Source organism: Lepidochelys olivacea (assembly GCF_965140295.1).
Source record: "Lepidochelys olivacea isolate rLepOli2 genome assembly, chromosome: 2".
Classification (NCBI taxonomy): domain Eukaryota; kingdom Metazoa; phylum Chordata; order Testudines; family Cheloniidae; genus Lepidochelys; species Lepidochelys olivacea.
The window spans coordinates 241,865,106-242,009,284 of NC_140412.1; the positions used below are offsets into that span (position 1 = coordinate 241,865,106).

The 144,179-nt window shown below is 42.4% G+C and overlaps 1 protein-coding gene and 1 long non-coding RNA gene across 2 annotated transcripts; one reads left to right on the top strand and one right to left on the bottom strand.

Annotated features, from left to right (window-relative positions):
• Positions 1-5,217: 5,217 nt before the first annotated feature.
• Positions 5,218-80,150, bottom strand: ITGB1 (integrin subunit beta 1). The gene is made up of 16 exons (XM_084620898.1): positions 79,916-80,150; positions 50,521-50,590; positions 50,120-50,205; positions 47,982-48,204; positions 44,550-44,720; positions 44,002-44,240; positions 41,731-41,886; positions 38,022-38,117; positions 36,629-36,718; positions 35,735-35,875; positions 35,365-35,567; positions 31,578-31,816; positions 29,629-29,851; positions 23,335-23,567; positions 20,449-20,615; positions 5,218-6,458 (listed from the first exon to the last, which is right to left on the bottom strand). Exons 1-16 carry the CDS (start codon positions 79,922-79,924, stop codon positions 6,393-6,395), a joined length of 2,412 nt encoding a protein of 803 aa, XP_084477024.1. The 5' UTR covers positions 79,925-80,150; the 3' UTR covers positions 5,218-6,392.
• Positions 80,151-80,468: 318 nt separating this feature from the next.
• Positions 80,469-90,154, top strand: LOC311515806. Its single transcript, XR_014710236.1, has 3 exons — positions 80,469-80,530; positions 86,190-86,305; positions 88,740-90,154. It is a non-coding gene; the product is annotated as an uncharacterized lncRNA (long non-coding RNA).
• The last annotated feature ends 54,025 nt before the right edge of the window (positions 90,155-144,179 follow it).

Consider the following 144,179-nt stretch of genomic DNA (forward strand, 5'->3'; position numbering starts at 1 on the left):
ACTAGGAGGATCTGGCGGTTGGTGCAGAGGGCCCCACAGAGAGGGGTACCAATGACTCCCGAGATGAGACAAGGGAGGGTATTGTCACTGAGCCGGTGGGACCTTTGGATAGTCATGCTGATGGTACAGAAGAGGCGAACCTTTCCTTCTATCAGAGTCCTCCGATGCCGAGAAATCAGAGCCTTGTTCGAATGGTGGTGCTACTGGGACCCTGGGAGTCATAAGAGAGGGTCAGGAATATGACCTGAAGGAGGTAAGTGCAAAGCAGGGGAGTGTATTCTCTTAGGTGGCTGATACACCTGAAGATGTGGAGACCTCACCTCTTCCAATACAAAGAGTTCATTAAGGCTGGGTGCTGACTTGAGCCTTCCCAGTGCCAGCAGCATGCACTCTGCAGTCAGAAACAAAACTGGAAGCTGGAACAGAGGACTGTCTCAGAACTGAGAGTTCGCTTGATTTCAACGGTGCTGATCTGGAAGGGGTACATCACTTCATGACCGGGACCAGTGGGTCCAGTGTTCTGTGTGACTTCTTGTCATATTTGTGAGCCTTGGAACATGCCATGTCTCCGTGGCTGGAATTTGTGGAAGATCACAGTGTCCTTCTTGGGCCTTGAGGAAGACTTACTGCCATGTTTACGCATATGCTTCCTTGCCTCATGATCTAGGCCCTGACATGGGATCCATAACTCCAGTGGAACCAGACTTGAACGCCTCAATAGGAGGCTCACGCTTCGATTCCTCAGGCTGATGTATGGGATAGGTGGGTGTTCCCTGGCCTGGATCCAACTGCAGCCTCATTGCGACTTCCATGAGGTGCTCCTTGAGGCGGAGGGCCTGGCCTTCCTGGGTATGGCTTGGGAGGTAGATACTGCACCTGGATGCAATGTGGACTTCCCCCAAGCAGAAAAGGCAGTGTTGGTGCTCGTCACTGACAGAGAATAAGCAAGAGCAGGAGGTGCAGATCTTGAACCCTGCTGTCTTCGGTATAAGCCAGTACTCAGGTGTGGGCACTGATGGGGGAATGGGAGGCTGGAAAAACAGTGTCCAAAGTCCTCAAATCCTAAAAGCTACTGCTATACTAAAAAACTATTACCTAAACAACAAAAATATTACCTATATACAAGAGTAAAACAGTCATTTTTTCTGTGTTCTAGAAAGTGCGTCACAAGAGACGAGAGAACAGCAGAGGCTCCGACTTGGACCATGCAGCAGTAAGAAGGAACTGAGAGTGTGGTTGGTCCACCCTGCCCTTTATTGCCTCGGCAAAACTATGAGGTAGAGCAAGGGCACGTGCGGACCAACAGACACTACGGCTTTCAAAACCTCTGGCTCCGGATGCATGCAGTGCGTTGAACTCTCAGTGGAATACAATAGGGACCATTACGCAAAAAAGAACTATTATGTCCCATTGCTTTTACAATTCTCTCCTTTCAGATTTGGGTCTGCTTCTGAACGCAAAAAAAAAAAAAAAAAAAAAGATCTATACCCAACCTAGAGAATTCTTCTTATAGTTTTACATTGGACTTAATAACCATGAACGCTTTTTCTCAGAGGACAGGTTTATGAAAATAGAGCAATCTGTTTTCCAAAGGCGAACCTGCCAAACCCAGAAAGAGGGCCTCTTCCAGGATCTCATGAGTTTGATGGCAGCTACAACTTATGTAACTCCATTTACTCATCTCAGAATGAGGCTGATGCAGATGTCTCAAGTCACAGTCTTCAAATGTTTGTTGCTGTGACAAGGCGTGCTTGCCCACACTGGTACGGCAAGGGTCAACTCTGCTCTCTTGGCTGAGGAGGCTATGCCCCCTTGGGCCTGCTGGACATGCTCTGTCTGGAGACCAGTATAAAAGGGAGCAGCCCAACTCATTTGGGGCTGACTGCTGATGAAGGAGGATGCCTGCTGCAGGCTCCAGTCCGGGAACTGTTGAGGCACCAGACAGCAGAGGCCAGAGACACTGAGATGCAGGTGAATGCCCAAGCTCCTGTGGACACCCAAGGGCCAATGGAGATGTTGACAGCTACACAGGCTGAGGAGCCTATGGACCTTGGAGACACCAGGACTACCACACCAGGGATAGGGTAGGAAGTAGTTCAGGGGGGACTTAGTCAGTGTGCTGGGTGGCATCATCGTGTTTCAGATGGATGCCCCACCGACCCAGTGGTGAGTGCTCCTGCCACTGCTAGGGCCCTGAGCTGGGACCCAGTGGAGCAGGGTGGGCCTGGGTCCTCCTACTCAGCTGCCACCCACCCCTAGCTGGCAGCCTACTACCCCGATTCTCTGCGAGGCCACACAGCCCTGTTGAACAAGGCAGCCATACTGATTCTGACCAACGGGACATGCAGCCCTGAGGGGGAGGGCAGTTGTACTGACTCTGACCATGGGGCCACAAAGCCCTGAGAAAGGGCAGCCATATTGACTTTTACCCCTAGGCCACGCTATCCTGAGGCAAGGGGGGGATCGTATAGACTCAGCCACGGGGAAATAACTACCATGACCCCAACCCAAAAGGGATGGGGCGCGCTTGCCCTGTGACAGTTGCCATGCCTCAGAATGTCCTCAATTTGTTGAGATGATAGATGGACAGACCAAATGTTCTCAGAGGCATCCTGTTCAATTCCCCTTTCACCATCGGTCACAATAACTTCAGATTCATCCAACAAGGATGGGGTGTGCATTTAGGCCATATCATAATCAGAAGCCAAAAGGCTTTTCAGGAAATGAGCTTGCATATACATATGTTGGTGTCAAGAGCCACTCTTTTGATGCTCAGATCTTTCCTTCCTTATGTAGAGGGAAAGATTTATTCAGGTAGCAGCAGACAACACAATCACTACATATTATGTGAACAAAGACTGGGGGGTGTTCATTCTTTCCATTTATATGCTGAAGTGGTCAGATTATGGAATTATGGTGCATTCTTCACAAGGTCTAGCTGGTGAGCTTGCATTTGACAGGGGAGAGCAATGTGCTAGCAGATCATTTCAGCAGGGACAATTTTCAGAGGCATGAGTGGTCCTTCAAAGGTCAAGTTTAACTGGGAATTGGTCCTGCTTCGAGCAGGGGGTTGGACTAGATGACCTTCTGGGGTCCCTTCCAACCCTGATATTCTATGATTCTATGTAGCAAAAGGCATCTTCAGTTGTGGTTGGCCTGCTGTAAACCTATTTGCAACAAGAGTCAATAAAAAGCGTAGTCTCTTCTGTTCATGAGCAGGAAGGGCAGTCAGTCCATCTCAGACACCATCCTTGTGCAGTGGAAAAGGGGCTTTCCCTCCATTTCAATTAATTCAGAAAATGGTGAAGAAGATTAATCAGGACAGGGCAAGAATGATACTGACTGTCCCAGCTTGGCCAAGACAGCAGTAGTATCTGGACCTGCTTCAGCTGTCACACAGAGTTTGCATGCATTTCTGTCTCCAGATCTCTTGCCACAATAGCAAGGCAGGTCCCTCAGTCTCTTCATTTGACTGCCTAAGCTATTGGACTTGGACTAATCTTGAACAGTCCAGTTCCTTCTTAGTGCAGAATAGACTGCTCCATTTTAGAAAGCTGTCTACTAGAAAGTGTTGCTTCGATTTTCCAGTTTCAGCTTCTACATTTTGGAGTATTTAACTTACTTAAAATTTCAAGAGTTATCTAGTTCCTCTTAAAGTTCACTTGGCAGCTATCTCAGCTTACCATTTTTTTTTTTGGCAGTGATTGATTGTTGTTTGTGGATGATGCAGTTAAAAGATTATGAAGGGGGTACCTAACGTATCCTTTGAGGGATCCAGTTCCCTCTTGGGATCTTTCTCAGGTCTTATCTATGTTTATGAAACCACTGTTTGAAACCTTGGTGGAATGTTCCTTATTTTATTTATCTATTAAAACTGTATTCATTATTGCTATACTATCATCCAGAAGGGTGAACTGCATGCTGTAATGAGTGTGTTCTTAGACTTGATCCCCCAGGTTTTTACCAAATAAAGTATCTGAGTTTCTTACAATCAGACAATTAGTTTACCAATATTTTTTCCTAAGCCACATAGAGGGGAATATGTTACACGCTTTAGATACTGGAAGGGAGCTTACTTATTATTTACATAGAACTAAGAGTTTTACAAAATCATGTAGGTTGTTTTTTATGCTAAGAATAATGTGGGGTCATAGTTAGAGCCCTGCAAATATGCAGATATCCGCAGACCATGATTGTGGATTGCAGAGATACATGTTTTGTATCCGCACAGGGCTCTAGTCATAGTGTGTCTGCTCAGACTATTCTAGATGGGTTAAACAATATATCACTGAACGTTACAAGTTAGCAGATATTTCTGTGCCTACTATTGTATGTCCTCATACTAGAGCTGTAGCAGCACTTAATATGTTCCTATTTTACAAATTTACAAGACTGCTACTCCCAAGTCAGTAAATCCATTCACTAAACATTATGGTCTAGATTTGGCTTCAAGAGCAGATGCCAAATGAGGCAGAGCAATGCTTGAATTATTATTAAATTAAAGCACTGTTTCCACCTCCTGAGTTTTCTGCACTGCTTGTCAAAATACTGATAAGTGGAACTATGCAGACCCTCTCAAAGAAGTAGTGAAGGTTACTTGCTTCATCTGTAACTGGAGTTCTTCAAAATGACTCTACATAGTCGTGCTTCCCATCCACATTTTGCTCTTCTTCACAGTCCCATTATGGCTTCTCTGGGACAGCAGAGGCAAGAGGGAAGAATTGAGGCAGTAGAGGGCACAGTACACCCTTACATAGCCTCTCCCTCAAAAAGTTCAGAAACAGTGAGGAGAGGGGGCACATGGGCACAACCTGGAAAAGGTTACAGGGTTAGGTAGCACCAGGCGGTGCAATACCCATAAGTGGGAGTATGCAGAGTCACCTCAAAGAACTCTGGTTACACAAAACCAACTTTCATTTTGTGCACAGTGTAAGAATTCTATTCTTTTTACGTTTGAACAAATAATTTTGAGTTTACTTTTGTATAATTAACTCACTTTCCTGATACTTGGTCCAAAGAGCATATTTGGTATAAATATAACCTCTCTTCCTCCTCCCTAAACTCTAAAATTGACTATTGTAGGCAGCTAGATTTAAGAATTTTTTAAAAAAATAATCTTTGAGGAACCCTAACTTTGATACAATTTTGTACATTATAAAGATTGTACAGGTTGCTTGAACAGTATTAACATCCCCATTGTAGAAAGGCAAGATGAGGTTTAGGTGTTTTTAGGTACTTTTAATTAATAAATAACTTCAGTAATAGCACTGTAAAAAGTGAACATCTGTTAAAATAAAAAGGCACTTAAAACAACATAACCAATTTGGAACAGATGCAATCTTAATGTTCACAGGCAAATATACATGGCACATGTCAAAAATGAAACCTGACAGTGACAGTCATGTCACAGTACAAACTATGCAATCTCAGCTACAGGGTAAAGGCAAATGTACAGCCAAGACTGCAAAAGAAAATAAAGTTGTGCTAATAGAAAAATATTACAAAAATTGCAACCAAATACATTAAAAGATTAGAAAGGTGACAAGGCATCACGCTTTAAAGCAAGGAAACATTACCATAAAGGACACTATATGAATTAAGGCCCTCATGTATTTAGAGGATGTCCTGGTGAGTGCTTCATGGTACTGCAGGCCGGCCAGGGCTTGAATTTACAAAGAAAAAATATGCAAGATACTAAGCAGCAACTTCTTGAAAAATGGCACAAATTTTAAAGCTTTTCCTTCCTAAAATTTTCTTCCTAACCCCTTCAATTTGTCCATAACCTGGCACTTGACAATTTAATATTAGCTATGCAGACACTTTTCACAGCCTTTTACACCGTTTGTTTCCATCCTATTCATCTTACTGTTTCTAATCAGATATATCTAACAGCTACCCAGTCATTGATTAACTTTAAAAAAAAATGTGCGAGTTTGCAAGGAAATATTTAGTTAACATTTTAACTATGTCTGCAAACTCAAGCCCTGATAACCCTGTAAAGCTAAAACTTAATTTTTAATACTCAGTGGCTAGGCAGAGCCCTCATACTGATTGATTTCACCGTTTCCCTCCCAGTCACATCACAGCAGTATCGTACACTTCCCACAGAAGACCTACATTTGAACAGCACAGTAAGGAAAAGGTCAAAAAGGCACCATGTGACCTTAGCTGATTAGGCTATGCAGTCTCAAGTTTTCTGTCAGTCCCCTGGCACTGATTATTTTATTTGGAAAAAAAAAATTACATATTGTACATTTTTAAAACCTGCATAGGAAACAAACCTACATGTAATGAGTTAGTAAAATCACTGCAGAATTGCCCTAAATCTATCTTACTGTGACTACAAAAATTGCTACGTTGCATACAGTGTTGTGAAGTAATACAAGTAGTGTTCATTTTCCCTCATATTTAGGATTGACCACAGTTGTCACTGCACTCTTGTAAATAGGATTTTCACCCTAAAAAAAAAAAAGAGAAATGTTTACATTAGTATTAAAAGTACACACAACAAGCATTGCATTTATGCCAACTTTGCAAACAAAAGACATATTTTAACATATTACCCATTGATCTGTAGTGTTTCCAGATGCTGTAAGTAAATACTAGCTTAAATTGTCTGAACAGCAAGATTTTCTCTATCAACTTTAGTAAAAGGCATGCTTAGCTAATAAACGCTAAAGTGTTAGGACAGATCTCTACTTTAGGGTCACTCAATGATTACCTATTCTGTTCTTTCCCTCTGAAGCACCTGGCATTGGCTACTGTCGGAAGACAGGATACTGGGCTAGATGGGCCATTGGTCTGACCCAATATGGCTGTTCTCATGTTAGGATATGCCACTTGGTTCCCTTATAATTTATGAACCACACATGCTCATCTGCAGGCTGAATGATCAGGCGAAGGCTCTACATCTTCGATCTCATGACATACTGGTGAAGGAGTTGGGGGGAGCATTTCACTCAACATTTTTTGAACTGGAATGCTTGAATTTAGGCTCAAATAAAAGTTGTCTGAATTTCAGTTACTGAGCATTTGTAGCTCTGACTGACTTTGTTCCCAGGTGACAAAGTTTGGAGAACAGAAGGGTGTGCTGTCTTCCGGGAGCTAAGCTATGAGATGTGGACAGGAGGCTGAAGAGCATACTAATGGGAGCAGGAAAGAATCCACTGATTATCCTTGATGTTGGAACAAATGACAAAGCTAGATTCTCGTTGGAACATATCTGAACCAGTTCCAGTGCAGTGAAGAGGTAAAAGATGAGCTAGCTCATGTAGAGAGCCCACCTGACTCAGCGCCTTCATTGATCTTGTCTTTTGTATTGACACCTCGCTGTGTGAGTGGAAGGAAGAGAGAAAGGGGGTCCAATGCCACCCCCCTCCCCCACTGCATCCAGATCTTTAGAATCAAGCCAGGAACTGATGCAAGTGGATCTGGGTTCCAAATGTTTGACCCTGGAGGAAAAGGAATACCACTGGCAACTTAACCCCTGTTTCTACTGCAGAATATCGGAACATTCCCTCAATTCCTGTCCATCCAGACTGAAATCAGGAAATGGACCGGCCCAGGCCCAGTAAGGGGGTACAGCCTGGGTGTCACCAAGCACCAAGACCTAAGCTAGTTCCCCCACCTTTAAAGAGAACCAAACCTAAACTGCATGGAGCCTCACCACACCTACAGGTACCACTGCACTTATGCCTGCACTGCATGAAAGCTTATGCGCAAATAAATTTGTTAGTCTCTAAGGTGCCACAAGTACTCCTTTTCTTTTTGTAGATACAGACTAACATGGCTGCTACTCTGAAACACTGCACTTATGTGTCCTAGGAGGATTGAAGTTGATTCCCCTGCAGTTAGCCCTGGTCAACTCTCATGCCATTGATAGTTTTATAGATGCAATGGCTGCCCAGAACCTACAAATTCCTCTTTGGCCCAAATCTTAATCAGACCCGGTAGAAACAGTTGATGGGTCACCCCTGTCATCTGATCCAGTAACCCAGGAAATTGTTCTCTTATGATAGGTCTACACTGCGATTAAAAACCTGCAGCTAGCGTGTGCCAGCTAACTTAGGTTCACAGGACTCGGGCTAAAGGGGCTGTTTAATTTCAGTGTAGACATTTTAGCTCAGGCTGAAGCCTGGGCTCTGGGATCCTCCCCACTTGCAGGGTTTTTAGCCTGAGTCAGCTAGCCTGGGCCAGCCACAGGGTTTTAACTGCAGTGTAGACATTCCCTTAGAGGCCAGAGTGGGAGAGCATCGCATGTTACTATACTTCAATGTGATCAGCTCTCAGTACTTCCCAATAATACTTGGAATACTGTGTTTTGTTTGGAGTAGCGTTACCCGCATATCTCCTGACGAGAGAAGAGCATTGACTTTTCTTCCGATTATTGCCAAAAAGCAGGCCTGCAACCTCCATGTTAGCCAATGCCTGTTCCCCTGGAACAGATATTACTACCCAAGGAAAAACAGCGGGGGCTAATGAGAAAGAAATTGCCTTGAGCCCAAAATCCCACCTCCCCAAGAAATACCAGGAACACACTAACATTTTTGAGAAAAAAACCCCACGTCCCTCCTGTCCCCTACAGGAGGCCTAGAACTGTCCCACAGACTTGCAGCTTTGGGTGAAGGCCCTGTATGGACAAATATACACTATATCCAAACCACAGTCTGGAAGCACTATGCATCTATATCCAAGAAAATCTCAAGAAGGGCTTCATCTGTTATTCTTCCTCCCCAGCAGGGGCTCTAGTCCTTTTTGTATGAAAGATGAGGCACTGTGCATTTGCAGGGACTACTGAGCCCTAAATCTGCAACCGGTATTCTCTGCCTCTTTGTCCTGGAATTTCTAGATTGTGTGTGAACAACCACAATCCTCATGAAGCTAGACCATCAGGGAGCTTACAAAGTAGTGCATAAAAGTCAGGGATGAGTGGAAAACAATCTTTCATACTTGATACAGATAATTTGAATATTTAGTTATGCCACTTGGCCTAACCAATGCCCCTGGAACTTTCCAACACTTTATGAATTGTGTGTTCAGGGACACAGGGGAACAGTATGTCGTCATTTATATCAGTGATATCCTACTGTTCTCAGAGAACCAAGAACAATACTGTTGCCACATCTGATCTGCTGTGGAAGCATGGTTTGCATGCCAATCTGGAAAAATGCCTCTTTGACCAGTCCTCCATCAAATTTTTGGGCTATGTCATCTTCCCAGGGTGTGTTCAGATTCAAAAAAGCAGCAACCTGTGACTGGTCAGCTACCCAGAATCCCTGTGAATTACAACACTTACTGGGCTGTGTCAATTTTTATCAGCAATTTATTTCTGACTTCTCAGGAAAAATAGCTCCCCTAACTCCTACATAAGATTGTCTGGTTCACTTTGTCACCAGAAGCCTACCATACCTTCATCAAGCTCAAGTCCACCTTCACAATGGCCCCATCCTGGTGCACTCCAACCCAACCTGCCTGTAGCCATCAGGGCAGTACTCTCGCAGAAGCCCAGACCCCAGCAAGGCTTGCACCCTTGTGCTTTTTACTTCCCCAAGCTCACCCCAGCAGAAAGAAATGACAACATTAGATAAGTATCTGCCTGCAATTAAAACCATGTCCAAGGAGAGATGCCACCACCTTGAGAGGGCTTGGCCACCTGGACAGGTATTCAAAGATGATAAGAACCTCAAGCATCTCTGCAAGGCCCAAGCTTCAAACCAAAAGCAGCTAAGGTGGGTCCTGTTTTTCTCTCAGTTCGAGTTAACCATCACCTACCTGCCTGGGTCTCAAAATGGGAAGGCCGACACCTTATTGCAAAAAGGAGAGTAATACCAGGAGGGCAAAGAGCCAACTGCTGAGAGAGCACACCTCCTCAAAGCTAGTAATTTTCTCAGCATGGCAGTTCACAGAGATCTGATCTCCCTTGTTTGATCCACCTCTAAGGAGGACCCCTTGCTGGGGACCACATCTCAAGTGTTTGCACCACTCTTAACATAATGGAGTAACATGTTTCAACAGGTGCATGTATGTATCTCTGAGGGCCTCACCCCGCTTTGAGATGCTACATCTTTATCATGATATCCCACTGGTAGCACACTTTGGTCATTGTAAGCCCTCCTTTGCAGCCTCCCACTTTTTCTACTGACCCTGTATGAAGGCCAAAATTCAGGCCTGTATGGATTCATGTGAACTCTATGTCCACACCAAGACACTTTGAACCAAGCTCATTGGTACTTTGGTCCCCACAGAAATACCTGCAAAGCCTTAGATATCCATTTCACTAAACTTCATTGTGGAATTCCCTAAATGGTCCACTTCATCCCCTGCAGCCACTTACTCTCCACTGAGGTTACTGGCCAACTCACGATAAGACACATTATTTGTCTTCAAGGGCTTCCAGACCACAATGTCTCATGGAGAGAGGAAGCGCCTTGCCTGGGAGCTAAATTTTCTAATCGTGCCTGCCTCCTTTGCTGGCCATGCAACTTGAATTGGGCTGCTGAGATGCTCTCTGCATCCTTCCCAGTAGAGTTAGTGTCTCCAATCCTATCTGGCTCCTTTCCTGCCTCTGGAAGGGGGGCCCTTGGTGACCCCACCTGGTCTGGGCTGAGGGAGGAACTGCTTACTGCCAACAGAGTTGACTGAGCTCCTCAACGAGACACCTAATAGGCAGTAAAAGCAGGAAATATAGACCCTTTCTTTTGCTTCTGGCCTTTTCTGTCCTAGCTCTCTCCCAAAACCCACAGAAATACCAGCTGCTGCAAACACTTCAGAAGCTGAAGTGGAGCTGAGGGGTAATTTCTGCAAAAGGCAAATGCAGCCCTGTGACATTAGCCAGCCAAACTGTTAGATGGAAATTTGAAATAAAAAGCTCTACAGCAGAGAGGTCTGGCTAAGATACTGTGGAAGTGATAAAATTGGAAGAAAATTCAGGGGTTGGGGCATTCCATTGCTGCCAGTGACTAAAAGAGCTGAAGAACCCATTGTAATGGATCTGTGGACCTTAGTACAATAAAGACCAAGTCATTTTATTGATTTCTAGAAGTCTGGGTTCATATTTATTTAACTAAACAAAGGAAGGCTATAGTACAGTGTGTGTATACTACATGGAGTAGGGGGATAACACATACACACTTCAATAACAGTGATGCACTTGCACACAACAAAGCAAGTCTTGCAGCTGTCTCCATTCATATCAGACTCTGGCAAACAATTTTGATATGCAAATAATCCTTAGTAAGGAGAGAAAACCTCAAGCTGTTTAGGCAATATAAATATTTTAACTTTGCCCTTATGTAGCTTTTTAAATCTTCTAAACACTTTACAGATAAGTCACCCTCAACACTCCACAGGGAGGTAAGCAAGCATTATCTCCTCTTTACAAATACGAAAACGGAGGCAAACAGGTTAAATGACTTGCAGCAGGCCACAGTAGGAATCAGTGTAAGAGCTGGGATTAGAACTCTAGAGTTCCCAGGGTCTAATTCATATTCAGTCCACATTTATCTTCTGGAAATAGATGATCAGCTGATATATATTAAATACAATGCTGTGAAAATACAGATCAGAAGCTCTGAAGTTTATAAACGCCTTAATTTAGCACATGACCAATCATAGGGGAAAAAAGTCAGAGAATATCTGTGCTTTTCTTACATTTGTATGAATTTAGTGTTTACGTGCAGTGCCAGTGAGAGACTGATGTCCTCTATTAAGTACATAATAGGCAACAATAACACAAACTTCCTCATGCTACCCAACCTGGATGTCTCAAATCTGAGCTGGAGTAACCACTCCTAGGAATGTGCGAATAATTCAGTCTCTTGTGACCCATTTGATCTGTAGCCTCTCTACTAAGACTAACAATGTAGTAGTGGACAGTTGTTCACTAGACCAAACTCATTTCACATTGGTTATTACCAATCTGTGCTGAATTTTGACTGATAACTAAGATATGAAAGATTATTTTCCATTATTAACCTCTTAGCAATGGCGTTTCACAGAATATCTTACCTTCTGAGATAAGTGTATTGTAGTTTTTATTTAAGGAAGATATATATTTCATTTATAAGATAGTGTAAATCAAAATGAGCACACATTTAACATGCAAATTTAGCAGATAAACCATTTCTATCACATGCCCACTAAATGTCATGCGCAGTTTAACTGAAATGATTCTGGAAACATTAGCTGTTCACACCGTATTCATACAGTAGAACTAATTACACTTCATTTGAGACCAAGAACTCTTAGGGCTTATCTACATGGTGCATTAGTGTGCACCAGGTGGGGTGTAAATTCTAGAGTGCACCAGAGTGCCATGCACTAACTTGCTCATGCTAAAAGTGCAATATAAGTTCCGTACTGATCATGTAGTCCCATTTCAAACGGGACTGGACTGGCAGACCCCTGTGATGTCGCAGAGCCCCCAATGGCTTCAAAAAGGGCTGCATGCAGATGTAGGGAACTGGCCATATTTTTTAGTGCAAGATTGAGGCTTTGGTCTAGTTTCCTTGTTAATAGCCACTACACCTGTTGAAACACTATCTAGGCCAGGGGTTCTCAAACTGGGGGTCATGACCCCTCAGGGGGTCGCAAGGTTATTGCATGGAGATCAGACTCCACCCCCAACCCCTGCTTCGCCTCCAGCATTTATTGTAATGTTAAATATAAAAAGTGTTTTTAATTTATAAACGGGGTCACACTCAGAGGCTTGCTGTGTACAAGGGGTCACCAATACAAAAGTTTGAGAAAAAATGATCTAGGTATATCTAACACACTAATCGTGCTCCTTTTATACAAGGATTAGCAGGATTATATAAGGATAGCTTTTGCTTTCTATTTATAAATACTCTATTATTAAAAAAATGCATATAATTCAGATTCATATCTGCCTCATTAATTTAAGTTTGTTAAATTATAGAATCTTTAATACATTAAGACTAAAACATTAAGAAACTTTACAAATTTAACACTGTATTAGTCTAGCTCCCACATGTATTCTGGCTGGCTGGCTAAAATAGAACTTTTTAGCATTAACTTGTCCCCATATATTTAAGTCAAATTATGTCAAAAATATTCTCATTAAAACTCTAACACATTGGGAGGGATCCATGGAAAGATTTGGGCACCTACATTCCAGACTTAGGTGCCCAAATCCTAGTTTTAGCTCCACTGCAATCCACAAAACTCCTGTCAAATCTATCGGTGCCTAAACTCACTCAGCACCTAAATTTTTCAGGTTAAAGTTTCCCTGGGTGCTTACGTTTCTGCATCTGATTATGTGCACTGCTGCCTCCCTGTAAGCATCTGGACACTTATCTCCCACCTAAGCCCCAGAGTGATTCACGAACCAGTGGAAGACAGGCATTTGGCGGCTTAAGTTGCACGTGAAGCCCAAACTGGTAGCCGTGCTAAGAAGGCATTTAAAATCCTCCCTGCAGCCTAGACTTAAGCACCTATCTCTAAGAGGGGGTGGGACTTAGTGCCCCTTCCCCAGTTGGCACCTGCCATTTGTTAGCTTAATACGCTTAATATCCCTGCCTAATATGTTTGCTTTTGTGGATCGCATTCTTAGATGTCTCTCTCCCCGCATTCACATTGTATAGGGAGCCTGCTGTGTGAATCTCAGTGTTGTTCCTGAGATTTTCTATAGAATCATAGAATATCAGGGTTGGAAGGGACCCCAGAAGGTCATCTAGTCCAACCCCCTGCTCGAAGCAGGACCAATTCCCAGTTAAATCATCCCAGCCAGGGCTTTGTCAAGCCTGACCTTAAAAACCTCTAAGGAAGGAGATTCTACCACCTCCCTAGGTAACGCATTCCAGTGTTAGATCTAGGTGCTATGATGCCCAGCATTGCAATCCTTAAGTATCTTTGTGGATTCACAACCATTTTGCTTAAAAATCTTAAAAGGAAATTGCAAATGCCATAGCTGTATAAGTGAAACAAGGTGAGTGAGGTAATATCGTTCACTGCATCTTTCACTGTTGGTGAAAGAGATAAGCTTTTGGGCTTTCACATGGTGACCTGAAGAGGAGCTTTGTGAAGCTTGAAAGCTTGCCTCTCTCGCCAACAGAAGTTGGTCCAATGAAAGGTATTACCTCATCCACTTTGTCTCTCAAATGTCCTAGGACAAACACTGCAGATAACTATAAGTAATTTTTCCATTCATACCCTCTGAACAGTATTGTTTTAAGCATTTTACTGGTTTGTAGTTCATGCAAGAAACTATTAACTACCTCTTAGATATCAAGACGATATAGAAAACCTAGGATAGATCATTTAAAGCTCACAAGATATATAAAAAGAAAAGGAGTAATTGTGGCACCTTAGAGACTAACCAATTTATTTATCATCAAGTTGGGCCATGATCACTTTAGATAAGCTATTACCAGCAGGACAGTGGGGTGGGAGGGGGTATTGTTTCATGGTCTCTGTGTGTATATAATGTCTACTGCAGTTTCCACGGTATGCATCCGATGAAGTGAGCTGTAGCTCACGAAAGCTCATGCTCAAATAAATTGGTTAGTCTCTAAGGTGCCACAATTACTCCTTTTCTTTTTGCAAAGACAGACTAACACGGCTGTTACTCTGAAACAAGATATATAATTACAGTTCCTGCAACAATATTCTCTCTGCTACATTACACAGTGTGTAGCATTCTAGATTACTGTTTAAGTATCTTGCTGTATACAGTATGTTTCATTGGCCTTCTTACTACTTTTTTCTCCATTGATGTATTGTTTCAATTTAAACAAATCACAAAACATCTAATCACAAAAACTATATGCAAGATATGTGCAGTTAGTTTGAGTTACGACCCAAGTTACAGTGGAAAACTTATCTCTAGAATCTTTTGACATTTGCTCAAGAACTGGTTCTCACTATCTACTCCATTTCACAAATATCATCAGGTCTTTTTGAACAACACCATTATGTGGATCCCCTGCCCAGTTTCAATGTTGGAAACTGCAGCCCTCCCAAAAAAGACATATCCCTTTTTCAGAGGATACAGAAAGGAGGAGACACACCAAGCATGGCTGGAAGGCTAGACAGGAGTTAACCCCTTGGATAATGTAGGATGCTATTCACTGGCACAGATCTAAATTGAGCATCACAGTGAAGAAGGTGTCGCAGGGCCCTGCTAGAAGGAAACCCTAGGAGTAGAGTGAAGTGGCTTCTTCCTGTGGTGACACAGCAGCCAGCTTCCCTTCCATGGCAACAGTATATGGCTCTTCTCCAAAGTGTTTGAGAGGAACCACTACGATGTGCATGAATTAAAAGTTATTGATTGAAGCCTGCTGCTACTGTGACCTCGAGTGAAGCATCCATTACTGGGGAGGTTCTCTACATTCCATTTCCTTCCCGAAAACCCACTCAGTCTATCCATGGCACCCTCGACTCCCGCTCTGAACAGATTCACAGCAATAGGGCTGAGGCCATCCAGCAAAGCCAGAGAAGACCTTGACATTCCTGATATTTCTAAAGTTAAGAAAAAGACAAAAAGTTAACTTTAAAAAACCAAGCCTCCTCATGCCAAATAAAGCAGCAAAAAGGCAGAAGCCAATCTAGAAAAACCCCATAGGTCTCTTAGGTAACAACAGGAAGGCTATGTCAAAGTTTTCTGAATTGCTTGGGAGATGAACATTTTCAGTGCATTTTTTATACCCTAGATGTCTGTCTAACTAATCAAGTTGCTCACAATAGACATGATTGCAGATAAGCTAAATGTAATAAAAGAAGTTAACAGAACTTTCAGCAGCTTACTCGAGATTTAAGACACACTTATGGTTTAAAATTTGCAATAAAGTCTCTGTTCTTTAGAAGTTAAAAAAACTTTTTTTTAGAATATCATCATTTGTTTAGCCCCAGCAAGCCAAAATAAGCTGGTAGAAATACAAGGCCTCTGCCTCAAAGAATGTAAAATATACACAGACGACTCATCAACAAAGAGGGGGGAGGGGGAAGGAGGAGGGAGAAATGACCCAAGCCATAAAACTGAATGATGACATTTAGTACCATCTGAGATCTGCCAACCAAGACTTTTATTTTACTTCTTTTAAAAAAAAGAGTGAAGATACTTTCATCTTGGTTCTTACCACCTGCTTGAGGAGAAAACTAAAGAGTAGTAGTCTTTTGAAAGAAATCAGAAAAAGGCATGGCAGGGCCAAGAGGGATCCAGCCATACAGAGATGCATGGAATGAGGCATGGAACAAGGGGGTAGTTAGATGTTTGGCTTGTGCACAACAAAAGGGGAAAGGAATGACAAAGAAGTAGGCAAGAGCTGGATTGTGTAGAGTCTTAGAAGGGAGGACAAGGAACTTAAAACATCATTCAGGAAATGTCAGGAAACCTGTGAAGGGACTGGAAACGGAGCTGGATATGGTTCAGAATGAGGGACAAGGTAAATGATTTTTACAGCTAGGATAGATTGAAAAAAGTGTGTGTTTCATGAGGCGAGAGTTTAGGAAAACAGGATTACAATAGTTGAGAAGAAATAATCAGGGCTTGGGAAAGGTTTTTTATGGTTAGAATGGAAGAATTTTGGAGATATAAAGGAAAAACTGGGAGAGAATGAGTAGTTAATGATAATATCAGGGTATAACCACATAAAAATGAGAAGGGACCAGCTAAGAGAAAATCAAGTTATGGGTCCAGGGCCTTGCCTGACAAAAAAACCCCACCACTTTGAAATAATAGGTGCAGCACTTAGATTCTATTGTGATGGACAAATTCTTCCTTTTCCATTTTCTTTATTAGCCCCCTCTTCTGTTTCCCCCCTGCAAGATTTTCCATCTTTCTCACCCCCACCCCCAACCTTCTCCTGTCATCTGTTTCCCTACCTGTCCTCTCTATTCTCATCCCCCTCTTTGGAGACCCTGGGGAAGGAGGAGAGCAATCTCACTTAAGAAGCCTTCCTTCTAATCTCCCTTAGACAGCCCATCCTCTCTGGCTTCCTGACCTCTACATCAGCATTTGGCTGTCACTGTCCCTGCTTCTTGTGCTTTAGGGTTGAAGAAATAAGATCTTTGGGCTGATGCCATTCACTGCCTTCTGCCTTTCTCCTCAGTATTTGACATGGGAGGAGAGAAGATCGAAGCTACTACCAGCTAAGAATCTCAGAATACAATTTCCTTGTGATGGGCTTAATGCTGAGCCAAACTGACGGATGCAGCTCCTGCTTCACTGCCTCATGGCTGGTGGCTGTTATAACAGCGGAGCAGGGGCAGTCAGCAGCACAGAGCTGAAGCCAACAATTTAAGATAGAAGGTTGGAGTGTTCAGCCATAGTTTCAGGAGAGAAAGGGAGGCAGAAGGAGACTAACAGTTGGCTATGGAAGAAAATGACCTTCCCTCATTCCCATAGATCAGGGGTCTGCAACCTTCGGCATGCGGCCCATCAGGGTAATCCGCTGGCGGGCCGTGAGACATTTTGTTTACATTGACTGTCCGCAGGCACAGCCCCCCGCAGCTCCCAGTGGCCCCGGTTCACTGTTCCCAGCCAATGGGAGCTGCGGGAAGCGGCGGTCAGCACGTCCCTGTGGCCCGCTGCTTCCCACGGCTCCCATTGGCCAGGAACGGCAAATTGCAGCCACTGGGAGCTGCGGGAGGCTGTACCTGTGGACGGTCAACGTAAACAAAATGTCTTGCGACCCACCAGTGGATTACCCTGATGGGCCATGTGCTGAAGGTTGCCGACCCCTGCCAAAGACGACACCCGAGAGACAAAGGATTATGACATTGCCAGTTGTGATGGGAAAATTAGGAATGGGTTGCATATCTAATCATGAAATTATTAATGAACATATTTCACATTTCAAGGGTATGTTTAGACAGGGTTTTTTTGTTTTTTACCTTGAGCTAACTGACTGCCCATTAACTGAGGTAATTAATACATTTGTAAAAGCTAGTCTGGATGCTCCCCAAAAGTTTGTTCCAGTAAAGCCACAAACAATTGTATCCCAGATAAACCGTAAAGGCTAGTCTGGACAGTCCCTAAAAAACTACCTTGAGTTAACTAACAGTCAAAAAACCCCTACTGTAGAAAAGCCCAAAGAGATTCTCCTTCCTCCACCACCAATCTAAATTGTTGTTCTATTTTCCTTTATATAAAATACTGTTCTTCAACTTCACATATAAATTCAGTTCTCAAGCAAGTACTACTGATATTAATAAATAAGCAATGTTGCTGTTAATACAGATTAAAGATTTTCAAGCTCCACTCTGTACAATTTCAGAACTGAAGCAGCAGCAGTTCAACAGAATAAGGCTCAAACTGTGATTAATTGGCAATGACACTGAGTCTCAAAAGAGTTAAAAGTGACATGCAAAGAAAAAGAAGAAATTGAAAAGAAAATACAAACTGAGACTTAGAGACCAGCTTTACGTCCATAGTTTGGATTCTTGAAATTATTAATAGGACTCTTGTATATTGGATTTTCTTGCTGAAGTAAAAGAAATGGTCAATGTCGAATAATTCAACAGAACAAAAGAAAATAACATTCTCAACTACCATAAAAAAAAGGAAAGGTCATGCTGTATGTAAAGGAAAATTATGTTAGTAATTTTCTTTTAAAATTATTTAGTAGTAGAACTCTAATACAAATCTGAAAAACCCTCGGCAGATCAATAAACAAGGATAAAGCCCTTCTAAGGGAATAACCAAAGCATAACTCTGCTTATAAGGATGCGTGGGTGTTGAGTCCCACAAGATTTCTGTACATCAGTACGGAGGTTCGATGTTCAACCATTACTGACCTCCCCACAGACCTTAATGAGTATATATATTTAAGGTCTCCTTGCAAAAACAAAAAACAAGGACCTGGTTACTTATCTTTCCATATCTTGTTCTTTGAGATGTGTTGCACATGTCATTCGACTGTAGGTGTGTGCATGCCCTGAGCATAGTCAGTGGAAATGTTCCCTTCAGTTGTTCCTGTCGGGGTGGCTTGGGCACCCTCTGATGCCATACACTCATAGTGCTGGTATAAAGGGTCCAGCCTACTCCACGCCCCCTCAGTTCCTTCTTGCCGGCCAACTCTGATGTAGAGGGGTAGGAAGGCGAGTCTGAATGAACACGTGCAACATATCTTGAAGAACAACAGTCCAGGAAAGGTAAGAAATCACTTTTTTCTGCTTCACATGCTTGCACATGTCCATTCCACTGTAGGTGACTCTCAAGCAGTTGCATAGGAGGTGGGATTAAAGTTTATGGACATGCTGACTGCAAAACAGCTTAACTTAATCTGGAATCATACCTAGACTGTTGAGTGATGGCATAATGAGCAGAGAACGTATGTACTGATGACCAAGTCACTGCTCTACAAATGTCCTGAACAGGAATCTGTGCTGGTAATGCCGCTGAAGATGTGTATGCTCTCATGGAGTGGACAGTCAGGATAACTGATGGCGGAACACCCACCTGCTCATAATGCACCTGAGAATGCATGATGTGATCCAAGAAGAAATTCTCTGCATAGAGATGGGGAGATCTTTTATCCTGTCAGCTATTGCTATGAACAGTTGGGTGGATTTACGAAATGGTTTGGTCCTTTCTACATAGAATGCTAGGACACATCTTATGTCCAATGAATGAAGCCGCTGTTATTCGCTGTTTGCATGTGGTTTTGGGTAAAAAACTGGTAAAAAGATTGCCTGATTGCTATGAAATTGGGAAACCACCTTTGGGAGGAAGCTAAAGTGAGGACATAACTGCACTTTATCCCCAAACAAGACTGTACAGACGTTCTACTGAGAAAGTCTGCCGTAGCAAGGAGAAGAGTTCCAGCGATCGTCAGAGTTGGCAAGAAGAAACTGAGGGTGTGCAGGGTCAACTCGGCCCTTTATACGGTGCTATGAGCACACAGCGCCAGAGGATGCTCAGCTGCCCCAATGAGTACCACTGAAGGAAAAATTTCTGGTGAGTGTGCTCAGGGTGCGCATACACCTACAGTGGAATGAACATGTGTAAGCACTCAAACAAGGAGGATGCTTTTTGCTCTTCTACACTTTGTAAATGCAACTGCCATCAACTTTTAATGGAAGCTGTCTGATTATCTGAGGTAACAATTTGTTGCACAGACAGGGTGTGATACTCGGATGTCACAGTAACAAAGTTGGGCTAGTCTAGCGCTATCACTTCAGTCTGTTTCCTTTTCTACAAGCTTGGCCAAAATTATTTAAGTAGTTAGAACTCAAAACCTAAACCTTTGAGTACATGGTGGCTTATCTAGTCAGGTTATACATCCTAGGCAAAAGATGTTCTTTTACAATTCATCGCTCTTTACAGTATGGTACAAGATATGTTCAAGACCAACTCTGAACAAAGGTTTTTTGTATTCCAGTTTTTAATCCTATAGAGGAGCACCTTGAAATATTTGGGGCATACAAGCAACACCTTTTGTACTTTCCGTAACAACAGTAGCTTTACTGAATTTAAGGTTCATGACTCACTGTGTCCCACTTCGCATTCATCTTCTCCTTTTCAAATTTAGCAAATTCTCTTCTGTCATGAATGATCATAAGTAGTTTCCAAATCAGTAATAAAGCAAGACCAATCAGAACAATTCCAGCAACCACACCAGCTACAATGGGAATGATATCCGGGCCAGTGGGGCATTCTGGGGAATAGAATAATAACAGTACAGTTTTAGCACAATGTAAAAGAAGCACAATTGCTGAAGAATTTAAATTATACTGTGCAATATTCAGAGCATCCAACTTGTCAAGAGCAATGATTTCTCACATTTAAAATGCATCTGTGAATAATAATCTAAATTAGAGCTACTGAGATCTACAAAGATTCTTATTCTAGTTTTGAGACACACACATAGTGAGAAAGCAAGTTTTGATGCCATGGAGAAATGACTTTTACTGACCAAATCAGCTTTTAAGACCACACAGAGCTAAGAATTTCATAGCACTTGAAGCCTTAAGATTAGACTTCTAGACTACTTTTGAACAAGCTGATTATGAATTGTGAACATAACAAGACAGGGGGAAAACTGACTTTATGAGTGTAATATGGATTAACCAGATAGTCCCAAAATACCCCTCGCTTTATAGAAAAAGTGTGGCCTTGTTACAATATTTATACAAAGCCAAATTGTAATAGCATGATCCCCTGAGGCAGAGGGATCAGATTTAACAGATTTTTACAAGACTTTTTCCAACATGGAAATCCAGTGCTTTGTTGAACTAGGAGATGCAAAAATGATTGACATTTTCATTCATTAGGATGAATAATTGCAGAACAAAAATGATACTTGTAAAATTAACTAAAACCAAACAAAGGAAGTTATTATATGGAGAAGGCAAGGCAAGGGTAACCAGCACTCTTGTAAAAAAGTTACCTATTTTGCAAAATACAGAATTCTGAATAGTCACCTAAACTAAAGGATTGATCCTGCTCCCCTTCTAGTCAATGGAAAAACTCCCATTAACTTTACTTGTGCAAGATCAAGCCCCAAGTAAACTGCTGGAATCTGTCAAGGTGAATAGTTACTGTATCGAATCACCCCAAGGGACACTGATTTTGAGTCCTGCTCCTATTGATTGGGCTGAGATTCCTACAGAATGCTAACATTATTAACCAATATTACTTTTTTTTAAAGGAAATAAAATGAGAAAATCTATTAATGAACTTCACAAAATTTTGAAAGTCAGCTGAGACAAATGAACATTCTACTGAGATTGTAAACCCTTTGGGAGGAGGATTCCCTTCATTATACATGGGCACAGCACCTAGCACAGAGTGATAGACTGCCTCTCCTCCTCTTCCTTTCCCTATTCTCTCCTGATCCCCTATGATCCCTTTTGCTCCCCATCTAGGTGAGGGGAACTCATGTGAGCCTTCAATGGCCAGGTCAGATATTTTGTAGTAACAGCTATAGGCTGTGCATGGCCCTTCCTCCATTTCATGTCAAATGACATGTTCAACAGAGAAATGTCACTCACTAATTCAATTTTTAAAATCAAACATGCTAAGTGACTGTTGGCTTTTAAATTCAGTCAGCTGAGTTTGCAAACAGCTCTCTTTAACGTATAAAAATTATGCTCCTCACCATGGAAAATTTCAACCGTAAAAGATGAAATTTTGGGAACATTACCAAAAAATAGTGAGTTAATGCAAGTTTCCATACAACATTCATGACGTAGAGAAGCTATTCCATGAATCTTTAAAATGCTGTACTAAGCAAAACATATACAGCTCTCTGGGTCGACATCATACTAAACTAGTACAACTAGGGCAAAATCTGGCCTTCACTGATCAGATAGATTATTGCAAATATCTGCATCAATTTCCCATAAAACAGAAATAACATTTAAAATTAAATAAAAAAACCCAGATAAACAAATCTCGTACTTCAGGGCATAAATTTCACCAGCTGGAATGAGGAAGGTATGTCATTCAAAGCTGCATCATTGTACAAATATGTGCATTATGGGCATTAACACATTTATGCCTGAAACAGCGGGTGTTGGCCACTGAACTAAGCAGACGATCGATCTTGTCCACTTATCAATTCGTATAATCCTGCAGAATGAGACATAACTTTCTACCTATCGTGTACAATTAATAAAAGGTATATTTTATATTAAGTCACTAACTCAGTCAGGAAACCACTACTATGGTTGGAAGCAAAAGTCCTTTTCAGAAGAGATGTTAGCTTGATTAGAGAGTAAGCCATCTGCACACTGATCTAAACTAGCCAATTTCCCAGAAAATAACAAACCATTGATCAAACCACAGTTGAATCAATTTTTCCTCTGCCAGTAGATATTTGATAGAACCACCTCCAGGAAGTCTGAGTATTATGGATTAATTCCTTGAAGGTAAGTCGTCTGAGTAAAGCAAGGACTGAGAAGAGAAATAATCAAGCATAAACAAAGGAGGTTTTTGCTATTCTGTACAAAGCTGGACATATAATGTGACATTTTACTTAATTGTGTGTTTTTTGTTTTAACCTGTAACATGTTTCAAACCTGAGCTAAATCAGAAAGATTTGTATCAATGTATTTAGGACTTGATTAAAAGACATTATAGAAACACGATTAAAGTATGTCAACAGGAAGAAAAAAAACTTTAAATACAACATACACCAAGTCATGTGAGCAAATCTGTTTCAGTCAGTGTAGGAGTCTGTAAACAGTGTCAATATTTGAGACAGAAAAACCAGTCTCAAGCAGCCCTAGTTTCAGAGGAGGGAGCGGGGATACTACTTCTGGATACAGTCTGAAGGTTCAGAAAGGTCAGTCAATGTAACTGTGTTGGGTACAGAAGGAACAACAGAGAGTTGGTCACAAAGGTGAAGGAAACATGCAATAAGGGGTTTGTACCTGGTGTCTCCACTACATGGACAATGGCGTCATTGTTTGCATTGACTGAGTATGTGAAGTAGAACCAGCAGTCATCAACATCCTTCTCTTTACAGTGAGTCAGTGGATCAGCCTGGCCAGGCTGTGGTAACTTTTCTCGACTTTCCACTAGTGTCATGCTGAAATTCTTACAACCCTGAGAACATGTGTCCTTCTTTTCTCCCTTTTTGAAAGCTCTGCATTGAACACAGTCCCTGTGGAAATACAAATTAGTAACACCACTTTTAAACATGTTCATGAAAGGGAGATTTCTAGTATATTATTTCCATCTAATTGAAAAATCAATTGGCAAAGAAGGCAGAAATACCACCTGGAATGTGAGACTGCCATCTATCATCTCCCCCTACCTCTACACCCCCCCCACCCCCCGTGTCCTTTTTCTTACTCATCTCATTTCTTCTCTTTCCTGTTGCTCTCCTTTTTACTTCTGTCCAATAAGAGTCTGGCTTAGCTGACCAAGATTGTATATTTTGCAACACTGCTGTAAACTTGTGACCATAAAGAGGAAATTAAAAGTGATGCCCTAAACAGCCTGATGCTGGTACAAATTTGACAGGTCTTAGAATCCTGGTAAAACTGTGTGCTCTGCCAGTGTTTCTCCAGCAGTGAGATTATAAGTGAGACAAAAGCTGCATTTTCTATCTTTGCTATTCTTTTCTCTTTTATTTTATGTGTGTCTTATTTTTGTCTTCTAGGAAAAAGAATCCGATTTTAAGAAAACAGGAACGACAGCTCCAGCCCATCTTAACTATTACTTTTTTCTTCAAAAAAGGACAGTATTACTCTTTAATACCGTCTAAAAGACTGTCAAACAAGGGTTTTTTATTCTAAAACCTGTCTCCATCTAAAGGGAAAGGGATCAAAGGATGTTGTTAAAATGAAATCCTTATTTAATAGTTTACAATGCTTCAACTGTTTTTCTTTATCGTCTGTATCTTTAAAAAATGTTTTTAAAGGGTTTGCCATGGTACTAAGCAGGCTGAGGTCTCCCTATACCAAACTCCGAACCTTGCTTAAAACTGTTGAAATGTTGGACAGTAGGTGGGTTATGGCCCATATATTCTATCTAAATGAATATAAGAGGTGTAAGAAAGTGTAATGCCCTTTTATCTTGGCTTTGTCTTGCTTGATCTTCTTTATCACCTTCAATACCAAAGGCATTGGAGAGAATGCATAAAGAAGGTCCCTCGTCCACAGAACAAGGAAAGCATCTCCCAGAGTGAGAGACCCCAACCCTTCTTTCAGGCAAAATTGTTTGCACTTTCTGTTAGTGGTGGCGGCGACAAAGAGGTCCACTTCTGGAAATCACCAGGTCAGAAAAATGTGATTGAGAGTTCATGAGTCCAACTCCCCATTCATAATCTTGGAAGAAGTGATTACTGAGATCATCCATGTTCTATAGGCCTGGAAGGTAATTGGATGTGATTGGCTATATATTAGTTCCATAGCTTTACTGTGCTTCAGCACAAAGGAAAGGGGATCTTACCTACGCACCCTGATGATTGACGTAGAACATGCAGATTATTTTGTCTATCATGAATTCTATTGATTTACCCCTGATTAATGGAAGGAAGTGAACAGAAGCATTTCTGACTGCCCTCAACTCTAGGAGCTTAATGTGAGGACATGCTTCTTGGGCAGACTTACCAGAAACCAAAGGAATCTCTCGTGAGAAGGATGTTGTGACATGAAAGTACATGTCCTGAAGGTCGAGATACAATTGGCTAATGCCAGTGATGGAATTATAGCAGTGAGAGTCACTATTCTGAATTTTTGTTTTTTCACCAAGTTGTTTAGGAGTCTTAAATCTAGAATCGATCTCTATCTCTTGCCTGCCTTTGGGATGAAAAAAATACTTGGAGTAAACTCCTTCTCTCTGTGCTGAGCTAGAACGGGTTCTATGGCTCCTATGCCTAGAAAGAAGTAAATTTCCTGTCTCAGCAAGTGCTCATGAGAAGGGTGGCTGAAAAGGGACATGAGAAGGGGGAAGGATGGAGTAACATGATTTTATAATGTCAGATGTAATCTTCTCCCACACAAGTTGAAAATGGGAGCAACAGTCTACAAAGGTGTGTGTGGGGGGGGGAGGGGTAGAATGGTGTAGTTGCAGCTTGGTGATGTGGGGTGGTTCCAGGCTCTCAACCAATCCATCAAAACTGTCATTTTTATGACAAAGATGGTTGAGTGACAGACAGATCTTTCTCTGAAACCATGGCTTCTTTCTGGACAGCTCTGTGTGACTTTGAAATCCTGAAAATTGAACGGGACAGGATCTTTGTGCTGTTTGAATGTTTCTTTACATGTAGGTATATGTAGTGGTGTGGTGGTAGTCCCTCTCCCTTTGGGTTGGAGGGAGGCCACAGTGCCTCACCACGCCATCGGGACCAACGCCTAGTATCAGGGGAATTAGCATTAGGCATTAGTGTCCAGCCTGGTCTAACAGGGCTGAGCAGCCAATTGTTTATAGCCTCTTGACCCTTTAAGCAGAAGCCAGGCAAACACCTTAGTCTGTTTCTGGGCCCTTTTTGCAGGGGCCAGAGCAGACACAACAGTCAATTAAGCTCTTAGCCCTTTAAGCTGGGGCAGAGAAAAACCCCAGGAGTCAATTAGCTCTGGGCCCTTGGTGCAGGGACAGAGCAGAAACCCAGGGGTCAGTGTCCTAGCTCTAGCGGACGATTGACAAATGCAGGCCTCTGCACCTGGCGAGGGGAGGCGGCCACCCAGAGGTGGGGTGGCCGGTGGAGCCCGGGCCCACCCTACTCCCAGGGCCCTAACAGCGGCGGAGCGATCCGCCACTGGGTCAGCGGGGAATCCAGCTGCAACACGCTGGCCATGCTTCCGGCAGCGCTACAGCCACACTGAAGTCGGCTGTTCCTGGGCCACTTCTTCTCCTCCCCTCCCCTTCGGGTGCACCTGCAACCAAGAGACATCTTCCATCTGCTCCGGGTGGGTGGCCAGCAGCAGTCCTGGTAGGTCTGCAGTAGGCACAGGTTCCCTGGCGGGAAGGGACTCACTGGGCTGGGTAGCAGAGTCAGCAGCCGGGGGTGAATAGGACATGTCTGTCTCCCTCGGCATTCTGGCTGCAACTGAGCCAGAGGCTCCGCCTTTTATACTTCCCATTCCTGTTATCCACTTCCGGTGGGAGGGGCGAGGCAGGCTTGGCTCCGCCCACTTGTGCACAAAGCCCAGTTCCTCCCGCTCTGGGTCAGAGGGAGGCCACACTGCCTCACTACCGTGTATAAATCCCAAGGGATCTCAAGATGGCTCTGGAATCCTTCAGGCACGTAAGGATTAATCGGTGGATTCAGCAAAGAAGCTTATTCCATCAAAGGGAAGGTCCCCAACCATATTTTGGACCTCCCTTTAGAACCCAGAAAGCTAGAACCAGGGTGCCTGATGCATGAGCACTGCTAATGAAACAGTACAAGCTGCAGTGTCAACTGTGTCCAACAAGGCTTGGAATAAGCTCCTAGCTAGTAGCTGATGTTCATTAATAATGGACTGGAATTGCTCGCAGTATTCAGGCGGAAGGCACTCAAAGGTGGTAAACCTAGAATAATTTCTGTCATCATATTTCATCATAAGAGTCTGGTAATGTGCAATCCTAAACTGAATTGTAACAGATGAGTAGGTCTTACGGCCGAACAGATCAAGACATTTTTAGTTTTAATCCTAAGGTGTGGATTTGATGGGGTGCTGTCTGCCACGTTCAGTCACCACTTCTACAACAAGGGAGTTACATGAAGGATGGGAAAATAAAAAGTCAGAGTTCTTGAATAGACCACACAATTTTTTTTTTTTGTCAGCATGCTTGCATGTTGGTGATATTGTTGCTGGGGTCTGCTAAATGGTCTTGGCAGGATCCCACAGGGCCTCACTGACAGGTAAGGCAATTCTAGATGAGGATCACCACTGTAGAATATCTGGTAACTTCCACTGCAACTCTTTGACCTCCTCTAAGGGGATCTGTAAGGAGTCCGCAATATATTTTACTAAATCTTGAAGGCAGGGGAGGCTTGACAGTCTCATCTGGAAAAGATGAGGAGATATTCATTTGCAGAGTAGCCTCCTTATCTACTCTGGCCTCCTGCTCCTCAAACAATTCTTTAACTTGCGGTAATGGAAGAGGGATAGCTGAAGTAGGAGAAAAACTAGGGGCTCATGAAAACTGTTGTCAATATGCAGCCCAAGGATCCCAGTCTGGCCACTGAGGAGGTCCATGAGATACAGAAGGTGGTATCCAATGCTGCTGGAACTAGCAAGGAGGAGCACTGTTTTGTAGTTCCTCTCTTTCCCTAAAAGTGTCAGGTGGAAGCTCCTTTCATTGGTGAGCAGGGGAATCCTGCACTGAGATTTGAGAATCGGATGGGAATTCCTTTTCATCTAAAGGAGGAGCTCTGCCAAAGTCATGGTGTGCTGGAGAATCAAGTGGTACTGATAGGTACCCATTAGCAATGGAGGCTCAGACATATCTGAGACAAGTAAGGCTTTGGAATTTCTAAATTGCTGTGGCGCGGGGTGGAGTTGAAGCCAGGCTCCACAGTTGGTAATGATGGTATAGACTGTTCCGGTAAGTCTTGTCTGATGCAGTTCAACGGTACCAAAGAAGATGAATCCTTGGTATGTGCTGAGATAATATGAGAAGCCTGTCTTCTGGATGACCAGCTTAAGCATGGTGAATACCAAGAGAGTTCTAGATACCATCTTTTAAGAAAAAGAGTGCTTAGACTTCTTCCCTGGAGTGTCTTGCTACTGTGGTACAATGGAGGACCTCATTGCCAAAGCATGTTTTGTTCCTTTAGCCTTACAGAAGCTCAGAGCACTAGGCACAAGGTCAATACTGATGGAGCCTGCAGCCTCAGCGATACCCAGTGGAGGATATGAGGTCTCCAGTGTAGTCTTATTTTGAGGAGATTGAGGCATTCCTGGAGTAAACTATGAAGAGAATGACTCCTATTTTTATGGGTTTTCCCTGAGTCCTCTGAGGATCTCTTTTGTGTAGGTCTGTAGAGGTTTGTGAAGAGCGTGCAGATGATGATGCAGCACTATGCTCACTCAGAGGCTGATGTCCATTGGGGGTCTCTGGGCTTGGATGCAATGCTGGATGGAGAGAATACTCCATCATTAAGAGCTTAAGTTTCACCTCCCAATTCTTCATAGCTCTGCTTTTAAGGGACATCCATCTCCCCCTAACAGCAAATATACTGGGAGTGTCCGTCACGAGCCGGGATGGCTTCCCTGTGTGACGCAAGACAACACTTGAAGCCTGGAGATCCTGCCATATCCCAAGACAACAGGGATCCCAAAAGAAAAAAAACCCTCTTAAGAAAAAGGGATTATAATGCAAACCTCTACAAAATAAGAGATATAAAATAAATTACAGAAAATAATTAGTCTAAAGAATAAACTCTGAACAGTTATAAATGGGCACACTAAAGGCTCCATCTCAGGCTGAGGCGGTTGACAAGGAACTGAGCACAGCCTGCTGGTGCAGCCCGATATAGTTTTGGTGCAGGGCATGAGGCGGCATAAAGCACATGCGCTGGCTGAATGGGCACTTTTACTGAAAATCTTCAATCAAAGGCGCATGCACTCCAAGTCGGACACGATTCAAAGAAGAATCTCTGTCATCTTATCTATGAAATGAGGGTCCCTTGCACTTAGGGTAGGAATATTTATAGATACTGAGGCCAGAAGGGACCATCTAGTCTGCGCTCCTGTATAGCACAGGCCATAGAACCTCCTCATAGGAGTCTTTAGTCAATACTAACGGTTGTGAAATACACAGAAATATTAACTGCAGTCACTGGATGAGGAGATTTGAACTCAGTCTCCTGGATGCAATCCAGGGTACCTTTGGCTTTACATAGAAACCAGGTTGCAAGGTTAACTATGATGCAGTAGTCCCTGTCCTATAAACAGAGTATTATCCAAAAAAAGCCAGTCTGAACTGATTTTTATTTATCACAAATCACATTCTGATATAAACGGAAGAAAGTTAAGGACTAAACGATCTTAGCTAAGGTAACCAGTCAAAGTTGTGTACTTTTTGTGTGTGTTTGTGACTCTTAACTTTATTTCATCTCCTCCTACTGCCTCAGGGGATTATATCCCTATATTTCAGATTGGAATATGAGAATGAAGCAGCAATGAATATCAAGGGCCTCATTTTCAAAGTTGAGAATATGTAAATAACAAAACCGCACATACACACAGCATCTCTGAAAGCCTCGCCTTTGCTGAACTGACACTTACTTGTGCTCTGCACAGACACCAAGGCAGGTCTGACACATTTCACACGTGGGGCCTTGGAATTTGGCATCTGTGCAGTTACAGGTTCCACACTCACAGGTTCCTCTTCCATTGCAGATTTGCCCATTGGAAGCCATACATGAAGACTTATCCAAGGAACAATCACAAGCACTGCCAGTGAAATTGGGGTAACATTCACATACTCTACACTTGCAGACACCATTTCCTGCATGTTAAAAAGATATTTTAGTAAACTTAAGTAAATATTCATTTTGTGGCACCGAGAAATACTTTGAATAATGTTTGCCATCAGGGAATATTAGAAATATAAACTGACTGATGCAAAGATAAAAAGATGACAAGTAGAATTAATGTTGCCTCCTTTGAGAGTTTTTTTTTTATAGTTAAAGACATTTCTCTTCCCTCCTCACAAAACCACAACCAAAAAACCAGAAAGGCTGGTGAATGGTCACTCATGGAGACCATTATAAAATGAAGCCCTCTCCCCACAACAGATAATCAGCATCAGTGCAACCTCTCTTTAACAATAATTTAACATTTATATCATGCTAGTAGCCTAGATGCCTCAATCAGGTTGGGGCTCTACTCTGCTCGGCACTATACAAACATATGGTAAACAACATAATTTGCACCTCAACCTTGTTTTAGAAGAGCTTAAGTCTCATGAAAAAAGGTCAGTTACTCTTCACAGTTGATTAAGTCCTTGGCCTTTTCTGAGACTGCTCGGAAGGATACCAAATAGTCACCAGTTTCAGAGTAACAGCCGTGTTAGTCTGTATTCGCAAAAAGAAAAGGAGGACTTGTGGCACCTTAGAGACTAACCAATTTATTTGAGCATGAGCTTTCGTGAGCTACAGCTCACTTCATTGGATGCATACCGTGGAAACTGCAGAAGACATTATATACACACAGAGACCATGAAACAATACCTCCTCCCACCCCACTGTCCTGCTGGTAATAGCTTATCTAAAGTGATCATCAAGTTGGGCCATTTCCAGCACAAATCCAGGTTGTCTCACCCCCCCCCCCCCCACACACACACAAACTCACTCTCCTGCTGGTAATAGCTTATCCAAAGTGACCACTCTCCCTACAATGTGCATGATAATCAAGGTGGGCCATTTCCAGCACAAATCCAGGTTGTCTCACCCCCCGACCCCCATACACACACAAACTCACTCTCCTGCTGGTAATAGCTTAAATAGTCACCAGTGGTTTATACAATATGAACAATAGCCACTAGTATCTGGGCTAAGATTACCAGCTCATTTTGTACTGATCGAGGTTACAGTAGGTGCCACAAGTACTCCTTTTCTTTTTGCGAATACAGACTAACACGGCTGTTACTCTGAAACCTGAGTGTAGTAGTACAGTCTCAAGACACTTGACTCAGCATTTACTACACCTCTTGTCAGATCCACCCAACATTTCTTAGATGGGGCATGTAGTAAAAACAAGTGCAAAATTCTCCCTCAAATGATTTCAGCTCCTTTAATCATTTATAATTTACTTTATCATTTTATATTAATACATACTGTAGGTATTTGCCTGGTGTCAGATTTATGAGATTTACAATAAGTTCTGGTCTCCTTTTAAAAGGCAAAAGTATTTAAATTTTTGAAGGTCTCATAGCATTTTACAGCTTTTGTCAAATTCACTTTACATCACAGACTGGAGCTGTGATGGCAGGGAAGATATTTAATCTGAAGTGTTAGCATTTCTACTAGCACATACCATAGCCTTGGCTATAGACTGATGGCCATTATATTATTAGGTAACTATCTTCAGACACTATCTGCTCAGGCCAGATTCAAATGGCTCTATAGTCATTTATCATATCCTCTAAGTCACCTAGCCACTGTTCAAATTTGTCAGCCTCACCCTGTAACATATTTGCAAAGTTTTGTAGAACTATGAACTATATTTCTCACCTCCGCAAATTAAGCCATTAGATCTATCACAGTTGAAGTTATCACATTCACAATATTTGCCAGAGTAGACTTCATTGGTGTTTTCCCTTTTCTTGCATACACATTGTCCGCAAATACACTCTCCATTGTTACTGCATATTTCTGTACTGTTCTCTCTTCTACAGTAAGCATCCATATCTTCACTATTTACTTCATCTGTGCTGCATTCACACTCTTTTCCAATACGTCCTTCGTTACACCTAGAGGAAAAATATATGCCTAAGATTTAAATTGGGTAAAACTCATGTGAACTGAAAATGTTTACATACAATAATATATACAAGAAAAAGATTCAACAGGATAAAAGGCAGTAGTCACTGTTTCTCCAGGGAATGGTTTGAGGTTCAAACTAGATACCAGCTGAGACTTAAGTGTAACCATCCTTAGGACCTAATTGTGCCATTAAGCAGTTTCTCAGCTGTTTACTTGTTCCAGGTGAAAAGCTGAGGGCTGCAACCTATGACAACATAGCTATGTAGCCATTATTTCTGTAAAAGGAGATCATTATTACTTATTATTTTAATATAAAAGTAGTGCCAATGGCTATTTACTATGGCTACTGCCCTTTACCCCACTTAATCTCTATCAAGGAAACATTCTCGCTTGGACACTGGGCATTCGAGGGCTGGATTCTCAGAGGTACTGAACACCTGCAGCTCCCAATGACTTCAATTGCAGTGAAGGGGTTTCAGCACTTCAGAAAATCAGGAACTAGTGTTTATGAATAAAAGGTGGTTTCTTATGGTTACCAGAAACAAACCTGAGAGCCACTTAAACCAGAGATGAAGCTTTCATCAGGAAATCATTCAAGTGTAGAAAAGAGCAAGGAACTATTCTTCATATTGAATCCATTATCCTTTTAGTCTTTGTATGTGAAGTCATAGAGATGTCAGTGGCAGTGATGTATAAAAGTAAAAGTAAGTGAAGCAGATAGTGCTTCAGGCAGGTAATATTTGATGACTCCCCCTTTCCAAATGCTTACCAGTTAGAGAAACATGCCCCAATCTGCAAGCATTCAGTGCACACACCACTTCCACTGACTTCAAAGGGAATTCCATATAAAGTATCCTGGCAAAATTAGGTCCTGCATTAAATATGCTCCTGAAATCTTTCCATTAAATCAATGTCTATTGCTGTTTGTCTTTAATAAATAACTGCATATGAGGGAGCTGGGAAAGGGGTTGAAAACTTCTTCAATTTAAAAATAATGTTTAGAGACACAAGATGGGTGAGGTAATATCTTTTATTGGACCAACTTCTGTTGGTGAGAGAGACATGCTTTCAAGTTTACGCAGAGCTCTTCTTCAGGCGTCAGGGCTTGTCTATACTTCTGGCTAAATTGTCATTGCTGCAATCGATGCAGCGGTATTGATTTAGTGGGTCTGGTGAAGATAAACTAAGTTGATGGCAGAGTGCTCTCCCATCGACGTCTGTACTCCACCCTCCCGAGAGGCGGAAGATAAGTTGGTGGGAGAGCATCTCCTGTCAACATACAGCGGTGTCTGCACCGCACTAAGTCGACCCAAGTTACGTCGACTTCAGTTACACAATTTATGTAACTGAAGTAGCGTAACTTAGGTCAATTTACAGCGTTAGTGTAGACCAGCCCTCAGATATGTACTCTACGGCAGTGCTTCTCAAAGCCGGTCCACTGCTTGTTCAGGGAAAGCCCTGGCGGGCCGGACCAGTTTGTTCACCTCCTGCATCCACAGGTTTGGCCGATTGTGGCTCCCAGTGGCCGCGGTTTGCCACTCCAGGCCAATGGGGGCTGTGGGAAGGGCGGCCAGCACATCCCTTCACCCGCGCTGCTTCCCGCAACCCCCATTGGCCTGGAGCGGTGAGCCGTAGCCAGCGGGAGCCACAATCGGCCAAACCAGTGGACGTGGTAGGTAAATAAACCAGTCCGGCCCGCCAGGGGCTTTCCCTGAACAAGCGGCGGACCGGCTTTGAGAACCACAGATCTAGGGTATGTCTACACTTAAAATGCTACAGTGGCACTATTGGTGTCTACACAGGGACTTAGGTCAGTTTAACAATGCCACTCAGCTACGTGGATTTTTCACACCCCTGTGACGCAGTTAAATTGACCTAATTTTCTTGTATAGACCAGCAAAAGTGGTTAATCCAGCTTTCCCCCACCCCATGACAGGATAGGTGTTAATGGTCCACGTCACCTTGAATGGTCCCTTGAAACATGAATTAACTACTTATGCTAAACAATCTGTTGCACCTTGTATTTAGTAGTGACACTCTGGGTATGTCAGTACAGCAAAAAAAATCTGTGGCTTGCCTGTGCCATCCAATTCGGATTCACGGGGCTCAGACTGTAGGGCTATTTCATTGCTGTGTATAGTTCTGGGCTCAGGCTGGAGCCTGGGCTCTGGGACCCTGCAGGGTGCGTGCCTAGAGCCCGGGCTCCAGCCGAAACCCAGAGGTCCACACAAGAATGAAACAGCCCTGCAGCCTGAGACCCATGAGCCTGAGTTGGCTGTCATGGGCCAGCTGCGGGTTTTGCTTTGCTGTGTAGACAGACCCTCTGAGCAATTCCCCAGACCCGAAGGAGCACTCTGTGTAAGCTTGAAAGCTTGTCTCTCTCACTAACAGAAGATGGTCCAATAAAAGATATTACCTCACCCTCCTTGTGTTTCTAATATTCTGGGACCAACCTGGCTAGAACAATACTGCATATAAATAATGTTTGGAATGTATTAACCAGATATCAGTGTTGTTCACTACTCTCTGAGAGCTTGGATCCTACTTCCCTAAAGGTGAAATTCTTAGGAGTTGAGCCACATTTTCAGGTTGTCTGCCTGGTTTTCCAGAAGGAATCATCTTTATTTTAGCTATAGGTTTCTTTGAAAATGAAGAGCCCAAACTGGGATTATCGGGTTGATGTCTAACTGGCCCACTTCTAGGGCCAAATTCTGATCTTTTAAAATCCAGTACAACTCCAGTAAAGCCAATAGAATTAAGTCTGACTTTCACTGGTGTAATAAAGCAGAATTTGGTTTCTAGTTTACTTTCCATAGCTTGTGCTGAACACTAATAAATATAATTAATGAAAGGGAATTTCAATTATACATATAAACACATAGTTCTATATAGCCTAAGGGATTTTAAAACATATAAAAATTGAAAATATCTACGTAATTAGAGCCCCAAACATTAAGAATAAATAAAATAAAGAAAGCGATGAGGAAAATCACAGCATCTTAAAAGCCTTGTCTGTTAATACTGATTGGCCTTGAATTTTCATTCATCACTGGTCTTGAGCAGCTGGTGCCAGCTTGCCAGGCACTCCTGCCAAGAAGCTACAAAATGCATTGTAAAACTCCTTGGAAGAAAATCCAGACTTCATGTCTCAAAGGTAAAAATTAGGTCAATCTTAAAGCTCACAAGAATATTATAATTTACGCTCCATTTTTATTTGATCCTTGCAGTATTTTTCATAATAAATGGGTCTTAAAATAATAAGGCCTCCATATTCTTTGAAGGACCAACTCATGAAGGGCCAGATTCTGATACTTTGCTTGGCAGTGCCTTACTACATGAATAATTCCCCTTATTTTAGTGGGACTATTTCTGGAGACAAGTTAGTATTCAACACAGGTAAGACCCTAAGATGACCAAGCACCGTAATGTTTCTCCCAGCCAACCTGCCCAAAATAAAAAAAAGCAAGCCTAAATAAAGAAACTGTGTGCTCATATTTCCCGTTTGCCAAAAAGAATAAAAGGTCCATTTATTTACCTGCAAGCACCACACTCAAATGTTCCATTTCCCTCATGGCAGTCTGGACTACGAGGAATTCCCTCACTTTGACATTGACATTCACAGATGAACTGAAGATTAATTTCCACTTCTTCAGTGAAACCCAGTGGTTTAATTTTAATGGTTTCATTTTGTCCTTTCTTTGGACACTCGTTAGCAGTTACACTAATCTCAAATTTAACCTGTAAGTGAAATAAATGGAATCTTACATCAGTACTAAAAGGCACTCTGTCTAAATTATTAAAAAGTAAAATATTACAGAGATCTTCAGTCTTGTTCAATTCTTTAGGTATTAAAAATGTATGTTGTCAGCTATGTACTGTATACTTCAACTGAACAGAAAAATTACCTCATCTCCAATTGAAATGTTGGAACACTTTCTGCCATTTTCTCCTGTGCCATTCACTCCATTCTTGCAGTAAGATTTATAATTGATTGTTACTCCTTTTGGTAACTTGCTGTTTTCCAAGATAACCTCTGAAGACAAGGACTAAAACAAAAATTAGTTATTAGTTAAGTAATAACTACCATCTAGCTTTAAAAGAGTTGACAAATAAAGGTGGAGCCTATTAAATGGTCATTTCCTGAAGAGAGACTTTCACAAAAATACATTCTCTACACACCAGCCTTCAGTACAGTAAAGGAGAACAAAATCTGGAAAGGAATAAAATTGCACATACATTATCCTTATTAGAAGACACTTTTCAGAATGTTCTGTGGAGGGTCGTTAGGTTTTATCAGTCCTTTCTCACGCCAGGGTGTTTTCTTAACAGTTCCCCAAAGATTCATTACTTCTGTTTAAACCCACTTTCACTATTCTTTGAAGTACTACCATCATCATTTAAAGACCAGAGGTAGCTTCCCTCCAGAACTTAACAACATGGCTCAAAGATTACTAAACATAAAGGTTGCTGTGGTGAAGAAAAAGCACAGCTTCTTTCCTCTCCTTACAATAAGAAAAGATCATGCAAGGAAAAATAAGCATGTCCTCTTGATCACATCAGATGCAAGAAAACACAATTAATGTTAGATGGGTTTGAAAAGAGAAGATAAGTCTTTTTTTTTGCAGAGAGAATGCTAATCTTTACATACAGCTGTGCACTTTTCTTCAGAATTTGACAAGATTATGCAATTATTAACATTCCATCTTCTACTCCATTCACAATGTTTTTAAAAAAGAGCATACCTCAGTGGGCTTCTCTAGAAACTGATGCCAATATACATGAATTAAAAACAAACTTACATTGTAGGCGTCAATAATCAGTTGAATCACATTGCTGGAATTTGCAGACAGAGTTCCAACTGCTGACTTTGGGATCAGATTTTTCAGTTCCTTTTAATATTAAAAGTAGAAAGTGTAAATTACTTTTACACAAATATAAATCCCACTCTAACAGCTTGTTTATTATATACACTGAGATGCAGTAGATCAGAGTTATGAACAGCAGAATTATGAACTGACCAGTCAACCACACACCACATTTGGAACTGGAAGTATGCAATCAGGCAGCAGCAGAGACAAAAAAAAAAAAAAAAAAAAAAAAAAAGCAAATACAGTACAGTATTGTATTAAACCTAAACTACTAAAAAAATAAAGGAAAGGCAGCATTTTTCTTCTGCATAGTAAAGTTTCAAAGCTGTATTAAATCATTGTTCAGCTGTAAACTTTTGAAAGAACCACCATAATGTTTGTTCACAGTTATGAACATTTCAGAGTTTGAACAGCTTCCATTCCCGGGCTGTCCGTAACTCTGAGATTCCACCTTATACAGTCAGGAAAAACTCCCAAGACCAAGACAAAAATGTTGCCAATAGTTTCAGTAACTTGTGAAGGAATAAAAACAGTGACTGGAATATTGAAAACAAAATTATGCAATCTTTTAAAATTCTCGTATATCTTTTGATTGAATAAAAAAGGAAGGTATTCTCCTTAAAAATTATTTAAAAAAACCTCTCATTTAAGTTAAAAAAATATTCAGACAGTATTTAATTAAGAAGATACTTCTGTAACTATAAAAGGTTTTAGAACCATAAGCCATATTTCCTTCTGGTGCATTAAAACAGTCAGGGAGAGGGAGATCAACTGTCATCAAATGAAGGTGAAAGAAAACAAGTTAGTTCTGTTGGTAAAATCATAAAATACAAATAATGGCAAACCCACCTTTTCAAGTTCTCTAAATCAGGTATTGAGAGAACTAGTTTTAAAACATGTTTAAGAGTTATGTGCTTTTCCAAAACTCCTTCCCCTTAAGCTCAGCTCTGCCCCTCCCACAATTCTCCTTTGACTCCACGTCTCCATGCCCCTCGGGTATTTTGAATCAAAAAGCAGGTCCTGCACTGTTATTTCTAACCTAAAAGTAAGAAAGATTAAATCCACCCACTTTCTGCTTGAAAAATAAAAGCAGACTGGTAGGTTTTATATTGGGACAGGCAACTGCTCAAGAAAAGATTGCTTAGTAATTAGCAGGAATGGCAAAAATCACTTTCATGGTCACCCGTTTTCATACACATTTTAATTTCAAATCAAATTAGTTTTGATGATTGCATACTGGATCATCAGAATCAGCCTCTCAACTGTCTGGAAAAATATAAGCAACAGAAGCTTATCTCATGTGATTTTTTTTTTTTTACTTTACCTTGTAAACTGCCTGAAACTCCTCAGTAACGGCAAAAATTGTCTGAATGTTGTTCTCACTAAGCTTCTGTACCAGGTGAGCAATGGAGGGATAATCCTGTAAAATTAGACATGAAACTTAATTCAAATTTAGCAGATAAAGAACAATCTGGGTTTTTTAACCTTACATAATATTAAATTGCTTTTTGAATTTTAAAAGCATAGGCTTCCAACCAAACAACAATAGTTTAGTTAAAGGGCAAGCTTTTTTAAAAACACAAACAAAAATTCCCCCAAAACCAAAAAATCCACAAAACCCTTCAAGGCAGGACTGTCTACCAGCAGGTGAATATGGTATAAACACATTTTAGACAAGACTATAATATAAAATAAATATAAAATAAATCAAATTTTCACATTCTTAATCACTTCCTATAAAGTCTGATTTAATCGCTAACATATATCCTATCATGTTTCATAATACTTTTGACTTAATCAAAACCATTAGCCTTGTGTGGTGTTTTATCCATTTTAAATACTAAACAAACTGTGACTCAAATGTAGTCTGGTATTAAACAAAACGTTTATTTTAATCTACATAAAATGTGTTTGGGAACATGTACACGCACACACTTTTTACAGCTACTTGTCTTTAGCAATCGAGTACTTAATTATCTACACACATTTTATTTTATCTACTTACCAAAAAGCCACAAAAGCATAGTTGTTAACCACACTCTTGTCTTAAACGTATTACATGCTACATATCATCAGGCCTGAATAACTTGCACTTGAAAGTCCTAAAAGAGTTGGCTGAAGAGATCTCTGGCCCACTGATGTTAATTTGTAATAGATCTTGGAATAATGAGGAAATTCCACAAGAGTACTAACATTGTGCCAGCATTTAAAAAAGGCAATGGGATGACCTGGGTAATGGTAGGCCAGTCAGCCGGACATCAATCCCACACAAAATAATAGAAACGCTGATTCGGGATTCAATTAACAAATAATTCAAATACAGGAATACTAATACCAGTCAATATCGTTTTATAGAAAAAACTTATAGAGTTATATGGGAAGGTCCTGCTGACCCCAGTATGTCCACCAGTCTATGGGAGGAATCTTGCACCATCTCCACCTGTATGTCCACAGAGGAGACACATGCTCTGTAGTCATCCTGCAGAGGAGAGGACACCCCAGACATCACTGCATCATTCAGTAATGAGGTGGCTACATACAAAGATGGTTGAAAAGGAGTCTCTTCAACCTCTTTTACAGGAGGCTCCAGGAGGGTTATTTGATCTCACTCGGTACTGACATCAGCACTGGGAACAATGTCCTGAGTCTCTTCTCTTGTGGAGAAGCATGGGAGGAAACCCCCAGGGATTCCAATATGGCCACTGGTAAGGCATGGGGCCCCCAACCCCTACTTGCACATGAAACCAAGTCTCTGGACCAATGTGGACCCTTTATTGCATACCAGGAGCGCAACTCTCTTGATGAAGATGAACAATGCCTTTGATCCCAAGATTGAGGGGCATAAGAACCTACTTCTGACTCTAAGGAAGATACCGAGTCTCCTGACCAGGGAGGTGCAGTACCACACAGTGACAAGGTCTGGCAGTGCGTCTCCAAAGACTTAAGCAACAGGGACAGCATGCTGGGCTTGCCTTTTGATGGTGTCTGGCGAGGAGGTGCCAGATGGTCTGAAGTAGGTATTGGATCTGAATAACAGTGGTAGGTAAAAAGAAAAGGAGTACTTGTGGCACCTTAGAGACTAACCAATTTATTTGAGCATGAGCTTTCGTGAGCTACAGCTCACTTCATCGGATGCATACCGTGGAAACTGCAGAAGAGGTAGGTAAGTGCAACAAAGACTACATATCAACTGCTAATGGATCAGCAACTCCTGCACCACCACAGAATCTGGTACTGAAAGGCACTGGAGATATCACACCACATCACATGCTTCTGGTGTGATCTGGACCAAGAGGGCTGACCTGATGCTGCTGTTGTTGCATCGAAGGGGTTGCTACAGTGCTCCAGCAGCGGTCAGTCATAATGCCACAGGCCCCAGTGCTGGAATCCACGAGCCTTCATGAAGTACTACTGGCACTGGGGAGTGCCTCCTTTCCGAGGACACTCTACCCTGTTTCCCAGCATGCCTACTGGATGTCAGTGCTGGGGATCTTGATCTTTTGGAGGAAGAGTCCTTTAAAGTACCCCACCAGTATTTCTTTTTTGGTCCTGGGGGAGGAGAGTGCTGCTGAGACACCACAATGGAGCACTCTTGACAGAAGTAGACGTGCATGCTGCCCACTTAGAACGTACAGCCACCTTAAGAAGTGACAAAGCTTCACCTCTGTATCTTTTTTGGTTCGGGGCTTAAATTCCTTACACATCTGGCACCTGTCCTGGACGTGATCCTCACCAAGGCACTTCACATATCAAAAATGAGGGTCACTCACTGACATGGATTTCCTGCAGCTGGTGCAAGGTATACAGCCCAGAGAATGAGGCATTCCCCAGTACCAGGTGTCAGTACTCAGAAAAAGCAGGAACTGACAGATCTACTAAACTCTTAAAAAATGAAACATACACTAAACTAACTATAACTTTATAAAAAACGTGTACCAACTATATACTCTAGAAATAATTTTCCTGAAAGGAAAAACATTGCCAAAGCAAGCTAACACACTCCAGCTACCAAGTATGAGCAGTTACAAGAAACTGAGGGGGAGTAAGGGTTGGCTCCATCCTTTATAGCATTGCAGAGTAGAACATGGCAGCAGAGGATGCGTGCACCACTGGGAGAGGTACGGCTAAACGAAAGATCTCTGATGCTGGTGCACCGGGTGCATGCACATTTGAAGTGGTGTGCACATGCGCAATCAAGCAAAGAAGAATGGTAAATAGTGATGAGGACAGGGAAGTCATTGGTCCATCAAACAAAGTACATTTTAATATAGTCAAATGAAAAGTTACACATCTAAGAACAAGGAATGCAGGCTATGCCTGCAGATTTGGGGGACTGTATCTTGGAAAGCAGCAACTCTAAAAAGGATTTAGGGTTTACAGTCAACAAGTAACTGAACATGAGCTTCTAGTGTGATGCTTTGGATATGTAAACAAGTGACTAGGGAGACAATTTTACCTCTGTATATAGCGTCAGAGAGATACCAGAATACTGTATTCAGTTCTGATGACCACATTTTAAAAGGTTTTTGAAAAATTGGAGATGATACAGAAAAGAACCACAAAAAAGATTTGAAGGCTGAAGAAAATGCTTTACAGTGAGACTTAAAGAGCTCAACCTGTTTAGCTTATTAAAAAGACAATTGAGAGGTGACTTAATTACAGTGTAGCAGTACTTTCACAGGGAGAATATACCAGCTATTAAAAGGCTCTTAAATCTAGCATAACAAGAACCAACGGCCAGACAATTCAAATTAGAAATCAGACAATTTTTTTAAAACCAATGACTGTGATTAAGCATTGAAACAAACTACCTAGGGACACAGTGGATTCTCTATCTCTATCTTTTCAAGTTACACCTGGATGCCTTTCTGGAAGATATGCTTTAGCCAAACACAAGTTATTAGCCTCGATACGGAGGAACAGGGTAAAATTTAATGGCCTGTGATACACAGGCAGCCAGACTAGGTGATCTAATGATCCCTTTCTGACCTTAAACTTTATTAATTTACTTTGGTTTAGGCATGAAGACTTACATAATAATGACTCATTGTGTACATGTTATTTTCCAGATGACACCTCCCATCATTTGGTAAAACAATTCCACCAAGTTTACCATCTCCAGCAAAGTGGAATCCAGCATCCGTAGAAAATACCAACAATCTTGTCACATTTCTCCATCCAATTTGTGTCTTAGGGGAAAAAAAGTTTTATGATTTTTATTTCATTCTTTTAAAAACTAACCCGCCCCCCCTAATTTGTTTAAAGCAATGCAACATACACTTAGATTTAAATACAAGAAGGCAGACATGACAAATATTCAAAAAAAAACTAAAATAAGCCTTTAAAAGTTAGTTATAGTTAGTTTATGCACATATTTTGTTCAAGTCTGTCCTGTAATATTATCAGCAACAGTAGCGCTTGTATAGCACCTTTCATCAGAGAACAAAACACTTTCTGACCTAGACTCTTGTCTGTTCTGCTCTCTAAGCACTACCTGAGTGGCACAAAGGATGAAGAAACTGCCCATATCACCCCAACTGTGGAGTTTCGGTAAGACATAATGCCGACATAACCAATTCCCAAACCACTACCCTGTAGCCCAATGATAGAGAGCATGTTTGGGGTAAAAGTGTACAGTGTGCTCTGGCAAGCCTGTACGGTCAGATGGTACCAAGAGGACCATTATCAACTAGTGGACATTAAAGAATCCCCTAGGTTGTCCTAAACTGCACAAGTTCCACAGCCAACACAGAACAGGCTAGAGAATCAGGGGAGCTATAACTAGATCCCTGACATCCCCTCTTCTCATCGCTATTCCACCCATTGCAAACTGGGCGCAGCAGAGTTCTGAGCCTACAAATATGGGGCTCATTCCTGTAAACTTTCTCAGCCATCTACAGAAGTTATTACAGGATTGGGCCATTTAAGCATATATAGCATTTAAGACAGAGGGAGGAAAAAGGCAAAATACTCATTAGAATCTCAGAAAATTCATAGTTAAAGCTGAAATTCTAAAATAATGCATTGGCTTCTCCTTTAAATAACAGCAGCAACCTTAACTCTGACTTAATAGTTTAACAGTACAATGATATTGTAAAAAAGCAATAGCTCATGCTTGTGTTCTGGAATTTTGCATTGTGCAGGTGTGTATCAGTACCAATGACTGCAGGTGAAACTGTTTGGGAAATAACAGAATGAGAAGGTGGCACATTACAGTCTCTCAGGTTTATTTTATAGTATTATGTTTAACTTAGAGCTTCAAGTGTAGACCCAATGGTTGTACATATCAAAAAGTGCTGGCATGTCACTATTGAAATGGCCTGTACTGAAGGTTTTTTTGTTGGTGGTTTTAGAAGGATTTTAAATGAGAAGTATTGTGTGACATACAGTATTTTCATTTCTATGTCCGGAAAGCTGGCGGCATGACATGTTACATTAGCTTCTAAGTAAAGGTTTCTAGAATATTTCTATTTGTAACAGGTCTTCCTATTGTTTTGTGAGTGTGGTGAGTAGGAAGGAAGAGACGGTTATTATACACTTAAGATGTCACTTTCCTTTTGTTATCTCTACTGGGGCATTAAGGCTGTAATTACTTGAATAAGGATGACAGAAAAAAAGGGGGGTGGGCTGGGATGGAAAAAGTGTAGAAAGTTGTGCCCTGGCCAAACTCGAACCAGAACAAACTACTGAGGAACCAAGGAAGTTTTGTGAGCAAGTGTTTTCTAAGCTCCTTTGTGAACGTTTTGAACTCGGAATCCACTGGTCCATAGAAGTCCCCCAAAAAGTAGCAAAAATTAAAAAGGGGAGAGTTAAGTTCTATCTACTCAGTATAAGTGGCCTGTAAAAAAGTGCAATACACAGAAGTGTTTTGCATATATTTTAAAAGAAAATCATGAAGGGTACATTACATGTAAAAGTCATTTGAGAACACTTGTTTGATCTTGTTAAAAACATCCATGTGCCGCAAAGATTTCATGATTTTGACTTTTCTTTTACAGAAACTTCTGGGAAGAGAATGTTCATGGACTGCCCTCCACACCAAAGAGGGCTCATATTCCTAATTTCAAATTTCCCAGTAGGGACCTTTCAGTGAGTGGAATGTACATACTATATAACGTAAGTGCATGCTTCCAGTTCTGTTTGCTCTGTCTCCACCCGCTGCCCTAAGGATAAATCTCAGTCTTGGTTGGTAAAGTGAAATGTAGATCTGTTTTTAAACTTCAGGTCAACAACAGTGAGACACTCTGACTGCATTAAAATAGTTTGATCTAATATAGTAGTAATGAAAATTGATATACACTTACTCCACAAACTGCAACTTGCATTATTGCATCAAATCCACCTTCAGGAGAATCCAAATTGCCAGAAATGTGTTGTTTACCTACAAGTTCATTGAACGTCTTTCCGTTACTGGTAAGGTTGAGCACGTTTTTGTAACTAAATGGACTCGTACAGTTTTGGTCCCCTGTACAAGGGTTCCTGAGTTTGGCTGGTGTGGTACTTATATAAGGCATCACAGTTTTCTCCACAAAGGAGCCAAATCCTAAAACAGAACAAAACCCCTCAGTCAGAGTGTAATTCTAGTATATATATATATAATCATGACGGAATAGTGCACAGTTCAAAAAATTTCAATTTTCCCCCTCAACATTCCAAATATTCTTTTGGAACAGTTTCTAAACTGTACTTTACTAGAAGAATAGCAATAATATGAATATTGCTCATTTTTCTTCTTCTATTATTTTTCAGACAGTCAAAAAACACATCAGTAAATTCAACTTTACTATTTTTAAATCTACAAATGGGATTTTTCCCTTTTCCCACGTCCATTAATTAATTAATCCTTTCTTACCAATTCGAAAATCTGAAGTTATTTTCTTCATTTCTGTCATTAGAGCAGTACCAAGACTCTTCACATTCTCTAAATCATCCTTCATGGAGTAAGAGAGGTCCATAAGGTAATAAAGATCAATGGGGTAGTCTTCAGCTCTCTTAAATGTTAATGAAAATGTCTGTGGTTCCCCTAAACCAACAAAAATAACCCCCATTCATTACAAAATGAAGAGTAACTGAACTGACAAGAAATATAAATTCTTTATTGAAGGTCTTTCACCAATGTCCTAAAAAAAGGTTCACCGCAACCATGAATAAGGTTACTTCTATAACTGGAAGTGATCAACTGCAAATTAATATATCCAGAATTTTCAAAAGTGACTAACAATTTTGCATGTCCCATATGAAACACCTTAAAGAAGCCTGATTTTCAGAAAGGTCTGAAGGCCAACTCTTTGAGATCAGGTCCCTATAGGTTGTTTTATGTTGAATACATGAAAATCTGTGACACCAAAAATCAGTAGTCACTTCTGAAATCTTGACCTAAATATTAATTTCAACAAATAACGTTCCTGCAAGGTAAGTAGCACAGCTATTTCCCCCTGTTTTTTATGCCATTAAAACACAGAAACACAAAAGACTATGGATATTGTAAAATTAAGGAGGTAAAAAAAACTTAAAGGAAATTAAGAGTTGGTTTACCCTTTCATCCCTATCTCACCCTGTTGTGATTACTTATTACAGCCTTAAAACATGGGGTGAGCTTATATAACATGCAATAAAAAAAATCCAACAAAGATAGATCCCCTTTAAATGAAAAATTCAAGGATGAAAGACTTATTCCAAGATTTCTTTTTGCAGAAACATTGAAGAATTTAACGAGTACTTGAAGCACCTTAGAGACTAACAAATGTATTTGAGCATAAGTTTTCGTGGGCTAAAACCCATTTCATCGGATGCATGCAGTGGAAAATACAGTAGGAAGATATATACATACACACACACACACAGAACATGAAAAAATGGGTGTTGCCATACCAACTATAAACGAGAATAATCAGTTAAAGTGAGCTACTATCAGCAGGAGAAAAAAAAACAACCTTTTTGTAGCGATAATCAGGATGAATATAGTCGACTGAATGTCTCATAGTGAAACTAATCCTTAAAATTCCACTGCCAACTCTGGCCAAGTAACCAATGGTTTCCAAGATTATTACAGATGGCAGATTGTCCCCCCCTTAGATCTGGATAGGCTTCATTAGGGCCCTGTATACCCAGACCCTACCAATGTGAAGGTTTCTGCCTGAAAGTGCAGAAACTGACACTTGGAACTTAGGGCTACACTCAGGACCTTACTGATATTCTAAAGTCTTGGGAAGATTCTACCCTAAAATGCTATAGAAGGATTTGGAAAACCTTTTACTAATGGTGTTAAGAGTGAAATCTAGTTCCCCTTCATGAGCCATACAAGTCGGTTTTAGTTTCTTCTTGACTATTTTAAATTACTCACAGGCCAAGGCCATGCCTTTGAGCCTCCGAAACTCACAGGAAGACAGACACACTGACTGTCTCCCTTCATACTTCTGGAAAGTTATTGCCAATGTGAAGCTTCAAGTCAAAGTGCCACCTGTAATGGTAAGTCACTTTAATTTCACAAACCCCCATGAAGCCACCATTCAACCCCTCACAAAGCTTCTCTCTTCCATCTGACTTTTAAAGTCTCATTTTGCCAGCCATTACTTTGTCTTGCAGAGTTTCTTAGTTTGCAACTGTCTCAACTAGAATCCTAACTTTAGTTCTACCCAGATAAAGTAGTTCTTGAATGAGCTGATACCTAAATCAATTCTCCATTTTATCCAAAAGATGGCAAGACTTTTCATTAAGACTGCTAGATTCCTAGATCTCTGGAGTACTATTATAATTTTCTCTTCTAAGAACTCTGTTTTCCTGTTCAAAAGGAGCCAAGTCTCTATTTCAGGGATGAAAATGGCTACACAATTACCTTGTGGTTTGTGCTCATTCATCTAGGTCTGTACCCACTTCTTTGGCCTCCTAGAACAAGGTATCTTATGCGGAAACCTGCAAATCTGGCTGCTGGGATTCTGCTCTCATGGTTACCAAACCTCAAAAACTAGTTCTCAACTAGTGCAGCCTTTGGGCACAGAGTGCTTTGGCAGACAGCAGTGCTCTTATAACTTTTCATTCTGTGTGTTTTTCATCTTCCCTCCCTTTTATTATTAATCTGTGTAGACTGTTGGTCCTTCATCAGTTGAAACTGAGCCAATCACAACACGTCTTCCCATCTTCTCTTGTGCTAGCCATCCTTTGTCATGCTTGTCCATATCTCCTTGTTAGGAAATCATCCCACCTCTTTGGAGGCTGACTGCATGGCTGTTTCTGTTCTCTTGGATACCACTCGGATATCGCTGCGGTCCATCTGTTGTTGCTGAGTCGGGCCACATGTCCTGCCCACCGTATTTTGCTGAGCCTGCTTCCAACATTATTTAGTTGGGGATGTGATTGCAGAGAGAAATGCCCAAAAATGTTCGTTCCATCACCCTCTGTGTGACAGTTGATGTTCTTCAGTCTTTGTCAGCGACCATGTTTCTCTGCTATATAACACTGCTGGAAGCATGGTTGAGTTAAAAAGATTTGCACGAGTTGTTTTGCTGATCTTTCCTTGGAGGATGTCCTTGATGTCACTGAATGCGTGCCATCCAGCTTTTTTTTCTGCGCAACAGTTCGCCTTTCTGATTGTGGCACATGTTGACTTCCTGGTCCAAATAAATGTATTTATCAACCTTTTGGATCTGCTCTCCTCCAAGAATTATTTGGGTTCTTGGCAGAACATCTGATCTCACGTATTTCTTTTTCGACCAATTCATTTTTAATCTGACTTGACTACTTTTCACATTCACTTCTTTAAGCATTCTCTCAAGCTGAGCTGTATTTTCGGCTATCAGCACTATATCATCTGCGAACCTGAGATTGTTTAGCCACTCACCGTTGATATTAATCCTGCCTTTCAAGTCTGCTCGTCGAAAAACCAATTCAAGACAGGTTACTACTCTATTTTCCAGATGGACATGCTCCAGGATGACAGGTCAAAAGCACTACAAAATGGGACAATTTTGTCTTAACTTGTAAACTAGTCTTTTCGTAGGAATATATTTACTAATGCAAGCCCCCTACATGTTCTTTGTCATCTTTTGTTTTTAGCTCAATGTTCTGTGTCAATTACGCCCATCTACCTAAGCTTTTCTCTCATTCACCAGGTTATCCGAGCGCCTGGAGTTACAGGGATGGGACTGCTCTTCTTCAAATCGCTGCGCTTCCTAGCAACAATCATCATTATTGCAGAAAGATATATGTAGCATTAAACACATCAAAGTCATAGATAATAGTGAAAGCCTAAAAAATTATATGAAGATGAGAATTAATATCTCCATACCTGTTCGCAGCTTCAGTGTCAATTGCTGTGGCTGGATCTGGGTAATGTCCTCTGGTTTGAGATTTTCTGTAGTACCTCTGCTACGATTTGTTACCTCTTTATTTTTGAGGATTTCTTTGGTACCTCTAGGATTTTCTGTTTTATTTGGAGAGCAGCCCTTACTCTCTAGTGCTCTTAAGTCATCACATCGGGCAGAAGTTGGCTCTCCTTCTTGTAAAAAGTTCTAGAAGATATGGGGAAGAACATCATCAAACTCACAGCAATTTACAATCTTTGACACATGGCTTGAGCACATAACACTACTTTTGGTATTTACCCCATTATTTTTATGCACCAAGAACCTCTAGAGACACTGGCAAATTTTTAAAAGTGTATTTTAAATTGTAAAATATAAAACTCAAATATATTGTTTTACTAAATTTAGTAATGACTATAGTGAAAAATTTATCCAGTGCAGCAGCTTACGGTTAACTTTACTAAAGTCAATCTGTGCATGTGACTGAGGCAAGGTAAAAAAAAAGTGTTCAAATTAACTCTTCCAAGAGAAACATGAAGTCACTATTCAATTAGCTACTCTGACTGAGATGCTCGAAAACCACCACTAGCAAATGGGAAAATCTGCCTTTCCTCAACTAGCCTACAAGAGACTGAACATATTTATTTGATATGTGCAGCAACAGAACTTTAGTTTTGCTTTTTTTTGGAAACGTTGTAATTAAATAGTATGTCACAGTATTTAGGTAGACTGTAACAGAATTACAGTGCCTTGATGACCCGAAGAAGAGCTCTATGTAACTCAAGAGCTTGTCTCTCTCACCAACAGAAGTTGGTCCAATAAAAGATATTACCTCACCCACCTTCTCTCTTTAGTGCTCTGATGTATACAACTCCTGACACACTTGGGAAAAGTTCAATGAGGAGGAGAAAGAGAGGAACGTATTTCTGAACTAAACAGTCTTGGAAAACTTCGTCTTGAACAAAAGCTACCATCCCATAATCCACAAAAGCATTTTGACTTGTAAATACGGTATGAATACATGCACTCATATGGCTTCTAGTATGAGGCATTTTTAATCACTGAAAGAAAGGCGAAGTTTTTTCAATACATAAACAAAAATTGAAGATATTTATGCACGGCTCGTAAAACGTGTCAGACATATTTATTGACGTGACACTGGCCCGGAGCTACATGAATCTGCAACCAAAACAACAAAGTTGAAGTTTACGAATATATTCCAATATTTACGGAGGGTATGTGTGTGTGTGTGGAACAGTAAATAGGTAAGGCTTACTGTCTTATTAATTTACATTATAACTTGCAATTGGCAGCAACCACTCTAGTTAAAGTTGTATGTAACAGACACTCCACTAACATTCCTGTTTTCAGTTTTGTATAGTTGTCTGAAACAGTCACATTTCAGGTTGAGATTTTCCATACCTGATCCCTGTTCAGGTTTTTTTTTTTTTTAGTTGGAACAAACAGTTCAACATATGTGGCTAAGACTGTAGAATAAATTATATGGTATTATCTTGTATTATTTGATACATAAGATCAGACCCTGTACGTTCAACCTTACATTTTGCACTTCCTGACTTGAGTGCTTAATTACATAACCTTGCATTGTCTTTTTTTTGTATGAAATATAAAACTAAAACACCAATCCACCCTAAGAATCAAATACTGAAACTTCAACATTTCAGGTTTAAAACCTATCTAAACCCCTCAAACCTCTCACTCCCAGCTTCCCTCTTCCACTTCGTCTGTATCTAAAATTACCAATCCTCTAATGTCACTGGGAGAATATAATTAAACACACCCAGACAGACTCCAGGCTGGAATGATTTTAAATAACTATGAGACAGATCTCCTAAAGTCTGTGTGCCCTTAACATTTGGCAATGAAAGAGAGATCAAAATCTCTGGCACTTTCTGATGGGCAGAGCTAGCCAATCCAGATTTCATCCCGTTATTTAGCATAAGATACTTGAATTGTTCTTCAGCTTTGATTTAGACATTGTAGACACTGAAATAAATAGCTACTATTGAAAATCCTAAAATAGGGTAAGAATAGATAGTTTTTAGAGTACTAAAATACCTAAGACAAAACATCAGAGAAAGCATTTCACAAATATACTCACTTCCTCTTTGCACCAGCCACAGTTTGGTCCTGCTTGTATACATTCCCCACATGATTTTGCATTAGCTTTTATACAATCACTTCCACCTGTCAGGGAACAGAAATAAATTATTTTATCTTAAAATATGCTCATAATCACACACTTAATTTAAAATAAATAAATTACTCACTACTAGCCATGTAACTCAAGGTTAATCCAGTTTAAACAGGCCACCAAGAAAAAGCAAAATATGAGCTATTATTTTATTATTATTACTGCTTCTCGGATATGTTACCATGAAGTACATGAAGGCAAAAGTGTGCTATTTATATTAAACGAAACCATGGTAAAAATATACAGTTCAAGTTTACTTTAAATCAATCTATTGCTGAATTCAAGGTTTTTACAACATTTAGATGTACCTGGTTGGGCAAATCCATGCCAAATCGAGCAACATAGTAGTACAACCCAGATGAGTGAGTTGAAATTTGTCTGAAAAATAAAATGTAAGTAGTTGAGCTACTAATATACCAAACATAGTAGGACAGCATGGTAATATGGACATACAGATGTGATTCAGACATTATTGTGATAACATGCCTCAATTAATCTTGTCAAATAGGTTAGGTGAGAGTGTGTTATGACCTGGTTAAACAAAATATGATTGTACTTCTAGTATATGCAGATTGGACGTCATACTAGGACGTGGAGAGTTTATTTTCAAATTATTTTTTAAAAACTCTCTTGACTTAACACAGTGAAGTTTGAACCCTGTTAGGAATATGAGGGCTTTCCTACATAAACATTCAGTTTGCAGCAAGCTAGGGTGTGAATCTGCCCCTCCCTAGCTTGCTGAGTACTAACTGTCCATGGAGACCCTGCTGATGCGGACTAACAATTCCTCAACATGCTCTGATCTACCCTGCTTTGAAACAGCAGTAGATCAAAACATACTAACCATTAGTGCAAGGCAGCAGGGTCTACATGGATAGTTAGTGAACAGGCTAGTGAGGGATAAACTTACACTCTAGCTTGCTGAAAATTAAATGTTCACGTAGACAAGCCATAAGTAGCACAATTTTTCCCCCTCCAATGTGTATTACTTTGCATTTATCAACACTGAACTTCATCTGCTACTGTGATGCCCATTCATTTTGTTTGGTTAGCTCCCTCGGACGTTCTTCACATTCTTCTCTGAACTGACTAACCTAATCAACGCTGTCATCTGCAAAATTTTGCTACCTTACTGCTCACCCCTCCATCAGATTGTTAATAAATATATTAAACAACGCACCTAATACAGAATCTGGAGATATCTTGCTGTTACCCTTTGCCAGGATAAAAACTGATAATTTATTCCCTACTCTTTGTTTCCTGTCCCTTAGTCAGGTTTTGAACCATGACAATACTTCGCCTCTCATGCCAGGACAGATTCATTAATTTAGTGGCTTCTAGTTAGAGATCTTATCCAAGGCTTTTCAAAAGCATAAATAATTTATGTCAGTTGGTTCTCCTTCATATATTCTATTATTGACACTTTCAGTAAATTCTAACAGATTTGTGAGTCATGATTTTTCTTTGCAGAAACAGCATTCTTTAGAACCTATCCTATCATGATCTTCCCAGACTTTCATTTTTCTGTTTTTAATTAAAGGAGTACTTGTGGCACCTTAGAGACTAACCAATTTATTTGAGCATGAGCTTTCGTGAGCTACAGCTCACTTCATCGGATGCATACCGTGGAAACTGCAGAAGACATTATATACACACAGAGACCATGAAACAATACCTCCTCCCACCCCACTGTCCTGCTGGTAATAGCTTATCTAAAGTGATCATCAAGTTGGGCCATTTCCAGCACAAATCCAGGTTTTCTCACCCTCCCCCCCCCCCCCCCACACACACAAACTCACTCTCCTGCTGGTAATAGCCCATCCAAAGTGACCACTCTCTTCACAATGTGTATGATAATCAAGGTGGGCCATTTCCTGCACAAATCCAGGTTCTCTCACTCCCTCACCCCCCTCCAAAAACCACACACACAAACTCACTCTCCTGCTGGTAATAGCTTATCCAAAGTGACCAGTCTCCCTACAATGTGCATGATAATCAAGGTGGGCCATTTCCAGCACAAATCCAGGTTTTCTCACCCCCCCACCCCCATACTGTGTTCTCATACTGTGTATGGGGGTGGGGGTGGGGTGAGAAAACCTGGATTTGTGCTGGAAATGGCACACCTTGATTATCATGCACATTGTAGGGAGAGTGGTCACTTTGGATAAGCTATTACCAGCAGGAGAGTGAGTTTGTGTGTGTGGTTTTTGGAGGGGGGTGAGAGAACCTGGATTTGTGCAGGAAATGGCCCACCTTGATTATCATACACATTGTGAAGATAGCGGTCACTTTGGATGGGCTATTACCAGCAGGAGAGTGAGTTTGTGGGGGGGGGGGGGAGCGGAGGGTGAGAAAACCTGGATTTGTGCTGGAAATGGCCCAACTTGATGATCACTTTAGATAAGCTATTACCAGCGGGACAGTGGGGTGGGAGGAGGTATTGTTTCATGGTCTCTGTGTGTATATAATGTCTTCTGCAGTTTCCACGGTATGCATCCGATGAAGTGAGCTGTAGCTCACGAAAGCTCATGCTCAAATAAATTGGTTAGTCTCTAAGGTGCTGTAGCCAGACAGCCCCCCCCCCCTCAGACCAGCATTGCTGGAAACACAGGAGGAAGCAGGAACAGGGCACTTAACATATATTCCAGCACAGCCTTTGAAGCTGTGAAAGCACAGGTGTGCTGCTACAATGTGCCTCTGGGAACAGATACGACGATTAAGCTCACAGCAGGCAGAGGCCCTGTGACAGACATGGCTCTTAGCCCCTACTAAATAGTGTGATGCACACACACCAACATCCTAGGTGGGAAAATATTTACCCTGATAAAAGAAATGTCCAGTAGCCGACACTTATTGTTTCTCTCCTTTGCAAGTGTAAACTACTCTTGCGAAAGCTGGCGTCACCCCGACAGACCAGCCTCAATTTGGCATAAGAAAGGAGAAAGAGAATAAAGGAGTACAGAGGTATAAGTAGGGGACCTACAGCACCATGATTTTTGAGTGCTTTTCACTATCTATCTGCTGGTCAGATAAGTGACAGCCTCCCAAGGCTTCTGCAGCTAAGAGGGTCCCTACGCCTTGTCCCTTATTCGTCTTTCCGCGGAATTGAGTGACCGATCCTGGCTTGGCACCGCTGGAATCGAGAGAAGCAAGGAGGGTAAGAAGCACCCACACCTGATCTCCTATCTTTAGTGTACACATATTTTGAAATAGAGCTCTATACTTTGTTTTCTTTCTTTGGGATTGTGGCTTCAGTTTTGTAACTTGTTTGTGTGTGTAACATCTCTACATTTAAATAAGTAGGCACTAGCAATTTTGTAACCACATGATTAGAATCTAGCTTAATAAATTTTTGGTAACCATTTATGCATAAGCCTGACTTGTTTTCTCTGGTTTACTGTAAAGCAGCCAACACAATTAAAGAACCTCAGCCGTTTTGGCTCTAAAGCCTGGCCATTAGGTGAGAGTACTAAGAGCCTAGCGTTGAGTTGTGCCGCCTCCACGGGGCAAACTCTTGGGGCACCTGTCAGTCAATCCTGGCTGCCCGCTGCGAAGGAGCTCTGAGCTCTAGCAGTTAAAGTCACGGGTGTGGAGAGGCTCTTAGTGCTGCCATTGGGGCACCTGTCAGTCAGTATTGACTGCCCGCTGCGAAGGAGCTCTGAGCTCTAGCAGTTAAAGTCACGGGTGTGGAGAGGCTCTTAGTGCTGCCATTGGGGCACCTGTCAGTCAGTATTGACTGCCCGCTGCGAAGGAGCTCTGAGCTCTAGCAGTTAAAGTCACGGGTGGTTAGGACCTTGGGGCATCCGTCAGCCTAGCCCGGGCTGCCCGCCGCGAAGGGACAGTGCGTCCTAGCGGTTAAAGTCACGGATGGTATAAACGGGCATAGCTGGCACCTCACCAAACATCCTTGGCCGTCGGCTAACAGGTGCCACAAGTCCTCCTTTTCTTTTTGCGAATACAGACTAACACGGCTGTTACTCTGAAACCAGTTTTTAATGGTTTCAACAAATTTCCCAAGTACAGATGTAAGGCTCACTAGTCTATAATTCTCTGGATCCCCCCTAAAGTCTTTTTCTAAATATAAGGACGATATCTACTATCCTCCAATCTTCTGGTATAGTAGCTGTTTTTAATGAGACTGCAAATTTTTGATAGCAGTTCAGCCCAGGGTGGATGATATTTAAAAAAAAAATAGTATTTTTTAAATTTAAATCAAATAGAGGGTTTTTTTTTAAATAAACCTATTTAAAATTTATTTTGATATTATGTCAACCTATGTTAATACGTAAACTTACTATAATTTATTAACATCATTTAATTGTAAAAAATAAAATTATGCAGTACATGTTTGCTGCTAAGTTTTAAAGAAAATCAAACCACTGAGCTGGCAGAAGCCACTGGCTAAACACCTGGAACCAGAGTTTATTGAAATGATAAACCAGCTTTTTAACAGCAGCACCCTTTTCTGCAGGTGCAGAGACTATTTTCTTCATTTCAGTTTATTCAGCTAGTTCAGTTCAATTACTTGCTCCTTCAAAATTAAAAAACCGATTGGAAGTTAAAAAAGCAGGAAGACTTGTTTTCCCTCTTCCAATTTATGAATAAAAACTAGGTGTAACTAGTTCTAAAGTAGCGACTAGTTCTAAAAACTTGAAGGACTTGACCAAACAAACAAACAACTCAATTCACTGATTATAGATCATACTTAATTTGTTTCATAAATTGGTTAATTTTAAATGCAAAACACGTTTTGATTAACTTGCTTTTTTTCTAATGTATCCAACTCATTTAAGGTAGCTTTATTTAATCAATAAAAAATCAAAAATGCTGTTTGTGCATTTTAATTTCCATCCAAATAGAGCTTGACACAAATCATAAGTAATAATAATAAAAAAAAAATCTAGTAAATAAGTGTATTTTCTACCATAATTAAAATGAATGTAAAAATTAAGAATCTGAATAAATGCAAATTATGCTTCACAATTGCTTAAATAAATATGTATAGCTATTGTGTATCCTCTTGGTTACCAAAAAGCAGCATTAAATTTATTGTAAACGCTATAATTAGCTGTAAAAAACATGATGTAATGGCTAAAAGCCAAAGAGAATCAATCTTTCTTTAGGTAAAGAATTAAAAAGTACATATCCACAACAATTAAGATCAATTATTTAAATCAAGGTTCCCTGCTTGCCAATTTAAATCATGATTAAAATCAGTGATTTAAAACGGCTTTGATTTAAATTAATCCACTGTGCTTCAACCACTTCATACTTAAGCTCCATCAAATCTATTGGACGCATACCATTCGGGCCTGGTCACTTAATACTGTTTAGATTATCATTTTGTTTCAACATTTTTCTTCTGACACCTCAATTGCTGATAGTACCTCATTTTTATTACCAAAAAAGAGTGGTTATCTCCCTGTGATGATGACTGATACACATAAATCATTTCGTTTTTTATAAACATCCTTAATTGGTCCCTTTATCCCTGGTGAGCGAGCAGACCCACCCATTTAAACTAAACGTTAGAAAAATGCCCTGATATTGTGATATGTTGGACTGACTAATAGTCTCTCATGGAAATTTGTGGAAGCATCATTTTTCAGTTATTTAAAATGAGACTGAACAAAGGCACTGTATAATATACTAAAGAGAACAAGCCGGCATTTTGATATGACTTAACAGGTTTTCCCTCCTTATTCACCTTCCAGTCAATTGCTGTTTTAGGAAGATGCCACAATGATGAAACCACTCTTTTCCTGTCATTTCATTTAGTCCAAATGGCCATAAGTTAGTTAAATACATGCACCATTTTCAGAATAAATTACTCCTTCTGTTCTCAGAGTGAAGGTTGGTGGAGGTCATAATATAGATAATCCCAAGTTAGAGTACAGATTCTAGTATGTACAATAATGCTCCATAGTCTGTTGGAATATAAATAGATATGAAATGTTTTTATTTCCATGGTTTCATACCATAGGTAGTTATTTGAAGCTCTCCTGGACATCTTGAAAATACAAAAATTAGATGTAATGGAATTTAGGCAGGAAGAAATCAAATTTAGTAAGATATTTTACTGTGCAAATGTAAAAACTCAGAGAAATTATTAAAAATAAGACTCTTTGATCAGTTAGAAATAAAAACACAAAATTTTCACATAACTATTTATAAAAGAAACTTCTCATTCTGAGTGTAAAATGACTAAAATGGATCTGAAAATGTCAGGAATCAGGCAAGACAAAAAAGGATTAAGTGTTTTGTTTACACTACAAATCTTAATAAAGATATCCCTAAAAATATGAGTAAGCTACATATTATGCATATTTTATATGAAAAACACAGGATTTGAATGCTTATAAACCACTGTATCCAGAAAATTACTGGACTGTTAGTTTCCCTTATTATTATGGAAATACCTGGTAGTAATTCCATAGTGTTCTAAAATGAAGCATATGGTCCTGTTTTTCTCAACAAGCATATAGTCAATCAGTGTGACATTTAAGTTCTTAGGCACTTTACATTTTCTATGTAATTCTTATCTGGTTTCTCTTCATAACATTTTTAACAGAAATTATTTGAAAATGGGCTCTGGCTGCAACTTTTCTTTGGCAGCCTTACATTTCTTTGCTGACAGATTTCTCTTAAAAATTGTCGATTTTTCAAAAATATTGGAAGAGAAGACAATTATTAGTAGATCTGGGGCAGTGGGGATAGGCTTTTTGTTTTTTATAAAGGATTTAGGAGCATTTTTAGTTGCTAGTGAAAGTTTACATACTCTGTCCCCAAGCCTGATTGATAGGGGATAGGTGCACCAAAGTCTGACTGAAAATCTTCTCCATCAGGATCCAGTTTTTTATCCAGTTTTATACTACAATGGAAAAGGTTTCACATGCAGTCACAGAGGCGGCATTTCTGTTCCCAACAGAATTGCCCTCCCCATCAAACTGCTAACCCTAATTGAAACATAAAAAAAACAACCTAAGAAATTAAGACACAAAAACATAACTGTGCAGCAGTAAGGGTTCACACACACGAAAAGAAATGGAAAGTTAAGCTACCTAACAGTGCATAATCCTTTTAGTCCCACACACCTTACCAATATCCAATTACTGTACACCAGAGACCATGCACTGCATCCTGAATTCTGCCCCAGTAGGGGTCTGAGCCTTCCTCTAACTTCCATGTGCATGTTTGCACCCTTTGCCAAATTACCCTCTCAAAAACCGACTATCACACTTAACATCCACAACTCTTAATGTTTGGATAAAGGGGTCTGTGCGGAGGGTGAAAGAGGGGAAGAGTTAAGGTTGCAGTATGCAGTCTGTGGTGTACAGTACTTGTGGTAGTGGTAATGGTAATGGTAATGAGCGTGCCTGTGGATAGAGAAAGCTATGTATTGTTAGGTAACTTTGCATTTCCTTGCTTTTGTGGGTTTGTAGCAGACATATTGTGCATGTAGCAATCCTGTTTTACAATTAACTTTTTTGTGCATTAATTTACAAAAAGCTTCAGTTTAAATATAATATAATATATGCTGCTTCTTTTCACTGTATTAAATTCAGTAAGTAGAATTAAATTGCTGGCACCACACAGCCTTTACTGTTAGAGGAAAAGAGAAATTATAAGCAGATCACCTTTTTAGGGAAGCCTAACTGTGGACGCACAGCAAATCCATGCAGACTATATAAATAAGTCTATAAAGATGTGACACACTGTTGAAGCTATGACTAAGACAGCTTGGAACAGAAACATTCCTGAGGAAATGCAGCCCTGTGATGAATGTAGTTCTGGGCACAGATTCCTCATGAAGTTAACAACTAAAATGTCTTTTTCCATATATGGGAAGGCCAATGCCTCTCCTGAAACAAGTGGCCTACCCATCCTATACATACTAGTTCACTTCCTTTAACTGTATTGCTTAATAGTTTTTCCATCTGGGCTGTTAAATAAAACATTTCAACAAAGATTTGTATCTCTGCTAATTATGGATCCATACACTCCTAGCAAAGTCACAAGCACCCTCAAGCTCCAAGCGTCTCGCAGCACTAAACCACACGATACTGTACCAGAATATAATTGATTGCTACAGCAAATGCATGAGGGCATTGTTTAGGTATTTTAAATAAACCACTTTACAAAAAAAATCTGCTTTTTCTTAAAATGCTATGATTTTTTTTTTCTGATTTAACCATTTTAAGTTTAAAAAGACCAAACCTGCAAAAGGTTAAATCCTCACTCCTATTTACTGAAATTTTTCCAGCTATCAAATCATCCAGTTTTGCTCTTTCCTACAAAAACAGCTTAAACTATCGCCTCATGAGAACATGATTTAAAATTAGAATTGCCAACTTTCTACTCACACAAAACCCAACACCCTAGCCCTGCCCCTTCCCTGAGGCCCTGCCCCTCACTCAGGACATTCCCCCTCCCTAAGTGGCGCTCTCTTCCCCACCCTGACTCACTTTCACTGGGCTGGGGTAGGGGGTTAGGGTGCTGGAGAGGGTGATGGCTCTAACTGGGGGGGCCAGGCTCCAGGGTGGGGCCAGAAATTAGGGGTTCAGGGTGTGGGAGGGGGCTCCAGGCTGGGGGTTGGGATGAGGGATTCAGAGTGCGGGAGAGGGCTGTGGGTTGAGGCAGGGGGTTGGAGTGCAGGAGGGGGTGAGGGCTCCAGCTGGGGGTGCAGGCTCTGGGGTGGGGCCAGGGATGAGGGGTTCACAGGGTCTGGGAGCGGGCTCTGGGCTGGGGCAGGTGTGTAGAGGGGGTAAGGGCTCCGGCTGGGAGTGCAGGGTCTGGGGTGGGGCTGGGGGATGAGGGGTTTGGGGTGCAGGAGGGGGCTGTGGGTTTGGGGGAGGCTCAGGGCTGGAGGAGGGGGTCGGGGCTCGGGTTTACCTCGGGCAGCTCCCAGGCAGCGGCGCAGCGGGGCTAAGGCAGGCTAGTTCCTACCTGTCCTGGCTCTGCGCTGCACCACAGAAGCAGCCGGCAGGTCTCTCTCCTAGGCGGGAGGGCCAGGAGGCTCTGTGTGCTGCTCTTGCCCACTGGCATTGTCCCTGCAGCTCCCATTGGCCGCAGTTCCCAGCCAGTGGGAGTGCAGACCCAGTGCTCGGGATGGGGGCAGTGCATGGAGCCCCTTGGTGCCCCCGCCTAGGAACCGGACCTGCTGGTTGCCTCTGGGACACAGTGCACAGCCAAGACAGGTAGGGACTAGACTGCTTTAGGCCCGCAGCACCGCCGACCAAACTTTTAATGGCCTGGTCGGCGGTACTTACCAGAGCCGCCAGGGTCCTTTTTCAACCGGGCATTCCGGTCAAAAACCGGATGCCTGGTAACCCTACTTAAAATATTTCTGCACATGAACATCTGTCTAATGGTATTTTAGCAGAAATTGTGTATGTACCTATTTTACAGAGGAAGATTTCTACATAGCCTTGGGCCTTTGCACATGTGGATCTCTGAGTTTCCTTGCTATTTGTTTCAGAGTGGTAGCCGTGTTAGTCTGTATCAGCAAAAACAACGAGGAGTCCTTGTGGCACCTTAGAGACTCCCAAATTTATTTGGGCATAAGCTTTCGTGGGCTAGAACCCACTTCACATGCATCTGACGAAGTGGGTTCTAACCCACAAAAGCTTATGCCCAAATAAATTTGTTAATCTCTGTCATAAATATAAAGGGAAGGGTAAACCCCTTTGAAATCCCTCCTGGCCAGGGGAAAGCTCCTCTCACCTGTAAAGGGTTAAGAAGCTAAAGGTAACCGCGCTGGCACCTGACCAAAATGACCAATGAGGAGACAAGATACTTTCAAAAGCCGGGAGGGGGGAAAGAAACAAAGGGTCTGTGTGTCTGTCTATATGCTGGTCTTTGTCGGGGATAGACCAGGAATGGAGTCTAAGAACTTTTAGTAAGTAATCTAGCTAGGTATGTGTTAGATTATGATTTCTTTAAATGGCTGAGAAAAGAATTGTGCTGAATAGAATAACTATTTCTGTCTGTGTATCTTTTTTGTAACTTAAGGTTTTGCCTAGAGGGGTTCTCTATGTTTTTGAATCTAATTACCCTGTAAGATATCTACCATCCTGATTTTACAGGGGGGATTTCTTTATTTCTATTTACTTCTATTTTTATTAAAAGTCTTCTTGTAAGAAAACTGAATGCTTTTTCATTGTTCTCAGATCCAAGGGTTTGGGTCGGTGGTCACCTATGCAAATTGGTGAGGCTTTTTATCCAACATTTCCCAGGAAAGGGGGGGTGCAAGTGTTGGGAGGATTGTTCATTGTTCTTAAGATCCAAGGGTCTGGGTCTGTAGTCACCTAGGCAAATTGGTGAGGCTTTTTACCAAACCTTGTCCAGGAAGTGGGGTGCAAGGTTTGGGGAAGTATTTTGGGGGGAAAGACGCGTCCAAACAGCTCTTCCCCAGTAACCAGTATTAGTTTGGTGGTGGTAGCGGCCAGTCCAAGGACAACGGGTGGAATATTTTGTACCTTGGGGAAGTTTTGACCTAAGCTGGTAAAGATAAGCTTAGGAGGTTTTTCATGCAGGTCCCCACATCTGTACCCTAGAGTTCAGAGTGGGGGAGGAACCTTGACAATCTCTAAGGTGCCACAAGGACTCCTCATTGTTCTTGCTATTTGTACTTATCTGTATTGTGTTTACTTGGAAGGTTTTTTAAAATAAAATATAACAGTGAAAAAGTTTGAGGCTACTACTTTGTAATCACTCAGAAGGACAGTTCCAGTTGTCAATGAACAAAAAAGGATGAAGTCTCCTTTGTAATGTAATTTTAACTGAGAATGAAACATATGCATATTGTTTAATGTGCCAGTTCCTGTGGCATGTAGGTGCCAAGATTCTCCCTCAAGAAAACCCAGGCATCTTGAAACTTTTTTCCCTTTACTATATAAGCAGTTAGCTATCATTTATTAAATTAATGGTAGCATAAATGTGCTTGATACAGAGGATAAGAGTAATGGCAATATGAACCTTTCCAAGCCACCTCGTCCCTTCTCATATGTTCAGGTTGTTGGAAGTATTGTAGTCTTAACACATATAAAGTTTGTATTACACAATGTATATGTGATACAGTACACAACTTGCCTGGGATGTGGATCAGGAAGCTTCAGGATTCTGGGAGGCAAAGGTTAAGGGGCAGACACCAGAAGCAGGTGAAGCCCATTAAGTTAGTTACGGACACCACTAGGAAAGCTGAACAGCTACAGGGAGCGAAGTTGGCTACCCACCTTCAGAGAGGATCCAGCTAATATGAGTGAATTTGTTTTGAAGCCTAGTTTAAAGGTAATTCAGGATTTCTGTTTATCTTTCCGAAAGAAAGTGAAAACTAGATATTTTTGTTTACTAAATACTGAGATACGGAAATTTGGAACTGGGTGAAGGGCAATCCCCAGAAAAGAATTTTTGTTTTATTGATTTATATTCCTGAGGTTTGGGTTGTTTTTTTTTTTTTTTTTTTTTTTTTTTTTGAGGTGGTGGGAGAGGTGTTCAAGACCTTTTGCCCATCCTAAGTACAACACAGTTGCAATTAACTCTACCCTAGACACTAACTGCGGGTATCCGTAAGTTATGCGAATTCTGTAAGCAACAACTTTTTATGTTCCATAGCAGCACTAGACCACCAACTAATAGATTTCCGGTATTCTACAAACTGTCTCCCCTCCCTTTCTTACACCTTCCACCCAAATGGGATATTCTCTCTTTGTTTAGGACTGCAGTTGACAGGACTTAAATTTTTTCACAAAACTCTCAATCAGGTTTCTAGCAGTAGGTTATATGCAAGGCCTCCTGTACTCTGCAACAAGCTTGATGCAAGTTCTTCAATAAGGTGCCTATTCTAATTCTGTGGCAAGCCAGCGCAGCAATTTGGAGAGTCTGTAGCAGCTTCAGCTAATTTTAAAAAAATAAAATAAAAAAATTGTGTTGAACTAAATGTCAACACTAAATACAATTAGCTAACGTTTTCCCTCTACTGAGCTTTTAGATGGTACCCCAATTCAAATGGTAACCTCAATTTAACTGATGCAAAACTGTTGCCTTTGACTGTGACAGCCCTGAAACAAAAGGAGTATTTTAAATAAAAACTGGCTTACACTAAGTCACCTCAATTTCATGTGATAGTTTGAGATGATTATAATAAAGATTGCCTGAAAGGCACAACCTTAATCAAAACTTCTGAAAACTAACGAAGCACCCAGGGGCATGGGTAAGCAGGGGCATGGACCCCCCACAATGATCAGTGGGGGCACACAGCTCCTCTAGCCCCAGGGCCGCGGAGGGAGCACAGAACGTGCCCCCCCAAAAGTGGTAAAATTTTTATTCCTATGCCCGCCCCCAGTCTTTCATGCGGTTTCTAGTACTATATGCTTCAGAGAGATGCACTGGAAATCCCCAACATACAGATATTTACATTGGTAGAAATATATGTAGTGATAAAATTAAACAGGTTGCCTTACAGACAAAACAAATGGCTTCTTTATGATGTTCAAGTAGTATTGCCATATCAATTTACGATGCTATGATATGATGTATGCTTGACTGAATAGACATTGGGTGTCAAGAACCACAGGTCCCCTCACCTTTGTTTTGTGAGAGCTAGGTAAGAAATCTAATAAAAATGTGAACTGACACTTAAATTCTCCTTTGCCTTTTCAAATTAACACATTACCAGAAGGGAGCACAACCAGAAAGTAAAACACTTCACACGGTAAGAGTTATTCCCTCCAAGACCTCTTTGCACTCAGCTCGACTCCAGCCTTCGCCACTCAAGTATCTTTATTTGGCATATAGCAATGCTACACTAAGTTGATTAGGCTCAAATGTGGGGGGGGAGGGGGGGAGTGGATGCAAGGTACATCACAGCTCCGAAGTTACACAGAAACCCTCTCCCTTTATATACATTACGCATCTCATCGCTATTTGCTATACATTGCATCACACATTCTTGGATTGGCTTGTTTACTTTGCAGGAACCAATCACATTTCACAGGCTATCCACAGTTCGACTTCCTCTTTACATTCCTAACTTATTTTGCCCCTCCATGTGTTAATTACTCATCACAGGACAGGCCTCAGCTACACCTATCAAAGGGTAATTCACTTGAGTGCTGAGCTGCCATTTTCTTGGTTTTGCTAATATAATGCTATTGACACACCAAGTTCAAATTCTCTGGGTGGTTAGCGGGAGAAGAGGTAGCTGGCAAACACTGAACTATTCCGTATTCACAGAATTTGAATTTTAAAATGACTGGGCCAAATAACTATACAATGGCCTTTTTACAGGAAAGGGGACATGCATTTTACAGTGAGTACTGAGAGCTGAAAAGCAGGAAATCTTGATACAAACAAATGTCCTCCTGATGAAGGAGTCTTTATAAAGCTGATGAAATGAAGGGGCTTAATTGTCTTATGCCAGGGAACTTCATTTCCTACATTTTTGTATCTAAAAATCAGTATAGCTTTTATATGGAACATCCCTATGACATAAATACATTGAAATTAAGACTCAATTCTGATCTTGCAGTAGCACAAAAAAATACCTTACATCAGGGTAATCAATAGGCAGATTGCAGGCCAAATCCGGAACACAAGACACTTTTGAACGGACCCCAAAATCCTTTTATTTACTTTTTATCATTTATTTAGTTATTATTTTCTCTGAAATCTGGACCTTGACTATACTTTGACCAAGAAATCTGGACCTTAACAAAAAATAATTGACTACCTCTGCCTTACACCAATTAACTTAGTTCAATGAAGATACCCAAAGTTGACAGTGAGTGTTGTCAAAAAGTACTCTCTTCACAGCATCACAACCAGAGGGAAAGTATGTGAAAGTGAGATCTGTATAGAGTAACATTTGCCTATAGATTATGGTGCCAACTTGTTTTTAGCAGTTAGTACGAACACTTCAAAATAAAAATGGATTCCAACCCTGGGACAAGAACTGAACTATCACCTGTTAACATAGAAAAACTGGAAAATTGCTTTCCATTAATTTGAAAAACAAGTTTCAATTTAGACAGTTTACTACATTAGATTAATCACCATTAGGGTGCTAACTTAAACATGCTACAAGCCAGGGTTTGTTGTTTAGGGGACAACTGAAGCATGCACTGTGAAGCTATAACCAGAATATTCAACAACATTTATTGAACCTTATTTTTCCCATTACCCTCTACCTATCTTGTTGTAAGTGAAAAATATAACTATGTGGTTTCTCAAACTCTGCTTGATAAAGTTAGAAATGTAACTGAATGACCCTGTTTCTTAATACATATTGTGTATTTGACTGTATCCCCATTACAAACCCATGAAAGAAACTAGGTTTAAATTTTATTCCATGAGGAAAATTTCTGTATAAAGGAAGTTAAAATTAAATAGGAAACTACAACTTCCTGTTCAGTTTGGACAGCACAGTTACAATGTACTGGTACCTAGTTTAGAAAACCTTGTGTAGAATCGGAGACAAGGAGAAATAGGAAGTTTAATCTTTGTCTTCTAGCCATGCAGAATCATACCATGGTTCTGTAGGTCCTACTAGGGAAGCATTATGTCCATAACTGTGAAGCTTAATCAGAAGCACTGATCATTAGAAGTGATAATCTGTGCTTCTGAACAGTTAGTGATGTTGTCAGTTGTATCATGTATTGCTATAAAACATAAGTAATGTTGGGGGTAAAGTTTTTAAAAGTGCCTGAGTGATTTAGTCTCACTGAAAATCAATGGGACTAAAGAACCTAATGGGATTAAGAGGCTTTCTAAATCTTGATTCCCAGGAATCATAATTGAAGATTCATATATAAACAAATATCAGTCTGTAACATCACCAGGCTCAGACCATGGCTCAATAAAACTGAATTGGAACGACTCATAAATGAAGTCTCTAGAGTATTGCTTTTTATATGTAGGATATAGTTGGTTCAAAATACAGCAGCTCACATTACAGGCTATAATGTCTTGATAATCAGACTCCTGTTAAAGTCTCTGTAGGCTTGCTGTCATTGATTTCAAAGTAGTTCTATCCATAGTCAAGACCCTTGAATGGATATGGCACAGCCAGTCTTTCCAGCTGAATATTATGGTCAGAATTAATTTGTTTTGCCTTAATTGTAAACTTGGCTCAGGGCACTTTGTTTCTATGTATTTCCATATCTCCTTCACCCACCCCCACCTACTCTTCCCCCCACCCCCCAAATTATGAAATTCACTGACTAATGGAATTGAAGACGCTAATCTTCACCTAATTCAGGAGTCCAAAGAAATATTCACATAATTCAAAAGTTATAATAATTAGACAGCTTTGAAGGAGACACATATACATGATTATCATGATTGCAGCTGGTGAAGTGTTCTAAATAGATCCCTTATGTTGATAGAAATAATGTGTGCTGTGAGATACTGCATGTTAGAAGAAATTAACTTAACATTGGCACATGACAGGCAGAAAGAAGGAGTGCAAGAGAAGCAGGAAGAAGTAGGGAGGATGGAGTGACAGGAAAGGAGGCCATAGAAAATGTTGAGAACAAAATTAGCATAGTATGAAAGATGAGAAACCAATTTGTTAGTCTCTAAGGTGCCACAAGTACTCCTGTTCTTTTTGTGGATACAGACTAACACGGCTGCTACTCTGAAACCAAACATATGGTGGGAGAAGGGCAGCAATAGAATGAGCAGGGGAAAAAACTTCAAATGGGCCACAAACAAGGTGGGAACAACAGTCCTTTGAAAGAACCAGGCTGTAGGGGACAATGTGGGGAGGCTGCAACTGCCAGAGGCCTGTTTCTTTGTTATGAGCCCAGTAAACACTGGCTGCATCCAAGTATATGCCCCATCATTCAGTGCACTGAAATGGTTTCCTAGAAGGAGCAATGTGGATTACACGGTTCCTACTTCAAGACCTTACAACCTTTTTTCCATCTTTAATGGTTGCACAGTGCCCAGCACAATGGGGAGATGGTTCATTACTAGGGCTCTTAAGGGCTACTATAATACTAGTAATCATTTAATTTAACACACTTATGCAGATTCTATTATGTTAAGTGGTTTTTGAAGTGTTAACCTGGTTTATACAGTTTACTTTTGTCCTAATGTGGACAAGGCCTTGTATACTATGCTTTCTTCATACTGCTTTGTTTAAACGTGTGTCCAAGCCAAGATTCCATGGTTTAAGAAGTTATTCTGGTAAACCTATCAATGTTAGAAAGGCAAGTACTGCTTATAGACACGTGGGATTTTTACAGTTTATAAACTATGCATAAACACCGCAAAAAATAAATTAACTAGAACCTAACTGAGACTTAATTTCCGTTGAGATTGTTAATACTTTATTTCTAGGGCTGTCGAGCAATTAAAAAAATTAATTGCGATTAATTGCGCTGTTAAACAATAGAATACCGTTTATATAAATATTTTTGGATGTTTTCCACATTTTCAAATACATTGATTTCAATTACAACACAGAATACAAAGTGTACAGTGCTCACATTATATTTATTATAAATATTTGCAATGTAAAAATTAAATAGTATTTTTCAATTCACCTAATACAAGTACTGTAGTGTGATCTCTTTATCGAGAAAGTTGAATGTACAAATGTAGAGTTATGTACAAAAAATAACTGCATTCAAAAATAAAACAATATAAAACTTTATTGCCTATAAGTCCACTCAGTCCTACTTCTTGTTCAGCCAGTCGCTCAGACAAACGAGTTTGTTTACATTTGCAGGAGATAATGCTGCCCGCTTCCTGTTTACAATGTCACCTGAAAGTGACAACAGGCGTTCACATGGCACTGTTATAGCGGGAGTTGCAAGGTATTTACATACCAGATATGCTAAACATTTGTATTCCCCTTTACGCTTTGACCACCATTCCAGAAGACATTTCTATGCTGATGATGGGCTCTACTCAATAACAATCCAAAGCAATGCAGACCCATGCATGTTCATTTTCATCATTTGAGTCAGATGTCACCAACAGAAGGTTGATTTTCTTTTTTGGTGGTTCAGATTCTGTAGTTTCTGCATCGGAGTATTGCTCTTTTAAAACTTCTGAAAGCATGCTCCACACCCTGTCCCTCTCAGATTTTGGACAGCACTTCAGATTCTTAAGCCTTGGGTCAAGTGCTGTAGTTATCTTTACAAATCTCACATTGGTACTTTCTTTGCGTTTTGTCAAATCTGAAGTGAAAGTGTTCTTAAAACGAACATGTGCTGCGTCATCATCCGAGACTGATATAACATGAAATATATGGCAGAATGCAGGTAAAATACAGAGCAGGAGACATACAATTCTCCCCCAAAGAGTTCAGTCACAAAATTTAATTAACACTTTTTTTTTAAACGAGCATCATCAGCATGGAAGCATGTCCTCTGGAATGGTGGCCAAAGCATGAAGGGGAACATGAATGTTTAGCATATCTGGCACATAAATATCTTACAATGCCGGCTACAAAAGTGCCATGCAAACATCTGTTCTCACTTTCAGGTGACATTGTAAATAAGAAGCAGGCAGCATTATCTCCTGTAAATGTAAACAAATTTGTTTCTCTTAGCGATTGGCTGCACAAGAAGTAGGACTGAGTAGACATGTAGGCTCTAAAATTTTACATTGTTTTGGTTTTGAGTGCAGTTATGTAACAACAACAAAAAAATCTACATTTTTAAGTTTCACTTTCACGATAAACAGATTGCACTATGGTACTTGTATGCGGTAAACTGAAAAATATTTTCTTATTTTCGCAGTGCAAATATCTGTAATAAAAATAATATAAAGTGAATACACTTTGAATTACAACACAGAATACAATATATTTGAAAATGTAGAAAAAACATCCAAAATATTTAGTACGTTTCAATTGCTATTCTATTGTTTAACAGTGATTAAAACTGCGATTAATCCCAATTAATTTTTTTAATCGCGATGAATTTTTTCAGTTAAATTGCGTGAGTTAAAGGTGCGATCAATCGACAGCCCTATTTATTTCTTCTACTCCTATTCAGATATCTTAACCAGTGGTTTAGCCATTTGCTGTAGTTATACTATTAACTCTATTACATTTCTCCTTTGACAAGTTCTGCATTTGTGTGTTCTAAACAATCAAAATCTTAATGTATCAACATTTAAAACTGAATTTTAGGCACTTTTGATGTAAGAAAGAACAAATAAAAAGATGAATATTTTTTCTAGCCTATGCAGTTCAAAAGCATGGCAGGCAGAGGTCATGGCAGTTATATCTAATTAAAATGCTAGTGATACAAATTCATTGAGTATTTTACTTGTGGGTTATGCCTAATCTCAACTGCAGCATCTGCATCCTCTGTTGCAAAAGCTGCTTTGGAAATTCACAAATGCAAAGTCCTTGCTATCCTAGTACCCAGATGACATAGCCAACCACTATATTAGAGAGAAAACAAGAGAAAGAAGCTCACTGCTATTGTCATCTTCCTCCAGTGTGTCCTGTCTTGTCTTACTCTGTAGTTTCCTTGGGGCTGGGATTATTACAAGAATATTGTCAGTCCTTATGTAATGCATGGCTAGAAAGGGTTAAACATCCTGCAAAATAAATAACCCACAGAAGACATGTGGGGAGATAATGTTTGTGTTTTTGTGTATTTACATATGTATGAGTAGGGTCGACAATGTAATCAACAATCCCTGTCTATGCTTGTATTCTGATGTAATTTAAATTAATTGTAAAGACCGGATATCAAGGTATTCATCTCTTTTTGAAATGTACTGTGAATGATGGAGGAAAAAGCAAATGGCCTTAGGTTAATTCCTATAGCTAAGTACAGGTGAGGGACCTCCTTCAAAGTCATCCTAATTACCTTTTGTTCTCTGAGGAATCCCAATTTATCAAAGAGGACATGAAATTGTATAAAAGATCCTTGGGTCCTGATTCTGTCATCTCAGATCTGCTTAGGCTTCATCAGGGGAAGTTTGAGTCGCAAGACTGAGGTCCCAGTTATGCTGGTACACCCTGAATATGATATTTGGACATTGGACTATGAACTATTTCTGAAAGAACTCTTTGCAATGACAAAGCTCACCATCTATGCTATGAATCTGAACCTCAATGAATTGAACTCATGTCTGTATGTATATTGATCTTTTAACCACACACTCTCTTTTCTTTTTTAATAAATTTTAATTTAGTTAATAAGAATTGGCTGTAGCGTGTATTTGGGCAACATCAGGAATATTCATTAACCTGGGAGGTAATGTGTTGAACCTTTGGGATTGGTAGAACCTTTTCTTTTATATGATGAAATAAGATTTTCAGAAATCATCATATTTGACGTGGGTACCTGGATAGAGGTCTGAGGCTGGATCACTTTAAGGAAACTGTGTGTTTGGACTTCTTCGTAACCAGTAAGGTAATAAAGAAGCTGTTTTATGCTGACTTGGTAAATCTAAGTATTGGAATATCCACCAGCTTTATGAGGTTTGGCAGCCCCATTCTTTGCAGTTCACCCTAATTGAGTGACCATAGCTGGCCCCCACTAGGACACTGGTCACAGTGGCGTAGTCGTGGTTGGATACAGATTACCACAGGTTAACTGGGTTTTTGGATCAGAACCACATGCTTGTCAAAATTTAATTTTGATATTGCAGAGTTTGAGGGTTAAAAATCAGTTACACCGAGTGGCGCAGGATCAAGATCCTGACAGAAGAAGCCTGGAAGAATTGTGCTCACAGAGGGGGTTGTCTTTTAAGAAAAAGACCCCAGAGCAGGAACTGAGAAATCTGTTAATTGCCAGTGATAAGGAAGCAGACCTAGCGAAAATGCTTGCAGTGAGAAACCAGAAGGTAGAACTTGAACAAAAGCAAAAAATAGTTGATATGGAAGGAGAAGCTGCTGAAAGAGAACGCCTGTGTTTTTAACATGAACAAAGAATGGCATATATTCGATTGCTAAGGCAAAAGTGGACAGACTTAAACTCCAACTCAAGAGAATAAAGAAACAGCAGGAACTGTATCATCCTGAAAAGCCAGCTTCTCTCAAACACAGAGATGGGGATAGAATCTATTCAGTTTGTAACAATGTTGGTATGTTGTTTGACTCTAAGCAGTTGCCTGTGTGTAACCAAATTTACCCCAACACTGCCGCCTTTTATGTAAATGCTTTTACTGTGAGCTCAGGTGAAGGTAACCCCATAACTTGTGCAGAGAATGTAAAAGTCAATGGTAAAAGCTGTTTAGGGCAAATTACAACTTCTAACATCACTCTTGTTAAAGCAGATCTTGTCAAAGAGGAAGATTTATTTGGTAAATGAAAGAGTGTGAATATTGTAATCCTCTGATGAAGTGGGTTTTAACCCACAAAAGCTTATGCCCAAATAAATTTGTTAGTCTCTAAGGTGCCACAAGTACTCCTCGTTCTTTTTGCTGATACAGACCAACACGGCTATCACTCTGAAATATGATTTTACTGTAAGTGTGCCTTTAGCCAGAATCCATCTTGAATGGAATGGTGTTAAACATGAAGTTATAGCTGATGTAAGGAAGTTATTCCCTAAGGATCTTTTGATTGGGGATGATGTTAAAGCTTTGTTCAGTCAGGTTGACATAAACCAGCACTCCCTTCCCACCTCCCATGGGGGCTGGCCCAGGCTGCAGCTGTGTCCCCCTGAACATTCTTCTGTGCCCTCCCCCAGGGGGCACACTCTACAGTTTGGGGACTTCTGGGTTAGAGCATAGTTTTAAGGTGTCTCTTGTGAACTAGAATATTTTTTAAAACTCAGGTTGGCTCCATCTATGGTAGCCAGCCCAACAGTTGGAACTGGATTTAGCCACAACCAAATTTTAACCATGCATAAGATGGAGGTTCCTCAGTTGAAACCCCCTATGTAGACAGGACAGTAAATGACAAAGTGGGCACAAAAGCCTTTGTAATTAAAAGCTGCTTCAAGACAGACAGCTGTAACAGATGTCCCCTGAGAAGCAAATTCCAAAATACATGCATACTCAAACAATTAAGACCTTCCTTACGTTGGAAATTAAGTCAATTCTAATAGTTACACTAACAGTGCATGCCCCTAGTGCTAGCAACAGTAAGTTCTAATGTAAGCCATTTTATCTCCAACTATACCAGCTCCAAGCAGCCTCGGTCATAAACATGCCAGTGGTTGACCTACTCAAATCCTCACTAATGCTAGAACAAGGATGGGAATATTCCACCAAAATTGCTAGCATCAATACAGCCCAAGACACTAAGTAAGCCAAGATGGCTGAGTCCTGTTTTGGTTTGTTTGTGTTTTTAAACACTGATCAGTGAGTGATATCCCCACCCAAGAAAAAGTAACACCAACATCCCTACTTGTTTTCCACACAGTGGTAGACTTGCCTTTGTGATATTCAATTACAGTAACTCACTTAAAGTCGTCCTGGTTAATGTTGTTACGTTGCTGATCGATTAGGGAACATGTTCGTTTAAAGTTGCGCAATGCTCCCTTATAGCGTTGTTTGGCAGCCGCCTGCTTTGTCCACTGCTTTCAGAAAGAGCAGCCCGTTGCAGATAGCTGGTGGGGGCTTGGAACCAGGGTGGACCAGCAGCCCCCCGTCAGCTCCCTGCTCCCCTAAGTTCCCTGTGTGGCAGCCGCCCAACAGGTTACCAATTGCCGGGCAGTTCAGCTATCCCTCCTCCCACTGCTATGTGCTGCTCCTGCCCTCTGCCTTGGAGCTGCCCCTGGGAGCCTCCTGGTTGCTGTGCGGGGAGGGAAGGGGGGAAGAGAGGTGCTAATGTCAGGGTGTCCCCCTCACCCAGGCTCCTGCCCCCCGCTCCTTTGCCCCATCTCCACAGAGCTGGGTGGGGGATGGGACGATGGGAGGGGGAACACCATATGACAGGGCTCAGGAGGGAGGTAGCTTGCTGGCAGCAGCTGCTGTCTCAACTTGCTGATCTACTTAAAAAGAGAGTGTACTTATAGTAGGGTCAGCATACTTAAAGGAGCAATGTGTCTCTCTCTCTCACACACACACGGTGTGTCTCTGTCTCTCTCTGCCATGCTGTCTTCCCTTCCTCCATTCGTGTGGTCTTGTAGAGTGTGAGGCTACATTAACAACAATGTCTTAACCCTTGAGGGCTCAGCCGAGTGCTAGTTCATCATTTAGCAGTAAGGCATTCCCTGGGAAATATCCCACCCTCTTCCACCTTCTGACTCCACCACCTCAACCAAGCTTCACAATCATCATTGCTGTGTACAGTATTAAATCGTCGGTTAAAACTTATACTCTGTGTGTGTGTGTATATATATATATATATATATACACACACATAAAAAACAGTCTTTTGTCTAGCAAAAAAAAATTCCCTGGAACTTAACTTCCCTTATTTACATTAGTTCTTATGGGGAAATTGGATTTGCTTAACATCGTTTTGCTTAAAGTAGCATTTTTCAGGAACATAACTACAACATTAAGCAAGGAGTTACTGCAGTGTATTCTGGATCACGTGGAGGCTATTTTTAAAATGATTAGACACTAGCTCCAGGACTGTTTGGTAAAATGAAAGGGCAAGTATTTAAAAATGCTGTGCTTAAGATGTTCTGCATTTGCTGACATTTTGCATATGCACATAAATTGCCTCCTTACACAATAATCAAGACATGGATAGATATTTAGCATACCTTTAATGAACCAAGACTAAATTTCCCCCTCATGCATGCAGCTTACACACTACTTGTCTACCATGACTAATGGAGTTGATCTAACATGCATCATACAATATTTATCTCAGGACCAGGACAACCTTGAACCAACTGCAGGAATAAAGTACCTCAGTTAACACCAAATCAAACTTGTATAAAACCAAACTTTGCAAATATTGTTCAATCCCTCTTTTGTTCAAAATTTTAATGGGACTATGTTCATATAGTAAGGACTTCAGAAAAGATGACTGACCTAGCCAAAAGATAGGCTAAAAATTATGAGTAACTTGCTGCAGGTTGAAAAAAAAAGAACAGCAAAACATGCAAAAAAGTCTTCTCTATTCTTTGGGCATCAGATAATGTCTCTACCTATTGCTTTACCCTAATTGAATCTGGTACAGACTAATTATCATCCCAGTGGTCTCTTTCTTAGCCTCACCCTTTCATCAATGAAAGAATACTTGTGTTACAACTTATCATACCACTGTCCATTGGGCACTTACTTCAGCCATCCCACCATCATGAGATTCTTCAAAGGTCTGGTCAATGCACCAGTTAAGAGAACCTGTCCTTATGTGGAATCTCAGTTTAGTGCTGTCAAAGTATGCAGATACACCACCTTTTGATCCTTTGGGAGAGTGCTCTTTATCTCACAATACTAAATACCATATTTTTAAGTCTTCATGGAAGAGTTAACTCAAGCTGCTACCCAGATGTTGCCCCTAACTCCACTTCCTCAATGCTCTGTGCAGGAAATTAGTAAGCTCTCTCTAGAGAAGAAGTCACAACTACTTATTTTAAAATCAAACTAAGTGAACCACAAAGCACCATGCACCAAACGTGAACCAGAAGGAAGACATGTACTCAAAGTAGCCTCCTGGTCTCCTCCTACTATTTTGGAAAGTGCTGGTACTGCATAAGGATTATGGTTTAGTTTACAAAAGGTGGTACACTTTTAAAAAGAAAAAGCAAGGCTACAAGTTAACCATGGCAGGTATCACAACAGATTAAGAACTAAAACTTAGAAAGAAAACGTTGTTGACCGTGCTTGAAACTCCACTTGCTGATCAGTGGCAAGCAGGAGGCTCTCTTTTAAGAGGGAATGAGATGACTAGGACATCAATTTCTACATGTTGTCACTTTCTTGGGTTTTCAGTTCTGTGCTTGCACTTCTGTCAGTTTTCCCTGACACCAGCAGAACAAAATTAAGATGTTGGTCAATTTCACTTCTTCTAGTCAGAACCCCATCAGAAGATTACTATATCTCACTGCTGCTCAGAAAACAAGCATCATCCAGTCAAGAGAATGAAACTACTCATATCGAAACAAATATACCCTATTCCTCTTCACAGCAGGCAGGGAGACTAGGGAAAAGTTGTAAGTAACTGACAACCATAAATATTTAGGAGGTTTCTGTAAAAAGGAGTAAACTCTCCCCCAGCTCTGAGTCACTGTGAAAGTTCCAAATTTATGAGTTTTCAGCATGGTACCTCACATCTTTTTGTAGAAGTTAAGCATTTTCACTTTCTCCATAACACTGGCTCCTCCAAACCCAGGTACAGGAGTCTCGGGCAAAGCAAAGTGGTTATGGATTTTTTTATTTTTAAGAAGAGGATAGTGTGTCATTGCGCTCCATATGTTTTATGGAAATATGCTTATGAGTGTGAATATGATGTAACTGGAATATAAAATGCCTCTTGTAAGGTATCATAACAAAGGTTATAAGCTACTGAATATATTCCTTCTAGTTGTATGCATGTAACATTCTTGTATCTTAAGCTAGAAATATGAAGCATAACTATGAAGTCCTATTGTAATTATGCAAAGTGTGGGCCATTAATGGTGGTTTGGAATCTTGATGGCTCCCATTGACTAGGACAACTGGTTGTAAATGGTTTATTGACCTGCACACCTTCCTGTGTACCTGTGGGCCAACTCAGGAAGAATGGAGACTAGGGGTCTTAAAGTGACATGTGACCATGTCACATGATGTTGGAATCCATCTTAATCCTTGTACTTTTCCATTGATGAGGCGGGGGTGGGGACAAGCACAGACAAAAGATTCCTGCCTTGTGCCGAAGCTATACAAGGGAGTGGAGCAGGACAAAGGGGGCTGCCAGTCATGAGAAAACCCCTGCTTACCACCTGAGATGTCTGCTGGATCTAACAAAGACTGTACCCGGGGAAAGGATTAGGCCCAGACTACGAAGAAGTCTAGTCTGCAAAAAAAACTTATTGGAACATCTTTGAGGGCAAGATATTACCTGTAATCAGTTTCTTAATGTATTAGGCTTAGACTTGCGTGTTTTGTTTTATTTTGCTTTGTGACTTACTTGGTTCTGGCTGTTATTACTTGAAACTACTTTTTATACTTAATAAAACCACTTTCGTTGATTAATAAACCCAGAGTAAGTGATTAATACCTGGGGGAGCAAACAGCTGTGTATCACTCTCTATCAGTGTTATAGAGGGCGGACAATTTATGAGTTTACCCTGCATAAGCTCTATACAGAGTAAAATGTATTTATTTGGGGTTTGAATCTCATTAAGAACTGGGTGTCTGGGTGCTGGAGATAACTGAAAATAGCTCAGCAGGTCACCTAAGTCTACAGCTTTGGGGACATGGACCAGACCCTGGGTCTGTGTTGCAGTAGATTAGTGTGTCTGGCTCAACAAGACAGGGTTCTGGAAGTCCCAAGATGGCAGGGAAAATGGGCTCACAGGTAATTTCAGCACATCAGGTGACAGTCCCAAGGGGGTCTCTGTGACCGAACCCGTCACAGCTAGCTAAGTAGTTGTGCAATATTCTATAGGAAAAGGATATAAATAACCCATCTCTCTAATGGTCCCTCAGTTCCTTTCATTTGAAGGGTCTAGTGCAAGAAACTATCAGTGTCAAAACCAGACTACACTCCTGTAGACTTTCCACTTTCTGCCAGACTGGTTCAAGCGTGATTTTCTCCTCCTGCCATGTGGATAAGAATGTCTGTGTAAATTGAAAGCTGGCTAACCTATCACATGAGTAATGATAAATAGGATGGAGACCCATCTATCAAACGTGAGGAACTGTTCCTGTTTATGTACCAGTTTTGCAATGTTTTGGACTTCTTATACAAACCAAACTCTCACAGAGCAAACATTTAATAGCTCACTTAATGGGGTTTCTGGTGCAACTGCACCTGAAAATGTCAGTTCTAGATATCATGTTATCAAAAAGATATTGACAGCTACAGAGTTGAGAAGAGCAATAAGTCTGATCATGCTGCTAGGAAGACTGAATTATTAGGAAAGATTTAAGAACTAAGTATGTACCACATAGCTTTTACTCAGCCAGGACATAGAAGGAAGGGTGACATAACGACTGTTTACAAATAATTGAAGAGTGTTCTTATTAAAGGTAATACAGGAATTATTTAGTGTAGTAAAGAGGAGTAAAACTAAGAGAAAAGTGATGAAACTGTGAATAAGAAGACTTATTCTGAACATCGGGAAAAGCTTCCAGACATTGAGGTGTATTCAGCTGCGGGATCATTTCCCAAGTGAAGTGATTGAAGCTCAATAAAGTGGGGCATTTAAAACTAGACTGAACAAAAACCTCAGGGAACAATCATTCACTGGGATACCTGAAGATGCATACATATTTCAGAAAATAACTTGCAGCCCTTTTCAACTGGATCTCAAAGCCTTTTACAAAGGTGAATACAAATTAACATTTTTACATTAGGTTAATGATGCAGAAGCAGAGCAACTTGCCCAGAATCATTACAGTCAGGAAGAGTTACTCATCTGGAGTATTGCGTACAGTTCTGGGTGCTACATTTCAGAAAAGATGTGGACAAATTGGAGAAAGGCCAGAGAAGAGCAAAGAACATGATTAGAGGCCTAGAAAATATGACCCATGGGGGAAGATTGAAAAAACTGGGTTTGTTTAGTCTGGAGAAGAGAAGACTGAGGGGGACATGATAACAGTTTTCAAGTACATAAAAGGTTGTTACAAGGAGGAGGGAGAATAACTGTTCTCCTTAACCTCTGAGGATAGGATAAGAAGCAGTGGGCTTTAATTGTGGCAAGGGCGGTTTAGGTTGGACATTAGGAAAAACTTCCCATCAGAATGGGTAAGCACTGAAATGAATTGCTTAGGGACGTTGTGGAATCTCAGATTTTTAAGAGCAGGGAAAAAGTCCCTTTTTTGTGCAAAAACTGTGGGAGCATCAATGACTTTTTGCATACAGCTCTTACCGGTGATGCTGTTGCAGTGATGTGCGAGTGAAGACACGTTCTTCCTGTTTACAGAGCTTTTAGCCTCCACAGGATATCCTACAGTACCTAGGTGATCACTCTGGCCAGCAGCTCTGCTGCTCTGATGCCAGGTAAACAGACATCCAGCCCTTCCCCCGTAAAGCCCCAGGAACTTTGAAACTCCCCTTCCTGTTTTCTCAGCAAATGCTCACTTATCTGGCCAGGTGACAATGCCTGCTCCACAGAGCAAAGGATCCTCTGCTTAGAGCAATGCTGAGCTACTGGAGCTGATCAGCGTTTGGGGAGAGGAGGCTGTGCAGGGACCCCGCCCCCACACCCACAAGACCTATCATCAAAATGTTGAGAGCTGCACTGTGGGATAGCTACCCTCAGTGCACTGCTCTCATCGGCTGCAATGGAAGTGCTGCAAAGGAAACACACTCTGACACCCGGGGGAGTGAGTACACAAACCAGTGCTTTTCTTTCACCGGTTCACTATCACCAGTGAAACTGACAGCGCACAAACTCTGCAAGTGTAGACATAGCAAAAAGTTAACAATGTGTCATCCTTAACTCACCTGGTCTTGGCTATCTATTGCTAGTTGCTCACTGTTTTCACAGGCTTTACTTATGGCTTTAGGCAGCCTTGCACAATGCTACTTAACCATTTGCCTGAGGTAAGTAATTTTTGTGTGTGACAGGAGAGTGAATCATCAGTTTTGTCATGAGTAGGGCGGATGTATAGACTGTGTCTTTGCTACCATGTCTTCACGAGTTTCAAAAGCTTATTTAAATTTAGATATTTCTGAATTTACTTGGTAGTGGCATTAGTCAAAGTACTTAAGGAAAATTACAAAATCCAAAACCTCAATCCCTCTCAAGTTTTCTCTGTTTTTTTTTAAACACAGAATAATTTCCTCTTGAATTTCTAATGCATCAACACCAGAGATGGCCTGGACCTATTTGTATTCCAGTAAAGCCCTAATCACACCAATACGTAAGCTGTTGCTTAATTTTAAACACATGAGCAGTCAGAATATCAGGGTTGGAAGGGACTTCAGGAGGTCATCTACTCCAACCCGCTGCTCAAAGTGGGACCAATCCTAACTAAATCATCCCAGCCAGGACTTTGTCAAGCTGGGCTTTAAAAACCTCTAAGGAAGGAGATTCCACCACCTCCCTAGGTAACCCGTTCCAGTGCTTCACCACCCTCCTAGTGAAAAAGTTTTTCCTAATATCCAACCTAAACCTCCCCCACTGCAACTAGTCCAGCTCACATAATGAATTACTCATGCACTTAAGCACTGGCATGAGCAGGGCCTTCCTGGCATACTAAGGGCAGATACGGTAGATGAAACGAACCATTCAGATTTTATTTTAAAAAAATGTTTAATGACCACTGGGTGGATTTTTTGTTAGACATTTCCCACCGAATTAGTCAAAAATTTGACATAATATATAGTAGCTCTACAGTGACTGAGGAAAAGTTTCCCCTCCCCCTTATTTGTCCCAGGCTATACTGAGGAAAGAATTAATACTTTCAAGACTACATTGCTTTCATACTGCTGCAGCTAGAGTATTTTTCCAAAAAACAAGGAATTCAACAGATTACATGCTGAGACCTAGCATTCATTCCCTGTTCTCTTTCAGACTGCAACAAGTTTATATGGCAGTTATAAAACCCTGAAAAACAATCACTTATGAGAGAAACAACAACAAATCCGTAACTATCAAGCAGTCAGAAGGTCACATCACCATGCAAAGTCACAATATCTATCACAATAAGTCACAATGTATTAAATCAGATTTAAATGTTAAACAAGTTTGCTTTCACTGATCTATTCAATACATGCAAGGAAATCATGTTACAATTTTTTAAAAAGCAATAGGGAACCTCATAGATCTGCAAACTCTTAAACTGAGTCACATATGATATTATTACTGTAGCTCTGTCCTTCCTCCCTCCCTCCCTGTTGTCCGTCGCCTTCCTGTCTAAAACCTTTTCGGGGAGGGGGTAAGGGCCTTGCCTTTTTACTGGTTTCTCTAATGCACCTTACGAACACGGTTGCTAGTACCCGAGTGAGTTAAGAAGTTCGCTAGTCGTGCCGGGCTGAACAAGGATTCATACTGCACATTCACAAAGCGCCTCCGGTCAGCCTCTAGACTCCCACCCCATTTCACAAATGCCACAGAAAAGCAGCACCTTTGGGGTGCGTACAGCACCCTCCACAAAGCAGGGAGCCGAGGAGATGAGGGGCGCTCCCATCCTTTAGGGCGGCACGGGGATAAAGCCGCTACCCTTATGGAAAGTGCCACGGGGTATTTGGCGGCCGCTCTGCACGGCCAGGCCCTTGGGCCGAGCCCCAAGGCGTTGAAGGGCTGGGCGGCAGGCGGACAAAGGGCCCGGGCATTTCACGGTCTGGCTTTAGGGCCGGGAGCCCTGGCCACGCTGACACTGACCGGGGCCCGTGGGGGGCAGCCCCGCCCCACAGGACGCCGGGGAGCCAGCGCTGGCACTGCCCTGAGGCGGCCGCGGCTGGCTCCCTGTCCTGCACGCCGCCCGCGGCCCCCCCGGGGGGGTCAGACCCAGCACCGCCGGGCAGCGCCCCACACTCCAGCCCTCGGGGAAGCGGCGGCCGGTGCCCTGCCCCGTCCCGCTGGGCACGGGGGTGGCCAGCCCCGTCCCGGGCAGCGGGTCACGCCGTCCTTGCCGCGCGGGCTGCCCGCGCAACGGGCCCGGGTTGGGCCGCGGACCGAAGGGGCGGAAACCCGCAGCGGCAGCGAGCGCGGCCCCCCAGCCCCGTACCTTGGCCATGGCGGGAGAAGGCGGCGGCAGAGGCGCGCTCGGGGCCCGGCTGGCTCAGGTCTGTCCCCGCGGGGGCCCCGGAGCGACTCTGGGCGCGGCGCAGCGGGAGCCCCTGGCGCTGTTCCCTGGGTGTCTCTGTGCCCGGCGCCGCTCGCTCGCTGGGAGCCCCGTGTGCGGGCCGCAGGGGGTGGGAATTGGGTCCGGGCCCAGCGGCCGCTCCTCCTTCGCCTCCGGAAGCGCATTCCTTCCCGCGGCCGTCAGGCCCGGCCCCTGGGCGGGGGAGCAGCTTGGCGGGGGTTCCTCGGGGGCCCGGAAACTGGGACTAGGGCCCCGGCCCGACTGACTCACCTACCCCTAGGGGCACCCCCAATCCCCAGTGTAGGGGACGTCCCCGCCCCATAACATTGTATCGCCAGGGCAAGTTACATGGGCGCTGCCCAAGTGTAAGAGACTCTTGCTCCCCCTCAAAGCTGCCGCAGTGTGTGTGTTGCTTTTAATTACAAGCCTGACGATCTTTGGTGGTGGGGTTTTATTTGTTTGTTTATTTATTTATAGGCCCCTCCACCTGGTTTCAAGTGATTGTATGAGACTCTCAGCTTTCAGCTAAAAGAAAAAGTAAGTGTCTAGCCTTCTGGGCTGTGGAGTAGGGTTGCCAGGTGTCCGGTTTTTGACTGGAACAGCCGGTCGAAAAGGGGCCTTGGCAGCTCTGGTTGGCCACAGCTGACAAGGCCACTAAAAGTCCAGTTGGCCACAGCAGAGCTAAGGCAGGCTCCCCCTCCCACACTCTGAACTGCTCATTTCTGGCCCCACCCCAGAGCCCCTACCCCCTCCCACATCCCTAACCCCCTCCAATACCCCCCATCCCCAAGCACCCTCCCGCTCTTCCTAGCTAGCAGCCACCTCAACTCAGTGGCTCTGCTCTCCACAAGCAGCAGTAGGCTGCTTGGGGAGGAGGGGTCAGATGGAGATGCTCCGAATTTACAGCTCTCTTCCCCCATAGTCCCTACCTAGGAGCCTCCACTTCAGCCCCTTTGAGCTCTCTAGGGTATGTCTACACTGCAATTAAATGCCCTGCTGCCCTGGCTTAGCAGACTGGGGCTGTAACATTACTGTGTAGACATTTTACAATAGTGTTTCAAATCTCTCCCTGGTGAGGTGAAGGGTATTTGAATCACACATTCCATCTCCCCTGCCCAGGTGCCAACTTTCCAAAGTGCCGGGGAGTGCTCAACCCTCAGCTCTGCCCCACACTCTGCCGCTTCCCCCAAGGCCTCACCTCTGCCCTGCCTCTTCCCACCCAGTTCTGCCCTCTCCTCTGAGCACATTGTGTCCTTGCTCCTCCCCCCAGCCTCCTGCACCCTGCGAAACAGCTGATTGCGGTGGGAGGTGCTGATCCGTTGGGCCTGCCAGCAGGTGGGAGGCACTAGGAGGTGGCAGGGAGCTAATGGGGAGCTGCTAGTGGATGCTCAGCACACACCATTTTTTCCCCATGGGTGCTCCAGCCCTGGAGCACCCATGAAGTCGGTACCTATGCCTGCTTGGGCCTTGTGGTGAAAATGAGCAAGGGTGGGGGAGAGTGAGCAATGGAAGGAGGGGGGATGGAGTGAGCAGGGGGCAGGGAAAGGGTGTTTGGTTTTCTGCAATTAGAAAGTTTGCAACCCTATGAGAGAAGTTTGAAAATGTGACCTGGCTGCACACCAAAGGCTCAAAACCTAGAAAATAAATGCAAAGAACACAAAATGTATTAATCTCATGATTTTTAAGGCCTGACACATGATTTTTTGAATACCTGCAGTTGGCATTATTGCTGTTAGTACAATCTGCCTAGGCTTCACATTGTCTTTGGAGTTTTTATCCTCCAGCTATTTGTCATCATTGTTTATCCCTGATCCAGTGCAGGTGCTCTCTCTGTACTCTCTCAACTCTCTCCCAAAGCTGTAAAACTGTGTTTGGCAAGACACTTCTCTCTGAAGTTTCTTTCCTTTCTCCTAAAGTTGGGCAATTTTTCTACATTGCATCTTAGTATATCAGATAATTTGAGGAACCGTCTTTCTCCACTTCCTTATAATTTCAGTAGAAAATGTTTATCTCAGGCTCTCCCTTGTAATGTTAATTTCAGTCACTAGTCAGAATTTGGACTGTGCTTTGTGTCTTCCATTTTCCACCTCTAATTTAAAGTCACTGATTATATATTTGGTGAGTCTCCCCTCTTTAGGCAATATGACACGGGGAGTACCCCAAATCCTGGGACACATTTTCCCAAGTTCCTGAAGCAGCAGCTGATAAATTGGATGCTGCTGGTTTCTGACTCATCACCATTTCTAGGCCCAATAATCCTGCTTTAAAGGTGAACAGCAAAGGTGAAAAAGAAAATGTATTTGTGCCCTTACCTTAGACTGATCCGTTATGATTTATAAAGATTGCCTTAAAGATTTTCCAAAAGTGAACTTTATTTTGAAGAGACAAGGTGATGAGTTAATATCTTTTACTGGATCATCATCAGCTGTTGGTGAGAGACAAGCTTTCAAGATTATATATAGCTCTTTCTTCAGGTCTGAGAAATGTACTCAGACTTGCAGCTTATCTACACTGGCAATTTCACACAGGGGTGTGAAAAACCACCCCCTGAGCGCAGCAAGTTTCAGCACTGTAAAGCACAAGTGTAGACAGTGCACCAGTGCTGGGAGCTACGCCCCTCATGGAGGTGGGTTTTTACAGCGCTTTAGCATTGCCAGTGTAGACTAGCCCTCAGAGTGCCAAGCTAAATGCAAGGTGGAACAGATTGTTTAGCATAAGTAGTTACTACACATTTCAAGGGACCATTCCTGGTGAAGTGTCCCATTAACACCTCTCCATTCATGGGAGGAGGGGGAAGGAAAAAAAGCTGGGGGGGAGGGGTTTAAGTGGAATATAGCTTGTTGCAATAAGCCATAAATCCAGTGTCTGTATTCCGTGCACGATTTTTAGTATCTAGCAAAGTTATGAATGTAAGTTCCTGGGTTTGTCATTTCAAGGTGTTGTGCAGGTTTCTTTTGAGGATGAGGACTAAGATGGGATTCTGAAGGAACTGACAGACTGAATCAGCAACATAGCTTAAAAAAACCAAGCAGGCAAACTCCAGATATGTATTGATTCCTTACATCTCAATAAAGCTCTATAATGTTGTTATCCTTCACCAACAATTGAACAGATCCTGCAATAACTTAATAAAAGGCAAAGGTCTTTTCTGGTTTAGGTGTTATAGATGGCTCCTTGCAGCTAAAACTTGATGCAGAAAGCTCTTAATTGGCTACCTTCTGGACTCCTAGCAGATATAGGTAGCTGTGAAAGAAATGCCAAATAGGAATTTGGTTGAGAGGTTTGAGGAGGTTGAGGCAATTGCAGATAACATTTTAGTGCTTGTTTACACTACCGCTTAAGTCAATGTAAGTTATGTTGCTCACGGGTGTGAAAAAGCCACCCCCTGAGCAAGGTTGGATATTAGGAAAAACTTTTTCACTAGGAGGGTGGTGAAACACTGGAATGCGTTACCTAGGGAGGTGGTAGAATCTCCTTCCTTAGAAGTTTTTAAGGTCAGGCTTGACAAAGCCCTGGCTGGGATGATTTAATTGGGGATTGGTCCTGCTTTGAGCAGGGGGTTGGACTAGATGACCTCCTGAGGTCCCTTCCAACCCTGATATTCTATGATTCTATGATTCTATGTATGCTGGCGGGAGACGCTCTCCTATTGACATAGCTTCCACCTCTAGTTGAGGTGGAGTAATTATGCTGACGGAAGAGTGCTCTCCTGTTGGCCTACAGCATCTTCACCATACACACTACAGTGGTCCAGCTGCATCGGTGCAGCTGAGCTGAAGTAGCGCAGTAGTGTAGACTAGCCCTTAATCTAAGGCCTTGTCTACACTGCCACTTTCAGCACTGCAATTTTCTTCGCTCGGGGGTGTGAAAAAACACCCCCCCCCCCGGGAGCAACGCAAATTTCAGCACTGTAAAGTGGCAGTGTAGATAGTGCTACAGCGCTGGGAGCTATTCCCCTTACGGAGGTGGTTTTATTGCAGCACTGGGAGAGCTCTCTACTACACAGCCACGGCAGCGCTTTAATGTCAGCTGTGTAGATATACCCTTTGGCCCGGGCTGCACGGGGGGGGGCGGGGGAGGCATGGTTTCGAACTAAGATTCGCGTAGCTGAAGTCAAAGTATCTTAGTTCAACTTACCTGGCTGTCCTCACGGCAGCGAGTCAACTGTGGCGGCTGCCCCATCAACTCCGCTTACTCCTCCTGCCGAGGTGGAGTACAGGCGTCGATTCGGGGATCAATCGATCACTATCCGCTGATCCGGCGGGTAATGAAGATGTAGCCTTAGTTTGGTTGTGTAGACTCCCTCAAAGAAGCTAATGCTGATCTCAATCATAGCCTGATTATGCTGCTCAACACAGCATACCAAGTGAGTCTAAAACTGAGTAAGAAAAAAGACACTGCACCTATCAGCTTTGCTGTATATTGGACACCTTCTAATGGTAGAGGGTTTAAAAATAGATCCTGAGAAGGTTGAAGTAATTTTGAGCATGTCCTGTCCACAAAATGTGGAAGACAGAGTTTTGTGGGGGATTTGTAAATTAACTGTCCAGGTTCTGCATAGCTCTACTTTTCACTAGTACAAGTAGGTGAATGATTGACATGGGATAGATTTAAGCAGCAGGCTGCAACTTTATTAAATATACTTTGGGGACTGGCACTACATTGTCCATTCCCAGCTGTCATGTACCAGGCATTTAATTAGTTCCAGTGCAGGTTACAGGGCTTTGGCCATGTATGAAACTACAGACTCTGTTCAGTTGTGCAACTTTTCCCCTGGCAGAGGCCAGAAGGCTGAGTGGGGAAAACTTCACTCTACAAAAACTTCAAGCTTCTCCTCCCACATAAGCACAAGGTCCACCTGTGCAGGAGTCTCATTTACCTCTGGGAGCTGGCCTTTTTAGCCTTTACCTGCACTGATGAGTCAGTAACTGTAACAGCATTATATGAACCTCAATTCCTAGTATTTCTAACCCACCTGTGCTTCCAGGAGGCTGTGAGGAAGGCAAGCAAACCCACTGGACTGCATGCCAATGGTGAATTGTGAGCGGGGTAGCTAGAAATGGGTTGGGTTGGGGAGAAGAGGCTGAGAACTGAATAGACTAGGGTATGTGTGTGTGTTAGAACTGATGCCTTTCATTGGACTACTAATTTTTAGTCAGGCTAATATGTTTTTATAGGAATTTTGCTGTTGTAAATATTTGTTGTTAGAAATCTTAATAAAGGGTTATTTAAAATAAACAATTTGATACCATGTTATAAGGTAAACAGCATGATCAAAATTTACTTATAGCATTATACGCATAAGAACATAAGAATGGCCATACTAGGTCAGACCAAAGGTCCATTTAGCTGTCTTCTGACAGTGGCCAATGCCAGGTGCTTCAGAGGGAATGAGCAGAACAGGTAATCGTCAAGTGATCCAACCCCTGGTACCCATTCCCAGCTTCTAACCAAAATTTCACAAGAATTGTAATGGGTCCAATAAAGTACTATTGAATTCAATTAAAATAGTTCTCCTGCCCCCTCTTTTCATTGGTATTTTTAATTGGAGGAATTGGTAATGATGCCTTGCATTTTGTGTCAGTTCTTTGTAATATATATTAAGTGTGCATAAACAGTTTAAGGAATATATTCTCAATCTGTAGAACGTACCAGGTCAACTGGAAATATTGGCAAAGCAGTACGTGTTCCAGTATATATTTATAATCTGTTCATTTAATAATATTTAATTTTTATGGATTAGATGCCATAGAGCCCCCTTTTAGCCAATAACCAAATTAAGGTAGAAATTCAGAGATCCTGTGAACAGATGATAATGGTGAGAACAAGAACAGATCTGAGTGTAGGTTAGCATCTTAGATACTCTCTTTAAAATATTTATGGCATCTTTTGAATATGGCATTGCTTAGTAGGCACATCTAGTTTAGTTAGCCATTAGAAATAGATTACTCCAGCTAACGACTGACCTAGCCACTGATTCGAACCTAACCCAGGGGTTCTGAAAATTTTTCATTCATGGACTACATTTTAATACAGAGAGTGTTTCATGGACCACCCATTTTCCCACTGATGACTGAGTAGACCATTTCTTCCTGTGTGTCACTATATAACACTCATGTGGCAATTACAGTAATTGCTTACATGAAGAGTAATTTTAGGAAAGTGTTCAATTCTTTAAAGCTATTCTTAAATGCAGTTTAACATCTGGCAATAAAAAGGAGGAGCCAGCACTGTGGACCGCCAGCAAGTACCCCATGGATCATCAATACTCTGTGGACCACAGTTTGAAAACCTCTGATCTAATCTCTTTGGGTAAGTCTACACAGCAAAGACAAACCCTCAGCTGGCCCTTGCCAGCCGACTTGGCTCACAGGACTCGGGCTACAAGGCTGCTTCATGACTGTGTAGACTTCTGGGCGCTCTGGGACCCTCCATGTCACAGGGTCCTAAAGCCCAGGCTCTAGCCTGAGCCAGGAAGTTTACACAGCAATGGAACAGCCCTGCCATGGTTTTTCCTTTGCTGCGGAGACACACTCTGTGTCTCGGTTTCATCTGTAAATGAGATAATTATACTTGCCTGCCTCACTAGGCTGTACTGAGGAATAATTAGTTAATATTTGCAAACTATTTTGAAGATGTAAAGTTCTATAAAGTATTATTAATAATAATTATATATATTACAATAGTGACTAGTGGTCCTAATAGAGATCCAGATCCCATTGTGCTAGGTACTGTACAAAAGTAAGAGACAGTTCCTGCCCTGAAGGGTTTACAGTCTAAATAGACAAGACAAAGAGCATGAGAGGAAGGAGAGAAGCCAAGTAACTTTCCCAATAACACTCAACAGGTCAGTGACAGAGACAGAAATAGAGCCCAGGTCTCTTGAGAGTCAGTCCAGTGCAAATCACTGGACCACACTGCCCCTATGGTATCAGCACTTCTTATTTTCCAATTCTATGATTTGGAGACTTCAAGTGACAGAGATCATGACATCAACAAGTAAGATGATCCAATGGTTTCTTATCCTCACTGTTAAAAAGGTGTGCCTATTTCTAGTCTGAACCTATCTAGCTTCAGATTCTAGCCATTAGATTTTGTTATGCCTTTGCCTGCTAAATTAAAGAGCCCTCTACTATCAGAAGTCTTCTCCCTCATATCATTCTTTTCTAAACCCTTTCCAATTTACCAAAATCCTTTGAAAGCGTGGAACCCAGAACTGAACACAGTAATGGCCTCACTAATGCTGTAGAAAGAGGTAATATCTCCTCACTTCTACTCAATAGTCCCTGACATATACATTGGCTTACACTGGGTCTCTTAGCTACAGTATCACACTGGCATCTTGTGTTTAGTTGGTTATTCCAAGTCATTTCTAGAGTAACTGTTTTCTAGTCAAACCTGTAAGTGTGACCTATATTTTTTTTTTTACCTAGATGTGTGACATTGCATTTGGTTATATTAAAACACATACTGTTCAAACAAACCCAACTTTCCAAGTGATCCAGATTGCTCTGTAGAACTAACTTATACTTGCGTATCATTCCACCAATTGTTATGCCCTCTGCAAACTTTACTAGCAATTATTTTGTATTTTCTTCCGGATTATTGTTAACAATATTGAATTATATTGAGCCAAGAACAGAACCTGTAGGGTCTCACAAGAAATATCCCCAATGGATGATGAGTCTGCATTTGCAATGTTTGAGATCCATCAATTAGTCAGTTTTTAATCCATTTACTATGAGCTACATTGACTTTTGTATAGGAGGGGTAGGCTCTGAGGGTCACAAAACACTCACTGAGGCCTTTGTATAGATTGCCCTTGACCCTAGGGAATCCACAGAGCTTGGGAACATGACCCAAAGCTCATTTGAAGAAGAGGTAAATATTACCCTCCCATAGAGTTTTTTTCCCCCCTGGATTCTTTTCTTCTGGATTTTACCATTGAGAGGGTGCTCCAGCTCTTAAACTTTAATATTATTTATTTTTGTGTGAAAAAAAAAAGGTTAAGCTTTTTTGAGGGGGAGATGGGTGGGGGAAGGGGTTTCTTTTGACCTGCTGAAGAATATGGAGGAAATAGGAAATTGGTCTCTGATTGGTCTGAGATAATCTGGGCAGAGGACAATTTTATGCTAATCAGTCCTTTTGCACACTGTGAGAGGAAGAGGAGGTATATACAGATGAGGTGATCACAGGCAAGAAGAGAAGTCAGGAAACAAGAAGGGGAGAGTCTAAAGGAAAGAAGTAGCACTTTCTGTCAGTGACAGACAAGAAGCCCTGCCTCCAGAAAACCCACTCAGTCATTTGGAATTAGGAGATCCTCCTGACCTAAATATGAAAATGACTACACACATTAAATATTGGGCAGGTCCCATTACTTTTAAAATAGTGACTCTTCCTTTGTCATTGGTGAGATACTGTCCTGCTTTGACATACACCTCTACCCCAATATAATGCTGTCCTCGGGAGCAAGTTACAGAGTTATTGGTGAAACTGCGTTATATCGAACTTGCTTTGATCCACCGGAGCGCACAGCCCCGCCCCCCCGGAGCGCTGCTTTTCCACGTTATATCCAAATTTGTGTTATATCGGGTCACGTTATATCGGGGTAGAGGTGTATTTCTGAAATAGCTGTACCCACCGTTATGCAGTGCCTCCCCTTTTTTACACACCTAATGTCGCTCTCCACACTCCAACACCTTAAAACGGTTTCTTCCTCTCTCTTTGTCTCTCTCTTTTTTTCTAGACTGTTACACAAAAACTTTTGGCAGAGCAGCTCATACTGAAGGAGATGATTGTACTAGGATTCCAATGATTCACAGCCAACTGCTCTCCTACTTTCAAAGGTCTATTACGGAATTTCCACCTAACAACATAGTTCTCATAGGGGTTTTTGTGTTCACTAGGATCTAAAGGCTGAAGTTAATGGTAGTTTTGCCTGAGTACAGATTTGTTCCATTATCTTTTCATCTCATTTCCATAAGAGGCTCTTCCATAGCAACTTCCTGTACAGTTATTCTGGCTGCATTCTGTGTTTTACACCAGGTGTTTCTTTTCCTCTCCATGCCAGCAGCGCTCATCATTTTATAGCTGGCATCTCTTTAGTTTGTAGCAGTACTTGCATATCCCACAGAACCACTCAAAACAAATATTCAATATCTTTTAAAAAACTAATGAGTTTACCTTTTGTACACACAATCACAACTTTTATTGCCAAATTATATTATCATTTATAAAAATCCAAATCCAAAACTCCATTCTGACGCCAGATAGGTTGAATGAACAGACCAGGACAAAAAGAATTGTTGTCAGTGAACTAATAACAATTAGAATGTTCAGGAATAATTCTGTGACGTTATTGACATGAACTGTGACCATATAAATCATTGTTGCAACCAGGGTCCTATGGTTGCACCAGGTCTTGTACATAGGAGGCCAAGTAAGGTGTCTATGGAAAGTTTGTAGTTTGCTGGTTATGATTATGCTGTCTGTATGTGTGTATATTTCTTGTGTTTGCAGTTATGAATATTGGCTATGTACTTGTATCTCAATGTGTTTGATTCTAAGTAGCCTCAGTGAAGTATTTGGTCAGCTTTTTGAGAAAGGACTTTTCTCAGTAAGTGCCCAATCAAGAAAAATCTAACTGACAATGGACTTTGGGAGACGCCAGTCCACACCTCAGCTTTTGTAGGAACGTTCAAACCAACGTGTAAACAGTGGCGTCGGCCTGCAAAAAGCTGAATCATGCGTAGACATGTGACTTGCCCAGGTGGCTACAAACTCCATCTTGTTGCTGTGACTTTGCACAAAAGGACAAAGGGGTTTCTGCCCACAAGAGAGGAAAATATAAAAGACCCTGGAAGCCTCACCATTTGGTCTTCAGCTGGCTTAAAAGATGGCCTCTTCACCCCAAAGAGATGCCTGAAAGAAACTGGAACAAAGGACAGTAACTACAGGGATGTGAGTGATTGCTGGACCCAGACTAGGTAGGAGTCCAGTCTGTGAAAGAAGCTTATTGGAATGTCTCTGGGGGTGAGATTTCATCTATAATCAGTTTCTTAATGTACTAGGCTTAGACTTGCGTGTTTTTGTTTTATTTTGCTTGGTAACTTACTTTGTTCTGTCTGTTATTACTTGGGACCACTTAAATCCTACTTTTTATATTTAATAAAATCACTTTTGCTTATTATTGAAACCAGAGTTAGTAATTAATACCTGGGGGAGCAAACAGCTGTGCATATCCCTCGATCAGTGTTATAGAGGGTAGACAATTTATGAGTTTACTCTGTATAAGCTTTATACATAGTAAAACGGATTTATTTGGGGTTTGGACCCCGTTGGGAACTGGGTATCTGGGTGCTGGAGACAGGAGCACTTCTTAAGCTGTTTTCAGTTAAGTTTGGGGGATGTGGTTCAGACCTGGGTCTGTGTTGCAGCAGGCTAGTTTGTCTGGCTCAACAAGCAGGGTACTGAAGAGCCAGGCTGTCAGGGAAAACAGGCTCAGAGGTAGTCTCAGCACATCAGCTGGCAGTCCCGAGGGGGTTTCTGTGACCCAACCTGTCACAAATTCCTCCAATAACTATGAAAGCAGGAGGCTGGTTAGTTCAAAGATTCCAACTGTGAAGGTATCCGGTACAGTCATTTGTTAGAAAAATGTAATGCAAATACTTGTTCTAAAATCAAAAGCTTACTTTAAATAGGACAACCACATTAAATGTCTGCATTTCTTAGCAGGTAGAAAGCATTTGGCCGACAGCCTTATGCCTCACAACATACTCAAGGTCTGTGGCTGTTTTGTGTAACCACACACTTCAGCTTTCATGCAGTAGCTGAAGTTTAGCTAAAACTAAAATTACCCTAGTAGACCATAGTCTGTTCTCAGACAAGTACGTGCTGAAGTAAATGAGAGTTTGGTGTCTCCTTGCCCAGCCAGTCCCAATTTCTCTGCCACACAAGCTCCTTCACCTCCAGTTCCTCTCAGTCCCAGACCTTCCCCAGTCCTAGTTTCCTCCCCTAGCTCCCAGCCTTCTTACCCAACTAGTTCAAGTATTCCCCTTACCCTGGCTCCCAATTCCTGGCTCCCCCTATGGATCCTTGATCTAATCTACTCCTTGTGGTCCTCCCACCCTCCAGGCTGGGCTGTTCCTCCTTCTTCATGCTGCTTGAGTTCCAGCAGGGGAAGCATTGAGAGCACAAGAGAGGCAGTCTCCTCAATATCAGGGTCATAGGTGCTAGGTTATATGGGCCCATGAGGCCTGGGCTCCACCAGTACACTGGACATGTGACCGAGACTGATGTTTGAGCTGTGGTACAACCAGAAGAGGGGGCCCAAGTTACCTGCCCAATCTCCCCAAATTTGAGTGATGGTGTGACCCTCGGTGCCAGGTATGATGGAGGTATGCCAGGTATTTTTCTCCTACCTTGGTCATTCTCCATACTCCAAAGTATAGGGGACTCCATCCATTACACCCCTCTGGGGGTTCTGCGCCATGCCCCTTGGGCTGCATCAAAACGGTTACAAACCTGGTATCTATTTCTCAGGGTATGTTTACACTATGGAGACTGTACTGGCATAGCTATGGTGATATAGCTATGCTGTATAACCCCATAGTGTAGCTGTAGCCTACACCAATGGAAGGGACTTTTCCATTGGTGCAGGAACATCAGACAATGGTAGCTAAGTTGATAGAAGCATTCTTCCATCTACATAGCTATGCATACCGGTGGATAGGTCAGCATAGCTAGGCTGAGGATGTGGTTTTTCACACTCTATACTGACAGCTGTGTCGTCCTAAATTAAATATGGACCAGGCCTCAGTACCTGTGACCGGTTCCACAGCAGGCCTCAGTAAATGGGAACAGGAGATAAAGGGAAAAATCCTGTTCAGCCCCTGCAACGTAGAGCTGGAGCAAGCTCAGTGCAGATGGAATCTTTGGAAAATTTAGCTGCCAAATTCTAATAGGTCTCTACTGAACATATTTGAACTGAGATTTTTTTCAAAGTCTTAGCACTTGGCCGAATTTGGGCATATTTTAATGGGAATAGCACAAATCACGCCCCTGTCACAAAGGCAGCCCTCCTACTAAATTTTGAGCCCCTGCTCCAAAGCATGGCGCTCCTAGAGCTTCTCAGTGAAACAGTTGTAAGAATTTTATAAAAGGACAAAACACAGTATTTTTCCCTAATCTTGTTCTAGGACAGGGGTCGGCAACCTTTCAGAAGTGGTGTGCCGAGTCTTCATTTATTCACTTTAATTTAAGGTTTCACATGCCAATGATACATTTTAACATTTTTTAGAAGGTCTCTCTATAAGTCTATGTATTATATAAATAAACTATTGTCTGTAAACAAGGTTTTCAAAATGTTTAAGAAGCTTCATTTAAAATTAAATTAAAATGCTGATCTTATGCCGCCGACCCACTCAGCCCTTTGCCGGCCTGGGGTTCCGTTCACCTCGGCCGGCAGCAGGCTGAGCAGGGCCTGTGGCTGGGACCCCGGCTGGCAAGGGGCCATTGGCCGGGATCCCAGACCAGCAGTGGGCTGAGCGGGGCTGGCGGCCGGGACCCCAGACCGGCAGTGGGCTGAGCGGGGCCAGCGGCCGGGACCCCAGACTGACAGTGGGCTGAGCGGCTCAGCCTGCTGCCGCTCAGCTTTTGTCGGTCTGGGGTTCTGTCCGCCAGCTCCTGCAAGCCAGGGTCCCGGCTGCTGGCCCCACTCAGCCCGCTGCCGGTCTGGAGTCCCGGCTCTGTCCACATAGAGTAGGTACCTACCTTCTCCCTGATTCTAGCCATTCTCTTCTTCTCTCTGCACTGAGATGAGGTGGGAGTGTGCTGAGAACATGGCTGAGGGTGAAGGAGCAGGCTGGGGGTTGGGGTGCAGGGTCTGGCCAGGAACTAGAATGAGGGAGGGGGCTCAGGGTTGGGGCAGAAGGTTTGGGTGTGGAGCGCTGACCTGGGCAGCTCCCATTTGGTGCGAGGGAATGGGTGTGTGTGAATGGGAGATGGGAATGGGTGTGTGTGTGTGTGTCCAGGAGCTCCCGTTTGGTGCTCAGGGGGGTATGTGGGGGGTGCAAGAGTCAGGGCATGGGGTGGGGGGGCTGGGTATGTGTGGGGGGTGCAGGAGTCAGGGCAGGGGTTGTGGGGGGGGGTCAGGGCACAGGGCTGGGGTGTGGGGGGGTGCAGGGGTGAGGGCAGAGGTCTGAGTGTGTGTGAGGGAGGTGCAGGGGTCAGGGCAGAGGGCTGGGGGTCTGTGAGGGGTGCTGGGGTAAGGGCAGAGGGCTGGGTGTGTGTGAGGAGGGTTCACGGGTCAGGGCAGAGGGCTGGGGGGTGCAGAGATCAGGGCAGAGGGCTGGGGGTGTGTGATGATGGGGGTGCAGGAGTCAGGGCAGGGGCTTGGGTATAGGGATGTAAGGGTCAGGGCAGAGGGCTGGGGTCGTGGGGGTGCTCCCAGTCCCCTGCCCTGAGCAGCTCACCTGATTCCACCCCCTTCCCCAAGGTCCCTGGAACAGAAAGCAGCTGTGGCTCTGCTTTTAACTCTCCCCCTCCATAGCAAGGGCCGTCAGCTGATCGGCCGCAGGGAGGGAGAGGAGGAGGGGCAGGAACCCAGCATGCTGGGGGAAGAGGTGGGGGGAGGGGGAAGCTTGCCTGTCCTGCAAGGAGAGAGCAGGGTTGGAAAAGAGCGGGCTGGGCCAGGAGGATTTTTAGTGGAACGCTGCTTTGTCTGCCCGAGTCTGGCAGAGAGCAGCATGCCATTAAAAATTGGCTCGTGTGCTGTGTTTGGCATGCGTGCCATAGGTTGCTGACCCCTGTTCTAGGAAATGTCAAAATGATATTTGCTGAAACTTTCAATAATAAGTCAGTCTAGGACGGACACGTCTTGGAAAATTTCAGCCCGAATGATTAAGGTTTAGCAAAGATATAAACAAATGAAAACAAGGGGTATGTCTACATTACAAAACCTATATTAGTTCGACTTATGGTGCATGTCCACACTACTCTCACCAGCAGCGCTTCCACGACCTAACAGGGGCAGTGTGGGAAGCTGAGACTCCAGTCTCTCAGCTCCACTGGCAACTTCCTCCCAATAGCTTGGCTTCCCCACAGGCTCCCGGCGGGCTGCCCCCCCTTGTCTCCCCATTCTGGAAGGGTAGGGGGAGCACTTGGGCTTCTCACCCTGAGTCTCAGCTGGGAGTGGGGTCTGAAGCCACCCCAGCTTCTCGCTGCCTGGATCCCAGCTGGGAACAGGGTGCAGCCGCCCAGCTCTCCAGGGGAGGGGGAAGAGCAGCTGCGCTTTAGTTCCCTGGCTTTCTTGTCAATTTATGGTTCCTGCCATGAAATTGACAAGACAGCAGATGTAAGGGAGGCAGTGTCTACACACACTCTGTGTCACCCTAACTATACCAACATGAGCCTCATGCCTCTCATGGAGCTGGAGTTTTTATGTCTGTGTAGTAGGGCACTTACACTGGCTGGAGGAAGGCTATAGTGTAGACATTGACATAATTAGGTCAACATATGCTGCCTTATATAGACCTAACTATGTAGTGTAGACCAGGGTTTATAATTAGAAGCGTTAGGCAACATTAACTACAGGCAATACTATCCAGTTCCCCCTATAGTACTGTTTTGGAAGATTTAAATGGAGATTGCTAGGTAGTTTAGACTCCAAATTCTTTTACTACTTAACCCCCTCCGCCATGACCAATAATTAACAGAAATAATGGCATAATTTTAAAATAATAGAAAAAATATTTAATATACTTATTTCCCTGCACTGGGGGAAACATAAGTGCCTCACTATTGTACTAATTCATGAGAACCAAAAAGTGGAACTGACCATCGTAGTTTCATTGTTCGAGCTTAGTAAAATGCACGTTAAAAACACCCTCTATAAATCATAAAATCTAAATTCGAATTTTAAAACATTCTTTCTATTTTGATAATTTAAGCTATTATTGGTAACACAAGTATTTTTTAAAAGCTTGTTATTATTATTTGTCTTAATGGTGTCCCTTTAATTTGTTCTTAATTTTATTAAAGAGTAGCTAAAACTTTAATATTTTACTTTAAATTTATATCTCACTGTTTTCACTGCTTGTTAAATAAAAGTCTACATAACTAAACTGATTACACAACAAATGCAACTTTTTGTCAAAGATTACGACTTTTGATGCTGTATAAAATATAAACACTGTTGCTCTGCAAGGATTCTTCATGGGCAGAATTGAGGATAACAGACTGTAAAGTCTTTGCCAAGGACCCAGGGGCAAGTCTTGAGCTGTTGTAAATTGTCATTGCTTCACTGGAGTCAATAGCCAATGGAGCAATGACAGTTTACGCCAGCTGAGGATCTGCCCCATTAGTGTTTCCTGTATGCTTTGTCAAATGTTGACCACACAGTCTGTGCCCCATTTATACTAGCAATTGTCAATGTTTAAACTTGTATAAAACATTATTCAACAGGTTTCTGAGTAACAAGAAATGAGTCTAGGTCTGATTTAAGGTGTAACAGGATGCTCTATATAATATTTGTTAAATAGATTAGAGACTATTGGCCAAGTCCTGAAGCCTTGACTCAGTTCTTCTTCAGTCCTTATTAAGCCACACTCTCAGTGAAGTGTTTGCACTTAGTGTTCTGGCCAGTCAGTGGGGATGGTTAATCAGAAACCTTCCTGCAATGTAAATCAGTCTAATCATGCTTCAATACAGATATAACTTATATCAGCCAGGATGTTATATATATTGTGGGAGGGGGGAAGGGAATAGTTGGAAGCATTCCATATTCATTGCAGCTTTATTACTATATGACTTCTTGTTTACTTTTCATCGTTTTAAAAACGGCCTTGTAATTTAATGGAATGAAGAGTTCACTAACAGTTTTCAAACTGATTTGCTTCAACAGCAGGTGATTTGGAGACAGTCTTATTTCTGGACTCCATTCAGCTATTATTCACAATTTGGGCTACAAATACTGTAATGTAAATAATACAAAACATGGAATTGATAAATTGCTGGGATTTTACCTGTTCTATTAATTTAATTGCAAATGTTTAATGGAGAGTGTCCCCAAAACATACATTCATAGGATTTCCTGTGCATTGAGCAGCACTGCATTGCTCTAATCTATACCAGTATTGTACCATAAAAGTACACTGCAGTGACTCAGGCTGATTCATATATAGGGCAGATAATGCTTACAGTTCAGCTGGATCTGGATAGACTCATAAGTTGTTTGTGCAAGAAGATTCCGAGGCTTTAAAATGACGTGTTCATCTTCCTTTACTTAAATGTTTCATTTTAACCAAGTCATTGCATCCATTTTACCTCTTCTTTTTTTTAATCGAATTTTAATTAAAATTGTTATAGATATAATTTCCTTTGGGAAATAAAATACTGTATTACCCATATGTATGCTGTCTTCTTTTATACTGTGAGTTGAGAAGAACAGGCTGTGGGATACCCAGTTATACGGTCAGATAAAGTCTGAAGTGAAGATTAGTAATAATAATGACAATCTTCTTATTGTTGGGAATGGCTTTGATATCAAAGCAGAAAGAGGACATTAATTCACCTGAGGAAGGAGATTAGGACTCACTATTATGAGAGCTTTGAATGGTTAATAACAGTTTGTCCTTTGTTCTTTTGTGGTTATTGGAAGAAGAACAAATGATACAGTACTGATAAATACATCATAAACCTATTGCACCATCTCTCTTTTTGTTACAAATCTATTCCTTTAAAAGGAATATTGAAATATACTCTGGATTGGAACACAGTAAATGCATTAATTTAAGAGACTTTCTTTCAGGAGGTCATTTTTGGGGGATTTTATTTTTAGTATATTAGAAGTTATGCTTTTCACAGACTTCTTTTATTATGATTTATTTAAAAATATTGTATGTGTTTTGTTTTGGCACATGGAAAATTAGTTATCATTCACTGTAAGTGGACTCATGTACTATGCTCTGGGATTTGTTTTAAACTTTTGAGTATTGAAAGAATGAATGATTTATTCACTTTAAGCAGCAAAAGGCAAGATTCACAAAGAGAAAAGAAATGTAAATGTGGTGATGCTCCTTGTCACCACACCAAGCTTTTAGGCTCCTAGAACATCGCTGAGATTCACAAAGCCTAAATTCAGTTCCAAGTCTTCCTGGACAATGAATGAGGTGAGATAGCTGCCTTAGAATGGGATTCACAGAAGTCAATATGGTAGGAAGCTCCTCACCTAAAATAGCCTATGAGAGGTGCCAAGTCAAGAGATGTGTGCTAAGCCCCCCTCCTCTTATGGAGATAGGCATCAAGTCTGGGATGCAGGGAAGTGCCTTCCTCTGCTTGGGATTCTGAGCTGCTCTGTTGGCATTCATCACCTATGTTGTTTTAGCAAGAAGCAAGGGAGAGATCGGAAAGGAGGAGGACCACCTCCCTCATAACTTTTAGCCTAGTTGTCATGGTACTCACTAGGATGTGGGACACCCATGGTGAGAATGGTTTTGAACAGGGATATGCCACATCTCAGGTGAGTGCTATAATCACTGAGGTATAGGATATTCTGTTGTGGGGCTCTATCAGTCTCTCCTGTTGAAGCTGTTCCACTGTGGATAAATAATTAAAAAACAATTGAAGCAGGGGGACTGAAACCTGGTCTTCCACCTTTCTTGTGGAAAGAAAGCTTCAACATTGGACCAAAGAAATGTGAGGTCTCACACATCCGAAGTGAGAACGCTAACCACAGGTGTAAAAGTTATGAGGAAGGTCCTCCTCCCCTTTCACTCCCAAGCCATTTTGTGTAAGCTTGTCTGTACAGGCCTAAATCTGAGCAAACTTATTGGAGCAGGTCCCATGGCAACATAGGTGAAGGAATGCCTATATTTTCCAGTTAATGCATTGCCCTGGGGCTTAGGTATGCGGACACCTGGCATGGGAATGCAACCCGCATGCACAGAGGCAGAAACATAGGCTACTAGGGAACTTCTACTGCAAATATTTAGGTGCCAAGTGATTTTAGATGCCTGCTGGACTTTGGGATAGTTGAGTGGGGTTTTGTGAATCCCTGTGGGGCCTGATTCTAGCAAATACCAGCAACCACACGACACACAACAAAAACAAAAACCTAACCCAGGAACCTATCCTTACAACAAATCCTGTTGCCAACTGTGTCCACATATCTATTCAGGGGATACCATCATAGGAGCTAATCACATCAGCCACACTATCAGAGGCTCGTTCACCTGCACATCTACCAATGTGATATATGCCATCATGTGCCAGCAGTGCCCCTCTGCCATGTATATTGGCCAAACCGGACACCTCTACGTAAAAGAATAAATGGACACAAATCACGTCAAGAATTATAACATTCAAAAACCAGTCGGAGAACACTCCAGTCTCCCTGGTCACTCGATTACAGACCTAAAAGTCACAATATTACAACAAAAAAACTTCAAAAACAGACTCCAGCAAGAGACTGCTGAATTGGAATTAATTTGCTAACTGGACACCATTAAATTAGGCTTGAATAAAGATGGGAGTGGATGTGTCATTACACAAAGTAAAACTATTTTCCCATGTTTATTTTCCCCCCTACTGTTCCTCACACGTTCTTGTCAACTGCTGGAAATGGCCCATCTTGATTATCACTACAAAAGGTGTTTTTTTTTCTCTCCTGCTGGTAATAGCTCACCTTAACTGATCACTCTCATTATAGTGTGTATGATAACACCAATTGTTTCATGTTCTCTGTGTATATATATATATATATCTTCCTACTGTATTTTCCACTGCATGCATTGGATGAAGTGGGTTTTAGCCCACGAAAGCTTATGCTCAAATAAATTTGTTAGTCTCTAAGGTGCCACAAGTACTCCTGTTCTTAATTTCTGTTGTGAATCCAGCCCAAAGATACTGTGAAATCTTGGTTGTAATGTGCACATCTTTCCACTTGATGCTCTTGCAGAGCAGTTTTGCTTTGAATTAATGCACATAAACCTCTTATGATGATTTATCACTGAGAGAGGATAGTCTCTCCATAGTCAATACTGTAACTAGTTTTCTATTATAAACCTAAATTTGAATCCCCTCGTGTTTTACTATAGCTCACCAAAATCATTTGAAATATCTCATGTGTAAGACAAGAATTTTTTGGACAGATTTCAGTTTAATTGGACATGGTGAACCAAATTCAGAGGTGCTGTGTAAAGTGATGTAAGTTGGTCTGACTTTTCCCACTTATCTTTGGAAGTTCTAAGACACTTTTAAAAATTATACATTACGTGAAAAGGAGGCTTAACCTTATCACAGCGGAGACTGCACAACTATCTAACTTCCTACAAGAATCCTTTGCACTTGTTGATTGGCTTTTTGTGATCTATGATATGTAAGGCATACTTCTCCACTCCTCTCTCAATGTACAAACGATAGGGAATGTTATCAATATGGCATGAACCCTCTTCCTGTTAGAAAATAAAACCACCACCACACGTATGTTCCAGAGCCTACCTGTGTTCAGAGCATGAATTTTAGCACTAGTCCTGTTTAAATTTCCTCTATGGTACCTGGCGAACCTCATGTTCTTTCCAACATTATTAAATAGATAAACAAATATAAAATACTCTGTTCTTCTATTTCTCAAAGGAACCTTTAAAGTAAGAATGAAAAATATTGTAATTATAGCACCTGTAGAATGCTGCAATTCAGAGTTTTGATCAAATTATATATATATAATGATATTTTTTTCAAAATAAGTTTCTAAATATCTGCCATTCTCTTTCCACTGGAAGTGACCAGTTTGGAAGTGGCCCTCTTTTTCCTGTGTGCCAGAAGCGTATCATCTTTAGTTAAATCACAGTGGTAACAATCTGTAATTTCTAATGCTCAGGGCATTAAATACCTCTTTTAAATGAGGTAGATATTTCCTGATATCTTCAAACTTTATGGGCCGAATTCAGGAGTTATACAGGCAACCATGTTGTTGACCTCAGTAGCCTGAATAAAAGCTACAGGTCCTTCAGGTATGTCAGCATTTTATTTGCTAAGAATTATGTAAGTGAATTATATTTTTCCTTTCCAGTTCCATACCTCTGTAAGAATCCCATTATTTTTTAGGGATAAAAAGGATTTCAGATATTTATCTGTAGGCCTGATAATTTCTATAAAAGGGTTAAAAAAAGAGGTACATAAATTCATGGAGGATAGGTCCATCAATGGCTATTCGCCAGGATGAGCAGGGATGGTGTCCCTAGCCTGTTTGCCAGAAGCTGGGAAGGGTGACAGGGGTGGATCACTTGATGATTACCTCTTCTATTCATTCCCTCTGGGGTGTGATGTTGCACTCCATGTGTTTTATGGAAATATGCTTATGAGTGTGAATATGATGTAACTGAAATATGCTTTATGCAAAAGGTCTCTTGTAAGGTATCATAACAAAGGTTATAAGTTACCAAATATATTTCTTCTAGTTGTATGCATGTATCATTCTTGTATCTGAGGCTAGAAATATGAAGTATAACTATGAGATCCTATTGTAATTATGCAAAGTGTGGGCCATTAATGGTGATTTAGAATCTTGATGGCACCCATTGACCCAGAAAATTGGTTATAAATGGGTTATTTACTTGCAAACCCTCCTGTGTATGTGTGGGCCAACCCAGGAAGAATGGACACTACGAGTCTCACAGTGACATGTGACCATGTCACACAATGCTGGAATCCATCTTAATCCTTGTACTTTTCCATTGATGAGGCGGGGGTGGGGACAAGCACAAACAAAAGATTCCCGCCTTGTGCCAAAGCTATACAAGGGAGTAGAGCAGGACAAAGGGGGCTACCAGTCATGAGAAAACCCCTCCTTACCACCTGAGATGTCTGCTGGAACTAACAAGGACTTTACCAGGGGAAAGGATTGGGCCTGGACTAGGAACGAGTCTAGTCTGTGAAAGAAACTTATTGGAACATCTTTGAGGGTGAGATATTACCTGTAATCAGTTTCTTAATGTATTAGGCTTAGACTTGCGTGTTTTGTTTTATTTTGCTTTGTGACTTACCTTGTTCTGGCTGTTATTACTTGAAACCACATATAGCCTACTTTTTATACTTAATAAAATCACTTTTGTTTATTAATAAACCAAGACTAAGTGATTAATACCTGGGGGAGCAAACAGCTGTGCATATCTCTCTATCAGTGTTATAGAGGGTGGACAATTTATGAGTTTACCCTGCATAAGCTCTATACAGAGTAAAATGTATTCATTTGGAGTTTGGATCTCATTAAGAACTGGGTGTCTGGGTGCTGGAGATAACTGAAAATAGCTCAGCAGGTCACCTAAGTCTACAGCTTTGGGGACATGGACCAGACCCTGGGTCTGTGTTGCAGTAGATTAGTGTGTCTGGCTCAACAAGACAGGGTTCTGGAAGTCCCAAGATGGCAGGGAAAATGGGCTCACAGGTAATTTCAGCACATCAAGTGACAGTCCCAAGGGGGTCTCTGTGACCGAACCCATCACAGTTAAGTAGTTGTGCAATATTCTATAGAAAAAGGATATAAATAACCCATCTCTCTAATGGTCCCTCAGTTCCTTTCATTTGAAGGGTCTAGTGCAAGAAACTATCAGTGCCAAGACCAGACTACACTCCTGTAGACTTTCCACTTTCTGCCAGACTGATTCAAGCGTAATTTTCTCCTGCTGCCATGTGGATAAAAATGTCTGTGTAAATTAAAAGCTGGCTAACGTATCACATGAGTAATGATAAATAGGATAGAGACCCATCTATCTAATGTGAGGAACTGTTCCTGTTTATGTACCAGTTTTGCAATGTTTTGGACTTCTTATACAAACTAAACTCTCACAGAGCAAACATTTAACAGCTCACTTAATGGGGTTTCTGGGGCAACTACACCTGAAAATGTCAATTCTAGATATCATGTTACCAAAAAGATATTGACAGCTACAGAGTTGAGAAGAACAACAAGTCTGATCCTGGTGCTAGAAACACTGACTTATTAGGAAAGGTTTAAGAACTAAGTATGTACCACATAGCTTTTACTCAGCCAGGACATAGAAGGAAGGGAGACATAACAACTGTTTACAAATATCTGAAGAGTGATCATACTAAAGGTAATACAGGAATTATTTAGTGTAGTAAAGAGGAGTAAAACTAAGAGAAAAGTGATGAAACTGTGAATAAGAAGACTTATTCTGAACATCGGGAAAAGCTTCCAGACATTGAGGTGTATTCAGCTGCGGGATCATTTCCCAAGTGAAGTGATTGAAGCTCAATAAAGTGAGGCATTTAAAACTAGACTGAACAAAAACCTCAGGGAACAATCATTCACTGAGATACCTGAAGATGCATACATACTTCAGAAAATAATTTGCAGCCCTTTTCAACTGGATCTCAAAGCCTTTTACAAAGGTGGATACAAATTAACATTTTTACATTAGGTTAATGATGCAGAAGCAGAGCGACTTGCCCAGAATCACACAGCAAAACTATTTCAGTCAGGAAAAGTTACTCAGCTGGAGTATTGTGTACAGTTCTGAGTGCCACGTATCAGAAAGGATGTGGACAAATTGAAGAAAGGCCAGAGAAGAGCAAAGAACATGATTAAAGGCCTAGAAAATATGACTCATTGGGGAAGATTGAAATAACTGGGTTTGTTTAGTCTGGAGAAGAGAAGACTGAGGGGGACATGATAACAGTTTTCAAGTACATAAAACGTTGTTACAAGGAGGAGGGAGAATAATTGTTCTCCTTAACCTCTGAGGATAGGATAAGAAGCAATGGGCTTTAATTGCGGCAAGGGCGGTTTAGGTTGGACATTAGGAAAAACTTCCTCTCAGGATGGTTAAGCACTGAAATGAATTGCCTAGGGAGGTTGTGGAATCTCCGTCATTGGAGATTTTTAAGATCAGGTTACACAAACACCTGTCAGGGATGGTCTAGATAATACTTAGTCCTTCAGTGAGTGCAAGGGACTGGACTAGATGACTTCTCAAGATCCCTTCCAGTCCTACGATTCTATGATTCTATGAAAAGAATCCAATTTTTCTCACTACCACTTGAATGCTCAATCCGTTAAACTTTGCCCCAGCTCTGAGTCACTGTGAAAGTTCCAAATTTATCAGTTTTCAGCCTGGTACCTCATATCTTTTTGTAGAAGTTAAGCATTTTCACTTTCTCCATAACACTGGCTCTGCCAAACTCAAGTACAGTAGTCTCACGCAAAGCAAAGTGGCTATGGATTTATTTATTTATTTATTAGAAGAGGATAGAGTGACGTTGCACTCCATATGTTTTATGGAAATATGCTTTTGAGTGTGAATATGATGTAACTGGAATATGCTTTATGCAAAAGGTCTCTTGTAAAGTATCATAACAAAGGTTATAAGCTACTGAATATATTCCTTCTAGTTGTATGCATGTATCATTCTTGAATCTGAAGCTAGAAATATGAAGTATAACTATGAGGTCCTATTGTAATTATGCAAAGTGTGGGCCATTAATGGTGGTTTGGAATCTTGATGGCTCCCATTGACCCAGACAATTGGTTAAAAATGGGTTATTTACTTGCAAACCTTCCTGTGTACATGTGGGCCAACCCAGGAAGAATGGACACTACGGGTCTCACAGTGACATGTAACCATGTCACATGATGTTGGAATCCATCTTAATCCTTGTACTTTTCCATTGATGAGGCGGGGGTGGGGACAAGCACAAACAAAAGATTCCCGCCTTGTGCCAAAGCTATACAAGGGAGTGGAGCAGGACAAAGGGGGCTACCAGTCATGAGAAAACCCCTCCTTACCACCTGAGATGTCTGCTGGAACTAACAAGGACTTTACCAGGGGAAAGGATTGGGCCTGGACTAGGAACGAGTCTAGTCTGTGAAAGAAACTTATTGGAACATCTTTGAGGGTGAGATATTACCTGTAATCAGTTTCTTAATGTATTAGGCTTAGACTTGTGTGTTTTGTTTTATTTTGCTTTGTGACTTACCTTGTTCTGGCTGTTATTACTTGAAACCACTTAAAGCCTACTTTTTATACTTAATAAAAACCACTTTTGTTTATTAAAAAACCCAGAGTAAGTGATTAATACCTGGGGGCCCAAACAGCTGTATATATCTCTATCAGTGTTATAGAGGGTGGACAATTTATGAGTTTACCCTGTATAAGCTCTATACAGAGTAAAATGGATTTATTTGGGGTTTGGATTACTTGAGAAACACAAGGACCTTCTCTCACAATGCATGAAAGAGATTCTTTTACAATTATTCAACCAACCCTATGCTATTTCTGTCAACGCATTTGAACATAAAATGATATGCTTTAAAAACATCCACTTTTAGTCTATATAGAATCTGCTCTTTAACATACAATTTCATCTAACTGATTTAAAAAGAAATATGCCCACAGGGTGAAATTAACCAGGCCTCTTCCCAGAAAAAAGCAGAATAATAGGGCTTGTGTGGGGAACTCTACAGGCATTGGGGAAATCAGCTCTGATTTCAGTTAGTGGGCTAGAATGCCTTCTGCTGCCACTGCCCTATAGGGATTTGGGCCATGCAATCCATACAAATGTAACTCCAGTGGCTTTCCTCCCCGACCCACTTTCAAATCCTTCCTCTGCAGTTCTGCAGTACAGAGGGTCTTGCTTAGGCCCTTTCCTTGTGTATGATTTTCACCCATTATCAACAACTTTCAGAAGTTATGGGCTTGATGCAGAAATCACTGAATGAAATTCTATGGTCTGTATTATGCAAGGCAGAGTAGATGATCCTAGTGATCCCTTCTGGCATTATAAGTAAGGCTATGTTTTAATCACAGGTATTTTTAGTAAAAGTCATGGACAGGTCACAGGCAGTAAACAAAAATTCACGGCCGGTGACCTAGCCATGACTTTTACTATATACCCCTGACTAAAACTTGTGGGGTGGGGGTGACCCTGGAGGTTGCGCAGGTGCTGGCGGAGGCGAGGCTCCCTACCCAGCTCCTGGGAAGCGATGACTTCCAGCTCCTAGCTCCATGTGCTACCTCTGTTCTGTCCCAAACCCCTGTTCTGCAGCTCCCATTGTCTGGGAACCATGGCCAATGGGAGCTGTGGGGGCGGTGCCTGCGGGTAGTGGCAGCACGTGGAGCTGGGAGGAGAGTGCCTGTCGCCCTTCCAGGGAGCCCCCCACAGGTAAGTACCACTCCGCATGCCAGTCCCCTGTCCTGAGCCCTGCCACACCCAAACTCCTGCTGCTGGGGGGGCCTGAGACTGCCCCAGCAGCAGCCGGTGTGACTGGCCCAGGGGCTGCCCGAGCTGCTCAGGTAGCTCCCAGGCCAGCTGCACAGGCCATGGAAAGTCATGGAATCCGTGACCTCTGTGACAAACATGGAACCTTAATTAGACTCTATCAATGAGGACTTTGAGACTTTTCCATGAGTTGCTAATACCGATGATGAATACTGAGTTGGTCAAAGCCAAAGGAAATTTGTTTGGTTTTTGTGTGTGCAAAATATCATCAGTAATGTTTGAAAAAAGCCAAAAACTGGAGCCCATTTTATTAAGATTTCCTCCTCTCCTCGAAGTTCAACTGGGAAGGGGTTGGATAAATTGTTCCAGTTTGGGTTTGTTTTCAATTTAAGAGCTGAAAACAAAAATGCTCAGAATATACAGCAATTATAAAACTATATTTCAAAAGACAAAATTGCTATTGATTCTATTAGCTGTTGTGTGTTCTAAGGTTTTTGGAGGGATTCTTATGCATTCTCTTTTCTCTTTTCTTTTTAATGACTTAAAGAAACAAGAAAATAGACAGGTTTCAGAGTAACAGCCGTGTTAGTCTGTATTCGCAAAAAGAAAAGGAGTACTTGTGGCACCTTAGAGACTAACCAATTTATTTGAGCATGAGCTTTCGTGAGCTACAGCTCACTTCATCAGATGCATGCCGTGGAAACTGCAGCAGACTTTATATATACACAGAGAATATGAAAAAATACCTCCTCCCACCCTATTGTCCAGCTGGTAATAGCTTATCTAAAGTGATCATCAGGTGGGCCATTTCCAGCACAAATCCAGGTTTTCTCACCCTCCACCCCCCCACACAAATTCACTCTCCTGCTGGTGATAGCCCATCCAAAGTGACAACTCTTTACACAATGTGCATGATAATAAAGTTGGGCCATTTCCTGCACAAATCCAGGTTCTCTCACCCCCTCACCCCCCTCCCAAAAACCACACACACAAACTCACTATCCTGCTGGTAATAGCTCATCCAAAGTGACCATTCTCCCTACAATGTGCATAATTAAGGTGGGCCATTTCCAGCACAAATCCAGGTTTTCTCACATCCCCCCCACCCCCATACACACACAAACTCACTCTCCTGCTGGTAATAGCTCATCCAAACTGACCACTCTCCAAGTTTAAATCCAAGTTAAACCAGAACATCTGGGGGGGGGGGGGAGTAGGAAAAAACAAGAGGAAATAGGCTACCTTGCATAATGACTTAGCCACTCCCAGTCTCTATTTAAGCCTAAATTAATAGTATCCAATTTGCAAATGAATTCCAATTCAGCAGTTTCTCGCTGGAGTCTGGATTTGAAGTTTTTTTGTTTTAAGATAGCGACCTTCATGTCTGTGATTGCGTGACCAGAGAGATTGAAGTGTTCTCCGACTGGTTTATGAATGTTATAATTCTTGACATCTGATTTGTGTCCATTTATTCTTTTACGTAGAGACTGTCCAGTTTGACCAATGTACATGGCAGAGGGGCATTGCTGGCACATGATGGCATATATCACATTGGTGGATGTGCAGGTATACGAGCCTCTGATAGTGTGGCTGATGTTATTAGGCCCTGTGATGGTGTCCCCTGAATAGATATGTGGGCACAATTGGCAACGGGCTTTGTTGCAAGGATAAGTTCCTGGGTTAGTGGTTCTGTTGTGTGGTATGTGGTTGTTGGTGAGTATTTACTTCAGGTTGCGGGGCTGTCTGTAGGCAAGGACTGGCCTGTCTCCCAAGATTTGTGAGAGTGTTGGGTCATCCTTTAGGATAGGTTGTAGATCCTTAATAATGCATTGGAGGGGTTTTAGTTGGGGGCTGAAGGTGACGGCTAGTGGCGTTCTGTTATTTTCTTTGTTAGGCCTGTCCTGTAGTAGGTAACTTCTGGGAACTCTTCTGGCTCTATCAATCTGTTTCTTTACTTCTGCAGGTGGGTATTGTAGTTGTAAGAAAGCTTGATAGAGATCTTGTAGGTGTTTGTCTCTGTCTGAGGGGTTGGAGCAAATGCGGTTGTATCGCAGAGCTTGGCTGTAGATGATGGATCATGTGGTGTGGTCAGGGTGAAAGCTGGAGGCATGCAGGTAGGAATAGCGGTCAGTAGGTTTCCGGTATAAGGTGGTGTTTATGTGACCATTGTTTATTAGCACTGTAGTGTCCAGGAAGTGGATCTCTTTTGTGGACTGGACCAGGCTGAGGTTGGTGGTGGGATGGAAATTGTTGAAATCATGGTGGAATTCCTCAAGGGCTTCTTTTCCATGGGTCCAGATGATGAAGATGTCATCAATATAGCGCAAGTAGAGTAGGGGCTTTAGGGGACGAGAACTGAGGAAGCGTTGTTCTAAATCAGCCATAAAAATGTTGGCATACTGTGGGGCCATGCGGGTACCCATAGCAGTGCCGCTGATCTGAAGGTATACATTGTCCCCAAATGTGAAATAGTTATGGGTAAGGACAAAGTCACAAAGTTCAGCCACCAGGTTAGCCGTGACATTATCGGGGATAGTGTTCCTGACGGCTTGTAGTCCATCTTTGTGTGGAATGTTGGTGTAGAGGGCTTCTACATCCATAGTGGCCAGGATGGTGTTATCAGGAAGATCACCGATGGATTGAAGTTTCCTCAGGAAGTCAGTGGTGTCTCAAAGGTAGCTGGGAATGCTGGTAGCGTAGGGCCTGAGGAGGGAGTCTACATAGCCAGACAATCCTGCTGTCAGGGTGCCAATGCCTGAGATGATGGGGCGCCCAGGATTTCCAGGTTTAAGGATCTTGGGTAGTAGATAGAATATCCCAGGTCGGGGTTCCAGGGGTGTGTCTGTGCGGATTTGATCTTGTGCTTTTTCAGGAAGTTTCTTGAGCAAATGCTGTAGTTGCTTTTGGTAACTCTCAGTGGGATCATAGGGTAATGGCTTGTAGAAACTCGTGTTGGAGAGCTGCCGAGCAGCCTCTTGTTCATATTCCGACCTATTCATGATGACAACAGCACCTCCTTTGTCAGCCTTTTTGATTATGATGTCAGAGTTGTTTCTGAGGCTGTGGATGGCATTGTGTTCTGCACGGCTGAGGTTATGGGGCAAGTGATGCTGCTTTTCCACAATTTCAGCCCGTGCACGTCGGCGGAAGCACTCTATGTAGAAGTCCAGTCTGCTGTTTCGACCTTTTTGGGAGGAGGGTGAGGGGGTGAGAGAACCTGGATTTGTGCAGGAAATGGCCCAACTTTATTATCATGCACATTGTGTAAAGAGTTGTCACTTTGGATGGGCTATCACCAGCAGGAGAGTGAATTTGTGTGGGGGTGTGGAGGGTGAGAAAACCTGGATTTGTGCTGGAAATGGCCCACCTGATGATCACTTTAGATAAGCTATTACCAGCTGGACAATGGGGTGGGAGGAGGTATTTTTTCATATTCTCTGTGTATATATAAAGTCTGCTGCAGTTTCCACGGCATGCATCTGATGAAGTGAGCTGTAGCTCACGAAAGCTCATGCTCAAATAAATTGGTTAGTCTCTAAGGTGCCACAAGTACTCCTTTCCTTTTTTCAAGAAAATAGAGTTTTGCAAAGCTCACTTGGATTGACAGTAAAAGAAAACAGCAGCCTGAAAGTATTGGCACAAACTTTCAAAATATAAATTATATGATAGGTGTGGTTTGCCTTTCCTCTGTGTAATACTTCTAGCAGGCAGGGCAGCATTGCTGAATGTGGGATTGTCTCATTATCACAGTTATATGAGTCGTTAGGCTATGATTTTTGTTTTGTTTCATTAAATGTTGCCAAAAAGTTTTTTTTTTTTAAATTAGGTTAAATCAAAATGAGTCATAAGGCTTTGCACATAAGTTAATAATAGCAAAGAAGCTAGAAGCTGTGTGAAGAAAGCCACAGAGGACTGGGATCAGCGTACAGCCCATCTAATCCCCTCCTAGAGAGTAGAGAAGTGCCTCTGGTGGCAACACTTTCTCCTCTGACCTGTTTCTTTCTTTCCCATGAAAGTAGGGCAAGAGATGCTCCTGCTATAGTCTTCCCACATAAGAGCCTTCACAGAAATCCAAAATGTGGGCTTGATCCTATGAAGTCTGTGTGCCCAGAAACCCCAGTCAGCTCAGTTTATTGCCTCATTCAACTGAGTCCTGTAGTTGAAGGATATACCAACACATTAAAATTGAAATGAAGAGACAGCTTAGTCATCCTACTATGAATTTAAATATACTAAAATACAGATAGTAGGGGAGGCAGTGTGCCTAGTGAATAGAACACTGGACTGGGGTGCAGGGGGCCCAGGGTCTATTCCTGGCTCAATCACTGGCCTACTAGGTGGCCTTAGGTGAATCATTTCACCTCCCTACCTTAGTTTCCCCATCTGTAAAATGGGAGTAATGACACTAGCCCCTTTTGTAAAGTGCTTTGAGATCTACTTACTGATGGAAAGTGCCATATAATGCTTTGTATATTTTTATTGTTATATAGAGTTAATTAGGGTTATGTTTAGGGAAAATATTTAAATAAAGCTTGTTAACATTTTCCCCATTCTCTTTAATATAAGAAACACTTGTATTCAAATATTGGCTCATTCTTGTGCATCAGGTTCCTGCTTCTCCCTACACTAGTAACCCAGGTAAGGTTGTTATAGAACAGGGGTTCTCAAACTGTGGATTGGGACCCCAAAGTGGGTCGCAACCCTGTTTTAATGGGGTCGCCAGGGCTGGCTTACACTTGCTGGAGTTTGGGGCTAAAGCCAAAACCTGAGCCCCACCGCCTGGGTCTGAAGCTCAAGCTCTGGGCAGCAGGGCTTAGGTTACAGGCCCTGTCATAAATGTAAAGGGAAGGGTAAACCCCTTTAAAATCCCTCCTGGGCAGAGGAAAAATCCTCTCACCTGTAAAGGGTTAAGAAGCTAAAGGTAACCTCGCTGGCACCTGACCAAAATGACCAATGAGGAGACAAGATTTCAAAAGCTGGGAGGAGGGAGAGAAACAAAGGGTCTGTGGGTCTGTCTTTATGCTGCCTTTGCTGGGGATAGACCAGGAATGGACTCTTAGAACTTTTAGTAAGTAATCTAGCTAGGTACATGTTAGATTATGATTTCTTTAAATGGCTGAGAAAAGAATTGTGCTGAATAGAATAACTATTTCTGTCTGTGTATCTTTTTTGTCACTTAAGTTTTTGCCTAGAGGGATTCTCTATGTTTTGAATCTAATTACCTTGTAAGGTATCTACTATCCTGATTTTACAGAGGGGATTTCTTTACTTCTATTTATCATAGAATCATAGAATCATAGAATATCAGGGTTGGAAGGGACCCCAGAAGGTCATCTAGTCCAACCCCCTGCTCGAAGCAGGACCAATTCCCAGTTAAATCATCCCAGCCAGGGCTTTGTCAAGCCTGACCTTAAAAACCTCTAAGGAAGGAGATTCTACCACCTCCCTAGGTAACGCATTCCAGTGTTTCACCACCCTCATAGTGAAAAAGTATATTTTCCTAATATCCAATCTAAACCTCCCCCACTGCAACTTGAGACCATTACTCCTCGTTCTGTCATCTGCTACCATTGAGAACAGTCTAGAGCCATCCTCTTTGGAACCCCCTTTCAGGTAGTTGAAAGCAGCTATCAAATCCCCCCTCATTCTTCTCATTCTTCTCTTCTGCAGACTAAACAATCCCAGCTCCCTCAGCCTCTCCTCATAAGTCATGTGTTCTAGACCCCTAATCATTTTTGTTGCCCTTCGCTGGACTCTCTCCAATTTATCCACATCCTTCTTGTAGTGTGGGGCCCAAAACTGGACACAGTACTCCAGATGAGGCCTCACCAATGTCGAATAGAGGGGAACGATCACGTCCCTCGATCTGCTCGCTATGCCCCTACTTATACATCCCAAAATGCCATTGGCCTTCTTGGCAACAAGGGCACACTGCTGACTCATATCCAGCTTCTCATCCACTGTCACCCCTAGGTCCTTTTCCGCAGAACTGCTGCCTAGCCTTTCGGCCCCTAGTCTGTAGCGGTGCATTGGATTCTTCCGTCCTAAGTGCAGGACCCTGCACTTATCCTTATTGAACCTCATCAGATTTCTTTTGGCCCAATCCTCCAATTTGTCTAGGTCCTTCTGTATCCTATCCCTCCCCTCCAGCGTATCTACCACTCCTCCCAGTTTAGTATCATCCGCAAATTTGCTGAGAGTGCGATCCACACCATCCTCCAGATCATTTATGAAGATATTGAACAAAACCGGCGCCAGGACCGACCCCTGGGGCACTCCACTTGATACCGGCTGCCAACTAGACATGGAGCCATTGATCACTACCCGTTGAGCCTGACAATCTAGCCAGCTTTCTACCCACCTTATAGTGCATTCATCCAGCCCATACTTCCTTAACTTGCTGACAAGAATACTGTGGGAGACCGTGTCAAAAGCTTTCCTAAAGTCAAGAAACAATACATCCACTGCTTTCCCTTCATCCACAGAACCAGTAATCTCATCATAAAAGGCGATTAGATTAGTCAGGCATGACCTTCCTTTGGTGAATCCATGCTGGCTGTTCCTGATCACTTTCCTCTCATGCAAGTGCTTCAGGATTGATTCTTTGAGGACCTGCTCCATGATTTTTCCAGGGACTGAGGTGAGGCTGACTGGCCTGTAGTTCCCAGGATCCTTCTTCTTCCCTTTTTTAAAGATTGGCACTACATTAGCCTTTTTCCAGTCATCTGGGACTTCCCCGGTTCGCCACGAGTTTTCAAAGATAATGGCCAATGGCTCTGCAATCACAGCCGCCAATTCCTTCAGCACTCTCGGATGCAACTCGTCCGGCCCCATGGACTTGTGCACGTCCAGCTTTTCTAAATAGTCCCTAACCACCTCTATCTCCACAGAGGGCTGGCCATCTCTTCCCCATTTTGTGATGCCCAGCGCAGCAGTCTGGGAGCTGACCTTGTTAGTGAAGACAGAGGCAAAAAAAGCATTGAGTACATTAGCTTTTTCCACATCCTCTGTCACTAGGTTGCCTCCCTCATTCAGTAAGGGGCCCACACTTTCCTTGGCTTTCTTCTTGTTGCCAACATACCTGAAGAAACCCTTCTTGTTACTCTTGACATCTCTGGCTAGCTGCAGCTCCAGGTGCGATTTGGCCCTCCTGATATCATTCCTACATGCCTGAGCAATATTTTTATACTCTTCCCTGGTCATATGTCCAACCTTCCACTTCTTGTAAGCTTCTTTTTTATGTTTAAGATCTGCTAGGATTTCACCATTAAGCCAAGCTGGTCGCCTGCCATATTTACTATTCTTTCGACTCATTGGGATGGTTTGTCCCTGTAACCTCAACAGGGATTCCTTGAAATACAGCCAGCTCTCCTGGACTCCTTTCCCCTTCATGTTAGTCCCCCAGGGGATCCTGACCATCCGTTCCCTGAGGGAGTCGAAGTCTGCTTTCCTGAAGTCCAGGGTCCGTATACTGCTGCTTACCTTTCTTCCCTGCGTCAGGATCCTGAACTCAACCAACTCATGGTCACTGCCTCCCAGATTCCCATCCACTTTTGCTTCCCCCACTAATTCTACCCGGTTTGTGAGCAGCAGGTCAAGAAAAGCGCCCCCCCTAGTTGGCTCCTCTAGCACTTGCGCCAGGAAATTGTCCCCTACGCTTTCCAAAAACTTCCTGGATTGTCTATGCACTGCTGTATTGCTCTCCCAGCAGATATCAGGAAAATTAAAGTCACCCATGAGAATCAGGGCATGCGATCTAGTAGCTTCCGTGAGCTACCGGAAGAAAGCCTCATCTACCTCATCCCCCTGGTCTGGTGGTCTATAGCAGACTCCCACCACTACATCACTCTTGTTGCACACACTTCTAAACTTAATCCAGAGACACTCAGGTTTTTTTACTCCTATTTCTATTAAAAGTCTTCTTGTAAGCAAACTGAATGCTTTTTCATTGTTCTCAGATCCAAGGGTCTGGGTCTGTAGTCACCTAGGCAAATTGGTGAGGCTTTTTACCAAACCTTGACCAGGAAGTGGGGTGCAAGGTTTTGGGAAGTATTTTGGGGGGAAAGACGTTTCCAAACAGCTCTTCCCCAGTAACCAGTATTTGTTTGGTGGTGGTAGCGGCCAATCCAAGGACAAAGGGTGGAATATTTTGTACCTTGGGGAAGTTTTGACCTAAGCTGGTAAAGATAAGCTTAGGAGGTTTTTCATGCAGGTCCCCACATCTGTACCCTAGAGTTCAGAGTGGGGGAGGAACCTTGACAGGCCCCCTGCCTGAGGCTGAAGGCTTTGGCTTTGCCCCGCTCCTGCCAGGGGCTTGGGTTTTGGCTTTGGGTCCCCCCAGTCTGGGGTGGTGGGGCTTGGGTGGGCTCAGGCTTCGGTCCTACTCCTGGAGTCCTGTAGTAATTTTTGTTGTCAGAATGGGGTCATGGTGCAATGAAGTTTGAGAACCCCTGTTATAGAATATGGGATAGAGATTTGGCCTCACTCCCTCAACTTAGTACCAGACTTCAAGCCTATGTAACTTTTGAATATATTCTCTAAATTAGATATTGATTTGGGATGATCCTGTTAATTTGTTTGAACGGAAAATTTAGAAGAGATCTTAACTGCAATACTGCTTGGGCACTAGCAGAATATGTGTTATTCAGGTGCATGAAATCTGAAGCAATTTCTTAATGTATAAAATAAAATAAAAGTAAAGCTCCAAAATTAAAATTGTATTCCCCCAAAGTAGCTTTCTTCACAGTTGCACTACGTACAATCACACTTACTATATGATAGGACTCTTTTTTTCTTTTTCAGTTAAAGCCTGAAACATGACAAAGTTGTTTTTGTCTTTTCATCATCCTGAGATCAGGTTTAATTAATTCTGGCCACTCTTCACAAATGCAATATTGGGCCAAGACAGCCATATCTTCAAAAGTCAGTGCTTTCCAATCACCTCTCTCTCAGAAAAAGGGAAGGGCATTTCTCCTCTATTCAGGTTAATGACACACTCGACAGATCAGGTTAGTCAGGCCAACAAGTCCATTCTAGTAATAAATAAGAATGTTTGAACATGCACTAATCATCTGTGTACAGAATTTGGCTCTGATAAGCGTTGTTAGAGACCATGAACTAAGATCCCTGTTACCTGTACTCCTAAGAGATGAGATCTCTGCTACTTTAAAAAAAAAAAAAAGCAGCAGGTATAATCATGGGATGAACTCCTAGGATCATTGAAGTCCATGGGATTTTGCCTTTGACTTCAGTGAAGCTAGGATTTCACCCTTAACGTCCAGACCAACATTCTCTGTCTTAGTAAAAGAACTTGAAGGCTCTGTGTAATCATTTGCTGTGCTTCTTTACACACTAACTGCGTGTATTCAAATGGTCTGTCTTAAAACTGTCTTAACATAGGCCTTAGTCCTGAAACGTGATCTGTGTAGGCAGACCCTTTGCTCCACTGATTTCAGTGGAGTTCTGCAGAGTCACAAGGCATCATCCACATGAGTGTGATTGCAGGATCAGAGCCTGGGACTGTAATCCCTTTGGGGCAGGATTAGTGCTTTTCTTTTTAGTTCTGTAAAGTGTCACGCACAGTTATGGATTATATAAATAGAAAATAGCAATAATAATTTTTTTTTCCAAAGCTGTATGAATCATAAATATTAGCTCATCTCTTCCATCCCTCTGCCCATGAAAAATTGTTCCATACAAAACACTCTAGAGAGGGTTGTAAATGACGCAAATAATGAGGTTTTATCACATCTCTTGAATATGTTATAGTCTAGTAAACCTAGGACACTTTTCACTGATACTTGGCCAAAATATACCTTTGCTTTATTTTATACTGTTTATTGTTACACCTAGTTATAGTATATTCCCTTGATCATCCTAAAGAATTCTTTTCCCTCCTTGATGTCTGCACTCTTCAGATACTTGGTAACCAATCTTCCCTTAATTTTTTAGCTAACCTATACATACTAAATTCTTTTAATCTCTCCCCCACCCCCACCCCCCTGCCAGCTCCCTAATCCTTTTGGTTGCTGTTCTTTGAATATTTGAATACCTCCTAGAACTGTACAGAGTAAGTGCAGTCTAGGTACAGTCTTGATAGAGTCCTATAAAAAGAGATTATCTCCTCATTGCTCTGATATGCTGCCTTTGTAACCTCAAGGAAGTTTGGCTCCACCCCTCCCCCCCGCACAGCCCAATGACACTGCAAGCTCACACTGGATTTTGTGGCAGGTCTACGCTGCCCTGCCTTGAGACTATGGCAGTGTGCTGCACTGTAACTCCCCTTTGTGGCCGCTGTGGGCATGAACTAAAAGGTCCCTATCTCTCATTTATGTAAATCCTGGATTAAATTGTGGCCTATTATAAATTGCATCTAGTGTGTTCCTTTCATCCTCTAATTTTGTGAATTAGTAAATAAAGTGGTTTGGTTTGTCAGATGTTGTTTCTTTATAACCAATACTGGTTCTTGCTATGGTTTCTTTATCCTTGGGCTGCTAACATCTATTTGCTCTTATTAGCTGATCCATTATTTTGCCAGGGCTGGATTTCACAGATGGTTGTTTGACACAATTGCTCTTTTATTTTTTCTAAAAGATCAGCTCCATATTTAGTTTTTGAGACTCTGAGTATGAAAGATTCACTGTAAGCAATTAAAAACCAAAATACTTTTAGTGTTAAATGTTTGTGTAGCCCCGACCCTAGAACATGGTGTTAAGTTGTAAGCTAACTCAGTGTGGTGTGACAAGAGGGCATCAGAAGAAACATTGTAAAAATGTAGTTTGTGTGTGACGTTCAGTGTGACTGTGTGTTCATCTTCAACATAGTGGGCAAAACTTATCCTTGATGTTCCATCAATGACTGCAGTGAAGAAGCAGCACCAGGAAAAGGTTTGGCCCAGTCTTTTGAAAATATACTTAAAGAGTCCATTTCAAAGCAAACACTTTAACACTTTTTATTGATTATTACATGCTATTTTTGAACTTTGGACTTTTAAGCTTTTTAATGAGCTATAGATTGCAAAGAGGCCCTTTGCTTAAAGGAGTCTGTTTAGGCCAGAGTTTCCAGAGCTAAAATTATCTCGAGAGGCTGGAATAGCTGGAATAGCTACTGTATCTGTCCCCCTCTGTCTTTGGAGCTCTTATTTTAGGAAAACATAGTCAATGGAAAATGAACTGAAGTGAGTGATCAAATCCCTGCTCCTGCAAGGGAATCCAGGTGACAGACACTTACACCACCAAGGTGTGCCATTGTACTCCAGGTGTTGTCACATAGATTGGGCCTTACATTGTGTCCTGCATTATGATTTTTATTGTATTGACATTGCTGTCCCCTGTGACCATCCCAAAAATAAAATATGCATTTACTTTATGAGGCTGTCCCACTGAGCAAAATTTGAAATAAATAGTAAATTTTAATAGTGATAGGGGAGACTTAGGTTTTAAAGAAAACATTATTTTCACTGAGTTTCTGTAGCATTTCTTGTACCTGTCACTCTATGCTCTGTACTTTATCAGTTTCTGGATGGTGCTTTGATCCTTGGTTTCTAAGCCAAGTAAAAAAGCAATTCAGTGGTTATTGTGTGCCATCTACTGTTCTTCCTAGGAAATATAGTCTGCAAAAAAAAATTGTCTAAAGCCTGCTCGTTTTGGTTATCACTGGGATTACTGTCTCAGCTCCTGCCATGTACAAAACCAGCTTTCCTCTGTTTCCCCTGTGCAGAGGAATATTTTACATGGTGTGGCATTACTCCTCTGCCAGTGCAAGGGATATAGCCAGGGTGTGTCTATCAGGGCTAGATGTAGGGCAGGCAACCTAAGCAACCACCTGGGATGTTGAGTTTAGGGGGTGCCAGGGTCTGGATACTGTTTTTGTTATTAGCGACAACAAAACAGAACACAGAATGTTTGAAGTATTATGTTAAGGTATTGATGTTAGTACATTTCAGTTATTCTTAAATTAAAAAGTTTCTATAAGCTTAGAGGAAACAAATTTTTTATTTGCTTATATATGGCAGGAATAAATACAGATTTATAGATCTGAGTGTGCAAATTGATCGTTTTATATGACAGAGATAAATCATGCATGCAAATTGTGCATCAAAGTTGTGAAATGAGGTACAAATGCAATAAAATAAAGTATTCAAAGGTTTAACAAATGGAAGGGAGGGTGCCAAAGACAGTCCTCAGCTGGGGCGTATTTGGTCTAGGGCCAGTCCTAGTGCCTATGCACTGGCCACCAAAACAGTCTTGTGGGGGCCGTAGACAGATGGCACAATTTAAAACACCTGCAGGCAGCTCTGCACTGTGATGGGCACTAGGTCAGGCCCCTGGATTAGGAGAGCACATTAGGAGGTTCAAATCAATGGCACTGAATACTTCTTGATTTCAGCTCAGGATCTGAAGCTAGGAGGGTAAATCATACCCAAGCAGTGCTTGGGGGCCTACAAGTCCAGGGGCCCTGCAGGAGCTGCTGCCATCCCAGCAGGAAGAGATGGACTCTAGATATATTTACTGTAAGCCATAATTTACCTGGGTCAACTGGGCTGTTTTCTTATCTTATAAACCTTCTTATTTACAGTTAATATAGGAAAATGACCTGCAGTTAACCTTTCTGTTTAACTTTCTGTTTAATTAACTAAAAAACCCAATATCCTGAGCTGGGTGACTGTTACTCAGTTATTGACTGGCTGGGTATAGATGACAGGAATTGAAAAATATTAAATAGAGGTTTGGGAAATGAGGGGCCTATGGATATAATACCATCCTCCTGAATTGAACTTGCCCAAGGTCACACCGGTAGTGTGTGGTAGAGTACAGAATAGAATCCAAGTCTCCTGGGTCCTAGGCTAACACCCTAATCACCAGATGAACTTCTCTGTCTGATACTGATTTTACTGGGATGGCTATAGGCAAAACAGCTGCCTTCATAACCATTTGTTATCAACTATACATAGTATTATGTAGTTGTGCAGAACTAAAGAGTTGAGAAAAGGAAAATTAAATAAAAACAATCATTGAGGTAGCATTGGTGTTAGAGAAAGAGAAAGAAGTATTAGTGGGAAAAAGGGAAGAAACAGCCCAAAAGGCAGATCACACAGCAAAGTGTAAGTTAAAGTTGGATTTTAAAAGATCGAACATACATTAGTCTTTTTTTACTTTTGATTTATCAAAACATCAGTTATTTTTATAGACTGTATTTCAAAACAAAGGTCAGAGTAAGCAAGGACAAATATAATATAGAAATAAAAGGTAAATCAAATGAAATGTTTTTGTCAATACTCCTTGGTCACAGTGAATTGCATTCACAGGGCAAACATGCTTCTTTTTAAAAAACAAAATGTCATTCGAAGTGCAGCACTTGACTGGATTACTATAATTAACTTTAACTGGCTGATGTCTCATTGCTTTCTTGTACTCCGTTGTCCATCCCTCCATTGTCTCTTGTATTAAACTTCAATTGTAAGTTCCTTGGGGCACAGGCCATGTTTGTGTTCTGTGTTTGTATGGCACCTAGCATATGGGTCCTGATTCATGACTAAGGCTTCTAGGCACTAAAGTAATACAAATAATATATTAATAATAACAATAACATAGTCATAATTTTATTTCCATCCTAAAAAAATCCTCTGGAGTCCTATGACAGTTTACTGTGTTGATGCAGCCAAATCCATGTACTTGATATACAGCCACAACGGACAGGAAATTGTGATGATAGAGCCTTATGGAACCCAATCACACAGCAGGAACAATCCCTGATCCATTATTCTGGTGGGCTGGAATGTGCTTCCTGCAGTAAAGCCCATGGATGTGGTCTCAGATAGGAAATTTCACACAGAACCTCTCATGGAGCTGCTCCCTGATCATTCTAGTGGGGTGGATGAGGTTTATCTCCACACTGAATGAGCTGCAGGAGCCATCCCTGAGCCCAGTGGATAGAGGGTGATCAGCAAGAGGGCTAGAGCCATCCACACAAAAGCCCTGTGTTTCTTCACCTCCAGTGCCCCAGCTTTCTGGAAGCAAGTATCCCAATGAAGCCATGTTATCAGGAATTCCCCTTAGGTCCTTAGAGTATGTCCCATCATGGACTGAAGGGAAGGGAAAAGGCAATGGGAAAGATACTTCAGCCCCAGGCTGTAATTGTGTTTTACTTCTAATGGCAAGTAAACCAATGGGGGGTATAATGTACATTTTCTGGGACCCTGCCCTTGGCTCACCCACTCCTCTGGCCATCTTTCCCCAAGCAGATCTCTAGACCAGCGGAACTCCCTCCCCAGAACCAAGGGGAGGTTCAGTCAGTGTAAGCCCTACTCCAGTGTGGTAAGAAGGAAATCCCTGAGTAGATAGTCCTCTTCATGTGCGGATCTACTGCGGTAGGGTTTCTTGCCATGTAGAATCATAGAACCATAGGGTTAGAAGGGACCACAAAGGTCATCTAGTCTTATCCCCTGCCAAGATGCAGGGTTTGTTGGGTCTAAACCAGGGATGGGCAAACTACGGCCCGGGGGTCACATCCAGCCCTCCAGATGTTTTAATCTGGCCCTCAACCTCCCACTGGGAGCGGGTCCAGGGCTTGCCCTGCTCCAGCACTCTAGCTGGGGAGAGGGGTCAGGGACTTCCCCACTCCGTGCGGCTCCCGGAAGCAGCAGCATGTCCCCCCTTTAGCTTCTACATGTAGGCGCAGCCAGGGGGATCCACAAGCTGTCCCCACCCCAAGTGCTGCCCCCGCAGCTCCCATTGGCCAGGAAGCATGGCCAATGGGAGTTGAAGGCACGGCGCCAGCGGACAGGGCAGTGCTCAGAGCTGCCTGGCCACGCCTCCACGTAGGAGCCGGAGCGGGGTCATGCCGCTGCTTCTGGGAGCTGCTTGAGATAAGCGCCACCCAGAGCCTGCCCCCCTGCCTCCCTCCTATGCCCCTGCCCCAGCCCTGATTCCCCTCCCACCCTTTGAACCCCTTGGTCCCAGCCCGGAGAACCCTCCTGCACCCCCAACCCTTCATCCCCAGCCTCACCCCAGAGCCCGCACCTCCAGCCAGAGCCCCCTCCTTCAGCCTGAACTCCTCATTTCTGGCCACACTCCAGAGCCTGCACCCCTTGCTGGAGCCCACACCCCCAACCCCCAATTTCATGAGAATTAATGGCCCGCCATACAATTTCCATACCCAGATGTGGCCCTCGGGCCAAAAAGTTTGCCCACCCCTGGTCTAAACCATCCAAGACAGATGCCTATCCAGACTGCTTTTGAAAACCTTCAGGGAAGGAGTTTCCACAGTCTCCCTAGGCAGTCTGTTCCATTATCCTACTGTTTTAACAGTTAAGAAGTTTTTCCTGAGATTTAATATAAATCTGCTATGCTGTAGGTTGAACCCATTGCCTCATGTGCTGCACTCTATGGCAAGAGAGAACAACTAGTCTCCATCTTTTTACGTCGGCCTTTCAAGTATTTGAAGACTGCTATCACATCCCTCCTTAACTCATATGGCTTGCATTCCATCCCTTACATCATCTTTGTTGCTTGCCTCTGTATCCTTTCTAGTTTCTCTACATCTTTTCTGTTCATTGGTGATCAAAACTGGACACAGTACTCCATCTGAGGGCTAACCAGCACCGAGTAGAGTGGTACTCGTATGCTGGTGACTTGCATGCTATGTCTCTGTTAATGCAACCTAGAAATGCTGTTTTGCAACAGCATTGCATGATTGAGTCATGTTTAGGTTGTGATCCACCACAACTCCCAGATGCTTCTCAGCAGTTGCTAAGCCAGTTATCCCCCATTCTGTTTTAATTTGGTTTTTCTTCCCTAAGTGTAGCACCTTACATTTGTCTTTGTTGAATTTCATTTTGTTGTCTATAGCCCAGTTCTTCAATATATCAAGATCCCTTTGAATTTTAGTTCTATCCCCAAAAGTGTTTGTAGCCCTCTCCAGCTTTGTCTCATCTGCACATTTGATCAGTGTGCTCTCTACTCCTATAGCCAGGTCATTAATAAAGATGTTAAATAATACTGGACCCAAAACAGATCCCTGTGGAACCCCACTTGAGACCTCTATCCAATCTAACATCATTCCATTAATAGCTACTTTTTGTTTGCAGTTGTTTAAGCATTATGTATCCACTTAATGGTAGTTCAGCCAAGCCCACATTTCTTCAGTTTACTTATCAGAATGTCATGTGGGACTGTGTCAAAAACCTTGCTAAATTCCAGGTATATTATGTCCACTGCATTCTCCCTATCCCCGGCGACCTGTCCCAGCTGCTCCTAGGCAGAGGTGTGGCAGGCAGCTCTGCACGCTGCACCCATCCTGTGTGCTAGCTCTGCAGCTCCCATTGGCTGAGAACTGCAGCCAATGAGAGCTGCGTGGGTGGCACCTGCGGGCGTGGTGGGGGCAGCATGCAGAGCCGCCTGCCGCACCTCTGCCTAGGAGCAGCCAGGACAGTTGCTGCTTGCGGGGAGCCGCCCAAGGTGAGCGTCCTCTGGATCCGGCACGCTGCACCCCTTCCCACACCCCGCGCCCCCTCCCAGAGCCCGCACCCCCCTGCCCCAGCCCCCTGCTAGCTCCATGCCAATCAGCCTATAAACTGGACTTTCAATGAAGATCAGAAATGCCAGTTGATAGAGCTTTCCGGTTGGTGAAGTGCCAGATAAAACAGCTTTTACTGTATTATATATATCAATTTGTTGCGCTGGCCCTCTTGTGGTTAGGTATCTGCAGATGTAACCATGTACCTGTTATGTACGTCAGTTCATTGCCATGACACTCTTAAGGTTGAACTTCTGGTCCTGTGGTCAGAAAGTTCTCTTAAACACTCTATTTGCAGCTCCCCAATACTTGGGGTTTTCCGTTAGGCCGCTTATCTGTTTAAAGTTCATAGTCCTCAAGCCTCATGCTAACTATGCTAGCTGATAAAGCTAATGTCTTACAGGATACAGACATGTAGGTTCCTTGCATTACTGCTAAATATAATAAAGGCAGACTACAATGAAGGCAAGGCAGTGAATATAATAAAGGCAAGCTAGCCCTACGGGCTACCGTACTCTGGGGGAATAGCATCAGGCCCCACTGACTTGAATTCATTCAAATTAGTCAGAAGATCTCTAATGTGTTCTTTACTTATCCCGATCTGCATCCCTTCCCCTTTTTTGTCTATGGTAACTTCAGTAGTCGTCCAGTCACAGGTTATTTTTTGAAGCAAAGTAGGCATTGTGCAGCATTGTATATATAACTTAGCTTTAATTTTGTGGTCCTGTATAATTCAGTCAGCAAATGAGGCTGAGCACACCTTTCCCCAACCTAATAAAGGGGAACAAATATACATTGCAAATGGCAATCTGTAATGATAAAGCAGTCAGTTGCCTCAGTGAAAGATGGGAAAGCACACCTCTCTCGCTCAGCAAATAAATCATTGTTCTCATCAAACATAGTTTAGAATGTTAATCCTAAGCGACAGGCTGCAAATGCAGGGAGATAAGTAGGCTTTGTCTACGCTGCCACTTTACAGCGCTGCAACTTTCTCGCTCAGGGGTGTGAAAAAACACACCCATGAGCACCGCAAGTTTCAGCGCTGGAAAGTGCCAGTGTAGGCAGTGCACCAGCGCTGGTCGCCGCACTCCCAGTGCTGGTAGCTACTCCCCTCGTGGGGATGGTTTTTTACAGTGCTGGGAGAGCCATGGCAGCACTTTAACATTGCTAGTGAAGACATATCTTTAGGGCATGGCTACACTTGTGAGTTAGGGCACATTAAATCAGCCCAGTGTGCTCTAACTCACGATGCATCCACACTGGCAAGGCACGTAGAGCACTGACTCCCCGACTAGAGTGCTCCTGGTACTTCACCTCGGCGAGTAGAATAATGTTTGATGCGCCCCCGCTGGAGCACTGCAGTGCCAGTGTGGACACCCTGGTCTGTTAATGCACCCTGATCGGCCTCCAGACATGTCCCACAATGCCTGTGCTAGCCACTCTGGTCCTCACTTTGAACTCTACTGCCCTGCCCTCAGGTGACCAACCATCAGATCCACCCTTTAAATTCTCTGGGAATTTTGAAAATCCCCTTCCTGTTTACTCAGCCAGGCATGGAGTACTGTCAGCAAATCTTTCCAGGTGACCATGCCTCCACGTGCCAGGCAATCCCCAATATGGAGCAGTGGTGAGGTGCTGGACCTCATCAGTGTTTGGGGGGAGGAAGCTGTCCAGTCCCAGCTGTGTTCCAGCTGTAGGAATTACGATACCTTTGGGCAGATATCAAGGGACATGATGGAAAGGGGCCATGACCGGGACGCTCTACAGTGCAGGATTAAAGTGAAGGAGCTGCGGAATGCCTACCGCAAAATGTGCCAGGCAAACCGCCGCTCCGGTGCTGCTCCCGCTACCTGCCTTTTTTATAAAGAGCTGGACGTGATACTTTGGGGCGACCCCACCTCCACTCCGAGTACCACCATGGACACTTCAGAGCCCAGTTCAACAAGGCAGGAGGAAGAGTAGGAGGAGCAAAGCGGGAGTGAGGGTGCTGAGGTCAAGGAAGACACCCCAGAATCCCGAGATGCATGCAGCCAGGAGCTGTTCTCAAGCCAGGAGGAAGGTAGCCAGTCGCAGCGGCCAGTACTTGGGGAAGGACAAACACCAGAGGAGGCTCCTGGTAAGTGGCTTTTATTTTGGGAAGGAAGTTATTTGGTGCGGACTCTTGGGGTGAGGAGGGTTAGGGCTGCATGCATGCCTAGATGCGGAATGGGGTGTGATGTGCTCTCTCACATCATGGTAATCAGCCTCAGTGATCTCTTCAAAGGTCACATCCAGAACTTGGGCAATACGCTTGCACAGGTTTCATGGGAGAGCCACTGTGGTCCTTGTCCCAGTCAGGCTAACATGTCCATGCCACTGTGCCATGGGGGGCGGGGGGACCATAGCGGTATGCAGGCAAACTGCATATGGGCCAGGGTGGAAGCCTCATTGTAGTAGAAGACCCTCCCTTGCTTCCCAGGTCACCCTTAGCAGCAAGATATCTTCCAGGACAAACTCCTGTGGAAAATGTGGGGACAGTGTTCAGTATAGGGGCCCTCTGCAGCTGTTGGCTCTCCCCAAGGCACAGAAACCCAGAGGACAGTACAGCCATGAAAGAATCAGTCCCCTTTGACCCTGTGCTTACTCACCATTTTGGGGTTCCCGGGGGTTATGTGCGCTCACTTTGGGACAGGCAAATTATGCGATTGTGTAGACTGTGCTTGCCCTCCTTAAGTACGGGGGAATCATTGCTCTGCCTGGTGTGAACAATGCTGCCTCTGTTAAGTGTTGCATTTTGCCTTCACAGATGCAACCTTGAGATCTCAGCCGTCTGAGTTATCACTGGCCGAGAGGCTGCAAAGGATCAGGAAGAGGCGATGTAGAAGCAAAGAGGACGTGCTGCATGAAGTCATGCAGCACTCCTTTAATGAAAATCAAAAAGTGCAGGAGTGTGAAAGGAGGGTCCACCAGCAGAATGCGGCTCGCCGGCACCAAAGCACAGAGCAGCTCATAAGCATCATGGGAGCACCAAGCAGACTCGATCCAGGTGCTCGTAGCCATGCAGGTGGAACACTACTATGTCCAACCACCCCCACCCCCCACAGCCCTTGTCCCAAAACTCTTTCCCTTGTGCCCCCGTCACCTCCAACCCCCTTCCCCCAACATCCGGGTTCTTACCGCCACCAGCTGCCTCCAACACCTGTAGCCTCACCACCCAGCCCTGAAAACTACGACCCTTACCCTCTGCACTCAACCCCCAGCACCATGCAGTACAGCCATCCTGAAGTGCAGCACTCATTGCACAGCACTCCAGACAGCAAGGCTGAGTATAACGGGACATACGCAAACCTGTGATTGTACCGTTCCCCACCCCACCCCACCCCACCCCCTTGCCCTTTGTGTTTCCCAAGCAGTTGTATTTCTTTTCATAAATGCATTTTCTTTTCATTAAATGGATTTTTTTGCTTTGAAACATCCTTTATTATTGCATAACGTAAAAGATACCTTAGCCCAGGAAAGCAACAGGCACCGCAAGTCAGTGTATCATATGTACCAAACACAGATTCCTACTAACATTGAAACCACTGCACTTCACTCCCATGCAGGGTACCAGACATTACTGGTGGCTTTCAGCCTCAAATTGCTCCCTCCAGGCATCCCTAATCCTTGCAGCCCCCCGCTGGGCCCCTCTAATAGCCCTGCTCTCTGGCTGTTCAAATTCAGCCTCCAGGTGTTGAACTTCCAAGTTCCATGCCTGAGTGAATCTTTTACCCTTCCTGTCACAAATGTTATGAAGGGTACAGCACGCAGATAAAACCGCGGGGATACTGTTATTGGCCAGGTCCAGCTTCCCATACAGAGAGCACCAGCGGCCTTTTAAAAGGCCAAAAGCACACTCCACAGTCATTCTGCACCGGCTCAGCCTGTTGTTGAACTGCTCCTTGCTGCTGTCAAGGCTCCCTGTGTAGGATTTCATGAGCCATGGCATTAAAGGGTAAGCAGGGTCTCCAAGGATCACAATGGGCATTTTGACTTCCCCTACGGTGATCTTCTGGTCTGGGAAAAAAATCCTGGCTTGCAGTTTCCTGAACAGGCCAGTGTTCCAAAAGATGCGTGCATCATGTACCTTTCCAGGCCAGCCTGCGTTCATATCAATGAAACGCCCACGGTGATCCACAAGCGCCTGGAGAACCACAGAGAAATAGCCCTTCCGATTAACGTACTTGGAGGCTAGGTGGGCTGGTGCCAGAACTGGAATATGCGTCCCATCTATTGTGCCTCTGCAATTAGGGAAACCCATTTGTGCAAAGCCAGCCACAATGTCATACACATTATCTGGAGTCATGGTTCTTCTGAGGAGGATGCGATTAATGGCCCTGCAAACTTGCATCAACACGATTCCAACGGTCGACTTTCCCACTCCAAACTGGTTAGCAACCAATCGGTAGCTGTCTGGAGTTGCCAGCTTCCAGATTGCAATAGCCACCCACTTCTCCATGGTCAGGGCAGCTCTCAATCTCGTGTCCTTGTGCCGCAGGGTGGGGGTGAGCTCCTCACACAGTCCCATGAAAGTGGCTTTTCTCATCTGAAAGTTCTGCAGCCACTGCTCATCATCCCAGACTTGCATGACGAAGTGATCCCACCACTCGGTGCTTGTTTCCCGAGCCCAAAAGCGGCGTTCCATGGTGGTGATCATGTTTGTGAATGCCACAAGCAATCTCATGTCGCATGCGTTACTCGCGTCGATATCGTTGGAGTCCTCACTGTCACTTTGGACCTTAAGGAGTAACTCAACTGCCAAACATGATGTGCTGGAGAGACTCGTCAGCATATTCCTCAGCAGTTTGGGCTCCATTCCCACAGACCAAAAGGGAAGACAGAGCGTGCAGTACAAAAAACACTGAAAGATGGCACCAATTGTGGATGGAAGCAGAGGGATTGCTGGGATGCAAACCGATGCATCACGGGGCATTGGGACAGGACCCAGAATGTCCCGCACCCCCCGCACGCTTCCCACAAGTCACAGCACCAGAATGGGAAGAGGTGCTTTGTGGGATAGCTGCCCACAATGTACTGCTCCCAATACTGCTGCAAGTGCCGCAAATGTGGACAGGACAGCGCGCTTGCAGCTGTCAGTGTGGACAGACTGCAGCGCTTTCCCTGCTGCGCTCTCTGAAGGCTGGTTTAACTCAAAGCGCTCTACATTTGCAAGTGTAACCATGCCCTTAGTCTAGGAAATTTAAATTAGTGACTTCTGTTTTTCAGTCTGAGCAAAGATTTTTAACTAGGGTGACTAGATTTTTCAATAAAAACCTGGTAGATTTTCTTAAGAATATTAGCAGGGGAGGAAGGGGAAAAAATAAAACTGTGTTGAGTAGAAGGTTTTTCTAGCTGGAGGCATAGTACGCTAGGGATTTGGAATTACCGGGTGGGCGGGAAGGAAAGCTTTAGGACAAATGTCACTGAGGGAGGAGATACCTATTGCTCCTTGCCCTCCACTTGCCTGGCATTCCAAATTTCTCCCTTTCTGACCTCAAGCAACCCACCCGACCATAAGGCTGAAATTAGAATCAGTGTCTGTGCTGCACTTATATGAGCTGTCACTTGAGTCCTTATTGAATTCTGAGCATGATACCACAGTGCAGGATATGACATTTTAGAATGGAGAACTTTTCAAAGGGTATCTTGAAAATATCTCTGATATAACAATCAGCGTTAATTACAAAACAGTGCTACATTACTTCCCTGATTACCGGTCATACTTGCTTAGGGACTAAGCATCACATGTTCTGCTTTCTGGGGAAAAAAACACAGAAAGGGAAAAAGCATGAAGGAGTCTTTGTCATGTTCATAGTGTAAAGTTTCCTCCACTCATGAGGGTGAGACTTGGAAGCCCCTGTAGAGCAGGGAAACTGTTCTCTTGAAGAACAGCTCCTGAGTGGGGTGCAGTGAATAAAAATACAGAGAAAATGAGAACACAAAATACTTGCTGTAGAAATTTTTTAATGCACACCAGTAAAACAATGACAAACCTTTTTCTAAGAGAGGCAAAGTTCAAAGGGTTACATGTTCCAGTCTGTCTGTCTGACTCATGTCAGCCTCCTTCCTTCTAGCATTGAAGAGTGGAGGGATACTCTCACTTCTCTTCAGACGCCTGACCCCCCTGCCCAGTTTAGAGCCTAGAGCTGTTATGACTCACTGCTTTACAGATTTTTGGAATACATAAAAGGAGATGACTTGCTTCCTGGTAGCTTATTCCTTAGAATATTGGTCTCATCACCTAAGTGCATATCAGGTGGGTTGCAAAAGTCACAACTGTAAGGATATTTGAATATTTATCTATCTTTTTTTTCAATTGTCTTTTAAACTGGAATGCCCCTTGAGGCACATGATTCAGCTTTAATGTTAACTCTGTATTAACTTAAAGGTAATGGCATTTTTGTCTGTTAATTATCTCTCTTTTACAGATAAGGAAACCAAGACCCAGGGTGACATCCTGGTCCCATTGAAGTCAATGGAAGTTTTGTTACTGACTTCAATGTAGTCAGGATTTCACAGTCAGGGAGGTTAAGTGACTTGCTCTGGATTGCATTAAAATAGTTTGAGAAGGAAGAGAGTAGAGCTGAACTGTCATTTGAGTTTCTTCAGGAGCTCCTGTGTATTCACATATTATTACTAATACTTAACAGTTATTTGCTTTGAATGATTGGGAGCAAATACAATCTAGAGTAAAAACCATGGGCCAGAGCCTTAGCTGGCATAAATTGGTGTAACTCTTGATTTCAATGGATATTCCCCTCCCAGGATTACTTGGGGCTTTACATGAAGAAACTGATGGCATTCAAAATACACTGACTTATCCGGACAGTAAATGGGAGTAAAAACAATCAAGATGACTGCATACATAGCAGTAAAACTGAAGTGCAGGAAATTGACTGGGCAGAAGTCAAACCTTTAAGTCAATATATGCAGATAAAAAAAATTGGAGAACAAAAAGTGAAGTTCCCTGAAAAATAAAGTTATGGCAAACATCACAGAAGACCTAGATCTTAACGGGTTTGCAAATGCGATAATCCCCACCATATAGGATTTGGATAATGATTCACTCTGTGCAGAACAGTTTTCTGATCTCTTGAAAAAGGGAAATAATCATGACAACACTAGAATTCTCATTAAAAACATTTGGACAGAGAGAATCCTTGAGGAAGCAAAAGCTATGAAAGAGTCTGAATAGGAGAGATACTGGGTCTCCTTTTTCTCCTGGATTTAGAATCATAAACAGTTGGCAAGATGAGATTTTCATATTAATAAAATACGTATTTCTGGATCTAAACAACTCAGCAACTCTTTTCTAACCTGTGAGTGGAATTCATATTTTAGGACAACTCTGCCAAGAAGCTTTTAAAGAAAAAAAACCCAAGAAAGTATAGAACCGGATTCTAATTTAGATTTATGCTTGTTCTACCATGTGGTAGGACTTTTTAGTATGCCATAAGATTGGCTGAACACACTGAATATAGGGCTAGCAGAATATGGTTTACAAATAAAGGCTACATAAATCTGTCAACAAAAAATGCTTAAAAGTTTTAATAAATATATTATCATCCAGAGGATGAACATATCATTTGATCTAGATTTTAACATGCATTATATCTATAATTCAGAACAGATGACATTAAAGATGGAAGTGCTTTTTTCCATATGTGGCATATAAAAATATTTCATAGAGATTCTTCTGTTTTGTTTATAATGGTCTTTCCCTCTCCCCTCCAACTGCGATAGTTAAATGTTATAGATGTTTGTTGAAGACGGTCTCTTATTTAAATTAAATTATTTTCCTCTCCTCTTCATCCAGTACAAGAGTCTATTATGAAAAAGAATCTAAAACATAAATCTGAAGTTTTATTCCAATGGAGTTTGTGATTGCATGACTCCAACAATTTGTTCTTGGTATTTATGGGGAGGAGGAGGAATGATTGGTGGAGAAAGGGTGGGAGGAAAGAGTAAGGTAAAGCTGATTTTCAGCAGGTTTAATTTGCATTGGCCATTTAAGGGGTGCTCTGTAACTTACATCATGAGAGAAAAACAGCTCGTTCACTGTAGCAGATTCCTCCTGGATCTACATGATCTCTGTTCCTCTGTGACTGCCTGTGGATATTTAATTGTGCATGAATATTTTAACAGGAAAATGCAGCATATGGCTAAACTAGGTCAAAGAGAAGATTTATGAAGTTCTGTCATATAACTTACAGGAAAAGTCTGTGTAAAGAAATCCTTTCATGTTTTTCCTGGTAGTGAATGGCTGAAATGTATGTCTCTCTTGCCTTTGTTTTATTCAGCACATTTATGGATATGTTTATTTATTAATGAAAGTTCTTAAAAGCAAACATCAGACACACACATCCATTCTGAAAACCACTTACTGTAGCTTTGTAAACTTTCTGGATCTAACACTCACTTGGAGACTCTAAATTCCAGTAAAAAGTGTGTGTAGTTTGCGGAGTAGGGAAGAAATATTTGGTAAATTTGCAAACATTGTTCTTTTAGAAATATTTTAAGTTTGAAAGCTGAACAGTGTCAGGTATATGTGTATGTTTCAAGAGCATGCTATAAGCTCCGGTTGACAAACTGCTGTACTAATTAATTACTACTGAGATTTTCAAAGGTTCCTAAGGGATTCATAGAATTATAGAATATCAGGGTTGGAAGGGACCCCAGAAGGTCATCTAGTCCAACCCCCTGCTCAAAGCAGGACCAATTCCCAGTTAAATCATCCCAGCCAGGGCTTTGTCAAGCCTGACAAATTTGGGATTTGAATGTCCCAATTCCCATTAAAATTCATAGACGTTGGGTGCTTAAGGAAATCACTAGAAATGCTTCAGTAGCGCATCAAAGATGGAGCTGTGCAATTGTAGTGCTAACATTACAGCAACAGATGGGATTCTGCCATCGCTGTAGTAAATCCATCTCTCCGAGAGGTGGTAGATAGGTTGGCGGAAGAATTCTTCTGTTAACCTAATGGCGTCTATACCTGGGCTTAGGTAAGTTTAATTACATCACACAGGGCTTGACATTTTTCACAGCCCTGAAAGAGGTAGTTAAGCTGACCTAACATTCTAGTGTAGACCAGCCCTAACTCTCTTCTGCTCCTTAAACAATAAGGTGTTATAAAGGGAAGAGAAGGAAATGAGTAGTTAGTAAATGCTCTTTCCTTTTATTATATTGTTATGGGTTAGGTTGAACCTTGAAGCTGGTGGTGCCTTTCATTCAGGGTAAGTATAAAAAGCAATTGTGCTCCTTCTATGGAACCAGATAGCTGAAATAATAAGAGTACCACCAAAAACAGACACATGGTAAGGCTTGAGTAAAAGTTGAACCACGTGGCCCAAGGGATTTCCATAAGGACCACTATAGCAAACTTAGGGGGCAGGGCATTGATTGGTGGAACTGTGTGTGTCTCTACCTGTAGTGAAAAACCACAGAAACAGACACAGAGAAGGAAGAGAAAACCAAGGAGACGGACAAAAGAAATACTGAGTGCATAGTCCTGAGAAGAAGCCCATGTAGAAAGCTTTTTATGTACAATGCTAGCTGAAAAGAGGCTTGGAACGATGAGCAAATAGCAATTTCCTGTTTTTATTTCTATTGCGTTTGGAGAAACAGGACTTTGTACATTCTTTGTAAATAAACAGAGTTACTTCAAAAATGTTGATTCTAGCATCAATTTCTACTCCTAACAAAAATAACCCATAGGACCCCAAATATTGGCCAACTGCTCAGGTCAAAAAGGGGTAATATATATGGGCTCTTTTTTTCTGCCTCTTTCAAATATAGTCTTGGAAGGGGGTTGTTTAATGTCAAGAACACTTCATAATTCCAGAAAGACAGGGGCAGGGAGCACTAATAAATATGTTTCAGTGAAATTTATACTTACAACCACTTGCTATCCAGTCAACTGTTAATGCCTGGCAAAATCCCTGTGAGATTTTCTGTTTTCTTATATATTAGTTTCACTTGTAGTAGACAGCCACTACTCTAATGTGTTTCTGTCCACCTGCAGACCTGTCCAGGTTAAAATTTTCTGACAAGAAACCTGATAAGGCAGGGGTGAGCAAATTTTTTGGCCCAAGGGCTACATCTGGGAATAGAAATTGTATGGTGGGCCATAAATGCTCACAAAATTGGGGTTGAGGTGTGGGATGGGGTGAGGGCTCTGGTTAGGGGTGTGGGCTCTTGGGTGGTGCCAGAAATGAGGAGTTCAGGTGCAGGAGGGGGCTCCAGGCTGGGGCGGGGTGCAGGGGGCGGGGTAAGGGCTCTGGTTGGGGGTGCAGGCTCTGGGGTGGGGCTGGGGATGAGGAGTTTGGGGGTGTAGGAGGGTGCTCTGGGTGGGGACCGTGGGGTTTGGAGGGCAGGAATGGGATCAGGGCTAGGGCTGGGGCACGGGTTTGGGGGGCAGGAAGGTATGCAGGCTCTGGCTGGGGGTGTGGGCTCTGGGGTGGGGCTGCAGGGGTGGCACTTGGGGAGGGGACAACGTGCAGAGTGGAGGGTAGAGCCTCCTGGCTGCCCCTACGCGTAGGAGCTGGAGTAGGGCCATGCCGCTACTTCTGAGAGCCATGTGGAGCAGCCCCCGACCCTGCTCCCCGGCTGTAGCGCTGGAACGGGACAAGCCCCAGACCCTGCTCCCCAGCGGAAGTTCGAGGGCCAGATTAAAATGGCTGGCAGGCCGGATCCAGCCCCCAGGCCGTAGTTTGCCCACTCCTGTGCTAAGGCAACCAGAAGGAAAGTCACTTCAAAATCATGGATATTTTTCCTAATGTGAAAAATATTAATTAAAAAGTTTAGCCCTTAAATTACAAAGAGAGAGAGATTAAAATGGGCAATAAAACCATGTTTTCTAACCTTAACTGCATGATAATAGCTTGCACTTGTCTTCCATCCCTAACATCGACTATGCTTTGCAGCACTCCTTGCAGTTCATATTGCCAAGACATACTAACATGGATATCTACATAGTGTGAAATATGGGTATATGGCAGAAGAGATGGTGACTAACGTGGTGACGTGATAGGTAACATAGTAGCTAATATGTAGGTGTATGGTAGACCTTCTCTGGACACACTTTTGATATCATATTCAATATTTGCTATATATTTTGTAATGTGTCTGCAGCTAAAGATATTCATGGCTAATAAATTCTAATGAATGAATACCTTAAAATGGGGGTATAGTCAGCAGGCAGGTAGGTGTATGCCATGCATAATTCACTTCTGAGAATTTTGTCTTATTTTGATGTCAACAAATTATAAAGATTAGATCCTCCATCTTCTTTCCTCTTGTTTCCCTAAGAAACACCCCTCAAGAGTTATAGGGATATTATGAGTAAAGGGATACTAAAGGCTTATCTACATTTATTTAGTTACACCAGGACAAAGAACTGGTGTGTAGCTCAGCCCTTAGATCTACCCTTTGGGTACCAGGTACTCTGGGTTGGTGACTGCTAAACTCTTTGTTTGTCCAGGATACAGGACTGCTAGCAGGGGCCTTGCATTATAATATGAATAGCTTTATAACTGTGGGCCAAGAGACTTAAGTTACAAAACTAAGAATATAAGAATGGCCATCCTGGGTCAGAATAATGGTCCATCTAGCCCAGTATACTGTTCTCTGACACTGGCCAGTGCTAGGTGCTTCAGAGGGAATGAATAGATCAGAGCAGTTATAGAATGATCCATTCCCTGTCCTCCACTCCCAGCTTCTGGCAGTCAGAGGCTAGAGACACTACAGAGCATAGGATTGCATCCCTGACCCTCTTGGCTAATAGCCATTGGTGGACCTATCCTCCATGAACTCAGCTAATTCTTTTTTTGATCCCAGTTATGCTTTTGGCCTTCACAACATCCCCTGGCAACGAGTTCCAGAGGCTGACTGTGCGTTGTGTGAAGTGTTTTCTTTTGTTTTAAACTTACTGGCTGTTTATTTCATTGAACCCCTGGTTCTTGTGTTATGAGAAGGAGTAAATAACACTTCCTTATTCACTTTCTCCACACCATTCATGATTGTATAGACTTCTATCATATCTCCTCTTAGTTGTCCCTTTTTCAAGCTGAAAGCTCCCAATCTCTTTCATCTCTCCTCATACGAAAGCTGTTCCATGCCCCAGATCATTTTTGTTGCCCTTTTCTGTACCTTTTCCAATTCCAGCGTATCTTTTTTGAGATGGGGTGACCACATCTGCACACAGTATTCAATATGTGGGTGTACCATGGATTGATATAGAGGCAATATGCTATTTTCTGTCTTACCATCTATCCCTTTCCGAATGATCCCCAACCTTCTGTTCGCTTTTTTGACTGCTGCTGCACATTGAGTGGATGTTTTCAGAGAACTATTCACAATGATGCCAAGATCTCTTTCTTGAGTGGTAACAGCTAATTTAGACCCCATCATTTTATATGTATAGTTGGGATTATGTTTTTCAATGTGCAATACTTTACATTTATCAACATTGAATTTCATCTGCCATTTTGTTGCCCAGTCACCCTGTTTTATGAGCTCCATTTGTAACTCATCGCAGTCTGCTTTGGACTTAACTATCTTGTGTAGTTTTGTATCATCTGCAAATGTTGCCACCTCACTGTTTACCCCCTTTGCCAGACCATTTATGAACATGTTAACAGTACTAGTCCCAGTACAAACCCCTGGGGGACACCACTATTTACTTCTCTCCATTCTGAGAACTGACCATTTAATCCTACCCTTTGTTTCCTATCTTTTAACCAGTTGCTGATCCATAAGAGGACCTTCCCTCTTATCCCAGGACAGTTTACTTTGCTTAAGAACCTTTGGTGAGGGACTTTGTCAAAGGCTTTCTGAAAATCTAAGTACACCAGATCCACTGGATCACTCTTGTCCTCATGTTTGTTGACACCTTCAAAGAATACTAATAGGCTGGTGATTCTAATACATGATTTTCCTTTCTGAAAGCAGTGTAGACTGTTCCCTGACATATTGTGTTCATTTGTGTCTGATAATTCTGTTTGTTACTATCGTTTCAACCAATTTGCCTGGTAATGAAGTTAGGTTTACCAGCCTGTAATTCCCAGGATTGCCTCTGGGGCCATTTAAAAAGATTGGCATCACATTAGCCACCCTCCAGCCATCTGGTACAGAAGCTGGTTTAAGTGATATGTTACATAGTTACCATTGACTACTATAGAGCCAAGATTCAGCCTTGAGAACTGATCTGAAATATTTAGATCTATTTAATATGATTTTTACTTTTGAATTCCCTGAAGAAAATGAACATTCCACACAACTCTATCAAATAAATATTTTGACAGATGTTCTCCTGAATACTATGACATATCAAATTTATTTTTGCACTGGTACTTTAAAAGACTGTGTGTCATTATTTTTAGACCTCTTTAATTCTTCAGCTCCATTTTATTTCATTCCTGAAAGCTTTTCTCTTTGCTTTTTATTATGATGGCTTTCTCAGGAGCTATTTTGGTGTTGTGACTTCCTCAAGGTTCTATTTTCTGGTACCTCACTGCCTGCAGTCTTTATTGTCTTGAAAAGCCTGGATAGGTTAGCTTCAGTGGTTGCTCTGAAACATATCAGTATTTTCTCTGGATCATAGCTCCGTAAGTGACCTAAATTTCAAGTTACAGCTCCATCTTAGTTTAAGCATTCTCTTTTTCTCATGGTGGAAGGGATTCCCTTGCCTCTGATGTGCTCTGTAGTGGTATTACAGGTTTCGTTTTTGAATTTATCTTGGGTTTATTGGATGTTTTGGTTGTATTGGAGATTGGGATTCTAGCTCTTGGTAGATTCAAAGCAACAGCAGGCTCCAAAATGGCAATATCGCCTTCTATCTCCTTTCTATTTTGAGACTTAAAAGGTAGCAGTTTCTACTACCAACCAGAGGCACTGACTTTCTAATTTCTCCATATCCTATTTAATTCATATTATTCAGTAATCCTGTTGCAGGGTAAGTACACCTCCTCCTCACTTTGGGTTGGGGAAAGGGGTGTTATAGCCCTGCAGCTAAGTCCACCTGACCTTCCTAAGCCTCAGGGCATTGTGGCCTAGCAGCCAGAGTCAGTATGGCTGCCTTCTCTTGCAGGGCCGTGTGGCCTAAAGGCCAGAGGGGGATGGGCCACCACCCAAGGGGAAGGGTGGTGGCCAGGGTAGGGGACCCTATTCCACTGGGTCCCAGCCTAAGGTCCTGTCAGCAGCGAGTGTACTCACCACTGGGTCAGCGGGGATCTGACTGAAACAGGCTGACTTAGTTCCTGGTCCTACGACTGGATCACTGGTATAGTTTGGTGATCTCCTGGGTCACTGGGGTCTCCAGTCGGTGAAGTTTTCGACGATTTGGATCCCTCCTGCATGTCCACAGGTAGCTGGGTTTTCACCTGTGTCTCGGCAGGCTTGGCCTCCACAATCTGGGGCTCCGGCAGCTCCAGGGTGGGAACCTGCAACATACATCCTCTCTCCTCAGCAGTCTGCCTTGATTTAACTAGGCTACTCCCTTTTATACTGATGCTCCACTGGGAGCATGCCCAGCAGAGGTGAGCTTCCTCTGCCCAGAGTACGGGGTTAACCCCTCCTTGTCCAGTGTGGGGTAAGTACATCCTGTCACAAAGCCCTATATTTTATGAACTGAAAAAGTGAAACAATAACAAAAACAAACAAACCAAAACAGACAAAGAAATCCCCATCTCATTAAGAGTAAGAGCTTATAATGGCTTAGAGTGTATCAATTTCACATGGAGCTGTGTCATTTTATGTCATTTTTACCAAGGGTTAAAGTAGATTCTCCATCACTGGAAATTTTAAAATCAAGAGTGGAAGTTTTTCTAAAAGATATGCTCTAGTTCTACTGCATCGATTGGGCTTGAAGCACAAATTAATTTGGGGAAGCCCTCTGATTTGTGTTATGCAGGAGGTCTGACTGGATGACCCCTTTTGGCTTTATAATCTATGAAGCTATTAATTTTCTTTATAAATCACAAGTTCAACAAATAATCCCAATTATGCAATTTGCAAAAAAGAAAAATTATGTTTAGCTGTACGTCTACCCTCATTTTAATTGCTCATTGCTCTTTAAAAATGACTGTGCAATTTCTTTCTTCATGGATCTGCTCCCTTTGTGTATTCCAAGTTACAGCTGTAGATTTTAATGACAAAAATAAAATTTTACGAGCTGCGCAAAGCCAATTTAGCCAACAGCTAAGAGAGAAAGAAATCCTTGGTTCAAATCTTATGCATTATACACAATGGTTTAATAGTTATAGTCAGTTATACCTGTTCAGCCCCACTGAAAACAATGGGCTTGTACATGTATCACTGAGGGTATAAATGGAAGGAAATGGGGCTGTAGTAAATAGGTGTTACTTGACCTGCAGAACCTTTTACTGGTGGTTATGTAAAAAAAACAAAACAAAAAACCTACCCGACATCTTGACTGAATTTGTAAGATTGGCAATTAGAAAAAAAAAGAGCCTTGTAAATTGAACACATTTGATGCAGAAATCACTGAAAGACAATAAACATGGAACCATTTTACAGTCAGTATCTCTTTTCAGATTAGAACCACACTTTAAACAAACATGTTCCTGTGTCAAGTATCAGAAGGGTAGCTGTGTTAGTCTGGATCTGTAAAAGCGGCAAAGAGTCCTGTGGCACCTTATAGACTAACAGACGTATTGTAGCACAAGCTTTCGAGGGGGGAATACCCATTTCCTCGGATGCATGTAGTGGAAATTTCCAGAGGCAGGTATAAATATGCAAGCAAGAATCAGGCTAGGGATAACGAGGTTAGTTCTATCAGGGAGGATGAGGCCCTCTTCTAGCAGTTGAGGTGTGAACACCAAGGGAGGAGAAACTGCTTTTGTAGTTGGTGAGCCATTCACAGTCTTTGTTTAATGCTGAGCTGATGGTGTCAAATTTGCAAATGAACTGAAGCTCAGCAGTTTCTCTTTGAAGTCTGGTCCTGAAGATTTTTTGCTGCAGGATGGATACCTTTAAATCTGCTATTGTGTGTCCAGGGAGGTTGAAGTGTTCGCCTACAGGTTTTTGTATATTGCCATTCCTAATATCTGATTTGTGTCCATTTATCCTTTTACGTAGGGACTGTCCAGTTTGGCCGATATACATAGCAGAGGGGCATTGCTGGCACATGATGGCGTAAATTACATTGGTGGATGTGTAGGTGAATGAACTGGTGATGGTGTGGCTGATCTGGTTAAGTCCTGTGATGGTCTCGCTGGTGTAGATATGTGGGCAGAGTTGGCATCGAGGTTTGTTGCATGGATTGGTTCCTGAGTTAGAGTTACTATGGTGCGGTGTGTAGTTGCTGGTGAGAATATGCTTCAGGTTGGTGGGTTGTCTGTGGGCGAGGAGTGGCCTGCCTCCCAAGGCCTGTGAAAGTGTGGGATCGTTGTCCAGGATGGGTTGCAGATCACTGATGATGCATTGGAGAAGTTTTAACTGAGGACTATATGTGATGGCCAGTGGAGTTCTGTTGGTTTCTTTCTTGGGCTTGTCTTGCAGCAGGAGGCTTCTGGGTACACGTCTGGCTCTGTTGATCTGTTTCCTTATTTCCTCGTGTGGGTATCGTAGTTTTGAGAATGCTTGGTGAAGATCTTGGAGGTGTTGGTCTCTGTCTGAGGGGTTGGAGCAAATGTGGTTGTACCTTAGCGCTTTGCTGTAGACAATGGATCGTGTGGTGTGTCCAGGATGGAAGCTGGAGGCATGAAGGTAGGCATAGCGGTCCGTGGGTTTTCGGTATAGGGTGGTGTTAACGTGACCGTCACTTATTTGCAGTGTGGTGTCTAGGAAGTGGACCTCCTGCGTAGATTGGTTCAGGCTGAGGTTGATGGTGGAGTGGAAGCTATTGAAATCGTGGTGGAATTCTTCCAGGGTTTCCTTCCCATGGGTCCAGATGATGAAGATGTCATCAATGTAGCGTAGGTAGAGAAGGGGCGTGAATGGACAAGAGCTGAGGAAGCGTTGTTCCAGGGGCCATGCAGGTGCCCATAGTGGTGCCACTGGTCTGGAGGTAGATATTGTCACCAAATTAGAAATAATTGTGCATGAGGATAAAGTCACAGAGCTCAGCAACCAGTTGTGCTGTGGCATCATCAGGGATACTGTTCCTGACAGCTTGTATTTCATCTGTGTGTGGGATGTTTGTGTAGAGAGCCTCTACATCCATGATGGCTAGGATGGTGTTTTCTGGAAGATCACCAATGCATTGTAGTTTTCTCAGGAAATCAGTGGTGTCACGGAGATATCTGGGAGTGCTGGTGATGTAGAGTCTGAGTAGAGAGTTCACATATCCGGATGGTCCTTCAGTGAGAGTGCCAATGCCCGAGATGATGGGGTGTCCAGGATTTCCGGGTTTGTGGATCTTGGGTAGTAGCTAGAATAACCCCGGTTGGGGCTCTAAGGGTATGTTGATTTGTTCCTGTGTTAGTGTAGGAAGTGTCCTGAGTAGCTGGTGCAGTTTCTTAGTGTATTCCTCAGTAGAATCTGAGGAAAGTGGCCTGTAAAATCTGGTATTGGAGAGTTTTCTGGTGGCCTCCTTTTGGTAGTCAGACCTGTTCATGTTCAGGTTATCTCAAGTGCTTATATACAAATGCACAAAGCCTTGGAAACAAGCAGGGAGAACTGGAGGTCCTGGTGATGTCAAGGAACTATGACATGATCGGAATAACAGAGACTTGGTGGGATAACTCACATGACTGGAGTACTGTCATGGATGGTTATAAACTGTTCAGGAAGGACAGGCAGGGCAGAAAAGGTGGGGGAGTAGCACTGTATGTAAGGGAGCAGTATGACTGCTCAGAGCTCCGGTACGAAACTGCAGAAAAACCTGAGTGTCTCTGGATTAAGTTTAGAAGTGTGTGCAACAAGAGTGATGTAGTGGTAGGAGTCTGCTATAGACCACCGGACCAGGGGGATGAGGTAGATGAGGCTTTCTTCCGGCAGCTCACGGAAGCTACTAGATCGCATGCCCTGATTCTCATGGGTGACTTTAATTTTCCTTATATCTGCTGGGAGAGCAATACAGCGGTGCATAGACAATCCAGGAAGTTTTTGGAAAGCGTAGGGGACAATTTCCTGGCGCAAGTGCTAGAGGAGCCAACTAGGGGGGGCGCTTTTCTTGACCTGCTGCTCACAAACCGGGTAGAATTAGTGGGGGAAGCAAAAGTGGATGGGAATCTGGGAGGCAGTGACCATGAGTTGGTTGAGTTCAGGATCCTGACGCAGGGAAGAAAGGTAAGCAGCAGGATACGGACCCTGGACTTCAGGAAAGCAGACTTCGACTCCCTCGGGGAACGGATGGTCAGGATCCCCTGGGGGACTAACATGAAGGGGAAAGGAGTCCAGGAGAGCTGGCTGTATTTCAAGGAATCCCTGTTGAGGTTACAGGGACAAACCATCCCAATGAGTCGAAAGAATAGTAAATATGGCAGGCGACCAGCTTGGCTTAATGGTGAAATCCTAGCGGATCTTAAACATAAAAAAGAAGCTTACAAGAAGTGGAAGGTTGGACTTATGACCAGGGAAGAGTATAAAAATATTGCTCGGGCATGTAGGAATGATATCAGGAGGGCCAAATCGCACCTGGAGCTGCAGCTAGCCAGAGATGTCAAGAGTAACAAGAAGGGTTTCTTCAGGTATGTTGGCAACAAGAAGAAAGCCAAGGAATGTGTGGGCCCCTTACTGAATGAGGGAGGCAACCTAGTGACAGAGGATGTGGAAAAAGCTAATGTACTCAATGCTTTTTTTGCCTCTGTTTTCACTAATAAGGTCAGCTCCCAGACTGCTGCGCTGGGCACCACAAAATGGGGAAGAGATGGCCAGCCCTCTGTGGAGATAGAGGTGGTTAGGGACTATTTAGAAAAGCTGGACGTGCACAAGTCCATGGGGCCGGACGAGTTGCATCCGAGAGTGCTGAAGGAATTGGCGGCTGTCATTGCAGAGCCATTGGCCATTATCTTTGAAAACTCGTGGCGAACCGGGGAAGTCCCGGATGACTGGAAAAAGGCTAATGTAGTGCCAATCTTTAAAAAAGGGAAGAAGGAGGATCCTGGGAACTACAGGCCAGTCAGCCTCACCTCAGTCCCTGGAAAAATCATGGAGCAGGTCCTCAAAGAATCAATCCTGAAGCACTTGCATGAGAGGAAAGTGATCAGGAACAGCCAGCATGGATTCACCAAGGGAAGGTCATGCCTGACTAATCTAATCGCCTTTTATGATGAGATTACTGGTTCTGTGGATGAAGGGAAAGCAGTGGATGTATTGTTTCTTGACTTTAGCAAAGCTTTTGACACGGTCTCCCACAGTATTCTTGTCAGCAAGTTAAGGAAGTATGGGCTGGATGAATGCACTATAAGGTGGGTAGAAAGCCGGCTAGATTGTCGGGCTCAACGGGTAGTGATCAATGACTCCATGTCTAGTTGGCAGCCAGTATCAAGTGGAGTGCCCCAAGGGTCGGTCCTGGGGTCGGTTTTGTTCAATATCTTCATAAATGATCTGGAGGATGGTGTGGATTGCACTCTCAGCAAATTTGCGGATGATACTAAACTGGGAGGAGTGGTAGATACGCTGGAGGGGAGGGATAGGATACAGAAGGACCTAGACAAATTGGAGGATTGGGCCAAAAGAAATCTGATGAGGTTCAGTAAGGATAAGTGCAGGGTCCTGCACTTAGGACAGAAGAACCCAATGCACTGCTACAGACTAGGGACCGAATGGCTAGGCAGCAGTTCTGCGGAAAAGGACCTAGGGGTGACAGTGGACTAGAAGCTGGATATGAGTCAGCAGTGTGCCCTTGTTGCCAAGAAGGCCAATGGCATTTTGGGATGTATAAGTAGGGGCATAGCGAGCAGATCGAGGGACGTGATCGTTCCCCTCTATTCGACATTGGTGAGGCCTCATCTGGAGTACTGTGTCCAGTTTTGGGCCCCACACTACAAGAAGGATGTGGATAAATTGGAGAGAGTCCAGCGAAGGGCAACAAAAATGATTAGGGGACTGGAACACATGAGTTATGAGGAGAGGCTGAGGGAGCTGGGATTGTTTAGCCTGCAGAAGAGAAGAATGAGGGGGGATTTGATAGCTGCTTTCAACTACCTGAAAGGGGGTTCCAAAGAGGATGGCTCTAGACTGTTCTCAATGGTAGCAGATGACAGAACGAGGAGTAATGGTCTCAAGTTGCAGTGGGGGAGGTTTAGATTGGATATTAGGAAAAACTTTTTCACTAAGAGGGTGGTGAAACACTGGAATGCGTTACCTAGGGAGGTGGTAGAATCTCCTTCCTTAGAGGTTTTTAAGGTCAGGCTTGACAAAGCCCTGGCTGGGATGATTTAACTGGGAATTGGTCCTGCTTCGAGCAGGGGGTTGGACTAGATGACCTTCTGGGGTCCCTTCCAACCCTGATATTCTATGAGTCTATGACAACAGTCTCTTTGATTATAATGTCAGGGTTGTTTCTGAGGCTGTGGATGGCATTGCGTTCTGCAGAACTTAGGTTATGAGGCAAGCGATGTTGTTTTTCCACAATTTCTGCCTGTGTACGTCAGCGGAAGTTCTTCTTCTTGTGCTGTTAGTGGGAGAGTATCTGTGTTCCTGTGTGTGTTCCCTGCAGACACAATACTGGAGACAGTGATAATATTTTTCCCCCTCAGTTTGCTCTTGGTCATTATACCAGTTTCTCAGTAAGTCATAAACAAATGAGGAATAGAACATTTTTGCAGTATATGTTGAGTAAGGTAGCTAGAGAGGGACTGGTCTTTGAACTGGTGCATATGGAAGACACTCAGCTGTGTAAACAACCGAGGTGCCTGTCATACAGTACCTGCTGGTCAATGACATTATACAAGAGCTTTATCAGTGCTCCCTCTTTCTCTCAGCAAGGTAAGGGGGAGGGGGGGCAGCTGAAAGCTGCCCTTTGCCCAACACAGAGTGAGTGAGCTTGAGAGGAATCAGGTTGTGGATCTCTCCTGCTCCTAGACTGCTGGCTGGTTGGTTGGCCATAGCAGTAGCAACATAAGGAGCTGAATGGATGGAGAGGGAAAGCCAAGAAGGGAAAGGTTTGTATTTTGAAATGGCTAGTGAGAGGGTACTGGGGTGGGCAGGACCCCAGGGGAAAGTGGAGGAAGAAACCCTGAACAAAGAGCTGAAGTGGAGGCTGAAGAATTGGACCACTCATTTCCCTTAAGGGCCATGGTCAACACTTCTGGTAGAGGTGTCCCTGCATTTCCCTGGACTGAGGAACAATCAAGTGTACAGAGCTTTGGGAGGGAGCTGCAGCCAAGAGGAGGGCTGAATTATCATTGGAATTCTGTTTCCTTTTGAACTTTCATTATCCTGGAAGGGCGTTTGGTTTAGCTAGGAGACTAAGCTACCCTGCCAGCAAGGGGTAACTGAGAAAATGGTTGCATCTGTTTTAGTGGAAGGGTAAACCACTGCAGCATTCATGATACTTCTCTGGCTTTCATTCAGGATTCTTAGGGACCATTACCAGATGAATGGAACAGTATACTTAGAATGGTTCACTCTTGTGTCCAGGAGCTTGTTAGAATTTGTGGCTTCATTGACGAAATTAGCATCTATTTGTGATTTTGAAGTCATGCTTACTAGAATGGCTGATACAGCAACAGGCAGTGGGGAGCCAGAACCCATTTCAAATAGTAATGAACTGTTGTGAGCCAACAGCTATACAAGTGCACCATGACCCAGCATTCATGCAACCAGCATTCTAGCAAGTATATTTATAGGAGGCAGATGAAGGTAAACGCAACAGTAGCATTATTCATATAACCTTGCCACCTCATTTTCCTCTGATGTTTGAATGCCATGGCAAAGGGATAGAGCAGGGGTCGTCAACCTTTCAGAAGTGGTGTGGTGAGTCTTCATTCATTCACTCTGATTTAAGGTTTCGCGGGCCAGTAATACATTTTTCCGTTTTTAGGTCTCTTTCTATAAGTCTTTAATATATAACTAAACTATTGTTTGTATGTAAAGTAAATAAGGTTTTTAAAATGTTTAAGAAGCTTCATTTACAATTAAATTAAAATGCAGAGCCCCCTGGACTGGTGGCCAGGACTCGGGCACTGTGAGTGTCACTGAAAATCAGCTCGTGTGCCGCCTTTGGCATGTGTGCCATAGGTTGCCTACCCCTGGTATAGAGAAAATCCTCTGGAGAAAAGCTCTGATGAAAAGGGAAAGTGCTGGTCACTTTTCAGTTAAAACTGCAGCCATGATTCTCCCAGTCTTGAAGGCAAGGGGACAGCTCTGTTAGACCCTGGTTAGAACCAATGTGAATTTCCTGTCTGACACCATTCATGCCAAAGGTGGACTGTATATGTGCAAATTAAGGAGTTTATCCCCATCTCCCGCCCAGGAATGAGTCAGTTAAAACAACAATAAAAGAGGTGTT

Coding starts and splice junctions, on each gene's coding strand:
- ITGB1 (XM_084620898.1), bottom strand. Junction 44,241..44,549: donor AACTTCAGATTTTCGAATTG/GTAAGAAAGGAT, acceptor GTTCTGTTTTAG/GATTTGGCTCCTTTGTGGAG. Junction 35,568..35,734: donor ACATTTCAATTGGAGATGAG/GTAATTTTTCTG, acceptor TTTCACTTACAG/GTTAAATTTGAGATTAGTGT.